The following is a 139,198-nucleotide window of genomic DNA, read 5'->3' on the forward strand; positions in this document are numbered from 1 at the left end:
AGGGGGCCCCACCACTTCAGCCAGTTCCCATGCTCCAGAAACACCAGGACACGCCACAGGAGGAGAAAACGGTTCCTACTTTCCCAGCTCCCCCAGGTTGAAACCTTGCAGCGAACACACCTGACGTTCCTAGCTGGAAGCCAGTCCCAGCCTGGCTCTGTCCCAGAGCCTCTTACCGGTGCTTTGCGCTCCAATTTCACACTGGGCGTTAAATAAAGCACTCGGGTGTCTTGTATCCCCCTCTGCCCCAAGCAGAGCGCCACTGCCTGGAGCAGAGGGGCCTGCCTTGGTGGGCTGCTGCACCCCAGAAACTAGGGGAAAGCCAGAGGGGTGGGGTGGGTGTGAATCTCTGAAAGCCAGGGTCGGATCCCCCAGATGGTGTCCTATTTGACCCAGCTCACAACCACTGAGGGCCTAGCCTCCGGCAGGCAGACTAGGGAGGGAAGAGACACCCCCCCCCCCCAAAAAAAACAACCCATCCCAGCTCTAAGCAGCTGCAACAGTGCTAGGAGCCACAGGTAGGGGACAATTTGTAGAGAGCGGGAGGCCGAGAGCCATTGACCCAAGCTGCAAACCCTGCACTGAAGCCGGGGGGAAGGGGGGCACCCCTGTTTCCAGCACCCATCCAGCTTGAATCATAGAATATCAGGGTTGGAAGGGGCCTCAGGAGGGATCTAGTCCAACCCCCTGCTCAAAGCAGGACCAACCCTCAATTAAATCTCCTTGCTGCCTGGACACCTAGGTGCAAATCCTTCCTGGCTTTTTACAAACCTCGGCACCGTTTCTCGCCCCTCATGCTGGGCCCAATCCTCCCCCCAGAACAAGCAGCCAGCCCAGTGACCCACACAATAAAACTGAAAGCAAAGCTAACGGCTGCCTGGTCACGTCTTTCCATTGCAATCCAGCCGGGGGAGGGGAAATCGAGGCAAGGCGAGAAAGCGCTTCCAGCCAGCAGTGGAGTTCACAGAGAGGGGGGCTGGAAGAAGAGGCTTTACTCCGCCGCCCCGCCCCAACTCACACAAGAGCAGCCCCCGACCCCGGGAGCACATGGAGAACCAGATCAGGCTGCACCGTAACTAAACCAGCAGAGACTTTCTTGGGGGCGGGGGGGAACTTTCTTGCTTCAGGATCTTCTGCACCCCGCTTTAAAGGGGGCGCTCAGGGGGCCTGGCCTCCTTAAGCCGGAGATCAACCCCCCCCCCCAGGCCAGGCACTGGTGGGGGGGTAACAAAAGCCCATTGGGGCAGGATGGCGGGAAAACAGGAGAGAGGAGCAGAGAACCCCCCGCCTGCAAGTGGCAACCCCACCTGGCACAGAGGCTCGTCCAGCTCCACGAAGGGGGTCAGCAGATCCGAGGGCATCGTCTCCTCCCCGGCTGGCTCCTGCTGCTCTGGGCCGGGCCCGCGTGCAGGGCTTTTAAAGAGCCAGCGCTTGCAGCCGCGCGCGGCCCTTTAGCTCCGCCCCCAGGGAAAGGGGCGGGGCGTATGGCGGGGTGGGCGTGGCTATGGTGAGCCGGGGAAGGGGGCGTGTGTATCTGGAGCGGGGGGTGTCTCACGCAGCAACATTCCCATGCACGGCTGCAGCCACAGTGGGGACTGAGGCGAGAAGCCAGGACTCCTGGGTTCTTCTCCCACGGCTGGGCGTGGGGTCTAGGGGTTGGAGCGAGGGGGGCTGGGCGCCAGGTCTCCTGGGTTTTAGCCCCAGCGGGGATGGGGTCTAGTGGTTAGAGCATGGGCCTGGGCGCCAGGACTCCTGGGTTCTAGCCCCAGCTCTGAGAAGGGAGTGGGGTCTAGTGGTTAGAGTGTGGGGCTGGGTGCCAGGACTCCTGGGTTCTAGCCCCAGCTCTGAGAGGGGAGTGGTGTCTAGTGGTTGAAGCAGGGGGGTTGGGAGCCAGGACTTCTGTGTTCTCTTCCTGGAGCTGGAGTGTGACCCTTACCATGTCATTTCCCCATGTCTCAGTTTGCCCAGCTGTAAATTGGGTGGGTCCCTCTCTTTGTAAAGCATTTCAGGCTTTTTGCATGGGAAGCCTCTTGCAGCTGGCTGGCTGGCTGGCGTGTCTGTGAACTGCTGCCTTCTTCCGAGTGGAACCAGAGCTGGGCCTCTGTGTGCCAGTCCCCCTATACTGCAAATGGAGATTCTCCTTCAGCCGGAATGATGGAGCTGCCTAGACTTGGGGATGGTGTGTTCTAACCCCGCTGTAGCTGGGAAAATTAGCTACCCATACCCCCAGTAGAGAGGGGGCAGCTCTGCGTTACCCCTCAAAAACTCTCCGAGATCTGTATGGGCCCTATATGTCGTCCTGCCCACATTTAAAGGCACTGATGTCCTCTGCTGACGTAGATCAGCGTTGCTCCTTTGATATCCATGCCAGGCTGGCTTACCCCAGCTGGGGGTCTGGCCCCAGTGACTCCAATGGAACTACGGCCGACCGACCCCAGCTGGGGATCTGGCCCCAGTGGGTACGTCTACACTGCAAAAGAATGCCCAGGCTGGTCTGTGTCAGCTGGCGCGGGCCTTGGGGGGGCTATAAAATCCCAGTGTCGACGTTTTTTGGGGTGGAGCTCAGGTTGGGACCCTGGGAAGGGAGCGGGTCCCAGAACCTGGGCTCCAGCCTGAGTCACAATGTCTACACCACAATAAAACAGTCCCAGAGCCCATGTCAGTGGGCACGGGCCAGCCACGGGCGCCTAATTGCAATGGAAAAATGCCGCTGACTCCGGTGGAGCTTTGCCAAGGGCCAGTAAATCAGGTGTTTTCACCCCTTGGCCTCTCCTCCTTTCCTGCATCTTGGGCCTGATCCTCTGTCCCAGGCTCAGTCATTTACCCCAGGGCAAAGCGGGCACAAAACATTTCTGGGTCAAAGCCAGGTGTCTTTGGTGCCCACTTACCAGCAGTGCCAGTGATGGCATGAGGGGCAAGACAGGAGCAAATAGCCCCCTGTGACCTGGGGGCTATATGGCCCCCATTGCTGTTGTCTTTACCCTTCCTGTATGGCAGAGCTGTGCTATCATAGAATCGCAGAGTTGGAAGGGACCTCAGGAAATATCTAGTCCAACCCCCTGCTCAGAGCAGGACCAATCCCCAGATAGATTTTTGCCCCAGATCCCTAAATGGCCCCCTCAAGGATTAAGCTCACAACCCTGGGGTTAGCAGGCTAATGCACAAATCACTAAGCTGGGGGAAACTGAGGCACAGCTAAGTGACTTGCTTAAGGGTATGGAAAGAGTCTGTGGTAGAGCAGCTGATTGAATCTGGGTCTTCTATGTCCCTGACTGGCACTCCAAACCCTGGACTATCCTGCCTCCCTGGCATTATAAAAGCATGAACAGGGGTTGAGCATCCTGCATCGAGCAGCTCCCAGCTGGGACACGGAGCGGGGGCTGTTGGGAGGAGATAGCACACGCATGTGCACATGCACACACACCCCCAGACTCTTTCTCAAGAGCTCTTTCACCGCGAGCCTGAAAATACAGTTGATGATGCAAACCCCAGTGCCCTCTCCCCTGGCATCGGTGGGCAACGTCTCTAGGCAAAATAATTTATTACAACCCTTCTGTGCCACCCTCCACGTAACTTCTCCCCTCTCCATCCCCTTCTTTCCCAACCGCTTCCCCTCCTGGCCAACAGCTGCCAGCTCGGGTATTCCCATCCCATGACTCTGCGGTGCCTGGCACCAGCCGCTGTAAAATCGTTCAGGCAACGGTCACAAACAGCACCCAGCCCCGCCCTGCTGCATCCCCGGTGCAGCTGCTGCTGCAGTGTTGGGAAAAAAGTCTTGGGAGGCAGCATGGTCCAGGGGTTAGAGTAGGGCATTCTGGGAGTCAGGACTCCTGGGTTCTACCCCAGCTCTGGAAGGGGAGTGGGATCCAGTGGTTAGAGCAGGGCATTTTGGGAGTCAGGACTTCTGGTTCTATCCCTAACTCTGGAAGGGGAGTGGTGAGAGTCTAGGTGATCTCCTGCTCCAACCACTATAGCCCACTCCCCTCCCAGAGCTGGGAGTAGAACCCAGGAGTCCTGACCCCACTTACCCCCCAACTTTAAACTATTCGGCTCAACTTCCTTCCCGACCCAGAAGGAGAACCCAGGAGACCTGATCGCAGCCCACCTTGCTCTAACCATGGAGTATTTTAACCTGCGCTACCACCGTTAACGTGCTGAGTCCTTTTGTCCTGGGCTTGCCCACCCATGACCCTCCTCCCCACCCCCTGGTGGTCCCCTGGGAGTGACTGAAGTAGATGACACTCTGGCCGGAGCCAAGGCAGAAGGGAGGGGGTGATACCAAACCGATGGGCCCATTGGTCTGGATTTGGGGTGCCAAGTTAGATGGACCCAGTGTCCCTGTCTCCCTTGCCCACCAAACCCAAGCTTCATAGCTAGGGGGTGACACCCCCCCAACCCCGGGAGCCTTGCGCAGCTGCTGGGCACTCCAAAAGCAGTAGGGGCAAGGAGGAGCTAAGAGCCGGCAGAACATAAACAGCGTGTCATAGTCCCACTATCTCTCCTGCTCTTCCCCCCACAAGCCCGTTGCCTGCCAGCTGGGCTGAGCTGATAGCCACAGGAGCGGGCGAACGGGCCAGAGGAACCAACCCAGCCTCGGAGGATGCATGGCGAGAGCGTTGGGGTATATCTGCTGCTCAGTTTAGCTCAGCTTCAGTCTCCAGGGGTTTCGGGGCGGGGGGGAAGTGTTGTATGTTTGCACCGCTGGTGTGTGGTTGGTCTGTGGGCCGTGAGATGCATGCTCCCAGTGCTTGGGATCCACATGCCCCGGCCCCTGAGCATGGTGGGATCTGCACACCCATGCACTAGCACCAGAGTTTACACTCCCGGCTAGTGAAATGTGCTAGGGCCTAGTCGCAGCACTCCCAGCCACCGACTGCAGCAGGATTTGCACACTCCCAGGCCCTGAGCACAGTAATGTTTGCACACTATGCACTAGTGCCAGGATTTTCCCACTCACAGTACAGGTGGATTTGCACACTAGGTCCTGAGGGCAGGATTTGCATTCCCAGCCATGCAGCATAGTCAGAGGCAGCTCCAGGCACCAGCGCTCCAAGTGCGTGCCTAGGGCAGCAAGCTGCGGCGGGCGCTCTGCCGGTCACCGCGAGGGCAGCAGGCAGGGTACCTTCGGCAGCACACCTGCGGAGGGTCCGCTGGTCCCGCGGCTTCGGTGGACCTCCCGCAGGCATGCCTGCAGAGGGTCCGCTGAACCTGCAGGCACGCCTGCGGGAGGTCCACCGAAGCCGCGGGACCAGCCGACCCTCCGTGCTTGGGGCGGCAAAATGTCTAGAGCCACCCCTGAGCATAGTAGGTTTTGCACACCAGCTCACTAGCACCAGGATTTGCACAGACACAGTGCAGATCAAATTGCACTCCAGGTCACTGGTGCCAGGAGGTGCAGGCAGATTTGCACACCAGTTCTCCAGGACAGGATTTGCACACCCAACATGCAGCCAGATTCACACATCAGTTCTCCGGGGCAGGATTTGCACACCAACAGGCAGATTTGCATGTCTGGCCACTAGTGCCAGGATTTGCACACCCACCATTCAGGCAGATTTGCACACCAGGTCGCTAGTGCAGGATTTGCATTCCCAGCCCTGGAGCATGGTAGGATTGGCACAGCAGAGCACAAGTACACAGGGGGACTGGAACGAGGGAGCCGAGAGCCATTGAAGCAAACTGTAAACCCTGCATAAAATGGAAACCATTTCAAGCCAGGGAGTGCGGCAGCCCCCCTCGTTCCACTGCCCAGGCAAGTGCCAGGACTCACTCCTGGGCCTGGAGGCCACCATGGGCCTTTTCCCCGCATACATCTCCAGATGTTGGGCAGATGTGGCAGGGTGGCACCAAGGCTCAGGTGGGTGTGTGGCAGGAGACACTCCCCCAGCCCCTCTGCCTCTGGCTCTGAGCCCAGGGAGCTGCAGAGCAGTTAGTGCCAGCCGGGCCCCGGCGCTTCCTGATTAGAGCAGAGGGTTTCCCAGCTCAACCGCAGAACCCAACGGCTTCAGACCAACCGCTGCCTCTGTGGCACCTGCACCGATAACCCCCTGCCCCCGGTTCCCCCGGAGGGGGGATTCCATGTCCTCCCCTCCCCCAGCATTCATTCTCCTCCTTGCATCCTCCGCCTGCCCCTCCCCTCCCCCCGTCAGGATCAGGCTTAAACTAAACTGAATTAAGAGAGTCCACATGGGACTCAGGGCTCCAGGGTTCTACTGGAGTGAGGGCTAGTGGATAAAAGAAGGGAGGGGCATCTCTGAGCCAGGACTCCTGGGTTCAGTGTCTAGCTCTGGGAGGGGACATTGGGTCTAGTGCGTTAGAATGGGGGTTAGGAGCCAGGACTTCTGGGTTCTGTCCCTGCCTTTGGGAAGGGAGTGGGGTCGGGTGGGTTAGTGTGGTGAAGCAGGGCTGGGAATCAGGACTTCTGGGTTCTATTCCAGCCTGCCTGGCAGGTAAGACCCAGGACTCCTGGGTTCCATCCCCAGCTCTGGGCTGTGAGCATGCCCTGTTCCCTTGCCGGGACTCGAGGGGCCCAGGGGATGGGAATTTGGCCCTGCAGCCAGGCACTTTCCTTGCATACGTCTCCAGTGGCTGGGCAGATGTGGCAGGACCACACGCACCCCACACAGCTCCGGGTGCTTCACTGGGGCCATGTGGGTGAGGCTGAGCTGGGATTCTCCCAGGCTTTGCCTTGGGGCTCTGTACCATTCCCCCACATCCCTCTTCATCACCCCAGGCATCAGCAAAGGCTGTGACTCCCTCAGGCCCTCTCCCAGCAGCACTGAAGGCATGTGCTGGCCTGGCTCATAGCCATCAGCTGGCCCACAGACCTTGGCTCTTTTAAAGGGACAGCGCATCTATGTCATCTCTTCCTCCACTTTTGCTTCCAGCTACACCTGGAGCGCAGGGTTTTCTCCTTCAGCCTCAGGGAGGAGAGTGGAGTCAAGTGGTTAGAGCAGGGCTTGAGAGCCAGGTCTCCTGGGTTCTATTCCCAGCTCAGGGAGGGGAACCTCGCGGTAAGAGTAGAGGGGGTGGGTGGGAGTCAGGACTCCTGGTTTCTATATTTGGCTCTGTTAGGGGAGTGTGACCTCCTCCCCTCTCACTCCCTGCAGACCTGGGAACACGAGTCCAACTCTCCAGCCCTGCGGGGCTCAGGAAGGAGGTGACATCAGTTTGCCCACCCCAAACCCCCGCTGCTAATGTTTGGGTGGGGGAGGGGGGATCTGCAGACTCCTGGGCAGACCCTTCCATGCCCCCCCATGAAGTGGGGATAAATTACTCTCCCAGATGGGGGTCCCCCGGGGAGACAGGGATGGGGACCTGCAGCTGGGCCCTGACTGGAATGCTGGAGCTAGCATGGTTCCCCTCCTTTTCTCCCAATCTTGTTTATTCCCACTGGCTGCATCCATTACCTGGGGTCCCCTGGGCTCTGGGAAGGGCAGCTTAACCCACCCTCACCCCGCTCTCCTGTCCCTCCCTCTGAATGAACCATCTGATCCCGCACAGCTACTGACTGCCAGGGCAGAGCGCCCCCTACTGAATGAACCATCCCTTGCAGCACAGCGCCCCCTAGTGCCACACTGGGACTGGCACGGACTGCCAGGGCAGAGCGCCCCCTACTGAACGAACCATCCCCTGCAGCACAGCGCCCCCTAGTGCCACACTGGGACCGGCAAGGACTGCCAGGGCAGAGCGCCCCCTATTGAACCAACCATTCCCTGCAGCACAGCGCCCCCTAGTGCCGCACTGGGGTGGCGGAGTTAGAACGGTTTCAGAGGGGAGAGCGCCCCCTGCTGAGCCCCCGCCTGGCTCTCCTGCAGCACAGCGCCCCCTAGCATCACACCGAGCCAATGGAGCCGGCACTGACTACAGGTCGGACTAGCCAAGGGGTCCTGTGCCCTGTAACGCACCTGTAACGGCCCGGACCCCTGGATTCTTACCCTCCGCAGCCGGAGCTAGACAGCCCAGCCGTTAGCCAGGGCCGGAGCAGGCGCACCAACCACCCGCCGCTAGAGGGCGACAGAAGCGCCGTGCGGCACTGCAGGGGATGGGACACACCCCTGCAGGAGGAAACGCCCAGCCGGCAAGTGCAATCGGACACGACTGGCCAGACAGCCATTGGCAGCCCCACCCCCTGCCCCTCGGAGAACTGACCCGACGGCAGTTTCGGGGTGGGGTGAGGGAGGGGATTCATCTCAAATTGGGACAAAAAGTCAATATGGGAGGGGGAGTTTCTTCATCATCATCATGTCACAGGTTTTAGACTCCTTGTGACTCAAGTGTCACCTGGGTCACACACACACACACACACACACACACACACACACACACACACACACACACACGGCTGATCTCCTGGTGAAACACACATACAACTGATCTGCTGAAACACACACGGCTGATCTGCTGCTGGAACATACACATACACACACACACACACACACGGCTGATCTCCTGTTGAAACACACTCACACAACTGATCTCCTGCTGAAACACACACACACACACACACACACAGAGCTGATCTGCTGAAACACACACACACACACGGCTGATCTGCTGCTGGAACATACACACACACACACATGGCTGATCTCCTGTTGAAACACACACACACACAACTGATATCCTGCTGAAACACACATACACACACACACACACAGGCAAAACTGATCTGCCGAAACACACACACACACACACACAACTGATCCCCTGCTGAAACACACACACACACACACACACACACACACACACACACACACACACTTCTGCTGCTGAAACAAACACACACACACACACACGAGCGCTGGCTGGGTTTGGTTCCAGCTAATCGAAACCATTTCAAATTTGTCTTTTTTTTTACACTCTGAAATCAAGGCAATTGAAAAAAAAAGAAAATCCAAGCGGGAGGTCTGGCCATTTACAAAACAGGTTTGAACTGTTCCCCCTCCCCCCTCCAAAAGCCCCCCAAATGCCATCGACATTGAGACACCTTTGCCTCCCCAAATTAATGGAAAACTGCCGGAGCATCAGATGCTACTGGACAAGGGGGGGCAGTTGCCCCCCAACACCCAATGTTAGTTTCCCCTTGCAGACTTTTCATAACCCCATTATAGGCCCCATCAGGGTTCTCCCCTTCGCTGCCCCAACCCCCCCCACGGGTATCATACAATAATCACACACCATGTTTTAGATCCTGACACGACTTTGCCCCCTCCCCTGATTTCCCTCCCCCTGAATTTTCTGAAATGACGCCCCGGGAAAACAGTGGACGAAACTGGTCTGACCGTCCGTGCTTGGGAGTCGCCAGGCGGGCGTGCCCCCAACTCCTCTGTTTCTGGGTGAGGCCCCGAGGGTCAGCGGGGAGAGCGAATAAACCCAAATAAAGCGGCAGAAGAGAGACTCAGATGCCCCCATGGAAGGAGGCGGGGAGGGCCTGGAGATGGGATTTCTGCCAGCCCCCTGCCGAGCCGGAACATCTGTCCTGGGCTCAAAGGGGAGGCCGCCCGGTTTGAAAGGGGCTTTGTCTGCTTGGCTGGGAAAATGCCTTTGGTGCACATGGGAACGATACAATACCCCGCGGGATGGATGAGTGCAGAGGAGGACCCTCCCACCCTTGTCTGTCCAGCACCCTGCAGCCTGCGATGATCTCAGGGCTTGTCTAACGCTGGCGCTTATTAGCCGCCTGGCTGGGTTGTTCCTACCCGGTGCAACGCGGGATGAATGAGAAGCACTTTGCGCTGGTGTGAATGACTTTGGGGGCATCAACGGAGGAGCAATCCCTGGGGGTTCTTTTGGCCCTGGGGCAAGCCACGTTGCGCTAGTGACTTGTGGCAGGGGAGAGTGGTTTCCAGAGTGAGGGGCTAGTTTCCAGATCAGAGCCCCCCAAGTCACTGCAGTTAGCGCCACTTATCTACAGACAAGTTACCCCAGTGCAAAGCTGCCCCCTGCTGGAGGCCTGGTGTGTGTGTACCTGTGCGTGGCTGGGGGTGGGGATGTGGGGGCTTGGTGGGGGGTGTCCTCCGGGAGACCTTCTGTCTCTGTCTGCCCCTGCTGGAGGGCCGGCGTAGGGATGGGTGTGTGTGTGGGGGGGGGGGTGTGTGGACTCACACGCTGACCCTCCTGGAAGGATGGAGACCCGCTCTGCGTGTGTTACCACAATACACATGAGACTAACAACATGCCACGCCTGTCCCCTGGGGCTCTGATCTGCCTGCTCCCTCCAGGTCCAGAGGGTCTGCCCCGGGCTCTGGCAGGGGAGTGACATCTGGGCGTTAGAACAGGGCCGGCTGGGAGTCAGGACTCCTGGGTTCTTTCGCCGCTGCCCAGCCTGGCCACCAGCTCAGCCCCATGCTGTTCTCCTGGCGCCATTGCAAAGTGCCGCCCAGACCAAAACCCCCAGCCGTGCAGGCCTGGGCGCGGGTGAGGCCTGGAGAGCACCCGGTGCATTCGCCACCTGAAGTGAGCTAAACCCTGTGTGCCATCACTGACTGCTAAAATACAGCATTGGTGCCCTCAGCTGGCAAGCAGCAGGATCGTCCCTCCTCCCGCTGCAGGGCCAGTAAACAGCCTCAGTGGGGGATTGCCCCTGTAGCCCCCCCCCCACTGGCTGCATCAGCCCCCCTATCCCAAGCCAGGTTACTTTAGAACTGAATCTCATGTTGGTGAGGGGACTGGGTGTCAGGACTCCTGGGTTCTATCCCTGGCTTTGGGAGGGGAGTGGGATCTAGTGGTTAGATCAGGGGGGGCTGGGAACCAGGACTCCTGAGTTCTCTCTGCAGCTCTGGGAGGGGAGTGGTTTCTACTGGTTAGAGGGGGAGGGCTGGGAATCAGGACTCCTGGGTTCAACATGGAAGAAGAGAGTGCGGGTTAGTGGTCAGCGCAGTGAGTCAGGATGCCTGGGTTCTCTTGGCTCATGTGAGGCTGTCGAATTAGAGAAGGAAACCGCCAGCCCGGACTCCTGGGTTCTGTTCCCCATTGTGCGATTGGTGATGACTCATTTTCCCCATCTGAACAATGGGAAGAATTCCTTCCCTTTGCTCCAGAGCAGCGTGGCGAGGGGTCACATGTGTCCAGTACACTGCATGCCTGAAATACTGAAATACACATGGCAAAGGACATGCATTCGGGGGCCGAAGGCACATGCCCCCTTCTTGAAGGCAGTGCTCCGGTGTGGGAACTGGGGAGATCTCCCAGCCCAGCTTGGGGCAGGGACCCACTCACCCGACCCACCCAGTCCCCCATCACCTTGAAATGGACAATCCAGGGGAAGGCAAAATTCACACATGGCTAGAAGATGAGCATCGCTGGTGAAAAGCACACAAGAGCTCTACAAGGCTGGGAGTCAGGACTCCTGTGTTCTAGCCCCAGCTCTGGGAGGGAAATGGGGTCTAGTGGTTAGTGCAGGCAGGGACTGGGGGTCCCCAGGACTCCTGGGTTCTATTCTTAGCTCTACTACCCCACCTGCTGTGTGACCTTGGGTAAGTCACGTCCCCTCTCTGTGCCTCAGTTTTCCCTTTCAGTGCCTAAGTAGACTTCAAGGAGCGGCTGGCTCTCAGTATGTGTCTGTGTCACACCTGGCACAATGGGACCCTGATCTCAGTTGGGGCCTCTGCGGTACCTGAAACACAGGGGGCCCTGACCTCGGTCCGGGGCTGTAGATACAATTACCAGGGCCAGTGCAAGGATGTTTTGCGCCCTAGGCGAAACTTCCACCTTGCAGCCCCCCCCCCGTGGCCCCTCCCGAGGCAACCCCCTCCACCGTGGCAGCTTCTGCCCTGAGGTGCCCCCCTTGCAGAAGCTCCCCAGCTCCCACTCTCTGCCCTGAGGCATCCCCCCCGCCCCAGCTCACCCCTGCTCTGCGCACGAGCACCTAAGCTGATTGGTGCCACAAGCCTGGGAGGTGGGAGAAGTGAAGCAGCCACGGTGTGCTCGGGGAGGAGGCGGGGCAGTGAAACAGCCCTGTGTGCCGCCCCCCCCCCGCTTACTTGCTGCAGGCGACCCTCCCCGCGCTCCCCTGCCCCAGCTCCCTCCGCCTAAATGCCGGCAGCGACCGGGGCGGCCGAAGATCCTATGACAAACAGGGATTTTTTTTCCTCTTTCCACTTCAGGCCCCCTCTTAAAGGGATGGAGAAAAGCAGCAGGGGGGGGAATCTCTCCCCCAGGAGTAAAGATTTACCTATAAAGCACATGGGGAGGGGGAACCCTTAGAACAGTGGGGGAAGGAGGTTGTGGCTATGAATGCCCCCCCCAACCCATCCCCCTAAAATCCAGGCCAGCCACCTCTTTCTGGACAAAGCAGCATCCCCTGCAGCCGCAGGCTTTTCCCCAGCTAATGTGACAGAAAGTGCCTTTGAAGGGAAAGTTTCCCGCTCTCTGGGTTTTATTTTGAAGGCGGAGGAGGCCGGGATTTTAAGGGAGGGGGCGGATTTGGGCTTTACCAAAGGGCTGAGGGGACGGGGTCTTGCTAAGCAGACTGGAACAGCAACAAAGGCCAGGAGCCCTTCTGGGAGCAGCTGCTGCTCTGAGCCCCGAGGATTCGGCTTCCCAGGAGAGGGGCTGCAGGTGGGAACACACCAGTTCCCCGCCCCCCAGCGCTGCATGTTGCTGACCAATGGGCTATTAGGGGACTGGCCTGAGCCACATTCTCCCTCCGTTTCCCCCCCTTCACCCCAGAGTGCCAGGGCCGCAGCAAAACACATAGGGGCCGGATCCTCAGCTGGCGTAGGCTGACACTGCTCCGCTGACGTGCAGGCGAGGGGCTCTGAACTGGGACTCCGCAGACCTAGCTGCTCTTCCCAGCTTTTCCACTGGACTGCTGGGTGACAAGTTGCGTTGCCTCAGTTTCCCTTCCCTCCCTATTTCGACTGGAAGTTCTCTGGGGGCAGAGACTGTCTCTCACTCTGTGGCTGTGCATCCCCTCCCCCAGTGCAATGGGACCTGGATTTCAGCTGCGGTTTCTAGGTCCTACTGTCACCCTCCTAAGAAATAATACTAAGGCCATGTCTACATCTAAAATTTTGCAGCGCTGGTTGTTACAGCTGTATTAGTACAGCTGTATAGGGCCAGCGCTGCAGAGTGGCCACACTTACAGCAACCAGCGCTGCAAGTGGTGTTAGATGTGGCCACACTGCAGCGCTGTTGGGCGGCTTCAAGGGGGGTTCGGGGAACGCGAGAGCAAACCGGGAAAGGAGACCAGCTTCGCCGCGGTTTGCTCTCGCGTTCCCGGAACCACCCAGCAAACCTCAGGGAAGGAGACCTGCTTGCTCGGGGTTCGGGGAACGCGAGAGCAAGCCGGGGAAGGAGACCAGCTTGATTACCAGAGGCTTCCTCAGGTATGCTGGGATACCTGCTTATTCCACGGAGGTCAAGAAAAGCGCTGGTGAGTGTCTACATTGCATTACCAGCGCTGGATCACCAGCGCTGGATCCTCTACACCCGAGACAAAACGGGAGTACGGCCAGCGCTGCAAACAGGGAGTTGCAGCGCTGGTGGTGCCCTGCAGATGTGTACACCTCCTAAGTTGCAGCGCTGTAACCCCCTCACCAGCGCTGCAACTTTCTGATGTAGACAAGCCCTTGGTTACATGGAACAACGTTGATTGAGCCAGCTGGGGATCTGGCCCATTGATTCCAAAGGAGTGAGGCCGATTTACACCAGTCAGGGATCTGGCCCCTCTGACCCCCGAATGGAGCAAGGCTGTTTTACACCGGCTGGGGATCTGGTCCCTCTGACACCCGAATGGAGCAAGGCTGTTTTACACTGACCAGGGATCTGGCCCCTCTGACAGCCAAATGGAGCGATGCTGGTTTACACGAGCTGGGGATCTGGCCCCTCTGACCCACGAATGGAGCGAGGCCAGTTTACACCAGCTGGGGATCTGGCCCTTCTGACACCCAAATGGAGCAAGGCCAGTTTACATGGGCCGGGGATCTGGCTCCTCTGACACCCGAATGGAGCAAGGCCAGTTTACATGGGCCGGGGATCTGGCTCCTCTGACACCCGAATAGAGCGAGGCCGGTTTACACGGGCCGGGGATCTGGCTCCTCTGACACCCAAATGGAGCAAGGCCGATTTACATGGGCCGGGGATCTGGCTCCTCTGATACCCGAATGGAGCAAGGCCAGTTTACATGGGCCGGGGATCTGACTGGCGCAGTCATCCGGTTTAGCTAAGGGGAGACAGTGGCCCGTCTCAGCTGAATCTTAGCCCCAAGCAGGGGAACTGATCCCCCCTAGAGGCAGGGACAGGTGGGCTGGCTGGTCCGACCACCCCCTAATAGCTCAGCCAGTGGGACCAGACAGCAAATGTGAAAAATCGTGACGGGGCGGGGGGGGGGTGTCATAAACAGATAGCTAAGGGTTAATGTCTCTTTCACCTGGAGCACCTGACCAGAGGACCAATCAGGAAACCGGATTTTTTCAACTTTGGGTGGAGGGAATTGTGTGTCTGGGGTCTTTGTTTTCTGTCTGCCTGCTTTCTCTGAGCTTTGGAGGAGTAGTTTCTACTTTCTAGTCTTCTGTTTCTAAGTGTAAGGACCAAGAGATCAGATAGTAAGTTATATGGTTTCTTTTCTTTGGTATTTGCATGAATATAAGTGCTGGAGTGCTTTGATTTGTATTCTTTTTGAATAAGGCTGTTTATTCAATATTCTTTTAAGCAATTGACCCTGTATTGTGTCACCTTAATACAGAGAGACCATTTGTATGTATTTTTTCTTTCTTTTTTATATAAAGCTTTCTTTTAAGACCTGTTGGAGTTTTTCTTTACTTCAGGGAAATTGAGTCTGTACTCACCAGGGAATTGGTGGGAGGAAGAAATCAGGGGAGATCGGTGTGTGTTGAATTGGCTAGCCTGATTTTGCATTCCCTCTGGGGGAATAGGAAAGTCCTTTTTGTTCCAGGACCGGGAATGGAGAGGGGGAGTCACTCTGTTTGGATTTACAGAGCTTGTGTCTGTGTATCTCTCCAGGAGCACCTGGAGGGGGGGAGGGAAAAAGGATTATTTCCCTTTGTTGTGAGACTCAAGGGATTTGGGTCTTGGGGTCCCCAGGGAAGGTTTTTCAGTGGGACCAGAGTGCCTCAAAACACTCTAATTTTTTGGGTGGTGGCAGCAGGTACCAGGTCCAAGCTGGTGACTAAGCTTGGAGGTTTTCATGCTAACCCCCATATTTTGGACGCTAAGGTCCAAATCTGGGACTAAGGTTATGTCAGGGGGGGTGGGTGTAATGGGAGCCTGTATAAGAAAAAGACCCAAAAATCAGGACTGTCCCTATAAAATCGGGCCATCTGGTCACCCTCCTCATCCCTTTAGCTGGCATCTGTTTGATAAAAACATTCTGCTGGACTGGCTACAGCCTATTGCTAATTGGTACACTGCTGCCCTCTGCTGGATGGAATTGGGACTGCTGTCTGTGGGTCACAGGCCCCTACCCTGCCAGCAGCTGCTGGGTGAGTCGCCGGTTGCTGAGGTGGGGCGTGGGGATCAGGGGGGTTGGGGGTCTATCCCTGACATTGCCAGGCTGGAAAGCAGCGTGCGATATGGAGACACTTGGGGTGTTAGAGAGCTGGGGGTCTGGGCAACTGGGCAATCGTCTGCTCCAGCCACAAGGAAAGTGCAAGATACAGAGAGCCCCAGAGGAACGTGCAGCAAGACACCCAAAGCAAGAGATTTACACAACACCCCAAACTGACACACAACCGGATACATATCCACACAGAGACAATGCCACAAAGCGACACACACTTACAGCCACACACACACAGAGATACACAAACAAGGACACAATGAGCGTGACACCAAACCACACACATACACCCAGCTAAACAGACTTGTGCAAACAGAAACACAAGGGCACAAAGAGAGACTCACACAAAACCAGACACATACACCCAGCTAAACAGATACACAGACACAAGGACACAAAGAGAGAGAGACACACACACAAAGCACACACAACACAAACACAAGGATCACACTGAGAGATGCACACACAAAGATGCACCCAAAACCACAAACACAAGGACACACACACACACACAAAGATGCACACACAACCACAAATACATGGACACACAGAGAGAGACACACACAAAGATGCATCCAAAACCACAAACAGAAGGACTCACAGAGGGAGACACACACAAAGACACATCCAAAACCACAAACACAAGGATTCACAGAGAGACACACACACAAAGATGCACACACAACCACAAACACAAGGACACACACATACAAATGCATACACAACCACAAACACAAGGACACACACATACAAATGCATACACAACCACAAACACAAGGACACAGAGAGAAACACACACAAAAATGCATACACAACCGCAAACACAAGGACACAGAAAGAGACACACACAAATATGCATCCAAAACCACAAACACAAGGACTCACAGAGAGAGATGCACACATAACCACAAACACGACACAGAGAGAGACACACACAGAAAAACACATACATACAATCAGAGAAGCAAATCAGTTCTGGATGTCTCTCTGGAAGAGACGCTTGAGCCAAACCCCAGTTACTGGGCCCCAACAGGGGAAAGTGGGGAGAACCCAAAGGCCCTGTGCTATAAAGGAGGCCGATTAGATGCTGTAATCATCCCTTCTTGTCTTAAATGGGATGATTCACCTACCCTCCCTGCTGATAATAATCCTCCCTAACTTTTATTGCTGCTAGATCTCAAAGCCCTTTGCAGAGGAGTGTCATTAATCTTATTTATCAGATGGGGAAACTGAGGCACAGGGCCTTGCCTGAGCAAACTGGGACTAGAATCCCAGCTACCGCTCCACCCAGTAGGCCACGCTGCTCATGCATTTAGCTCTACAGCCGGTTGCTGGGCTTCAGTCCCTGCCTGAGCTGTCATTATCTGACTCTGCTGGAGCAGAAGCCCCCTGTGCCCTAAAAGCGGGTAGCTCCCCTTACACCAGAGTCACTGTTTTGGTTCCTGCGAAGCCAGGTCGTGTGCACCAGTTCGCTGCAAAGGTGTGTTTGCACCTGTGTTTGGGGACCCCCGTCCTGTCTCAGCATAGAGGCTACGGTCCAGACCTGGAGACACCACTGGGGAAGGGGCTGAGCTGCCCTGTCTCTGAATGGGGTGTGGGGTGAGATCGGGTCGATGGAGGGGGGCATGGTGGAGAGCCCTGTTCTCCACACAGCTTGGGGGGGAGCTTTCATGGACAAGCTCAGCTGGGCTTCCATTGGTGACAACAGGGGACTGGGAAATCAAGACTCCTGGGTTCCATTCCTGGCTCCGCAACGGCCTGAACCTCCCTATGCCTCAGTTTCCCCACCTGTAGGATGGGGTCAATGATTCTGACCTAACGTCCCAGGATGAGCTGTCAGGGTTAAATTAATGGATGGGCATAAAGGGCTTTGGGATCTTCAAGGGACAGTTCTTGCGGAAAGGGCAAAGTATCATTAAAGGGATGTACAAGATCGCAGCTGCCATGACTCATGCTGATTTCAGATACCAGAGCTGGGTACGGGGACAGAAACCTGTAAGCTGTCGCATCCTGTTCGCCTCAGCTGAACTGCCAGGTCGCCTCCTCAGATAAACAAGTTATGAAACATAATCGTGGGGTGGAAGAGAAAAGAACAGTTCGTGTTTATTAGGTGTATTACAGCAGCACCTGGGAGCCCCAGACAGGCACAAAAAATGCTCCAAAGCCTGCTCCCTGCTCCTGGCTGTGGGATTGGAGTAGGAGGATTGGACCAATGGGCCCATCTAGCCCGGTATCCCGTCCCCCTACTCTGCGTCAGCCCAACAGGCCCATCTAACCCGGTATCCCGTCCCCCCGCTCCGCGTCAGCCCAATGGGCCCATCTAACCCGGTATCCCGTCCCCCCTGCTCCACGTCAGCCCAACGGGCCCATCTAACCCGGTATCCCGTCCCCCCTGCTCCGTGTCAGCCCAACCCCATCCTGCCCGGTATCCCATCCCCCCTGCTCCACGTCAGCCCAACGAGCCTATCTAACCCAGTATCGCATCCCCCCCTGCTCCACATCAGTCCAACGGGCCCATCTAACCCAGTATCCCATCCCCCCTGCTCCGCGTCAGTCCAACGAGCCCATCTAGCCCAGTATCCTGTCCCCCTTGCTCTGCGTCAGCCTAACGGGCCCATCTAACCCGGTATCCCATCCCCCCTGCTCGGCATCAGTCCAACGAGCCCATCTAGCCCAGTATCCTGTCCCCCTTGCTCTGCGTCAGCCTAACGGGCCCATCTAACCCGGTATCCCATTCCCCCTGCTCCACGTCAGCCCAATGGGCCCATCCAGCCCGGTATCCCATCCCCCCTGCTCCACATCAGCCCAACGGGCCCATCCAGCTCAGTATCCCGTCCCCCCTGCTCCGCGTCAGCTCAGCGAGCCCATCTAGCCCGGTATCCCTGTCCCCCCTGCTCCCCGTCAGCCCAACAGGCCCATCTAGCCTGGTGTCCCGTCCCCTGGCTTCAGCAGCTGCATCCGTACAGGGAAAGGGGCTGAGGGTAGCAATGGTGAAAGAGGAAGGGTAGGCGACCTACGCAAATCACACGTGGACTCTGTACCTCAGTTTCCCCATCCATTACAGCAGCTTGGAGGGGGCTCATTCCTGCCGTAGCCTGCTTGAGCCATGCAGGTCCAACTCAGCACAAAATCCTCTTATCGCCCAATGCCTTCCGGGCTCTGCTGGGTCGAAGGTGTGCCCACCTCCAAGCCATCTGCATGGGCTGCAACCTGCACGGTGGGCGTGGCTTGGTTCACTGCAGACACACGGACAAATTTCGCGTAGGTTGGGGGATTGCAAAAGGGTGGTTACCAGAACCAGCCTCACCCCTCTCCCAAAAGCCCCAGGTCATCGGTGCTCAGATCATGAGCTGTCCCAGCGTTGACCTAACCCGAGGCAGGGCGGCCTTCTCCGTAAAGCACGGGCAGGGCCTCAGGAGTCGAGGTTTTTATTCCCTGGTCTCCTGCAGCCTCCCTGTGTGGCCTTTGCATCTCTCTGTGCGGTAGTTCCTCCAGTAGGGGTTGTGGGGATGGGACCCCTGCCTTGATCTCTTGAATTTGGAAGCACTTTGAGGATGGCACCGTCTCGAGCTCAGCGCCACACCTGGCACACTGGGGGGCCCTAACCTTATTCAAGGTCTGGATAGCATCCGGCGCAAGGGGGCCCTGATCTCAGTCGGGGTCTGGACAGCGCCCGGTCTGACGGGGCCCTGATCTCGGTCGGGGTCTGGGCAGCACCTGGCACAATGGAGTGCCCTTCTCCATCAAGGCCTGCAGCTACCACCCTAATGCAACTAACCAAACAGGACCCATCCCTGCTCTCCTTAGCTGGCTTCCCACCTCCCTGCCAACTTGGGCTGCCTTCAAAGGGGGTCATTTGTCTCTCTTCACCCAGCTCATCCCAGCCACAAATTCCTCCCGTGACTGGGTGGGTGGGAGCTGAGCCTGCCAGCGCCTGTTTACCCTGTCAATCTGCTGCAGATCCTGTTTGGGAGTTCCTCACCCTGTCTGTGTGCTTTGCCCCGGGGCCTGCTGCTGGTGCGGGGGGTGGGGGGCATATAATTGGTTTTCAGGGTGGGGCCAGGGTCAGTAGAAGATTGAGGAAGTGCGTTAATCATTGATCGGTCACTCGGCAATAATAGAGAAACAAAAGAACTTTTTAATGACAGGCTGTGTCCCCAGCACCTGAGCGAATGGCACCCCGGTCCATCCCTGCGTTGCGGGGCGGCTTTGGCCCCCACAGAGCCATGATCATGAGAACCAGCTAGCAGCAAAAGGGGACCCCGACTGCCAGCAGCGACTAACGTGACCAGACAGCAAGTGTGAGAAATCGGGACAGGAGGTGGGGGCAGGGGTAATAGGAGCCTATATAAGAAAAAGACCCAAAAATCAGGACTGTCCCTATAAAATTGGGACATCTGGTCACCGTAGCAGCGACACCTGAGAAGAGCAGTTTCCTCCCGCTCCCGAGAGAAGGGGTGGCAAAGATTAATTAGGCCAAGAGTCCTTTATGCAGCCCTGCCGGGAACAGAGCTCCCCGGCCTCTGAGATTTCCACCCCCTAAAGAGGGTCTTTCCACCTGGTCCTCCGCTGTGTATGGGGGGCGGATTGAAGGCCTGGCTGGAGCTCACTGCACGGTGGCTATTCTCTGCCTCCCAGGGCTCGTAGGGGGCAGAGAGTCTTTCAGATCAGCCCCAAGGTTGCTCCGTCCCTTTTTATACCCAGGACCGGTTTGCTGCCTTCTATACTGTGTCAGGCAGATCTCAGGGACCGGTCGTGGAGAAACACAGCTGACCCCGGCTGCAGGGCCCAGAACAGGGGGAGCACCAACAGGGGCTAAAAGCCACCTGCACCCCATTCCTGCCGTCACGCCCAGGGATGCAGGAGTGGGGGGCTGAGAACTGGGCCCAGAGTACGTGCTGCCAGACCAGTCCCCGGGGAATCTCCCTGCATTGGCACTGGAGGATGGATCCCCCCGGCAGCAGTCGTCTGGGCAACGGGAGGGTCTCGGGAGTGGGGAGGATGGGAGGGTCAGAGCTTCGCCCCGCTCCGCCCGGCCACCCCCCACGCAAAGCTGCCCCCGTCTAGCGTCAGGCCGCGCCGGGAGCTGCAGCAGGACAGTCCGGAGAGGGGCAGGCGCGGCCCAGCCCGGGCCGCGCTCAGGCGTCCTTGTGGGGTGCGAAGCGGCCGGCGGGGGCGGCCGTGGGGCCGGGCCCCTCCAGCCGCAGCCGCAGGGTGTTCCCGATGATCAGCTTCTCCAGCAGCAGGGAGCCCAGGAACCAGAAGAGGGCATACTCCAGCGTCACCAGCCCCATGAGGTGGTAGCGGAAGTGGCTGTAGTCCCAGGGGCAGGCGTCGAACCGGCGCAGCAGGTAGCCGGTGGCAAACTCCCACAGGTAGATCCAGAGGGTGTAACACAGGCAGCGGCTCAGCAGGGGGCAGCGGCCCCGCAGCAGCAGGTACATCCGCTCCAGCACCAGGCTGGACGTGCCGTAGATGAACAGGGCCCAGACGCTGGTGACGCCTTGGAACTTCCAGTCCCGCTCGGCCACGAAGGCCCAGGTGGCCGTGAACATCACCTCGCAGAAGTAGCCGTGGATGGCGTAGATGTACCAGCGGGTCAGGGGGCTCAGGGGCTCGGCCCGGCTGCCCATGGCGTGGGATCTGTGGGCAGTGGCACATGGGGGGGTGCATTAGTGGGGTGGCAGCACTGGAAAGGGCAAGAGAGGGTTGTAAGGGCTGGAGGGGCTCAGATCCTAGGGAACCTACACAGAGCCAGAGTGCTCCAGCGACAGCGAGTGGGAGCTAGGAGGTTAGAGCGGGGAGGGGCGTTCAGGACTCCTGGGTTCCATTCCCAGCTCCGAGAAGGGAGAGGGTCCTAGTGGTTAGAGCAGAGGGCTTGAGAGCCAGGACTCCTGGGTTCTTTTCCCAGCTGTGGGAGGGGATTGGTGTCTAGTGCTTAGAGCAGGCCCGTTCGGCGATAAGATTTGCCACGCGCAGTCTCAGGCTGCCAGTGAAAGTGGTGGGGGGAGGGGGGGAAACAGTTGCAAGCAGGTGTGTGGGCAGGGTACCAGGGCTGTGCCAACCTCAGCAGGGGGTTAGCTAGGGGTAGAGATGTGGGTGATGCTTCTGTGGGGGTACCCAAGCTTGCAAGGCACTTTGCTACCCCTGGATCAGCAGGAGGAAGCTGAGGTCAGTCTTCCACCGCTACCAGCGTCTGCCACACAAGCTCTGCCTTCCGGCTTCACTCTCCCTTTGCAGGTTCACCATCGGCAAATGCCGACACCCCCCACCCCCCCCGCACTCCCAAGTCCTCTGGGCACCTTCCTACATCGCCCAGACCCTGGTCCACTCCCCAAATTCCCAACTCTAAAGGTGCAGGACACTCCCAGCGTACCCGTTCTGCCTTGGACCAGGGTTCTGCTCCACCCCCGGCACTTAGATTGGCTTGTAGAGAACGCGAGGATCCTTTTATTCACCAAAGAGCAGAGATTCAAAGGGCAGCCGGCAGAAAGACTGGAAACAAAGGGAAAACTCAGAAAAAAAAATTTAAAAAATCACAACACGCATCCTAGACCCCGCCTACCCCATGATCTAGACATCAGCTGCCCCAAGGGCTTGTCCACACCTGAAACACTACAGCTGCCCCGCTGCCGTGTAGAAACAACTGACGCCAGAATTCTTAGTGCTGTCTACACCAGGGCTTGGGTCGGCTTAACTTGATCACTCAGGGTGTGTGGTGTGTATGTGTGTTTTTCACAACTCTGAGCACCGCAGCTGGCTCGATGGATTTTTCTTGTGTAGACCAGCCAATCCACGTGTCCGCTGTGAGACCCAGACAGACTCTGAATCTTTCCCCGGTGGAGGGCAAGGAAGTGGAGCGCTTGTTTCGTGAATGGAGGATCACCACCAAGCACGGCTCTGGCCATGCCCCTGATCCGCCCCCTACGGGGTCTTGGGGGGCAGAGACTAGCCCCACACAGCGCAGTGCGCTCCGGCCAGGCCCCTCCTCCGCCTCAGCCATTTATACCCCTTCCACACCAGCCTGGGGGAGTGCTGAGGGGCCCGTTCCCACCCCACTGCAGGGCTGAGGCGAGGTCTGAGCGTGAGCAGGAGTCTGGCCCATTGACTTCACCCAAGGTCAGGGAGCCAGGGCAGATCACCAGCAGAGGAGCAAAAATGGAGTCTTCCCCCCTCCCCTGTCCGCAAGGCACATCCCCAGCGGGGCTGGCCCCGGCACCACCATATACAATAACAAAACCTCCGGACGTGGCTTATTGCTTAACTGCCTGGAACCTGAAGCCAACTCCAACTGTTGCCAGGCGGGCGGATCTGCCCGAGCGACCAGGTGACTCACAGTGCCCAGCGTCCCGGATTAGCTGCTAATATAAGGAGGAGCTGATCGTCGGCAGCCAGGGCGAGCCAAAAGAAACAGCAACCGCCCCCAGCAAAATCCTGAGAGGGGTTGTGTTTTAATTACCTACCCGCTAATCTCCGCCTAATCCTGGGCGGGCACCGCTGAGAGGTGGCAGAGGAAAAACCAGCTCCTCCAACAGGTGCCAAAGGAGGTCATGGAGTTTAAAGGTCGGATCGGCGAGTCTGACTCCTGGGTAACCCCTTGATTTGAAGCCATCAAGAGAAGGGAAAATCCACCACTGCCCTGGGGAGCTGGTTCCCTTGGTTAGTCCCCTGCGTGGTTAAAAGTTGGTGCCCGGTTTCCAGTTTGAATCTGTCCAGCTTTAAATTTCTTATTTGGCCTTTCTTCTTTGGATTAAAGATCCCGTTAGTACCTGGTATCTTTTTCCTGCGAAGGTCTTAGATCAGTGGTTCTCCACCTATTGACCATTGCAGGCCAGACATGCAGATCTCTCTGTGTAATGTGGGCTGTGGCCACACACTATATATACTGCCTTATGGCCCTAGGATGTCCCATGGGCTGCAAGCAGCCTAGGGGCCGAGAACCACGGTCTTAGGCACCGCGATCAAGTCACCTTGCTGGCTTGGTCCCCTTTCAGAGGGGACGTTTGCACCACTCATTAAGCCCCGGCGCTGCCTCAGGGTTGAGCCCAAGCCCTGTTCCGTTCACACTGGGGTGACCGGATGTCCTGATTTTATAGAGACAGTCCCGATTTTTGGGTCTTTTTCTTACATATGCCGCCAATTCCGCCCACCCCTGTCCCAATTTGTCACATTTGCTGTCTGGTCACCCTAGTCCACACCCAAATCAGCCTGACCTGAGTCAGCAAGCACACAGAACCCATGTCCTGGGACTTTGGTGACCGGATTCAAGCCGTCATTTTGTACTGCGGACACAGCGCAAGCTGCAGCCCCACGGCAGAAGGGCTGCGTAGTGCCGTACAGACATGTTACAACGGCCGTGAGATCCGGATCCAACGGCTGTAAATGACACAGTGCGGACGCTCACGAGCGGGCTTGGAAAACCCCAAGTCCACAAGCCCAGGTTCTGCAGATCCGGGTTTACAATGCCGTGTAGACAGACCTTGATGAGGTCTTTAATATACCCATGGCACGCGGCGCCACACAGTAGCTGAAGGTGTGGGAGGCATTTTCCACTGGTCTGCTTTGCCTTTTGGTAGGACGGCCACAGCTCCTTCCCCGTTGCCCGGCATCCTGCATCTCCTTTGCAAGACCTGAATAAACAGGCAGTGACTCCATAGCTGGGCTTCCGCCGTTCAATCTAGGACTTTTCTGGCTGAGCAGCGGTAGGTGGAGCCAGACCTGTCTGGTTGCAAAGATGGGCTAGCGGGAAGGGTAGCGTATTCAAAACATGCTGGGGATTTGGGGGCGGAGAGCAAGTTGAGGGGCTGTGAACTCCAGGCAACAGCGTCAGAGTGCTTCACACCGCTGAGCGACGTGGTTAAGTTGACCTAAATGAATCATGGAGTCATAGCATCTTCCAAGCCACTCTCCTCCCCAAAGGAGAAAGATTCTGGCATCCGAATTCCATCCTGCCTTCTCAAAATCCCCAACCCCTCTGCTAAGGTCCACCAAGGATGCCTTTCTTCTGCACATCAAACCTTAAATCCTTGCGCAGCTTCACCATCCATCAGCTGCCACGCTCCGCCCCAGAGGTGGAAGCATTTTGTTCAATCATGAGGTTTTGCATCCTGGGCCCTTGCAGAACAGCTTGATTGTAAGTTCACGCTGTGACAGGCTGGATCACAGAAACCCCCTTGGGAGCTGCCAACTGATGTGCCAAAACTACCTGTGCTCCTATTTTCCCTGCCAGCTCAGGACTCCGGCACCCTGTCTTGCTGAGCCAGACACTCCCGTCTGCTCCAACTAACACCCAGAGTCTGAATTACCTGCCCCAAAGCTGCAGGTTTACCTGAAAACAGCTCACAGAAGTGTACTTCTCTTTAACACCCAGATGCCAACTCCCAATGGGGTCTAAACCCAAATAAATCCGTTTTACCCTATATAAAGCTTATGCAGGGTAAACTCATAAATTGTTCACCCTCTGTAACACTGATAGAGAGGGATGCACATGCACAGCTGTTTGCTCCCCTAGGTATTAATACATACTCTGAATTAATTAATAAGTAAAAAATGAGTTTATTAAATGCAGAAAGTAGGATTTAAGTGGTTCCAAGCAGCAACAGACAGAACAAAGCAAGTCACCAAGCAAAATAAAATAAAACGTACAAATCTATGTCTAATCAAACTGAATACAGATAATCTCACCCTCAGACACAATTCTTTCCCCTGGTACAGCTCTTGTCCCAGCTTAGGTAGTAGCTAGGAGATTCTTCATGATGGCTCCTCTCCCTCTTTGTTCTCTTCCACCCCTTTATATATCTTTTGCATAAGGCAGGAATCCTTTTGTCTCTCTGTGAGTTCCCACCCCCTCCTTCTCAATGGAAAGACACCAGGTTAAAGATGGATTCCGGTTCAGGTGACATGATCATTGCCCACTTGCCAGCACACACGTACACAGGAAGACTGACAGATTAAACAGAGCCATCTGCAGTCAATTGTCCTGGTTAATGGGAGTCATCAAGATTCCAAACCACCATTAATGGCCCACACTTTGCATAATTACACTAGGCCGTCAGAGTTATATTTCATATTTCTAGTTTCAGATACAAGAGCGGTACGTTCATACAAACAGGATGATCACACTCAGAAGATTATAAGCTTTGTAATGATACCTTACAACTGCATGAAGCATCTCAGTTACATTATAGTCACTTATTATTACATTTTAAAAAAACCAAATAGACTGCACAACGTCACACACCCGTCACCCCGAAATCTCCCAAGCTTGATCTCTGTCAGCAGGGGAATAGTCTGTGTTTTGTTTCGAGCCAAATCCCACCTTTTCTCATTCGTTCTGCGGCATCGCTCCTCGTACCTAAGCTAAAAGATCCCTGCAGCGCCCAAAAATCCTGTGCTGTTTGCTCATCAGGTGGATTACTACCAGAACAACTGTAATGTGAAAGTGGGGATAGGGACATGCTGAACCTGGGACACACGAGGGTGGCAGATTGAAAGTGCTGTTTGACCCAGTCTGCTGAGTCCAGGGGCATATGAAGGTGACAGCTTGGAGGTGATGTTCGACCCAGTCTGCTGAGTCCAGGGGCATATAAAGGGGTCAGCTTGGGAGGACTGATTGACCCGGTTCTCTCAGACGCGCTCTGTTAATGTGCATGTGTTCGTCTGATTCTGGGGCTGGAGGAACCCAGCCCTGGGGAACAGAGGTCCTGCAGGATAGCTCCATTGGGAGAGGACCTGCAGTGGGGAGAAGTAGCCCTCCACATGAGTACGCAAGTGACACAGGCAGTACATTGAGAAAAATACAGAATCCTCCTCCACCAACCGCCCCCCCCCCCCAGTAACCCTAATAAATGAGCATACCCCAAAGTAACGGGTAAAGCTGGTAAGAGCTGTATAGTATATCTTTATTGCTATTAGGTGTATTATGGTAACACCCAAGCGCCCCAGTCATAGGTCAGGCCCCCACTGTGCCAGGCACTGCACATTTTTATTGCTATTCGATATATTATGGTAGTGCCCAGGCACTCATCACGGCCCAGGTCCCCATGGTGCCAGGCACTGTACATTCACAGGACAAACAGTCCCTGCCCCAAGGAGCTGACAATCTTTAAGTCTGGCTTATTGCTGGTTTCAAACAGGAATTAAGCTGCTTCCAATGGGGATTAATTAACGTGGAATGAGGTGCCAGGAAAACTTATGTGTCTGGGTGCCAGGTAGCTTATCCTGGGAAAACTCAAGGGAATCCAAACTCACTTTCAAGGGCAGCCTTTAGCCTCAGCATGGGCAATTTTTAGATGAAAATTGGATTTTTTTCCCAGAAAGATCTGCCCTGGTTCAAACAGGAATTGCTTTGGGGAAGTACCCTGGCCTGGGCAGAATTCCACTTTTCTTTCTTGTATAATTTCAACAAATAATATTGGTGGCTATTTTAAAGCCTTTTTTCAATTGTTATCAATTTAAATGTTCACAATTGTGGCAAATTACGGGTGGGGGGGGGAAATCATACAGCGGGATGGGGGGAAGGAGGATAGTCCATTAATGGCTATTAGCCAGACTGGGCAGGGATGGTGTCCCTAGTCTCTGTTTGCCAGAAGCTGGGAATGGGTGACTGGGGATGGATCACTTGATGATTCCCTGTTCGGTTCATTCCCTCAGGGGCACCTAGTATTGGCCACTGTCGGAAGACAGGATACTGGACTAGATGGACCTTTGGTCTGACCCAGTGCGCCTGTTCTTATGGTAGACTTATTGAATCTCAACCTCTGCTGTCATTAAATAAGTTAAAAGCTTTACGAGCATTAAAACACCAGCTGTCAACATCACATGCCCAAAATATACTCAGTTCTCACGCAGCAGTCGTCTTTCTTTGACACCCTGTCCATTTTGATTGTGATCGCTAGAAATATTTTTTCATTGGTTTGAGCGTGTGCAGCAAAATCGACCTGCACTGACGTTTGCCAATAAAAAAAAGGGAATCCTTTCACACCTTGTTAGACACGAGGTCAGACCAGATGATCACAGCCATCTCCCCTGGCCTTGGAAATACCAGCCAGTCTGAATTAAAGGCTTAACACCTTTTTATGTTTCATTATGGGGGGGGGCATGCGGAGAGGATCAAAATGCTCTCCTCCCATCCTACAGCTGCAGTAGGAGGTAGTTAAGCCTTATCAAACCCATTCTACTGATGGGGAAACTGAGGCACCGAGCAGGAAAGGGACTTATAATGGCTCAAAGAGGCAAGCTGGAAATTGAGAGCATGTCAGAGGAAAGGGCCTATAGAAAGGCCGGGGTGGGGGGGACAGGAGGGGAATATTAGGAATCTCACATGGTCTAGCAAAATGTCTGAGCCGTACAGGAAACGTAACTCAAGGATCACTGATTTTGCTGTGATCTGAGCAGGAAAAAGGGTGTTAAAGGAGAGAAATCACATCACTGCAGGGTGCCTTCAGGAGAAGTCACACTGCTCCTATAGGATGGCTGGGTGGGAGAAGTCCAGGGCTGGGAGACAGGACTCCTGGGTTCTATTCCCATTTCTGGACAGGGAGAGCGTCTCGTATTAGCAGCAGGAGGGGCTGGTGTCAGGACTACTGGGTTCTATCCCCAGCTCTGGGGGAGGAGGGGAGCCTAGTGGTTAGGGCTGGGATTCAGGACTTCTAGGTTCTATCCCCAGCTCTACCTTGGACTCAGTAGGTGGCTCTGGGGCAGTCATATCGCTGCTCTTTCTGCCTCAGTTTCCCCCTCTGTACATTACAGGTACTCCTTCCCCTCACCCCTGCTTGTAGGCCACGTTCATTAGCATCCATGTAGCACTTTGGGGCTCCCTGGCTGCAGGTGCCAGGAGGGCGGATTAATGCCACCAGCTACACGGCTCCATGCCAGCAAGGAGCTCAGGCAGTTCTCTCCATTCCAGCCTTTCTGTGCAGACTCCGGACAGCTGCTTTGTTGGGCACGATGTCTCAGGGGCCTCAAACTCTGAGCCCGCATCTCACAACAGGGGCAAGGAGGGAGCCCCTTGCTAGCAGGGCTCAGTTCTGCCCTCCCGGATCCTGCCTCTGGGTGAGAGGGAAGCTGCATCCTTCAGAGCCCTTTCAGCACTTGTCTCCTCTGCTGAGACAGCTGTCGAGGGGCTGAGTGGTGCCCACGCAGCAGGGGTCAGGACTCTCGGAGCTGGATGGAGAACCCTCCAATCCTCCGCTGTCCGTCTGGGGCTGGATGGAAACTGGCACCCTCTAGAGGGGAACGGCCCATCCCTTATTAGCCAGCCAGTCCTCTGCTCCAGGGCTGGGTCAGAAACGACAGCTTCTGGAGGGGAATGGCCCCATATCTTATTCTGATCACAGCCCAGACGAACTCAGCTGCCTGGCTCTGAGAGTGGGGGAAGGTGCAGGGTGGCAAGGGATATCAACGCCAGAATTTCTTAGGGCATGAGCACAGGAGCGGTGCCCCAAGAAAGTCCAGCCACCAGATTCAGACCCACGAGCAAGGAACAGACACTTTGGGTTGGGCACAGATGAAAACCAGCCAAGTCTCCCCTTTGCCCCGGTGCCCCTCCTTGCATTCTCTGGCTCTCAAGACTTTTTTCTAGCGGCCTCTGATTTCAGCTACCTCAGTTTTGGAGGGGTGCTGAGCAGCCATCCCCTCCAGTGGGCACCCTTGGGGGCTCAGTGCCCAAGACGGGCAGCCCGAATCACTGACCCGCTCTGGGAAGCTTTGGCCCAAAGGAGCATCCAAGCTGGGGAGCGGATTTTCCCATCTACCATCCCTTTTCTTGGGGGACCTCGCAGCACTTGGCAAAGAGCAGTTCACATTGTAGATGCCCTCCAAGGAGGGGAGCATCAGCAGTTTTACAGATAGGGAAACTGAGGCACAAAAGGGGTATTCACTGGGAGCACTCAAAAGGCCACCCATCATTGTGGCATCTGATAATTTGCCTCATCCTAACTCCAGCGGTCGCAACCATGGCACAGCTGGGAATAGAACCCAGGAGTCCTGACACCCACTAGACCCCTCTCCCCTCCCAGGGCTGGGAACAGAAGGCAGGCACTTGGCACTTTCTCCAGAGATAAAGGGCCCCGATCCTCAGGCTCCTGCCCCACTGTGCCCCCTGCCCCCTGGCGCCCCCTTCCGCCTGGCGGGCCACAGCCCTGCTCACCGTGCCCGGTGCCTGGCTGGCGCGCGGGAGTCCTGCTCCGAACCTGCCGCTCACCTGTCGGCGCGCGCCTGCCGCTTGAAGAGACTCCCCACCAGCCAGCGCGGCGTCATCGCTAAGCCCCGCCCAGGGCGGTCCCCGACCCGCCTCCGCCGCCATATTGGGAGAGGCAAGAGGGACAGCCCCGAGCGCGGGGGCCTGCTGAGCCCCTGCCCCCCCGTTTTCTCAGACCCCCCCTCAGCCCCCTTCCTGCCCCCCTTCTCCGTCTTCTCAGCCCCCCTCCATGCCCCCCCTTCTCCAGTCCCCTTTTTCAGCCCCCTTCTTAGCCCCCTTCCTGCCCCCCTTAGCCCCCCTTCTCCAGTTCCCTTCCTCAGCCCCCCTTCGTATCCCCCCTTCTTAGCCCCGTTCCTATCCCCCTTTCTCAGCTCCCCCCTCCAGTTCCCCCTTCTCATATCTCCCCTTAGCCCCCTTCCTGCCCCCCCTTCCTATCCCCCTTCTCTAGTTCCCTTTCTCAGCCCCTCCAATTCCCCCCTTCTCCGTCTTCTCAGCCCCCTTCCTATCCCCCTTTCTCCAGTTCTCTTTCTCAGCCCCACTCCCTAGCCCCCTTCCTATCCCCCTTCTCAGCCCCCTTCTCTGTCTTCTCAGCCCCTCTTCTTATCGCCTCTTTCTTAGCCCCCCCTCCAGTTCCCCCTTTCTTATCTCCCCTTTCCAGTTCCCCCTTTGTCTGTCTTTCTTCTCACCCCTTTCTTTCTTTCTTATTGTCGTAATTCATGACAACATACATCTTGGCAGGGATATTAAACCTCCTTCTTTAGGGCTTAAACCAATCTTTAGAGACAAGGCTGAGCCCTTCATGGGGGTGGGAGGGCCGGTTATCCCCTGTCTGTTCGTGAAGGGTCCGTGCCCTTTCCTCTGTTGCATCTGGGGGCTGGGCCCTGTCAGAGACGGGATACCGGGCTAGGTGGGCCTGGGCGCTGCTCCCATGTACACACCAAGTCAACATTCTCGCTCCCTCGAGACTCTTTGTTATCACTGCCCTGAGCCGGCCCCAGGGTAAGTGGGTGCTGTTTGCCTGGGGGTAGGAAAGGGCCCTTAAGTTTTATTCTGAAGGAAACACGATTTGGAGAGAGAACGTTCAAGGGGCTTCCCACGGGAGCAGCTGGGGCGCTCAGGCCACGCCTGACATCCGCACCCTGCGTTCCAGCCTCGTGCTGCAAGCAGACACAGAACATCTGCCGCCATAGGCTGGGTTATCCAAATTAACCTTCCTGGGTGATCCACATGGGCAGCACCCTCCGCGTGAGGGGGACAGAGCGCCTAGTGGCCACAGACAGCCCGCCACAGCCTTGATTAACTACTTATCAGATTAACTATTAATCATGTTTATTACGGTAGTGCCTAAGGACCAGCCAGTAGCGGGGCCCCCTTGTGGGAGGTGCTCTCCATTTTCATTACTCTTTGGTGTATTATGGTAGCACCTAGAAGCCTTGTGCATAGACTAGGCCCCAATTGTGCTAGGTGCTGTACATTTTCCTTGCTATTAGGTGAATTACGGTAGCAGCTAGGTCCCCCTCCCCCCGTCATGCTCGGGAGCTGTATGCTCAGGGGAGCAGATGGTCCCTGCCCTGTATGATCCAAATAGACCAAACGCACCCAGAAAGGGGGCGAACACACCATCAGAGAGACCAACAGGAGGGCAGCAAACATTTTTTGGTTGGGCGGAGTTCTGAGGGGATCAGTGACAGAGAAGGAAAAGGGAGGGAGGGCCAGGGGAAGGGGGTGGGGCAAGCTGCCAATTAACACAGGGCAGAGGGAGCCTGAGCCAAACTGCCGGGAACTCTCTGAAATTTCAGGGGTGCAGAGATGCCAGCGTCAAGGTAGGGCAGGAGACTCGGTGTCAGGAACCAGGGCCTGCCGCAGAGCCGGTCTCCGGGCTACCTAACAAGCGCAGCTGGCCCGTAGTGGCTGCCTGGTTGGCTATCCTGCCCCTTCTGGTGGGAATCAGCAGCCTGGCTCTTCCACCCAGCCTCAGCTGTTCAGTGGCTGCTCAAAGCATCTGCTCTTGGTCTTCCCCGGGTCACCGGGTCCTGACCCTCCAATTACTGACTTTGGCTCTGACTCCAGTTCTGAGCCTGGGCTCCCATTTCTGGCTACTGACTCCAGCTCCAACCGCTGGGCATGACTGCCCATGAGCCAGTCCCTGAGATTCTGGCCAGCTCCTCTCTGCAGCCCCCAGGGAGGTGGTAAGGCATCACATGGGTTCCAGCACCCCCAGAGTGCATGCGGGGTTTCCTTGCGTTGGTCTAGCTCCAGGGGGCTGCTAGGTGGCCCGATCTCAGTCCCGTTTTACCCCCCCCTCCCCCAGTGTGGCAGCTGCATTAGCTGCTTATGCAGGGCAGCAGCTTTATACGTGCACTGGTGCTTTAAAGCAGCTTGGCACGGCTGTAACGAATGCCAGGCAGGGGAGAGCCATGGCCGTGTGATCCACTCAGGATGGGGCTACTCAGTGGTGGCGCGGGGGTGGGGTCCCTTGGTTCCATTTGCCAGCAGCATCCCTTCCTAACGTCACATAGATGCATGAGATGCCACCTCTGCTGTGTCTCTCCTTTAGCTGTGATGCCGTACAGAATCGTTGGCCGGAGCTGGTGGATGGTCAATATTTGGGGCCTTGCTGGACTGTTTCCGGTAGGAGGAGGATCTGAAGATATGAGTCAGGTCTATTCCTTGCTGCAAGCCTATTTATTTACAAGGGACCCACCCATGGTCCTGCTTCCTTGAATGCAGAAGGAACAGACAACAATAGCGAATTTCCTCACTTCCAGTTTCCACACCTGCCTCTCCAGCTCGTCCTGTGCCCCAAGGAGTTCTCATCCCTTTTGGATGATGCTCACAACTGCTTATCTTGCTGGCTGCTGGCTCACATGCAGCTGCAATGAATCAACCCCCACACTCCATCCCTTGTTTTTGCAATCAGTCTCAGGGAAACCCCTCTGTCCAAATGGAATAACGCCACTTATCTTTGCCATGTGGCCGATTGCTTTGGGTGGTGGCTTCTATAATTTCCAGCTATCTCATTCCATAAAGGGGCTTAATTGCTCCTTCCATTTAACCTGAAAGAAGCTTGGTTAGTGTGCCCATCAGCTTTAACTAGTGTCTGTGATTGTCTGTAGGTCAAAGTCCTCCTTTTATGGCAGCCATTCAGACCTTTCAGCATAACAGAAGTTCCTCTGGGGGATCCAGGAGAAGAACTCAGATGAAGTATGAGATACCAGGAAAGGAATTGTGGGAGTTTGTGAGTCTGACTCCTCCAAGTCTCAGAATTCCAGTAAGTATCCCACAGAGTTATGTGAGAGAAATCCCAGAATGTATTGAGCCTGGTGGCAGAACATTGCACCCTGGGAGATCTGTGCAGTTATTTTGACATAGTGCAGAGCCGTGTAGCTGCAATGACTCACAAGGGAAGTCACCGAAGCTTGGCTTAACCAAAGCAGTGGGGACGCACCGTTTCGGTAACATTATACCAGTATAATAACAGCAGAAAAACCTAGAGTGGAAAAATGTTCCCTTGCAGATAAGCCCTCAGCCCCATGTGCAGGCCACGTGCCAGTGATATTTCCAGTTGGAACAGGAGGCGGTAACATGCTGTCTTGCTTTTCCTCTGAGCTGAAAGCCTTTGACATGGTAAGATCCTCTAAGCAAAAAGGCCCCAGCAAAGGGGTCCTGTCACAGACTCACAGGTCATGTCTTGGCTTCGTATGGTCTCTGGGGGGAAGAACCCCCTTCAGTGTGACACCCCTTCTTGGGGGTCCACTCTCTCGGGGTTTAAGCCCCTCCACCTCCTGGAACAGCACCTCGCTGAGCCTTAGCACAGCTGTCTCTTGCTGTGGGCTCACTCAGGGAGTCCACTCGCTCTGGACCCCCAGGGCCTCCACTCCCAGAGGGAATAATGCCACCCTGATCTCTAGCCCAGAGCGACTTTCAGCCAGCATAAAACAGGAGGGTTTATTGAGCGTCTGAACACAGCATAGGAAACTCTCAGGACCCTCAGGCCTGGCCTCTCTCAGCACAGTACATCTAAGTCTCCCCTGCATCCAGGTGGGCTCTGCCTGCTCTCCCTCTCCAGCCCTGAGCCTCCCTGCTTCCCAGCTGGGCATCTGATATCACCAGCCCCAAGCCCCGCTTCTGTCTATTGTCTTCTGGCCAGGTAAACAGGGTCGCCTTAGCCTCCTCTCCTCTCAGCCATCCTTTGTACCCCTCTGGTTGGCGCCGGCTAGTCAGGTCAACTGGGTCCTCTCTCTGCAGCCCATTGTCCTCCCACTGGCCAGAACCGGCTTTGACTCCCGAGCTGGGCTTCCCGGTCAACAGTCACTGGAGTATCCATTCTCCAGGTCACTGGCTGGGGTCCCAAGTTCCCTCGCTGGTCCTCTGTACCAACAAACTCCCTCTCCCATCACCTCGTTAAACCAGTAACACCCAGGGAAACTGCGTCCCACCCCCACTGCATGCAAACAATTGAAAAAACCAAGAACACCCCCCCTCCACTTCATCACAGGCCCTAAGGAAAGAGTCCAGTAGATGGAGACATCTGCTCAGTGTGGAAAGCCAAAAAGGTTAGAAAACCTTAGAATTTGCCCCAGCATCTGGGGGTCTCTCTGCTTGGTGGCCTGGGCTTACTATGCACTTCTCCTCCTGCTGCGCAGGGAGCCCAGCTGCTGGGGTGAGGTTAGCTGAGGCCCTGGTAGAGTAGCGTGGGTCACAGAGTCAACACCCCATTGAGATGCAAAGTGCAGTTTACTCCTCTCAGAACAATGGGCTCAGGCTCTCTGCAGACTCAGACAGCATCACTGAGTCAATTACACATTTTCAAGCTTTTCTTGGCAGACATGAGGGCTACAAACTAACTAAAAAAAAAAGCTGAAATTCTTATGTCGTCATATGACTCCAGAAGGCTGATCCCTAGTCACAGGCAGAGCTGGACGGGAAACAATGTTTCCATCCTGGAAAAGTTTTCAAGGTATCGAAAAACAAAATTTCCATCCCAAAAATCAGACTCAAATTTTCACCAACCAAAAATCTGAAATAAACATTCAGGGTGGGTCAAGCAAAACATTCCGTTGAGATTAGTGAGCAACATTTTGTTTCAGTTTTGACCGTTTAAAAAAACCAACCATCGCACTTAGCTCAAATTTTGAAACAAAAAGCAATTTTGAATCGGGATGTTTCCTTTAGAAAAAATCATAAACCAAGTTTCTGACAATTTTGCAACTTTGTTTTTGTTCAGCAAAAAATAAGGCAGGCCGGGGAGTGGTTTGAAAAATGTCTGGAAACGGAAACTTTCCCGTGAAAAGCTTCAGTTTTGATAAATTGGCATTTTCAGAGGAAAAAACATTCATCACCAAATTCTTCAAAACCTGTAATATTGGGATCCAGGTATCTTAGCACAGCCCCGCATCCAATTCTAAGATGAAATTCCCCCCTGTGTAGAAAACCAAGGGAAGGACGTCAGACCTTCTGCTACTGTATCTTTCCCCGCTAGAGGGCCTAATAGGCCCACTGTCAGCAAAAACCCTGGAGACTTTTCCAGGGGCTGCTTGTTTCGCTGAGTTTCTTGTGGGGTGGGGTGGGGGGGAAGGACTAATCTAAAACAGATTTACACACCCCACGCCTCTCCTGCAGCCACAGTGGTGTGAAAATTCAGATCCGACACATACACACACACCACCTACACACACAGAGCTTCTAGCCTATACATACACCAGACACACACACACAGTGTCTAGCCTATACATACACCAAACACACACACAGTGTCTAGCCTATACATACACCAAACGTGCACACACAGAAAGTGTCTAGCCTATACCAAAGACACACACACAGTGTCTAGTCTATACATACACCAGAGAGAGAGAAAGAGAGAGAGAGACACACACACACACACACTTGTCTAGCCTATTCGTATGCCAAAGACACTCACACAGCATTTGGCTTATTACACCAAACACACATACAGCGTCTAGCCTACACGTACACCAAACACACACACAACATCTAGACTATATATTCATCAGACTCATACACACAGCGCCATCTGTAAACACACACACACAAAATGTCTAGGGCCTAGGCTACATATTCATCAGACACATACACACAGCACCACCTACAAACACACACATACACACAGCATGTAGGTTGTACATGCACATGCACACACCCCCCCCTTAAACTCACATGTAGACCCCATGTATCTTACATACCCGCAACATGCACACACCTCCTGCAGTGGATAGAGCTTCTCATCCCTGGCTCATCAGCGTAGTATCTGCGTCCTCCGCAGCCTTGCATTAGGCGACGTGAATGACACCTGTTAACGTGCAGTTCATTTTCTCCCTCGTCCTCTCCCCAGTGGCCATGTGGACTATATAGTGTACACACACACACACACACACACACACACACACACACACACACACACACACACACACACACACACACACACACACTCAGAAAGTCTCAATTGCTCCAGCAGGGAGCAGCAGGTGCACCTCCCCACTATATAACCTAGCCCCCCAACACACATGTTCACACCCCATTTACCCTGCACGCTCACACAGCAAGAGGACACACACACACTCACTGTATAACATAGACACATGCACACCCTGAACACATACACACACGCACACACAACCATACACACACATACCATTTACCCTACACACATATCCTCCACACACACAACCACAACACCTCTCCCCATGCACTTTGCAGTATACATACACTCACTCACCCACCCACCCCACACACATACACTGTTCCTGCCTCTGGCCTGAGCCCTTATGGTATTTGCTATGGCGTCTTTTCCTGCCACCCGCAGTGTTCATTCCAAAGGACTGGAGGCCTCGAATCATTACGTTGCAACAACTGGGCCTAATTCAGGCTTGGTTCATTTTTCCCCTTGTTTAGCGGAGGTGTCATGGAGGTGACTCCAGGAGGAGTGTGCTCTGTGTGCATGAGTATAAGGGGAAAGCCAGGTGGCATGGGTTGGGGCAGGGGGAGAAAGTCAGTCAGTCAGTCACTGGAGTCACTCTAGATTCACAGTGGTGTGTACATAGGATCGAACTCAAAATCACTGGAGTGATTCCGGATCTGACGCCCATGGGTAAATGGACTCTTCTATCCAGTGGAGAAAGGCACAACATGAACCAATGGGTGGAAGGTGAACCCAGACACATTCCAGTTGGACATAAGGCCTGAATGTTTACAAGTGAGGGTGATTTAACCAGCAGAACCAACTTCCAAGGGAAGCAGTGCATTCGCCTTCTCTTGAGCTCTTCGGGTGGAGACTGGCTGCCTTCCTAGAAGAGAAAGGATCATAGACATGCCAGGCTGGAAGGGACCTCGAGAAGCCATCACATCCAGCCCCCTGCACTGAGGCTGGAGCAAGTCAACCCAGCCCCATCCTGACAGGGGTTTGTCCAACCTGTTCTTAAAAACCTCCAGTGACGGGGATCCCACAACCTCTCTTGGACGCCTGTTCTGGAGCTTCCCTCCCCTGAGAGTTAGGAATTTTGTCCTGATCTCTCACCTAAATCTCCCTCGCTGCAGATTACACCCGTTAAGTCTTGTCCTGCCTTCAGCGGACATGGAGAACAGCTGACCCCTGTCCTCTCTAGAACAGCCCTTAATGTATTTGACGACAGTTCTCAGATCCCCGCTCAGTCTGCTTTGCTCCAGACTAAACACGCCTAGGTTTTTTAACCTCTCCTCCTGGGGCAGGTTTGCTGAACCTTGGATCCTTTTTGTTGCTCTCCTCTGGCCTGTCTCCAATTTGCCCACATCTCTCCTACAGCACGGCGCCCAGAACTGGACCCCGTCCTCCAGCTGTGGCTTCCGCAGTGCCGAGTAGAACAGGACAATTACCTCCCGTGTCTTCCGTACAAGGCACCTGTTAATATCCCCCAGTGTGACATTCTGTTAAACAGAATTGGGCCCGCTGTCCAATTTCAGCCCGCGCCACCGGTTGTTTGGACAGGAACAGAGCCTCGTTAGCGAGACAAGCGTCTCTTTCCCGCGGCTTCCCAGCCGGGGCTGTAGGTCACAAACTCACAATGCCAGGGCCTAAAATAATCCATTTATTTATATGTCTCTTTCAGTTCTTCTTATTACTCATGTTGTAATGGACTTTTTTTTTTTCCATACCAAAATTGGAAATGCCGAACGCTCCTTATTTCGGACATTCTCCCTTTTCCCTCTCAGTTTTCCCAGGCTCCGGCTTTGACCCATTTAAAGTGAACAGCAGGTATCTAGCAGCTTAACTAGCTACCTGCCCTCACATCTGTTGGGGGTTCACGTGATGCCCCCTCTGCTTTAGAAGTCACCCGCTAAGGGGAAGATGTTCTTGAGGTCAAGGCACCAGGATAAAATTTCAGATTCGGTGTGAGCTGAGCTGCACAGGTTGGGAGTGGGACAGAAGTGGGTGATGTTCTTCAGGTGTGACAGACCCAGGTCAGTGGGGTTCAGGAGTCTGGTAGAGGGCAAATATACTGGTCACTGGATGAATAGTTTTCTGTTCCCTGAGTGACCAGAGCAGGGGCTGCACTAGAGCAATCAGGAACCTGCTAGAACCAATTAAGGCAGACAGGCTGATTAGATCACCTGCAGCCAATCAAGGCAGGCAAATCAGGGCCCCTGGGTTTAAAAAGGAGCTCACTCCAATCAGGCGGGGGTCGGGGGGGGGGGTGACAGAGGACAGGAAGTGCGTGTGAGGAGCTGGGAGCAAGAGACACAAGGAGCTGAGAGTGGGAGGCTGTGCTGCTAGAGGACTAAGGAGTACAAGCATTATCAGACACCAGGAGGAAGGTCCTGTGGTGAGGATGAAGAAGGTGTTTGGAGGAGGCCATGAGGAAGTAGCCCAGGGCCCTGAGCTGGAACCTGGAGTAGAGGGTGGGCCCAGGTTCCCCCCAAACCTCCCAACTCCTGATCAGACACAGGAGGAGTTGATCCAGACTGTGGGGAAGATCGCTGAGGTGAGCAAATCTGCAAATAAGCGCAGGACCCACCAAGGTAGAGGAGGAACTTTGTCACCCGGGCCAATAGTTAATTTGCTGGAAATTCGGCTGGAATAGCCGAAACGATTGGTGAATTTGACACGGATTCACAAACCGGTGCCACTGCCCCTTCCCCGGTACCTTTCAGTGCAGGGATTCGGATGCCCACCCAAGCTTTGGAAAGCTCAGGGTCAAATCCCTGCTCTGGAACATACCCAGAATGGACTTTTCCAATTCACCGTTAATTCTGGGGAAACGATAGGTTTGGTTCAACCCAAACCGACCATCTTTTGATTTCTCGGCCCTGCCACCGAACTGAAAAAATCAGTTATTCGCCAGGCAGGGGGTCTGAACTTGTCTTTATTGGTGGGAAATCAGACCTACCTTGGAGAATTTGTTCAGTTATTAATTGGGGGCTTTTCCACATTTATTCAGTTGTCCCCCCGCTTTCTCTGCCTCCTCCCCAGTGACGTTGGCTTTGCTTTCAAGCCCTGGACGCAGTGTGGGCAAGAATTCCTCATTCCCCAGGTTTCTGGGTAGGGTTATTTGAATCTAGGAACCTCCTAGGAAATGAAAGCTGGCCCTTTTTGCTGCCGGCAGCACCCGGCAGGACTGCATTTGGGGCCTTTGTCTGGGATCGTCTGGGCCAATGTCCTGCACAAGCGTGTGGCATGAAGGGTGAATTTGGGAAAGCCCCATTTCTCCTGTATTTGGGGACAAGGCTATTGTGTGCTAAGGCAAGGTACCAGCTGTCTGGCTCCCCAAGCAAGCCCTGGCAGCAAGGGGGATCTCAGGGGTTTCCAGCCAGGGCGCAGCGAAAGCCGCCCTGCTCTCAGCCCTAGACTGTCGGCACTCCTAGAAAACTGACCACAGAGGGTTGCACATATGATGTCCCAGTCACCCTGGGGGTGACATCACAGCCTCCGTACATGCCATGGCAGCCCCCCCAGGAGTGGTGTCATTCCTGTCACATGTGAGGTCATGGCCCCCCCCAGAGTGATGACATGCTCTCCGTGACATCATGGTTGTCCACTTCATGCCCTCTGCGTGGGATGTCACTGTCATTCCTGTGACATCACACCCTCTGGGCATGGCCATCCCATGGGACCATGTAGGACGCCGTATTCTCAGCCCCATAGTCTCACTGCTCTGCATTCACTCCACAAAGGACATGATGCCATCACCTGGTCATGTGACATCACAGTCACCCTGAGTGACATCACCCCCTCCACATATGACATCATGGCCACCCTGGCGTGACATCACCCCCGCCTCATGCGATGCCATGCATGAGCTGGCGTGACATCACAGCCTCCGAACGTGATGTCACAGTCACCCAGCGTGAGGTCACACCCTCTACATCTCACATCATAGTCGTCCCTGGTGGTGTCAGTAGGTCATGGAGGTAAATGGGTCTTTCAGTTGCATACAACCCCCTCTGCCCTCAGCCCAGGCCTGGCTGCTCCTCTTCCACCTATGGGCTGGTTACACTGGGCTGCCAAGAGGCTGATGGGTGAGTGGCTCACAGAGCTAACTGGAGAGAACCAGGAAATGAAACATTCATTTACAGCTATCTGGATGGATCTCGGCAGGGAGTGCAGGAGTGTTGGGGTAAAAAGGACACACTCTCTCTCTCTCTCTCCCTCATCTCCAGACCGCCCCTTCTCGACCCCAGCAGCTAGTCCAATTTCAGAGCCCTGGGGATGTTCCGCTGGAAATAGAAATGGCTAGAGTCTGGTATTTTCTTTCATGCGATCTTGTTTATTTCCAAGGACCGTATGAAGGCCTGCTTGGAGCAGTTCCTTAGCTCACAGCCCCAAGCCTCTGTAGCCAAAAAAATATCTCTCCCTGGCGTTTTCCAGGAGCACGTGGTGCTCGCAGGCTGTTGCTGGCTTTTCTTGCTTTTTGATGGTCTCTGTTCTTGTCTGTTCATTTTTGGCTGGTCTCGCTTCCCCTACCCCTTCCCAAACCAATATTCAGTCCAGCTTTGCTATCTGCCCTCCTTTAGTCTCAAGTGGGGGCTTATGCTTACAGTTATGTGAACTGAAGGGGGAGCGCACGCCGATCAATCTCAACGAGATTTGAACGCATCCCTGTGGGAAGGACTCATAACCATGCCTATGCTGGTGATCTCCTGCATGTCCTCTCGCTCACATGGACACCCTGCCATGCTCACACAGCACCAAGGGAGAAATCACAAATAACCAGAAGAGTTTTTGCAAAAATTCTCTCCCTGGATTTAAATCCACCCGCTGCCGCTTCCTGAGTATTATCCACCCTGTGCCCTTAATGAGGCATGGTCCTGTGAATCTCCTCCCTGGTCCCATGTACATCGACCCCTCCAAATTTCAGGCCTGCAGAGGGGACAGAACCCAGCTCTTCCTGTGCCTGAGGGCCACCACCACCACTTGAGCGAAAGGAGAATCGCCGCTAGCTGCGTGCGGTATGGGGGTCTAGGACACACGTATGCAGTTTGGAGGGAAGCGGTGTCCCAAGCAGGCCAGCATCTTCCGTGGCCCTCGGCTGCTGCTTGGTTTCAGTTGGGCAATGGTTTGGTGGGGATTCAGTCACCCGGGGAGGCACAAGAGTAAGATATAACTGTATACTAACCTCCAGAGCTGCAGCAAGTGGGAAACAGTTAGTCCTGGAGGATTTAGATTTTTCTTTTGTTAAACATAATGTTGAGGGATAATGTCAATGTTTATTTTTAAGCATGACAGGGTTGGGGGAGGCTTTATAAGGCAGCTGTGTCAGCAGAGCTGTAGCAACAGGCTTTGTGTAGCCTTCACCGCAACACCGTTGATGGTTTGGAGCCGTGTGGGTCCCAGGATATTCGCGAGACCAGGTGGGTTGTCCAGTAAAGTCCAACAAAATAAAATCTGGTCCCAGAAAAATATTACTTTGCCCACACCTGGTCTCCCTCCCTCCTTTTACACGCACGAAGGTGGGACGGGTTCTCAAGCGGCGTTTCTCTGACGTTGCTTACCTGCAAACGTCGAATCTCAGCCGTGGCATGGACAGTTTGTGTGGCCGGCGAAATGGATGTCAGCCGACATTGACCGGAACCGGCCCAGGCCCGGGATGGAGGGAGGGCGATGGGGCCTGAAATCGAAACACTTCCCAAGCCCCTCACCATCTTTCCCCTCTGGCTGACCTTCTTCTGGTCCAGGCCTCGAGCCCTGCAGCACTTGCTATGGGCCCCAGCTCTTCCATGTGAAATCCCCTGGCCCTGGCTTTTGGAGATGCTGGGCTCACCTGCCTTCCAAAGAATGTTAGTTAACCGGGGGTGGGAGCCAGGACTCCTGGGTTCGATTCACAGCTCTGGGAGGGGAGTGGGGGTTAGTGGGTTAGAGTTGGACGGTGCAGGGGGATGGGAGTCTGGACTCCTGGGTTCGATTCACAGCTCTGGGAGGGGAGTGGGGGTTAGTGGGTTAGAGTTGGACGGTGCAGGGGGATGGGAGTCTGGACTCCTGGGTTCGATTCACAGCTCTGGGAGGGGAGTGGGGGTTAGTGGGTTAGAGTTGGACGGTGGATGGGGGGGATGGGAGTCAGGACTCCTGGGTTCTATGCCCAGGAGCTGGGAAGGCAGTGAGGTCGAGTGATTGGAGCAGGAGTCAGGACTCGGGTTCTACCCCAGCTCTGGGAGGGGAGGGGAGGGTTTAGTGGGATAAGAGGCAGGGGTGGCAGCCGAGAGTCAGAGCTACTGGGTTTGCTTCGCAGGAGTTGTGAAGGGAGTGGGGTCTAGTGGTTAGAGTATGTGTGGTGAGGGGTAGGCATTAGGACTCCTGGTTTTCTCACCAGCTGTGAAGGGGAGTGGGGTTTAGTGGGTTGGGGGGGGGTGCTGGGAGTCAGGACTCCTGGGTTCCATTCCAAACACCCCTGAACTTTGGGAAAAGTTCTGACCCAGATCCTAATTTCACCACCAGTCCCAGCCTCGGGGTGGGGGAAGGGGACACCCCTGATCCAAACCTTCCTGAATTCAGGGATCATTATGGATCCAGCTCAGACCAAAACTCTGCTCACTGGTCTGCAGAGAAGCCACTCTGGGGAGCTGGCGAAGCAAAGACACCCCCCCCCCCAACGGGGGGAGCTGGCTGAGGCATCCACTCTGCTTTGCCACCTCTGACATCAGGGGGGGTGTGTTGTATCCCTTATTTCATGCAACAGCACAGCTCTGTCTGCTCTGCCGCCTTGGGGAAGGGAACAGGGCCTGGTTCTTCTAATCTGCACAGGCAGGGGGCAGTTGGGTGGCCTGAGGCAGCCCTGCCATTTTGGAGGTGGTCTAGATTGGGGATGGGGACCCATTGGGCAGGAACCTTTGCTCCCCCCCCCATTCTTTCTGCTCATTTCAAGGCCTTGCTTTTACCAATGACCCCAAAGCCCATTGACGGACAAGGGGCTCTGGAGCCCGCTTTGCAGCCCCATCAGCATGAAGCCCGAGTGTTAGAGCCATTAGAGATGGCTGGGTAAAGACTCAGGAGTGCTGGTTTCAACTTCTGGCTCTGCCACAGACTTCTTGTGTGGTCGTGGCCAAGTCACTTAGCTGCTCTGTGCCTCAGTTTCCCCATCTGTAAAGTGGTGGATAAGAGCCCTGCCTTGCTCTCCAGGGGGATGGGTTGTGGGGATATATACTTTATAGCTAGTGAGGGGCCCAGATGGTATGGTGATATGGATCAGCGATAGAACAGAAATCTCTGAATCAGGTAGGGTGACCAGATGTCCCGATTTTATAGGACAGTCCTGATTTTTGGGTCTTTTTCTTATATAGGCTCCTATTACCCCTCACCCCCTGTCCCAATTTTTCATGCTTGCTGTCTGGGCATCCTAAAATCAGGCTTGGATTTGATGGGGAAAAGGTCACTTCTGTAACCCTGGCTCTAGGAAGGTTGGGTTTGACCCGCTGGGACAAACTCCCCACAGCAGGGGGCACCGTACAGATGTGCATGGTGGTGGGAGACATAGCTATCAAACGATGCACTGTGGTTAGCACGCAAAGTGCAGGCTGCGCATAGGAAATATTAAGCTAAGCGCTGGTTAAACAGCGAGACAGGTTGACCTTGAGGATTACGGCCCTGGGCTGGGAAGCTCAACTCAGCTCCCAGCAATGCAACTGGCCAGTGGGGTGACTTTGGGCAAGTTGCTCCCCTCACCCCCGCCCTGTGCCTCAGTTTCCCCATCTGTCAAACGGTGAGGATGCTACTTCTGCCTGAGTCTGTTAAAGGAAAGCTCTTCAGGACAGCACCTGGCCCACCAGGGTGTGTAGCGTGAGTGAGGATAGCAGCGTGGTTGGGGACAAGCCCGTGTGAACTGGGGGTGCATGCGCATCTGGGTCTGCTCTGCAGGGGATCCTCTCTCTCTCTCCCCTCTTAAATTGAAAGCACTTGTGTGAACTCTCCCAGGGAGAAGAGGGGGTGGTGGGGGAAGGAGCAGGACCGGTGGAGTTCAGACCGAGCCGCTGGTTCCCACGCCACCAGAGTAAGGAGTGAGTAATCTGACCGCGGGTCCCCTCTCAGCCATGCCTTAAAAAGGCAAAACATTCTGTTGCCCGCAGACGGAGCCCTGGACTCCAGGAGCGACGGTTGAGACGGGAAAGTTGCTTCATTGGAGGGAGTGGTCGGGTGGGATTCGCGGCCCTCTCTCGCTTTGGCCCAGGGAAGGTGGGGAAAACCCAAGTGTCCGGCTGAGGGAAGCGCTCGAGAATCCTGACCCTTTCACACCAGCTTGGGGCGGGGGCTGGGTCTGTGGGAATAGCTCGTCCATGGAGCTTCAGCGTGTGCCAGAAATGTGCCGGAGCGGTTTCTAGTCTGGGTCTCATCCAGGTTAAAGGCACCAGGATACGTGGCAGGGCTGGGAATAGATTGGAAACCAAGATTTCTATTTTCAGGGTGCAGCTAAATTTGGAACCATGATGTCTGTTTTTTTATGGTGGGGCGGGGTTGTGGGGGGCGGGGGCGGGAGCGGGCGGTAAATTTGAAACTGACATTTTTATTTTTGGGGAGGGGGTGACTACATCAGGTGGGAGGGGTCTACATTTGAAAGCTAATAATCTAGTTTCTTTAGCAACACAATATAACAAAGTCTTCGCAGAATGGGGGAGGGGGACAGATACTTTCGGCTGTAGTTCGACCAGTCAGGAAGTCTGAACAGCTGGGCACTGCTGTGGGGAAGCTCGCTCTCAGCTGATTTATGGTAGCACCAATAGGGTACCAGTTTGTTGCATATTTAACAAAGAGGGCCTTTCTCCAGACTGCTCACTGGGCGTTGGAGTTAAATGAAAAGACAACCCAGGGCATTTTAAACAGCATGACTGGAAATCCATCTGAGCTGCTGCAGCGTTCCATCTCCTGTGCTACCATCCCTCTCTACCCACCGATAATGTGGAATGGGTTCAAAGAATTGGCTGCAGGTACTGGGCCTGATTCTCTGCCACCCTGCAATTTGCAGGCAATTTGCATCAATGGGTGCAAAACTCTGCCCGATCAGACCTGCATGTACCCGCTTTACACTGGCGTTGATGACCATACACAGTGCCAGGCGATGGTAGCCCGGCCCTGTGGGTGTGAGCAAGAGCTGAGAAGTGAGGGAATGTGGCCCAGTGGGTTGTGGTCAGGTCTGGGCCTCACGTGACCCGAGTTCTATTCCTGTCTCTGCCACTGGCCTGCTTGGCTACCTTGGGTGAGACCCTGTGCCTCAGTTTCCCCATCTGTAAACAGGGACAGTCCTCCTTTGAGATCTGCTGATCCCAGGTGCTCAGTAAGAGCTTGGGGCTATTGTCGTGGGTGCCGTGAGCTTTCACTGGCCCTGAACCAGCGTGAATCCTTCGGAAAGGAAGAAATCCAGGTCAGGCGTCAGCTGAGATGCCGCTAACATCATCACATCTGTGCCTTGAGCCAGAACTAAGCCGAGTCTTTGCCAAGGTTTCCTCCTCTTCTGTATGGAGGAGACAGGCCCTGTCGTGTTCTGGCTTGCTCGCTCGCTCTCACTCACACACACAAGTATATGCACACCTGAGTGTGCATTGCACGCTCACACGCTATACCCACCCCAGCTTTCAGCTCAAGGCGGTGGTGAGTTTTGCACGGCAGCAGTTTTCCGAGGCTGGAGCGGAGCATCACTCTGCTCGGCCCCCATGCCGGCTTCCCGCTCCCCAGGATTGGGCCAACACGTGTTTTCTTTCAAGAGAATAATCACATTTTTGAAAGGGCCCCCATGCATTCCTGAGCAGTGAGTTCACGTTCAGCTACGACAATGGAACATTTGGGGCTGAAAAAGAAAACGCGAGACGGCAGGAGCTCATTGTTAGCAGGGCGGCATTTGGGCCATCTCTGACTCCCCCCTTTTTTTCTTTCTCATTTCTGCCCCCCTCTCACTTTTCTTTCCCCCAATTAGTTTGGTATCCTCACTCTTCCGGCTCCAGATCTCTGCTCTCCAAATTCAGCGCCCAGCCAAGCCAAAGTGCCCCCTTTCCAATCCAGTGTGATGATCTGAGATCCTTTTAAGTGTGTGTGTGTGTGTGTACGTGTGTGTGTGCGCATGACCCTGCTGCTGCCTGGCCTGTATCCACTGTGTGTGTGTGTGTGTGTGTGTGTGTGTGTGTGTGTGTGTGTGTGTGTGTGACCCCGCTGCTGCCTGGCCTGTATCCACTTTGTGTGTGTGTGTATGTGTGTGTGTGTGCGCGTGCATGACCCTGCTGCTGCCTGGCCTATATCCACTCTGTGTGTCTGTGTGTCTGTGTGTGAGTGCCCCTGCTGCTGCCTGGCCTGTATTCACTGTGTGTGTGTGTGTGTGTGTGTGTGTGTGTGTGTGTGTGTGTGTGTGTGTGTGTGTGTGTGTGTGACCCTGCTGCTGCCTGGCCTGTATCCACTCTGTGTGTGTGTGTGTGTGTGTGCCCGTGCTGCTGTCTGGCCTGTATCCGCTCTGTGTGTGTGTGTGTGTGTGCGCGCGTGCATGACCTTGCTGCTGCCTGGCCTGTATCCGCTCTGTGTGTGTGTGTTTGTGTGTACACACATGCTTGTATTCTTAAAGTGAAATTCACCCATGCAAGGCCCCAGCCGTGGCTTGAGGCTTTCAGGGGCGTGTAGGCCACTTTCAGGCCTCAAATGCTGTAGCTATTCCTTTGTTTGATCAAGGTGGTAGGTGCAGCGGAGGGGGGTATCTTTATTGCACCAGGGGCAGCTTTAGCTCAGTAATGGGTAAGCGACCCCTGTGCAAACTGCTGCCTTTTGTTCCAGCCTAGAGGCAGCTGCATCTCATTGCTGGGTGAGCAAACCCTCGCTAGCCAGCTGCCATAGCTTCCTCCAGAAGCTGCTGCATTTCAGTGCTGGACAAGGAATCCCTGGATAAAAAGCTGCTGCGCCCTGCCTCAGAGGTGGCTGCATCTCAGTGACAGATATTGATTCCTGTGTAAACAGCCGCTCTGCCTGCCCCAGATGTGGCTGCATCTCAGTAACAGGTATGAGACCGCTGTGTAAATAGCTGCTGCACCCTGTCCCAGAGGCGGCTGCATCTCAGTGACAGGTGAGGAATACCTACATAAAAGGTGTGTGCATTTCATCCCAGATGTGGCTGTATTTTAGCAAAGGACAAGTCTGTATAAATAGTCGCCTGACCCCACCCCAGTGACAGCAGGGCTCCGGTGCCAAGGCAAAAGCAAACCCTGTACGTCCTCACCTGAGAGGGGGTTCCCATGGCTTAGAAAGCACTTGAATCTTCCTGCCTGGAAAGCGCACTCGACCTGCAAAGACACAATTACAGTCCCTTGACGAGCCCTGCCCTGCTCGGTTATAAATAGCTTTGCTGTGTTGGTTTTGCCCTGAACTGTTGCAGTTAGCTCTGTGCAAACATTTGACCCGGCCGGAGGATTGTCGGTCTGAGGGCGGGGGGGAAGGCGAGGAAATTGGTGAGCGCTTTGTTAATTGTCTCTCTGCCAGAGTCATGTTGGGGCACGCAGGTTCCACTCCCCCACTCCCGGCCCATGCCTGGTCAGGACCTGGTGTGGGAGTGAGCTAGGTTGACCAGATGGCCTGATTTTATAGGGACAGTCCTGATTTTGGGGACTTTTTCTTATATAGGATCCTATTGCCACCCATCCCCTGTCCTGATTTTTCACACTTGCTGTCTGGTCACCCTACCCAGCCCTGTGCTCTGGCCACTAGAATTTGCTAGTCCCCAGAGCTGGGGTGAGAAATCCAAGAGTCCTGGCCCCCAGCCCTGTGCTCTGGCCACTAGAATTTGCTAGTCCCCAGAGCTGGGGTGAGAAATCCAGGAGTCCTGGCCCCCAGCCCTGTGCTCTGGCCTCTAGAAGTTGCTAGTCCCCAGAGCTGAGGTGAGAACTCAGGATCCTGGCCTCCAGCCTTGTGCTCTGACCACTAGAATTTGCTAGTCCCCAGAGCTATGCTGAAAACCCAGGTATCCTGGCTCCCAGGCTGCTGCCTGGTTTCCTCTCGGGGAGGCTGGCCTGGCGCAGTGGGAACTCCCAGCTGCCGAGTGCAGCTCCCTGGACCTGCCAGAGGAAGAATCAGGTCTTTGTGCTGCCGATGGCAATGTGCTGGGTGGAGGCGGCCAAGGCGTTGGCAGAGGCTGGCGGGAAGAGGGCTGAGGCGACTGCTCGAACGGGGAGACTCACTTCTTGTTTTGGGACTCAGGGGCACTTGCTGGAGTTGTGGGGGCCATTCCCAGCTTGGCACAGTGACAGCGTCAGCAAGGGAGTGCTCACAGGTACCCCATTCGCAGCAGGGGGCACTGGGAGGGGGTAGGGGGTAGGAACACTGGCTGTGGGGGGAGCCCCTGGTTACTCCAGTCCCAGCCTGTCCCTGCAGGGGGCGCTGTGAGGAGCAGGGCAGAGCGCTGGCTGTGGGGGGGGGAGCTCCCGGTTACTCCAGTCCCAGCCTGTCCCAGCAGGGGGTGCTATAAAGAGCAGGGCAGGGCACTGGCTGTGGGAGGAGTTCCTAACTTCACCAGTCCCAGCAGGGGGCGCTGTGGGGAGCGGGGCAGGAGCACTGGCTGGGGGGGTCCAGCTGCAGCACTGGCAGTGCAGCCCTGCGGGCCCAGCCTGGGGCAAGGGCCGAGGAGGGAGCACGGGGCCCGGGTGCTTGTTAGTTCAGCTGTCAGCGCTCGGAGGCTGCAGGGCGTGGGAAAGGCCACAGGGCTCGCTCTGGCTGTGCTGGGGGGCTCCGGCACCAATCAGTGCAGCCGCATCAGGAGTGGGGGACTGGCATGACCCCCCCAGCACCTAGTCCCCCCTGCATTCAACCCCCTCCCTCCTGTGCCCCTGACATTCACAGCCCTCCCCCAGCCCGAGCACATAGCCCCCCAGCACTCACACCCCTCCTTCTGTGCCCCCCAACATTAGCACCCCTCCCCCAGCCCGAGCACATAGCCCCCCCAGCACTCAAACCCCTCCCTCTCTGCCTCTCAACATTCACACTCCTCCTCCAACCCCAGCACATGGCCCCCCAGCACTCACACCCCTCCCTCTGTGCCCCCCAACATTCACACCCCTCCCCCAGCCCGAGCACCTAGCCCCCCAGCACTCAAACCCTTGCCTCTGTGCCCCCCAACATTAGCACCCCTCCCCCAACCCATGTACATGACCCCCCAACTCTCACCCACCTCCTCTTGTGCCCCCCCCAACATTCATACATCCCTCCCCTCAGCACTCTGATCCCCTCCCTCCCTTCTTTCCCCCTCCCCGGGCCCCTCCTCCTGTCCTCCCCGACCCATGGCCCCCTTCACACTCCTTCTGCTGGGCCCACCCCACACTAATGCTCCCTCTCCCCCAGCCCTCTGCCCCCTTACGGGATGGGGAGCCTGGCCTGGCAGCCTGCGCCTGTTGAAAGCAGTGGGAACCGGGGGCCTGATCCTATGAGGCACCAGGGACTGCCCTGTTAAAGTTGGGGCGCAGACCTGGGGGGGACGGGACACCCCATCTCTGGTGCCGTTTGAGTCAAGACCTCAGCGTTAGGGTTTGGGGCTTGTTGGACGGCAGGGCCCCTTTTAAAGCCCCTTTGGGCCCATTCTGATCGAAGCCAGAAAATAAATCACCAAACATATCGTCTGCTCTGAAAAAAAGGCTTCTGGGAAAGGTGCCAGTCCCAGCTGTGCAAACGGGCCAGTTCCCCTGCTGGGGGAAATCAGCCTCGTTCCGTTGGAGTCAGCAGGGCCAGATCCCCAGCTGGTGTAAACGGGCGTCACTCCAGAGCCTGCCGACACTGAGAACCAGGCTCCGGGCTTGTGCTGTGTGCTTCCCTGAGCCGCGGGGGTCGGCTGCGGGGCTGGCCATTGGCTGAGCCAGGCAGAGGGCCCGTTCCCAGAGGGAGTGCGCCCAAGGACAGGGGGTTTATGGCACTGGGTTCGTGTGGCTTAGCTCTGCCTGGAAGTCTGGGGTTTTATGGGACACAGGAAACGAGGCGCTGGCAAAGGCATGACGTCTCCCTGAGCGTAAAGGTTCCCAAGGCACGGCCTGCTAATTTCCAGGCTGGGAAATCAACAACTGGCCAGTGTGGCTGTGCCACTTGGCAAGGGCTCCCTGTGTGCCTCGGGAAGACAACAACAGGGCAGTGTGAATGTCCTTAAAGGGGCCAGGTTCTCCAGCGGGGCAGGTGCCCAGTGCCGAAGATCAGGCCCCTTTAAGGTGTGTCAGATTGGATCCCCATCAAATCATCAGTCACTTTGGAGATACTTAGCCTTCTTCCCTGGATCTCAAAGCACTTTACAGGGATGGGTCATTGGTGCGACCCTCATTTTGCAAATAGGGGAAACTGAGGCACAGAGCAGGGGAGAGGGGACTTACTCCAGTCTGGGGATAGAACTCAGCTTTCTGGGCAGTCTCCACCCACCATGCTACCTATATGTGGCTCAGCAGCCAAAGGCAATTTACAAATGATCCCTAGATCTCAAAGCGTTTCACAAAGGAGAGAAGTAGCAACACCCCCATTTCGCAGATGGGGAAACTGAGGCATGGAGAGCCAAGATCAACAACATACTCTTTGAGGCCTAAGTAGTGGACGTCAATTGTGTGCTATTACAGATCAGTGTCGGCATTCTATGGTGAGGGCACACTATGGAGTAACTGAGGTCAATAACGAGCCATTACAGACCAGTATTACCAAGGTCAATAGCATGCCATTATGAACCAGTGTAACCAAAGTCAAGGTCAATAGCATGACGTTATGGACCAGTATTACCATGGTCAATATTGTGCCATTATGGAACAGTATTACTAAGGTCAATATCATGCCATTACGGACCAGTAGAAACAAGACCAATAGCATGCCATTATGGTCCAGTATAGCCAAGGTCAATATTGTGCCATTACGGACCAATATAACCAAGGTCAATATCTTGCCATTACGGACCTGTATAACCAAGGTCAATATCATGCCGTTACGGACCAGTATAACCAAGGTCAATATCATGCTATTATAGACCAGTATAACCAAGGTCAATATGGTGCCATTGAGGACCTGGGACTACTCAGCACCCGTCCCAGCCAGCAGAGATGGTTTCCCCTTATGAATGAGACTCTGAGCAGCTTGTGAATTATTTCCTTTCCCCCTTCCCTCCCTGGCTGCAGGAGCTTTCCAGCCCACACCAGAAGCTGCAGAGTGGGAAGTGTGGTCTGTCAATTACTCCCACAACTGGAGCAGCATCCCATGAGTGGCTTCTCGCTCCAGGACCAGGTGAAGTGCAGCAAATAACTCAGCTTTACTGCTGAAGTCAGGGCCAGAGTCTGGCTTCTGCATATACTATGCACAGGCCCAAGCATGCACACGTGTGTGCAAACATATGCACATACCCACACAGGCACAAGCACACACGCATGTGCATGCAAACATATGCACACAGACACACACACATCTCGAGCCATCCCTGCAGCGGGTGGGGATCCCTTGGGCTGGGACCTTGATCCTGGGAGTCCTCTGAGCACCGTAACCTTCTAACCAGAAGCAATTTTTAACAAAAGCAGTGAATAAAACCCCACCCTACTCCAGCTCCCTGCGGACCCCCGGGCACAGCCCCCGGGCCACACACTCAGGGGCTAACAGGAAATCTGGGGCATGCAACAAGCCCCTGCCCGGCTGACTCCCACGGCTAAGCAGGTTGGGCTTGGCTCAGTTCTAGCTGGGACTGAACGCTCACCAGGGTGTAGGTTGAGCAGGGATGGTTCGATTCCACGTTGCCAAGTTTCCACCCCGTTTCCGCCCAGCAGCGTGAGATGCTCTGGCCCATGTTCTCCCCAGCGCCAGGGATCCCAAACTCAGCCTGGGGGGAGCTGGAGGGGAACTGCCTCACTGCGGCCACTGTTGCATCACATGCTCTGCTGCCCCGCGGGACTGAGGCTCTGGGACAAGAGCGGGGCAAGATTTTACAACGTTTGGCTGATTTACGGCCCCTTGCCCCTTGTTCAGAGACATTTCCCCAGCTTCACGATTTCAATCCGGCTCATGGTTGTGCAAGCAATGCTGGCGAGCAGCCGGGTGTCCCATGCACAGCATTGCAGCCTAGTGACTGGAGCACTGGGCTGGGACTCAGAAGATATGGGTTCTCTTATTGGCTCTGCCGGGCAAGTGCCTGCTCTGTGCCTCAGTTTTCCCATCTTTAAAACAGGGATAATGATACCCCCCTTCTTGGGGAAGTGCTTGGAGATGGACACGGAACAAGAACCTGGGGGGAGGGGGTGGTCTTTTGCACCAGCTACTAGAAGGGTGGGTTCAAAAGCAGCAATGAACAATGATCCATTGGGTAGGCTGGTCTGGTGATTATAAGAGGCCTGTGTATCAGGACTCCTGGGTTCTATTCCTGGCTCTGGGAGGGGAGTGGGGTCTAGTGGTTTGAGCAGGGGGGCCTGGGAATCAGGACTCCTGGGTTCTGTCCCCTGCACTGAGAAGTACCTAGAAAGGGGGAACTGGAAACCCCGGCTCATGGGTTCTACTCCCAGCTCTGCTGTGTGAACCTGGGAGGATTCACTTTCCATCTCTTTCTGTCTCTCAGTTTCCTCATCTGTGAAATGAGGTTAACAATACTCTTGCGCCTTTTTGACCCGAGCAGCAAGTCAAAGCTGGGGCCCCTGTGGGTGTTCCAGCAGAAGTTGGTGACAGTCGGCTATTTCTTGGAGGCAGTTTTGTTTATTTACAAAGAACTGACGACTGAATGCAGAAGGAATCCAAAAACGGCCAGCAGCTTCTTTTGCTCCCGGCACCGGTAGCATTCTCTTCAGCCTGCTCCCCGACCCAAAATCACCCTGGGTTCCTGCCGGAGGCAGACAACTTGCATCTCAGCTGCTCCTTCCAGCTGTCTCTCCGGGCATGGCTACACTACAGCTTGGGGCCTGCCGCAGCCCCTGGGGGGACAGACGTGGGCTAGCTCGGCTCCAGCTAGCGTGCACAGAGTAGCAGTGTGAACTTTGCCACACAGGCAACAGCTCAAGTTAGTCACCTGAGCTGGCTGGGCAGGCTTGGATCACTGGGACAAAGGCTGTCTGTTTGCTCCATGTTTGTACAGCTCCTGACACAACGAGGTCTGGGGCGCCTAAGTGCTACCGTAATACACCTAATAGCAATAAAAATGTACAGCACCTGATACAACGGGGGTCAGGGGGCCATGACTGGGATGCCTAAGTGCTACCGTAATACATCTAATAGCAATAAAAATGTACAGAGCCCAGCACAATGAGGGCCTGGGGCCATGAATGGGGTGCCTAAGTGCTACCATAATACACCGAATAGCAATAAAATGTACAGCACCTGACACATTAGGGGCCTGGGTCCATGACTGGGGCCTCTAAGTGCTACCATAATACACCTAATAGCAATAAAAATGTACAGCATCCGGCGCAGTGGGGGCCTGGGGCCATGACTGGGGCACCTAAGTGCTACCGTAATACACTGAATAGCAATAAAATGTACAGCACCTGACACAATAGGGGCCTGGGTCCATGACTGGGGCCTCTAAGTGCTACCATAATACACCTAATAGCAATAAAAATGTACAGCACCTGGTACAATGAGGGCCTAGGTCCATGACTGGGGCGCCTAAGTGCTACCATAATACACCTAATAGCAATAAAAATGTACAGCATCCGGCGCAGTGGGGGCCTGGGGCCATGACTGGGGCACCTAAGTGCTACCGTAATACACCTAATAGCAATAAAAATGTACAGCACCTGGCACAATGGGGCCTGGGGCCATGCCTGGGGTTCCTAGGTGCTACCATAATAAAAATAAATAATAATAATCAGTAAAGTGCTTTGAGATCCTTGGGTGAAAGAGCTAAAGCATGACTCATCTTCTCTGGCAGGGTGGGAACATACCCTGCCTTCCCTCTTCCCCATCTCCGTGGAGGCCGATCAGTCGGTAATTGCTGGGAGCAAGCGTCCTCAAGCTGCTGGGGGCGAGTCCCCCTGGGCGATCCCCACCGAGAACCTGTCTACCTGGGGAAATCGATGGGCATCGCTACCCTGGAATAATTATCCTGCTCCTACGGCTAGCCCAGAAGAGGCCCTTATTTCCATGCTCTGCTCCAGACTAATCACTCCGCTTTGGCAGTTATACCAGGGAGTGCTAGAGCGTTATAGCTATGCCAGCCAATTCGCCCCCCCTCCTGGGGAAGAGAAGGCCTAGGATGGGAAGCTGACGTCATTTTAGTGATTCAGCAGCCTTGAATGGGTCCTTTCTCCCACCCACTGCTGACTTGGCAGCTAGGATGTCTGAAGGTCTGGTGGGGAGGGGCCAGGGGGCTTTGTCTCAGGGACATCGAATAACTGTGGTCAGCCCTTAAAAAATCATAAAGGCTTTCTGCTTGGTAGGAAGGGCTGGCTGAGGGGGGGGTCCATTCCTGGCTCTGATCTGGCCTCTCTTTTGTACCTGGGCCTTGATTTTTATATTTCAATAGGGCTCAGTATGTCAGGTGCTTGGCATTTTTGTTGTGGGGGTCAAGCCCTAGGAAATCTGGCTCTTGCCTGCCCCAGTGCCTCAGTTTCCCCAGCTGGAAAACAGGCAGAGCAATTCTCCCTTTTGCCTGCCTTGTCTCCGATTTGGGTCGAGGTCCTTAGCTGCTACCATTCAGCGCCGCGTGAGACTTTGCTAACGTTTCAATTTTAGTGGCATGATTGTAAATTCCAGCAGAGGCAGTGTGGCCTCCCGGATAGAGTACTGGAGTGGGACTCAGGAGACTTGGGGTCTATTCTCAGCTCTGTCCCTGGCCTGCTGGGTGACATTAGGTCAGTCACGTCCCTGCTCCGTGCCTCAGTTTCCCTTTCTGCGCTCTGCATATTTGTAAGCTCTGCTTGGTGGGCACTGTCACTTTGTGTCTGTGCAGCGCCTGACACAATGGGGGCCCTGATTTCAGTTAGCGCCTCTTGCTGCTACACAGATATTTAGAGCTAGCTGAAATTTATTGACTGAATTTATTTATTTCAATAAAAAATGCAGCTAAGTCCAGCTCAATATGTTTTTGAAAACTCTTTGAGACAAAATTTTAGAATTTTCATCACACATGAATCCCCCCCCAAAATACTTTTTCATTTCAGATCAATATTTTCATTTCAATTTATGTTTTGAAAACTGGAGAGGAATGAACATTTCACTCGCCTGGCCAATGAAAATGTCAGTTTGGAACGACCCAAAAAGCCTCATTTGGGATTTTGTCATCAAAAATTGTTCAATTTTTTTTTGTTTGAAATAAAATTGGATTTTTCAACCCTCTCCAGGGACAATAATAAGTGGGTGAGGTTGTCTCTGTAGTTGTGTTTGACCCAGTGTGAAATAAAGAATTGTAGATGCTACTGCAGAGTCAATACAAATATTTGCTTCTAGTGGCAATTAACCCAAGGCTCCAGGGAGAAAATTATGCAGCCTGTCTAATAACTAGGCTGGGTAAAAATGTGATTGTTTTAATCATTTCAGTGGCTAATAGAGATGCTTATTTTTAAGCCTTTTTTTTTCAATTTGTTTCAATTTAAACTATCACCATTGTGGGAACTCATGTGGAGGATCAGACAATAGAGGGGATTGGACAATTATTTAATCAGACGCTGATATTCCAAAAGCGAAAGCTTTATCACCATTAAAACACAACTTGTCGACATCAAAGTACACCGTCCTTAAATCCAACTCTCATTACTTCTCAATCAGCGTTTTTTTCTCACTTTGCCTCTGCATAAATTCCAGTGATCATCCCATGGAAATATTTTTTCCTCCCTTTTGAGTGTGCAAGATGAAATTGATGATTACTGACATTGACTGATCAAAATCTAACCCTTCCAAGCCTATCAACAAACTCTGTGTGGATATGATCTGCTTCTGCTATATCTCAGTATAGTGTGTGTGTGTATATGTGTGATCCCACTGCCTGATTGTACCTACTCTGTGTGTGTGTGAGATCCTGCTGCCTGGCTGTACCCATTGTGTGTGTGTGTGTGTGTGTGTGGTCCTGCTGCCTGGCCTGTACCCAACTCACTGTGTGTGTGTGTGTGTGTGTGTGTGTGTGTGTGTGTGTGTGTGTGTGTGTGAGAGAGAGAGAGAGAGAGAGAGAGAGAGAGAGATATCCAATTGCCTGGCCTTTACTCACCCTGTGTGTGTGTGTGTGTGTGTGTGTGTGTGTGTGTGTGTGTGTGTGTGTGTGTGTGTGAGCAAAAGAAAGAGAAATCCCACTGCCTGGCCTTTACTCACTCTGTGTGTGTTTGTGTGTGTGTGTGCGCGCAAGAAAGAGAGAGAGAAATCCCACTGCCTAGTCTATACCCAGTGTGTGTGCGTGAGAGACAGAGGTCCCACTGCCTGGCCTTTACTCACTCCGTGTGTGCACGTGTGTGTGTGTGAGATCCTGCTGCCTGGCTGTACCCATTCTGTGTGTGTGTGTGATCCTGGACTGTGTGTGCATGTGCAGTTAGAATCCCGTAAAAAAGGGGTTAAAAACCCAGCAGTGCATCTGCCTGTGAACAGGAAATTGTCCAAAGTGAGTGTGAGAGAGTTTTTGCTTGTCCTCCTCCTCCGGCCCAGCCTTCAACATTTCAACTGGGCGTCCATCAGCCCCTGCCCCCCCCCATCCCTCCCAGCTGGGATCTGGTGTCACCTCCCTCCCCCCTGCTTTTCTTTACCAACTGGATCCAAAGACGACCTGGGGGACTTGCATTGGCTTGGGAAGAAGGGAAGGCGACCCAGGCAGTGTGTGTTGGAGGGGGAAGTTGTTACATCCTGAACACACACACACATACAGATCTGTAGTTACACACACACACACACACACACACACACACACAGGTCTGTGGCGCACAGCAGAGAGCTGTGGTTACACACACACCGAGAGATTTGCACACACACACACACAAAACTGAGATTAGCTGCACACTTACACCCAGAGATTTGTTCACTGCACACACATAGATCCGTAATTCTGCATGTGCAGCTCACACACACAGATTTGTAGTTGTGCAGGCACAGCACACACCCACTACACACAGGTCTGTAGTTGTGCACACAACACACACACAGCGAGGTCTGTAGTTTTGCGGGCACAGCACACACACACACACACCAAACAAAAAGATTTTAGTTGCACACACACACAGAGATCTGTAGTTGTGTGGGCGCAGCACACGCACGCACACACTACACACATCTGGAGTTGTGTGTGTGCAGCACACACACACTACATACACAGATTTGTTAGCTGCACACACACATCTGGAATTGTGCGCACGCAGCACACACACACACACTCCGCTGTAGTTGTACGGGCGCAGCACACACACACACACACATTTGTTAGCTGCACACACACATCTGGAGTTGTGCGCGCGCAGCACACACACACAGATTTGTTAGCTGCACACATATACACACACACATCTGGAGTTGTGCGGGCACAGCACACGCACACACACCCCGCTGTAGTTGTGCGCGCGCAGCACACACACTACACACACAGATTTGTTAGCTGCACACACACATCTGGAGTTGTGCGCGCGCAGCACACACACACACACCCCGCTGTAGTTGTGCGCGCGCAGCACTCACCCCCCCACCCCGCACGCCCCCGGCCGGGGCCGCCCCTCGCTCGCACACCCTGGCCGCCCGTCCGCATGGCCGTTCCCCCGGCCCCCAGCGGAGCTGATGGGCTGGGCCGGCCGCCGGGCGCCCGCCGCGCTCTGAGCCCGGATCCGAGCCCGCTCGGGCCCCGGGAGCGCCGCGCCCCGCGCCGCCGCACAGCCTGGGAGGTGAGTCCGGCTTGGGGGGCAGCGGGGGGAGCCCCCGGCCGGGGCAGCGAGGGGCCTGCTGGAAAGAGTGTCACACACACACACAGACACACACACACACACACACACGGGGCTCGGAAAAGTTTCTCGGCTCAGGGCTGCAGGAACAGGGCTGCCTTTGTGTGCCGGGAGTGCGGTACCCGAGCCCGGCTCCAGAGAGTGGGGATCCCTGGCTGGACTGGGGGAATCTGCGCTGGGAAATCGAGAGGGGTCTCGGACTGGGGAGGGGGGATCTGCGCTGGGAAATCAGGGGGGGTCCCTGGTGGGGGGATCTGCTCTGGGAAATCTAGGGGGGGTCCCTGACTGGGGAGGGGGGGATCTGCGCTGGGAAATCTAGCGGGGGGTCCCTGACTAGGCAGAGGGGAGCTGTGCTGGGGAATCTAGGGGGGTCCGTGACTGAGGTGGGGGGATCTGCTCTGGGAAATCTAGGGGGGTCCTGGCCAGAGAGTGGGTCGTACTAGGGGAGGGGGAATTTCTCTAAGATCTAGAGGGAATCTCTTGGGGACAGAGGGGGCTGTGTACTGGAGTGGGAAATCTGCTCTAGGATATCGGGGTGGGGTCTGTGCAGGGTGGTTCTGAATGCAGGGGAGGCGGAGGAGCTGTGTGGGTGTTGGAGGTAATTGGGGCTTGTGGGGGAGAGGGGCCAAATCCAGGATGGGGGGGTCACCTAGGGTGTGTGTGGTCTCGGGGTGGGAGTGAAGGGAGATTTTTGTTACAGGGCACTGGGGGGGGAGGTTATAGGGGGTGGCTGGGAAGTGCCCCCCCATGCGTGTTCTGCATTGTATTGTTCTGCCCGTGGGTTGGATGCAAAGTTGGGATGTTCCAGCTGCTTTGGTTCCCAAAGGACCCTACTTTGCCTCCAACCCACACGCATGGGGGGGAAATTCGGCCTCTCGGCTGGAGCCGGCAGATCCAGGGCCGGGGGGCCTGGCCAGGGCTGTCACCCCAGAACAGGCGGCGCCTATGCAGCATTGTCCAAATGCCTCTAGCCCATTAGGAAAGACTCCGGGGCATTGCTCTTTTCTGCCCTCCCTCACTCTGGACTGCTTCCCCCTCCTCCAGGCCGGCCCCCGGCACCCCATTCCCATTGTCCCGGGTGCAGGGTCAGCCCTGCCCTGTGCCTCCCACCTTCCCTTCACCCCCGCCTCAAACCCTCAGCTACCCCCACGTGAGGGACCGACACTTCACTCAGAACTTCACAGCGGGGGGCAGGGGGGGTTTGAACTCAAGGGGAATCCCCAGTGGCAGCTGGCCGCATAGGGGGCTTTGACCTGCAGCGGAGCAGTTCCAGTTCCATCCATCAGGGGGCAGCACCCCACACACACCCCAAGCTCCTTTCACAGGACAGAACCTAGAGATGAATCTCCCACTGCACGGAGGCCTCCGCGGCGGGAGTGCAGTTGGTGTTAAGGCCCTGCTCCTGCCCCCCAGCATAGGGGGCAATTGGAGGCCCCCTGCGCTGTGGCTATTCTCTGCCCCCCAGGGTCCATAGGGGATGGGTCGGGGGTGTGGCCAGAGCATACTGCACTGTGGCTATGCTCTGCCCCCAGCCCCCCACCCTGCACTCATAGAGGGGTGAATTGTGAGTTAGAGCAGCCCTGAGGCTGCTCTAGCTGACGTCGGGGACCAGGCAGTGAGATGCCAAGAGGACTTAAAGCCACCCCCCATCCCTGTCTCCACTGCGGGGACAGGGGTACCGAAGCCCTGGGCCTTCCTTTGGGTTTGGCCTTGTCACACAGGAAGCAACGCGCTGGAGAGGATTTGCATCACCTGCCACTGTAATGCAGCCCCCTCTGGGATGCAGCCGAGCAGCTGGCGAGCAGTGGCACCACCAGAACGTCTTAGGACGGGAATGGGAGTAGACTCTTGTGTCCAGCGGAGTCCATGCAAGCTGGCAAAAGGCACGTTTCCCCAGAGGGGGATGTCTGGCCTGGCCGCCCTCACTTTTGGGAATGGAAGGATCCATGTCATGGGAGGGGTTTGGCCTGGTCCCTTCGCCCATGTAGCAGAGGCTGCTGTTTGTGGCCACAGAGGGGCTGGCTTCGACCCCGGCTGGTGCCCTGCCTGGAGGGGGCCGCGTATACAGGAGCAGGAGCCAACTTGTCATCCTGTGCTATGCTGGAGATCAGGCCACATGTTTCAGAGAGCTTATGGCCAGAAGGGTCCATCCAATGTGCCCCTTTGCAGGCCAGAGACCCCCGCCCAGTGAGTCCTGCATCCAGCCCCTGATAGTCAAGCTAGAGCGGCTCTTTTGGGGAGACAGTCCCGCTCCCTTTTCAAAACGTGCCCCTCTATTTCCATCCCAGCCCGAATGTGTCTCGCTTCTGCTCCCAGCTCTTTGATCCCGTTCTGCTTTTGTCTGCTGAATTAAATTGCTCTCGGGTATCAGAACTCGCTGTGGAGGTGCTTCTGGACCAGGACCGAGTCGCCTCTTAACCGTCCCTTGGATACATTCACTCAATCTCCTTTAACCCCTGACCAGGAGGCGGGTTTTCCAGACCTGGAACCTTTCAGCGGCTCTTCTTTGCACCCATCCCAGTTTTTTTTTTTTGCATCGTCCTTTTTAAAACATAGACTCCAAAGCGAGATGCAGTATCCCTGTCTCGGTCTCCCCAGCGCTTCATGTGAAATCTGCTGCTCCCCTCCGTATTCCTTCAAATCTAGGACTTTAGCTCCAGGCTGGGCCAGGGTGGCGATGCCAGTCCCAGCAGGGGGTGATAGATAGAAAATGAGCTGGCATCAGCTGAGCCCAGCTGTTAACCATTGGGTTCAGCGGTGCCAAGAGCTACCATTCTTGGAAGGAAGTGATTTTTTCAGCAGGGTCCGGGAGCGGTGCCGGAAAAATCTGTCTCACCGCGTGTCTCCCCGTCTGTCTTTTTCCCTGGTATTTAAATCATTAAAGCAAGCAGACAGGGCAGCGTAAACCCAGAAAATCTTTGCAACCAGATTGTGGTGCCCAAGTGTGTGTTGGGGGGGCAAGCGTGGGGCAGTGAGATGTTGGGAGATTGTTGGCAGGCTCCTGGGTGCGAGGTGCTGGATGGGGTGACCCCTGGTGTGGGGTGCTGGGGGGTTCTGGGCATGGGGACAGGTCGGTCTGTCCTGGATGTAGGGCACTGGGCACAGGGTGCTGGGTTGGGCTAGATGGCCCTGGCATGGGGCACTGGTCTGGGTCACATGCCTGTGGCTGACACAGCACGCTTAGGGCAGGCAGGAGTAACTTGCCCTGAAGATCCACTTTCCAGAGACTGACGCCAGCCCGGTTCCCCACCGCAGCTGCTGCTTTGGCTTCTAGCAGGGTGCACGTGTGCTGCTGGCCAGCCCCCCAGCAACCCCTCCGTCCCAGAGGGGCTGGAGCAAAGCGGGTTCATTTGAGGTCAGGCTTGGCTGGCGCAGCAGGAGCCACAGACATGGAAGGAAGGAAGGAAGGGAAGCTCCACTCTGCCCTCGCTTTGTCTGTCTCTATCCGCCAGGGGCAGCCAGCGTGGAGGAGGGTCTATTCACTAGTGGAGTCATTTGCATTGGTCTGTTCTGGGACAGGCTCTCCCAGGGAACAGATTCGGAGCCTGAAAGCCAAATCTGGCCCTCCCAGATCCTTTTGGTGGGGGCAGCTTTGGGACACTTCAGATGACAATCTGAAGTCGCACCGGTGGAGTTGACCCATGTCGGGGGTGGAGAGAGGCCGCTAGACTCGCAGCCGGAGGACTTGAACCTGGGGCCCTAGACGCGCCAGATCTCCGCTGATAAAGCCAAAGGACTAACTCGCAGCAGGCGGCTCTAGTAGGTTGTTATCCTCCGGAGGAGCCAGCCAACATGCAGTTTGCCAGCATCTTCCAGGAGCAGAGTCCGGTTCCTTGTGTCGGAGGATTCCAAAGTGCTTGCCGGCCAAACCTCACCAGCCCGGTTCTGACCTGGCTCCTGCTGACAGCAGCCAAAACCCCGGCCTCTGCGTGACGTCAAAGGATTTTTGCCTTTGTGTGCGTGACTGCTGGAAAGCAGCCACCTCTGGGGTGGAGCGCGGTGACTGTTGTGCACCAGCTGCTGTGTGGCGCAATGATTAGGAATGAAGGTGAATGTACCAGGCTGGGAGGCAGGGTGGTACCAACCCAACCGGGTCTGCGCTTCACGTTGGTCCCTGGGCTGCCCTGGTGGAGTGGTCTAATGGTAAGAGCATGGAATTAAGAGTCAGGAGCCCTGAGTTCTGTCTCCAAGGGGAGTGGGGTCTAGTGGCTAGAGCAGGAGATGGACCGTCAGGAGGTCTCAGGTCACTCCCAAGCTGTGGGAAGGGATGATGCCTGGTGGTTAGAGCACAGGGCTGCAGGTCAGCAGAGCTGACTTCCCTTCCCGTGTCTCCCAGGGGCGTGCAGTCTAGTGGTGAGAGCAAGGGTGAGCCTGGATGTCAGGACACCTGGGTTCTTTGCACAGCTCTGTGAGGAGAGTGGGATCTAGTGGCTGGGATATTCCTGATTTTCTTTATGGCGTTGAGGGAGTCACTCCCGGGCGCTCTGTGTGTGTGTGTGTGTGTGTGTGTAAAACAACCCTGGTCTGATGGAAGCCCTCTGAGAGGCTCGTGGGATGCAAACCTCTGGGAGTGAAAGTTTTCCCCATCTCCCTGCCCTCTCGGTTCCGGGCATGTCTGCGCATTGCGTGTGTTTGGTAATTTTGGGCTCCCTGCCCAGTTTGTGTTTGATCCCACGCCCCAGCGTTCACCATCCCAGAACCCTGTGCGTCCGGAGCGGGGCACGCTCTGGAAGCATCGCTAAATGACAGCTGGACCTTTTCTCCCTCACCTGCTGGTTACACGGGGCTGCCAGAAAGTGACGAGGGGCTATAGGGTGTGTGGACATGGCGAACGTTATGGTATCACGGAGACGCTCTGAGCAAGACCTCATGGTGCTAGGAGCGGTACAGACCTGAGGCAGGGCAGGCCGGGGATCACAGCGCCACTCCCGCAGCCTGGCTCAGCCATGGGCAGAGAAGGAGCAGGCATGGATATTCTCCACCTCCCTCTCAGTCTTGGGGTCTCACGTGTTTCCTGGAACCAGCTTCCTGGTAGGCAGGTCCTCACTGGATGAATCACAGCTCCGTGCCTCAGTTTCCCTAGCAGTAAAATGGGGATAATACTATAAGACCCAACACAGCTGAGGGAGTGGGAGGATTGAGTTCTAATTAGCTTGAGTGGATCAACCAGAAGTTAGGACCCAGGAGACCTGAAGTGTTTTGATGCAGCCACGGGCATCTTTCTTTTCCCTCCTGTCCTTTGTCTGTCTCGGTTATTTAGCCTGGAAGCTCTTTGGGAGAGGGCCTGTTTCTCATGCCGTGTTGTGCAGCTCCTAGCACGCTGGGGCCCCGATCTCGCTTGAGTCACTAGTGTGATACAGATACAATTAGCCCACTGCCAGCTGGGCAAATCTCTAGTGTTTCCTTTGTCTGCTGAGGCTGGGTAGCTCTCCACTGTGTGCAGCCCTGGGTGCATTGGGGACCTCTGGGTGTTAAGATCCTACCTGGAATAAGAACCCCGTAGGCACGGCTGAGTCTTTGGGTCCTTTCCAGCTCGCTGGCTCTGAAAGGGATAATTGTGAACCCGGAAATCCCCTGCCTGATTCCAGCCCAGGCATCTCCTGTGAACCACGGCTCCCAGCTGCTTTCTGCAGCATGGACGCACCTCCACACGCAGGTTAGCTTGTGGCAGGCTGGGGTGGGGGAGGTCACAGGCCGGTTAGATAGAGGATGGGGGCTGTGATGGTGGTCGAAGTGGGGAAGATGGTGGCAGGAGTGGAACTGGGAGGCAGGACACCTGGGTTTTAGGCCTGTCTCCCAGGAGGAGAGAGGGATCTAGTGGATAGAGCAGGGGCAGGCTTGGGGGTCAGTACTCCTGGGTTCTTATCCTTACTCTGGGAGGGGAGTGGGATCTAGTGGTTAGAGTAGGGCTGGCTGTCAGGTCTGATCTGCTTTTAGAGCGGGCTGGATCCCCGAGATTTCTATTCTGTGGGAAATTGCAACTTTTTTGGGGGAAAAACTTGGCTCTGCATTAGAACGAAATTCCCAGGGAACATGAATTCTGAGGATGTTCAGTTCGGGGCCAAGGAGACATTTCATGTTGAATAATGTTGGGGTTCTTTTTACTTCCCTTCTGGTTTTTGTAATCCTTAGGGTCACACTCAGTCCATGTTTCCAAGGATTTCTCGGAAGACATGATGGCTAGAAACTCAGGCAAGCTAGATTTGTAAGAAATCCCTTGACTCCAGAAGCTCGGGTCTTATGGGAAGCACCAAATATTTTCACCTGCACCTCCCCTATTTTTTATGCATGGGATCCTTCCGCTTGGGGTTTCTTTGTTTGGAATGACAGGAAGGACAGGTTTTGCTTCGTCTTGGTCGCTGTCATTGATGGTGGAGCTGTGACAATGTGTCAGGAGCTGTACAAGATCCAGAGAGATGCAGTTTTAGCTTCAGGGGTATGGCCAGAGCGCACTGTGTTATGGCTATTCTTCCCCCCCGCCACCCCCTGGACCCATAGGTGGCAGCTCCTAGGAACCTGGAGCAAGGATGGCGGGATCCCTTTGGGCCCCCTTTGCATTCCCTGTATTTTGAGCCCTGCCTGGTCCACTCGGTGCAGTCTCAGGGCTGCTCTAACACACGCTGAGCTCCTTCTGGGCCCTGGGGAGCAGAGAATAGCCACAGCGCAGGGCACTCTGGTTGCGGCCCCGATCCACCCCTACTTCAGGGGCTGTGAGCAGGGCCCTTACACCAGCTCCCGGCAGACCAGGGAGGCCCCCTGTGGGTGGGAGATTCTCAGGGCAGCCGTTCCCACCCCAGAGCCTCCCAGGGGGACCTGAGCGTGACTGAGAACCCAGACCAAGGAGTCCGTGAAAACCAGAGACCCAAGAACCGATTCCCAACCGAGCCCAGGTTTGCTCTTGGCCCTCTCGGCGGAAATCCGGAGTGAGTGCGCGGCAGCGACTGGATTCCCACTCCAAAGCCTGCCACTGGGCCATGTTCTTTCTGCCGTTGAGGGTGTCCTGTTTGACCTTATTAGGGGATATTTTCCCCCACTCTCTTTCTGTTTTAAGCCCGGGGATTTGGGTAGGGGAATCTGGAAAGCGGCATTAGCTCAGGAATGCGACTCTGGCACCCGACCCGAGGGAACTGCTGGGAGGGAGTGTAAACCCACCCTGGTTTCTGTGCATGGAGCAGGCATCCTCTCCACCGCCACCCTGCTGGCGGGCAGCTGGGCCTCACGCCCGCCCCTGGGGTCGTCGAACCCCCTCGCTTCTTCTGTTGCTGTTTGTCGTGTGGTACCGCCTTGGGGCAGGAGTCGTGGGTTGCACTAGGAGCAGCGTGGCCTAGTGGATCGAACGCTAGACTGGGACACAGGAAACCTGCGTTGTGTTCTCCGCTGGGTGATCGTGGGAAAGTCCCTGGCCCCCCCGTGCCTTGGTTTACCCAAATGCGGCTAATGATACTGACCTCCTTGGTATAGTTCTTTGAGATGTGACTGCGAACAAGAGTTAGACCAAGGAGGCAACCGTATTGCTGTGCTGGGCACCAGGGAGAACTCAGAACTCTCCGGGGAGGGAAGCTCTGGGATCTCTGTCACTGGAGGCTTTTAAGAACAGGCTGGACACACCCCGGTCAGGGCTGGGCTAGGTTAACTCAGTCCAGCCGGCTGGACGCAATCACCTCTGGGGGTCCCTTCCAGCCCGACATTTCTATGATGAAAAGTGCTACGGATTGCTATTGCCCTCCTCACAACTGCCATGGGAGACAGGGAAGGATCCTCATGCTCATTGTATAGGTGGAGAAACTGAGGCAGATGGGACTCCACGTGAGGTTGGTTTTCTGGTTACCGCCCCGAGCTGGGCTTGAAGAGATCCAGGTTGGATTCCTGGCGCTGCCACAGACTCGCTATGGAATCTAGGGCCCTTTGTGTCTCTCGGGGCCTCAGTTTCCCCATGGGGTGGATGATCCTTCCTTTGTCTATAGGGCTTATCGACATGGAGAAGTTACTTCAGATTAAGGTAGGGTGTGGACTGAAAATACAGTAGCTCCCCATGCACCAAGCGAAGTGCCTTTCTCCAAAGTGGACCGGACTGGAAGTTCTTTTGGTCGGGGCTGGCTCTGGATCTGTGCAGCACCCAGCGTGGTGAGGCCCCAATCTTAGCTGGAACCTCTAGGTGCTACTGTAATAGACCTAATAGTTTCATAGATTATCAGGGTTGGAAGGGACCTCAGGAGATCATCTAGTCCAACCCCCTGCTCAAAGCAGGACCAATCCCCCAATGGCCTCCTCAGGGATTGAACTCACAACCCTGGGTTTAGCAGGCCAATGCTCAAACCACTAACCCCAGACCTGACCCTATGCAGCACCTGATGTGATGGGGCCTGGATCTTATCTGGGGCCGCTAGGTCCTACCAAAATATACCAAATAATAAAAAATACTCCACAAGACGTTTGTAGCAGAGCTGGAGACTGGCAGCCCCATGCTCTAACCTCAAGGCCACCCTGCGTCTGCTGGCAGGGGCGGGAACTTACTTGTATTTGGGTTTATTTCGGGGGGAGGCAGTCTTGTCCCATCAACTGCCCCCTTCGCCCCATCTTTGTCCTTTGGATCCTTCCATTTAGAATATTAAGGGGGACGGTTGTTGCTACGTCTTGATATCAATGAGCTGCGATTGCCCTCAACGTGCACCTGACCCCTGCTGCTCGGCGTTAATGACTGTAATCTAATCTCATGCTTCAGGGCTTCACCCAGCCACCTAGTGGGGATCAGGAAGGATTTTGGCTCCTCACCCCAACTCACAATTGGTCAGATGGTTTCTGGGGTTTGGTTGCAGCATGGGGCGTGGGTCACTAGCTCAGATCATCGGGGTGTATCTTGCCTAATCAATTCCCAGCCATTGCAGAGGCCGCGGGCGTTGGGGGCACCTGTTGCTCCCAGCAGCGGCCGATGGCGCACAACTGTTGAAACTCCTGAGGGCTGAAGTGGTTTGGTCCGGCTGAAGTCACTGGGCTCAAAATAGGCTGCATTGTGTTCCTAGCCTGTGTTGATTGTGCCCCGGTCCATGGAGATGAATAGGGGGAAGCAGTGAGCCGTGCAGGAATTAAAGCCATAGGCCCGCCCGGCGGGCAGTGGGCATGAGTGGTGCCAGCTTTCGCCAGTTTCTTGCAACTTCAGGAAAGAGGGAAGGACGCGGGGGTGGTGGTAGGGCGGAAGGGCTGCCTGATATGATTGTGATACACTCCTCCATGTGGCGGCTGGCAGCCGAGCAATCCTGACCTTGCTCCAACCTGGCCAAGCGGAGCTGAACAGGAACCAGGCCCGGCTGATTGGCATGGAGGTGTGAGACTCCACGTGGCAGGCTGGTTCCTGACAGGCCTCTGCCCCCGCCGATGAGCTCCCAGAGTCTGCCCCGGGAGAGCTGGGGTGGTGCAAGCCGCTGTTTGCACCAGTTTGCACGAGGGGGAGATGGCATCCACCCCACACCACACAGTTTGCACGAGGAGGGATTGCCCCAGCATGTTGCAGCAGAATTTGCGTGGTGCGGGTTGCACCAACACCATTCTGTTTACACGAGAGGGGGTTGCACCAACAGGGTGCAGTGCATTTTGCACAAGAAGGGTTGCCCCAGCAGCTTGCACGATGCACCAGCACAGCACAATTTGCACAAGGGAGACTTGCACCAACACCATGCAGTGCAGTTTGCATGGCGGGGACTTGCAGCAATGCTGTGCAATGCAGTTTTGCATCATTAAGGTTGCACCAGCACCGTGCAATGCAGTTTGCTCGAGGGGGAGTTGCACGAGGACCACGCAATGCAGTTTGCATGGCGTGAGGTGCACCAACACTGCACAGTTTGCACAAGGGCTTAATGATGCTTGCACATGAAGGCAAAGGCAAGTGCAATTATCCTCCTTGTTCTCAGCCCATTAAGGTAGCTTCCTGGTGGCAGTGGCAGTTAGTGGCTGAGCACCAGGCCCAGGTGTGCCTCAGGCAGAGGGGCCCGATTCCCTGGCGCTCCGCACCTGGGGCAACATCAGCAGAGCAAAAGGCTGCCCAGATCAGCCAGGCTGCATTTGCACCGGTGCAGGGAAAGGGCGACACGAGGATCACCCCTCCCCGGCACATGCATGTCCCAGTCTGCAGCGGAAAGGTGCTCGTGCATTCATGAGGTCATGGATTCACCTTGGGTTCTTCCCTTGCTTGCATGGGACGAGGCTTGGTCCTGGTGGCAGAGCCCGGGGAGGCACTTGCCCTGGGGCCATAAAGTGGTCTGCTCCTTGGTGCATCTTGCACTGAGTGGCTGGTGCTTCCGTTGTGCCCCGGGGGTTGTTTTTCCTCACGCAGTGCCGAGATGCAGCCTGTTCTGGGGTGAAGCGCTGCAGCTGTTCATATAGGGCTTGCTCACGTGATGCTGAAATGCAGCCACTTCTGGGGTTAGGCATAGAAGCTGTTTAACAGCCATCGTGCAGAGAGCATCTTTTAGGTGCGAGAGGGAAGAATAATCCGGTATCCAGCTGAAATTTGGTAAAGGACGCTCCCCCCCGGAAGATCAGCCAATCCAATCGAAACCTGAATGTTTCGACTCGAGTGTGGACTGTGGGTTGGAGCGAGGTGGTTGTGAGACTCCTGGTTTGTGTCTTTTGACTCGGCGTTGTCTCCCTCTCTGCGTAGGACGTCTGTCGGAGACCACAGCACCATGCCTGAGGGAGCCCGTCGGGGCAGCAAGAAGAAAGCAGGCAATCAAGGTTGGTGCCCGGGGCCCCCACGCAGTGTGACCGCCTGTGGGGCTGGACGCAGAGCTCCTGGGCTGATGAGACGATCTGCCCCGCCCACAGATGGGTGGGTTACTGCACAGATCAGAGACGGGGTCCGATTCCCTGGTGTGGGAGGGGAGTGAGGTCTAGTAGCTAGAGCGGGCAGTTTGGGAGTTTGGACTGCTGGGTTCTTTTCCCAGATGGGGGAGGGGTGGCGTCTGGGAGCCAGGACTCCTGGGTTTTAGTCCCAGCTTTGCTACCGATTCGCTGGCTGACCTTGGGGAAATCTCCCCCCCATGCCTCAGTTTCCCCATCTGTCAGATAGGGGCACAGTGATTGTGATTTGCTTCACGGGCTCCTTGTCTCTCTCCTTCCCACACTCTTTCTCATTCCCTTTTCCCTGCAGCCCCTGAACGATCTCCCCATGCCTAGCCCACCAGCCATCCCCTGCCTTCTTCAAAGCCTTTCTTGACACCTGCCCCACACCCCACCCCTCCCCCAAACTGCTGCCCCGTGGTTTGTCCACACGGACGACGAGCATCTCCCAGCTGCGCCTGCAGAACCCCGTGCTCAGCGTCAGCCATATGTAAACAGAGCTGAATAATAACAGCAGCAGCAAATGGGGTTTTCTGTCGCACCCCGGCTGCAAACCACTTCTCAGAGCCGAATAACCCACCCCGGCAGAGGGATGGGTGCCGATCCTAGCTCAGATGAGGAAGAGAGGGGCTCCAGAAGTAGAAGGGGCTGTGTGTGTGTGGAGGGGGGGTGAGTTAGAGCAGCCCAGAGGCTGCTCTAAATGACACGGGAAGCCGGGCAGGACCTAGAACACACAGAGCAAAGAGAGTCAAAGCGACCTCTCCACAACCCCAGCCCAGAGCTCAGCGATGGTGGGGGGCAGCTGAATCAGGCCCAAAGATGCCGATCCCGGCCCGAAGGGGGGCAGCTGGAGGAGGAGGTGACCGGGGATGCGGTAGAGGGACAGTGGTTTCAGAGCTGGAGTCCCGGACTCCATGCTGGAGCCAGGCCTCTCAGCCTGGGCATACGCCAGTCCCACCCCCCTCCCTTCAAGCAAGTTGGGGGTCGGGATTTGAATAATAAACCTCCAGGCTTCACGCAGCTGGTTGGATCGAGGAGGCCCCCAATGGGAAGACAAAAGCAAACAGGTCGTCCGAGGACTTCCGCATTCCTGGCAATCTTGGCACGAGGAGCCTGGTGCGTGGAGAGGTGGATGGGCCCTTTAAGGGATTGAATTTAACCCTTCCCCCACCATTGAAACTGACGAGACAAGCGGTGCACCCCACCCAGTGTGTCTGCATTGAAAAGCCGTTGTCTGCATTGAAGCTGCTCCCCCCATCTGAAAGCATCAGGATGGGGCTTTTAAAGGGGAAACTAAGGCACGCTGCCAGGGCGCATGGAGACAGCCAAGCAGTGCTGCCCCCCCACCGTCTCTGCTTGCGGGCTGTTCATGTCCCACATCCTCCCGCCGAAGCATCGCGTGCAGTCGGTTCCTCTCTGTGGCTGCTGCTCGTTTTGAATCACCTGCTTGCTGGCCGGAACCGAAAAGGACCAGAGATGTGAACTGTTGGAAGGGGCCAGATCCTCCGCTTGTGTCAATGGTTGTTGCTCCATTGGAGTCCATGGGACTGGCAGACCCTGACCCCAGGCCTCCTGCTGCCAGAGTCCTGCTCCTACTGGCTCCTCCTGGAGCATGGGCAATGGGGGAGGGCGAAGGGTCTGTATATTTGTGCCTCCATAGATGAGAGGCAGTGTTGCCTAGTGGATAGTGCGCTGGACTGGTGTTCAGGAGACCGAGGCTCCATTCCCGGCTCTGCCACTGGGGGCCTGTGAGCAAGTCCCTTCCCCTTTCTGTGCCTCAGTTTCCCCCTTGGTAAAACGGAGTGCTCTGAGATCAGCTAATGATGAGAGCTGGGAGGTATTGTTATACTGCTATCTGTGTGACACTCCCCACGGCTGTTCAAATCCACTCTCTGTGTGTGTGTGTAAAATTCTCCGTTGTTCTCTGTGCATGGGGGGGGTGGGTACCTGTGGGGTGTCCGTGCATGCAGAGAGGTGTTTGTGCACCGGTGCATGTGCAGGGTGCTGGGTTGGGGTGAGTGTGTGCGTGCATGGAAGGGTGGGGGCGCATGCATGGAGTGGCCTTGAATTGTGTGTGCATGGGGGGAGCGCACGTGTGCGTGTGGCTGAGGTGGCCGTGTACGCGTATAGGGCAATGTGTGCATAGAGGCGTTTGTGCGTCTGTGTGTTTAAACAGCGGTGTGCTTGTATAATATGTGCGTGGTGTGTGCATCACAAGGGGCGAGCGTGACGTGAGTGCATGGGAAAAGTTCATTTGTGCACGAATGCATGGTGTGTGTGTGTGTCTGTGTGTATGTGTCAGGGGTGCATAGAGGGCTGGGTGTGTACAGTGGGGTGTGCATGCATAGAGGGTGTGTGCGTGCACACGAGGTGTGTGTATGCACAAAGTATGTGGGTGTGCATAGAGAGTTGTGTGCCTTGAGGTGTGTGCGTGCTCAAATGGGTATGTGCACAGAGGTGTGTGTGTACACACAGGGATGTGTGCACAGAGGTATGTGTGCATGCGTGCGCACAGGGGTATGTGCATAGAGATTGTGTGCAGAGAGGTGTGTGTGCGCGCGTACAGGTATGTGCATAGAGAAGTGTGTGTGTGCGCGCACGGGTATGTGCACAGAGGTGTGTGTGTGTGCACAGAGGAGTGTGCATGCACAGAGGGGTATGTGCTTAGAGATGTTTGTGTGCACAGAGGTTTGTGCTTAGCGGTGTGTATGCATGCGCATAGAGGTATGTGCTTAGGGGTGTGTGTGTGTGTGCGTGTGCATGCGTGTGCATAGAGGGATCTGTGTATATAATGCGTAAATACAGAAGACAGACATGGGCTCATGCCCCAGGACCAGAACCCAGGGCCAAGCTGCTCAGGGACTAGCTGAATCCAGGGCTCCGTCTCGAATGTATATTTTTGTGCAAACCTTTTCGTGAGCAGCAGAGCTCAGTGTGCACAAAGCCTCTCCTGCCACAATGCAACGCAAACCACAGCCTCGAAGGTGCAAAGCGGGCGAGGAAGCATTGGAGAACGGAGCGGGGGCGGGGAGCGTGACGTGCAGCTGGGGACGGGTCCCCCTGGCGTCGCCACGTCAGATGGGGGCACAGCCCCACGGAGCCGGGATCGGAGGTGACGATGGGGGGATGCGGGGTGGCGGGAGGAAGCTGCTTGAGCTCAATGTGGTTGCCGCTCCGGGATGGGGTGGTTTGCAAGATGCACGGGCGGGTGCCGGGGGCACCTGATGGAGCCGGCTCATTGGGCTCCGGGCCGGAGGGACAGTGAGACTAGAAAGGCCTCCCCCCTGGCTCACAAAGTGCACCTGTCTCCTGTTAGTGCAGGAGGCCCAGCCTGAGAAGGGCTGAACAGAGAGATCTGCGGCCATTCCCGGCCACGCTGGGCCGGAGAGCCACGGAGGTGGAGGGAGGAGGAATCGATCCCTTGATCCTCCAGCCGTTGCCGTTGCTTGCGGGCACGGGGAAATCCTCTTGAGCTCTGGGCATCCATGCAGTGGCCCTTTGGCTCCCCCGTTGTGTCCTGTCGGAATGAGTTTAGTCACCCGCATGCGCACGCCCCTCGGTGGTGAGGGAGGAGGGTGTCAGGGTACCTCTTACCCAGAGGGAGAAACTGAGGCACGGGGGGAGGCGCGGAGCTTGCCCAATGTCACCCAGCGACAGAGCTCGGTGTGGGGGGAGTCCAGGAGTCCAGACTCACCTCTCTGCTCTGACTAGTAGACCCTACTCCCCTCCGAGAGCAGGGTGGCGAACCCAGGAACTCCAGCTGTGGCTTCTCCCAGCACTGTGGGGAACGGGGCGGGAGCCTTGGCTGTAAGGGGAGCTCCTGGCTACTCCAATCCCAGCCTCTCCCAGCAGGGGGCGCTGCGCGATGGGGCATCCCCCAGCAGGGTGGGCGCCGCTAACCCGTCCGTCTCGCTCTCCCCCCTCAGTGGCCGCCAGACCATCCTCCGTGTCCTCGCTGAGCGGGATCGCCGGCGGCATGGCCGCCGCCACCATCTCGGGCAGCTGCACCTCGGTCAACACGGTGTGCTCGGACGGCGAGCGGCCCGTCAGCCTCAGCTCCTCCGCCTCCTCCGCCTCCCTGCCCGACAGCCAGAGCGCCTTCGGCAGCAGCGGGGCCTTGGGCGGGGGCTGCCCCGCCGGCTACCCACCCGACGCCCAGCAGAACGGCAGCGACATCAGCCTCGATCTCACCCCGGTGGCGCTGCTGGAGGGGCCGGCCGAGGGGCCCCCGGGGGGTGCCAAGCATGGCAGCGGCGGCAGTGCCTGGTCCCCCGGGCATGCCAGAGCCAGGGAACGCCGGGTCAAGCTGTCCCAACTGGACCGGGTGGTGCTGGAGATTGTGGAGACGGAGCAGGCTTACGTCCGGGACCTGAGAAGCATTGTGGAGGTGAGCGAAGGGAGCAGCAGGGGGAGCTCCCGGCTACTCCAACCCCAGCCTCTCCCAGCAGGGGGCGCTGTGGGGCGCGGGGAAGGGCGCTGGCTTTGGGGGAAGCTCCCAGCTACTCCAGTCCCAGCCTCTCCCAGCAGGGGGTGCTGTAGGGAGCAGGGCAGGGTGCTGGCTCCAGGCAGGGGGGCTCCTGGCTGCTCCAGCTCCGGCCTCTCCCAGCAGGGGGTGCTGTAGGGAGCAGGGCAGAGTGCTGGCTCCAGGCAGGGGGGCTCCTGGCTGCTCCAGCTCTGGCCTCTCCCAGCAGGTGGCGCTGTGGGGAGCGGGGCAGGGCACTGGCTGTGGGGGGAGCTCTCAGCTGCTCCAGCCCCCACCTCTCCCATCAGGAGGCGCTGTGGGGAGGAGGAGAACACCCAAATTAATGGAGCCCCGATTTTGCTGTGGGTTTCTTTATGCTAATGCATATGATTAATAAACAATATTAATTGCCACTGATTTTCCAGTAGCAGCTCTAGGCCCCACCTGAGATCGAGGCCTCACGGTGCCGGGTGCTGCCCAGACAGGCGCTGCCCCAAAGAGCTTCTAGTCTAAACAGACAAAGGGTGGGGAAACTGAGTCATAAAGTGGGGATGTGACTTCCCCACGGTCACATGGCAAATCTGGGGCAGAGCCAGGCGTAGGACCCAGGAGTCCTGAGGCCCAGCCCAACCCCCTGGCCACTCAGCAGCGCTGTCTCAGCACAGAGGTGACCCCAGGGACCTCTGTGAGCATCATAGCGATTTGTGTGTGTGTGTGTGTGCCGGCGGCCCCCAGAGAGGCCCAAAGAATCCCAGTTATTCCTCCGGCAGGAAGGGTTGAAATGCGAGCTCTGGCGGGTGGGGGCGGGGAGCATCTGCCGGGAGCCTGGATCCAGGCCTGCGGCCGGCTCCCCGGCAGGGAGCTGAGGGGACCAGCTCACTGGTAACTCCAGTCCCGGCAGCAAACGGCTCATCCCAGAGCTGGACTCATGCTCCCTGCGAGAAACGGATCATGGGCCCCTGGGACTCGGTGCTGGACCAAAGGCCTCCCAGTGCTTGGTTTTAAGCATTAGCCCGGAGTACAACCCAACAGTGCTGACTCCCAGCCCCCCCTGCTCTAGCCACTAGACCCCACTCCCCTCCCAGCATGGGGGCTTAGAACAAGGGGGACTGGGAGCCAGGACTCCTGGGTTCTACTGACAGTTCAGGGAAGGGAGGGGAATCTAGTGGTTAGAGCAAGGGAGGGATAGGAACCAGGACTCCTGGATTCTATTGCCAGGGATGGGAGGGGAATCTAGTGGTTAGAGCAGGGGGGGATGGGATCTAGGTTCTATTGCCAGGGAAGGGAGGGGAATCTAATGGTTAGAGTGGGGGGAGGGATGGGAGCCAGGACTCCTGGGTTCTATTGGCAGGTTGGGGAGGAGAGTGATGTGCAGTGGTTAGAGCAGAGGATATGGAACTCAGGAGACTGGCTTCTATTCCCAGCTCCCCTGCAGACTTCCTGGGTGACCATGAGCAAACCACTCCAGGCCTAATAATTAGCAGTGCTAAGCATCCATGACTGGCAGTTCTGAAAAGGAGGGCCTTAAGCGCCATGCCTCGGTTTCCCCATCTGCTGAATGGGGATAATAGTCCTCTGTCTCTCCCATCTTTACTCTGTCTAGCCTGAAATTGTAACATCTTTTAAGCAGGGAACTCTGCCGAAGGATTCTACAGCTCCGAGCACACTGGGGCCCTGATCTCGGCTGGATTAGAACTAATGGATTCTGAGCGTAATGGGGAGTAGGGGTGGGTACAAAATGACTGAGAGTGATGGGGGCATTGATAAATGGAGAGTGGTTGAGCCATATGGAGTGATTTCGTGGTTTTGAGAAATTGCTTTGAATTGAATGGCTCTCTCCGCGTTTAACAAAGTTTTTTATTCCCCCCTCCCCCCCCAGGGGAATGTCCCAGTTTTTTTTATTTGGCGAACCTTTCGGGAGCTGCAACTGCTTCCGGTCCCCAAAATGTGCTGGCCACGAGAGCCGGGCCACTTGTTGGTTCGTGGGCCGTTCTGAAAAATGGAAAAGAATTCGGTTCGAGTCAAACAGGGATTCCCCAAATTCCTGGTTGTTTCCCCAAAATCGTATTCGGCGCGTGCGTTTTGGGGCGGAGAAACCGCTCATCTGGCAAATTTATGATTATTTTTTATTTCTTATTGTGGCTGTAAAAGTTTGGGGTTCCCTCTGGCCCTCCTCTAAGTAGATCTTTTTGGAGCGATTGCACAGCACCTTTTGCCTGGGTTCCTCCCGGGGCAGAATCCCAGCAGGAGTCCCTGAAATCTCGGTCGCGCGGCTTGTGATCAGGGCAGGTCCCTGCATTCAAGTGCTGGTGTGAATCAGCTGGAGTTGTGCTGGGTCCTGGCCAGCCTGAGTCTCCACGTGGACAGGCGGGTTTTTCTGGCTGTGGCGGGGGAGTTCGCGAAAGGTCACTGGCACTGAAATGAGAATGATTTAACAGATTGTCTCAGCAGAACTCTTTCCGGGTTTATTAACAGTGTTTGGTGGGTGGGCGAGGGCTGGGACGTTCAGCATGGTGATGCTCAGGGGATGGGAGGAAATGTTATTTCACTTGGGGAAACTGAGGCGCAAAGCGGTGGCAAAGGGACCCAAGAGTCCTGGCTTCTGCTCTGATCATCAAACCACACATCCCCCTCCTAGAGCTAAAATAGGTCCCAGGAGTCCTGCCCCCTTTTCCTCCCTCCCTTCTAATCTTTACACCGCACCCTTCTCCCAGAGCTGGGAAAGAACCCAGGAGTCCTGACTCAGGCTCCTCCCCCTCCTCCCAGTGCTGGGAAAGAACCTAGGAGTCCTCATCTGATCATTATATCACACGCCTTCCTAGAGCTGGGGATGGAACCCAGGCGTCCTGGCTCCCAGTCCCTCACCCTAAACATGCTGCCTTCCGGAGGGAAAGGAGCCCCGGTCCGTGCTGCATGTAGATTTCAGCTCAGCTCTTTCCACCCCTTGAATCCAGCCGCTGGCAACATTAATCCACCTTGGCCAGACTGCATCTCCCACCATGCACCATGGTCTTTCCCCATGGCTTGAGCCAGTGCAGTGTCTCTTTGATGAGGGATCTCTGTATGAACAGCTGCCATGCTCCACCCCAGAGTTGGTTGCATCTCAGTGCTGGGTGAAGGACAACTGTATAAAGAGCTACCAAGCCCTGTTGCTAGAGTTTGTTGCATTTTGTTGCTGGGCGAGGGATTCCTGTATAAACAGCTGCCGTGCTCCACCTCAGAGGTTTCTGCATTTCACTGTTGGGCGTGTCATCCCGGAGCAATGTTGCTGCGTGGCTGTAAAGCAACTGCCATGTCCCACCCAAGATCAATCGTATTTCAACTGTGGATGAGTGGTCCCTGTGCAGTGTGCTATGCAACCACTGCCGGGTGCTGCCCCAGAGGTGGTTGGACTTCAGACCCCTGTATAAACAACTGCCCTGGCCTACCCCAGAAGTGAGCATATCTCAGTGCTGAGTGAGGCGTCTTTGTATAATCTGCTGCCAGGCTCGACCCCAGAGGTGGCTGCATCTCAGTGCTGGGATGAGTAATCCCTGTATAAACAGCTGCCATGCCCCGCCCTACAGCCACCACCTGCACCGTGGATGAAATGATGCTGCAGTGTTGCCTGGCGATGTCTGCAAAGTGCTTTGCGGGAGGAGAGGTGTTCCAGGAATGCCAGGGTCTGACCCATTCCTGTTTTGCAGGATTATCTTGGCTGTATCATAGACAATGGACACCTGCCCCTCAAACCTGAGCAAGTGAGCACTTTGTTCTGCAACATCGAAGACATCTATGAATTCAACAGGTGAGTCTGCTGCCCCCTAGCACCCACTGGACAGGGAGAGAATGATGGGAGACAATCAGGAGACGGACTTACTGGGGGTATTGAGTTGATTTCTGAGTTCCCTACAACTTTGGTAACAGTGACCCCGTGTGGGGATTGAACCTGCAACCTCAGGATCTAGGTCTCCCATGATGCAGCATGGCCTCAGTAAGAGAGGAGAAAGTGGTGCATCATGGAAGATGTAGTCCAATCAGAGAGCCTGGCCCATAGAGAATGAGATCATAAGGTACCTTAGCCTAGACTATTGACTTGAAATATTTTAGTCTCCGGCCGAAACTCAAGATTATGCCCCAAAAGCCAAAATTTTCCGGGCGTGGGGCGGAACCTTGAGCTAAATGACAGATTGAACAGTTCTGATGGTTTGCCTTGACTCAAACAACTTTCAAAGTCCACAACGTTTTTAATTTTTGCATGGGGGAATTTTGCCGTTTTTTTAATTGGTGAAACTTTTGGGATCAGAGACGTTTTAACAAACGCTCCCGGCTGCCGTGCAAACGCTCACAGAAAAGGCAATTGCACAAGATCTCCCACGTCCTTTATGTAGGGAGCCCTCCTGTCCTGGGCGGACACAACCTTCACCGGGACGAATCCTGGTAGAAGAATTTTCGATGGAACAGTTTTCCCACTGAAGAATGTTTCGCTGAGATTGAAACGTTTCGCGGCACTGTGTCACTTTCGGTGACATTCTCAACGGGGAGAAGTCGAAATGTTTTGTTTCGACAATGCCAAGAAAGGTTTAATTTTGATGTTAATGTTTCAGTTCATTATGTTTTGACTTTTAGATGATGATAAAATATGAAATGTAATGTTATAGCTATTTAATGGGATGCGTGTAAATATAGTATCTTTAATGTGTGTATGTTCTATTGAATGGTGTATATGCTATATTTAATATTTGAATGCAATCTAAAAGTCAAACCCAAATGACGATAAAGTCGAAATGAAACACTAGGGCCCCATCCTGCCTGGTGCTGCACAGGCACAGAACAAGCGACAGTCTCTGCCCCCAAAGAGTTCCCAGACAAGGGTGGGGAGAGGAAACTGAGTCCGAGAGAGGGGAGTGGCTTGTTCATAGAGTCATAGATGCCAAGGCCAGAAGGGCCCATTGGTATCATGTAGCCTGATCTCTTGGCTGGCACAGGCCAGAGAACTGCCCCCAGATAATTCCCAGAGCAGATCTTTTAGGAAAATGTCCAGTGAGATTTCACTCCAATGCTCTCCCCGCAGGGGTGGGCCCCTCACCCTTTCTCCCTCTTTGGCCTATTCCTGTATCTCTACTTTGCTGCCCCAGTGTTTCAGCATCCTTGGAGTTGCAGGGGCCTCCGGCATCCAGCTGGGTGCCTCAGTTTCTCCTTTGCTGTAACAATGGGGTTAAAGAGGAACCCCTCTAAGCCTATGTGTGGTGAGATCTAACTCTGCCCCACTCCCTCTCCCCGAGCCAGGAGCAGAACCCAGCAGCCCTGGCTCCCAGCCCCTCTCACTCTAGCCATTAGTCACTGCTCTCCTCTCAGAGCTGGGAATAGAACCCAGGAGTCTGGTCTCCCAGGCCCCCACTCCTCACTCTGAAAAGGCCACAGCTGTTCCCCCAGGGATCCGAACGCTTTGCTGGGTGGGGGCAGAACGCCCCAGCGGTTTGCTGGCGGGGGGCAGCGAACGAAGCGTCTCGGGGCCGGGCGCTTGGTTTGCGTGGCGCGTTCGGTTTGCAGCCAGGGCTGGCTCTGGGCCACCCTCCCCCCCCAACCTCTATTCTCAAGGTGGGGGAGGGGAAAGGGGGGGCGGAGGTTGTTTCCTGTAAGAGCGAGAACTCCCATCTGCGTCTGTTTAAGTATTTCAGCTGCGTGGGCCGGCAGCCGAGCCCGGGGTGCTTAACCCTGTAGGGGAAGGAGCCGGATGCCGAGCGGGGGCTCAGTAGCGTGATGGGGGGGGCATTCTTTCATACCCCACCCCAGGCCCCACCCAGGACACCTCTTCATGGGGAGAGGCATCCTCACGTTCTTGGGCAGTTTTCTTAGTTTTGGGGGGGGGAAGAGGGACGACTGCATTAGAGTTGCAAACGGGGGCTGCAATACAGGGGTGTGAGGATTTAGTGGTTAGAAGAGGGGGCTGAAAGTCAGGACTCCTGGGTTCTATTCCCAGCTCTGGATGGAGAGTGAGGTCTAGTGGTTAGAGCAAGGGGGAGCTGGGAGCCAAGAGTCCTGGGTTCTGTTTCAAGCTGTGGGAGGGGATTGGGGTCTAGTGGTTAGAGCAGGGGGGCTGGGAGCCAGGACTCCTGGGTTCTATTTCCAGCTTTGGGAGGGGAGTGGAGTCTAATGGTTAGAGCGGGGCGGGGGCTGGGAGCCAGGACTCCTGGGTTCTATTTCCAGCTTTGGGAGGGGAGTGGAGTCTAATGGTTAGAGCGGGGCGGGGGCTGGGAATCAGGTCTATGGGAACTGCAGGGTATCCACTGCAGCCAGGTTTAGGGTGCATGTGGGGGCAGGTTTGAAAGGAAGGAATGAATGCAGAAACAAGTAAGGGGAAGGAGGGGGTGGGGGATGGTTTCCCCCTCCATGGCAGTGTTTGGTTGGGGGGGTTGGAGCGGGCAGGGTGGATCAATGAGGAACCCTCCCACCCCCGCACCTTCTGCCATATGCAGCTTGGTTTCTTCCCTGCAGCCTGTTCCCGGAGCTCATTTCCTGGCGGGGCCGTGTGAGGACGTGGGGTGGGGGTGGGTCTTCTCAGGGCGCTGATGGCCGGGGGCCCATGGGAGGGACAGGGCAGGGGTCTGGCTGGGGGGCTCCCTCGGAAAAGAGCCGCCATTATCCCCAGGGAAGCGTAGGGTTAACAGTGGGGGTTGGGGGGAGGGAGCCCGGCTCTGGGGCAGGCACAGGACGTGGGGCTGCTGATTCTAGCGTGGGAGCACTGTGCGGCTGGGAGCGGGAGGGCTCACTGGGGGGCACTCTCCCCTCCCAGTTTTCCCTAACCTCAGTGGCCCAGCAGGGGCACCCTAGAGAAGTGAAACCCTGGGGTGTCCAGAATCTGGAGAACCCACCTGTTGTGTAAATTCACCCCCCCCTCCTTAAAGCATTGAGAGAGGGTTGGCCTGGCTGCTAAATGTGTGAGTGCCTCTGCCCTCTACTGGCTCTAATCAGCACTGCCCCGCTGTGTGTCATGGCCCGTATATTGCTAGTGGGGATTCTCCTTTCATGATGGTGGTGGGCGGGAACCGGGCCTTTGCAGCAGAAATCCTGCAGCTGTTGCTTGCGTTGAAAGGAAAGGAAGGTGCACAGCTCAGGGACGTGGCCTCAGCACCTTGTACTTTGAGGTCACGGGTTCGAATCCAGCTAGTGCCAACCTGTATAGGAGTGCAATTATGCAAACGAGATGCACCTTTGGAATCTGGAGATGCAGTTTCTGGGTGCGTGCAGAGGGGTCTCCCGATGACACAGATCCCCCTGCCTAAGAAACAGCCTTTACACTGTGTACCCCTTGCATCAGCGGCTTCACCCCCTGCCCTGTTTCTCTCCCTTGTGCAGTGAGCTCCTGGAAGAGCTGGAGAGCAGCAGCAGTGCCCACGCCATCGCTGAGTGCTTCGTGCAACGGGTAAGGGCCTGCCTGTCCTGCCCCTCCCCACCTCTCCTGCACCCCCTAGTGTGTCCAGGTGTGTTCTGCACAAGCTCCCTCCAGCCCTGTTCCACTTTGGGTACAGGTGCCGATGGAGGGATGGGACAGAGATGAGTCATCTAAGGCCCTCCAGCCCTCTGCAAGGAGAAAGGGGCCCCTCCCAGCTAGGGGGAGTTGGTGCAGAGCAGTAGGGGGTGTGAGCCCCCCTGGTCTGGTTGGGGGACCCTGTGGCGGGGGAGGGCTGAGAGAGGAAGGATGAGAGGGAGGGGGGAAGGAGGAATGGCAGGAATGAAGGGTGGTTTGGGGGACAGAGGTGGAAGGATGGGGGCTGGGTGGATAAAGGACAGATGGATGGATGGGGGTTGGAGGGGGACAGAGGGATGCTGGATGGATGAATGGAGTGGGGGAGGCTGGATGGATGGAGCAAACTGATTTCCACTAAGGGGATCTTGGGAGCAATGCCTGCCGGGGGTGGGGTTGGGGGGGGCAGGTTATCAAGGGATATGGGGGGGAGGGATGAGGGTTGGGGAGGGACTGACCTGAGGTCCAAGGGGTGCAGCCAGAGTAAAGGGGCCGATCTGGGGTCTGGGAACTTCAGTGGGAGATTGGAAGAGTGGGGTGGGAATGAAGTGTGAAGGAGCCAAGCAAAGTAGAGCAGACAGGTGGGGACGGAGTCTAGGCTGGGAGTGCCACACCCCAGAGGCGGCTGCATCTTGCAGCCAAGTGAGAGATCTCTATAAAAATAGCCCCGGTGCCCTACCCCAGAGGTGGCTGCATCTCAGTGCCAGGTGAGGGATCTTTTATAAACAGCCTCTCCGCATCCCACCCCAGAGGCAGATGCATCTTAGTGCTAAGCGAGGGATTGGTGTATGAACAACCCTTGCGCCCCACCCCAGAGGTAGCCGCATCTGAGCACCAGGGGAGTTGGGTGCCCTTTGGGAGAGGGGCTGTGAAACCCTCCTCCCTCTCTGCACCTCGGCTTTCTCCCCGGCTGGCGACTCCTGACCGTGCTTGCCCCGTACTCCTGTCCCTTCCCTGGCGCTGCCCCCTCTCCTGACACCCCGTTTTCTCTTGCAGAGCGAGGAATTTGACATCTACACCTTGTACTGCATGAACTACCCCAAGTGAGTAGGTGTCCCCAGCCCAGGAGTGGGGAGGGCTGGGGGATCGATGGGTCCCCCGCCCCAGGTTGGGGGAGGAGGGAGAGGATGCATGAGCCCCTGGGATCCGAGTGTGTCTTCCCAGCCCTGCTTGGGGAAGGGGGCTGGGGTATTAGGAGCCAGGTGGGGCGGGTAGGCAGGCCTCCTCGCCCGGTGCCAGGATGGGCACCCTCTGGTGCCAGGGCAAGTGGACACTTTCCCTCGCCCAGCGCTGGGGCGGAAGGCACCGTCCCCCATTGCTCACCACCTACCGGTCCGGTGCCCAGCTAGCCTGCCTGTCTTCCCCCCAGCTCTGTGTCTGTGCTACGGGAGTGCATGGAGAACCAGGTGCTGGCGGGGTTTTTCCGGGAGCGCCAGGCCACGCTGTGCCACTCCCTGCCCCTGGAGACCTACCTGCTGAAACCCGTCCAGAGGATCCTCAAATACCATCTCCTGCTGCAGGTGGGTGACACCCCCAACGGTGCCAGGGCCCCGCCGCCCCGGCTCTAGTGCCAGGCCGACACCCCCTGCCCCTCTCCCCGGGCTGCGGGAGATTCAGGTGGGCAGAGGCGCAGGTGGGGTGTGCAGGTTCCCTGCAAAGGGCTCTGGGAACGAGCACCCGCTTGAAGTGACTGGGATGGGGAGGTGAGATGGAGGAATCCACGGAGCAAAGACCCCAGCCCTGCCCAGGCGGGAGCTCCCCCCGCAGCCATAGCTCCCGCCCCGCTCCCCACAGGGCCCCCTGCTGGGAGAGACTGGGCGCTCCCCCCGCAGCCATAGCTCCCGCCCCGCTCCCCACAGGGCCCCCTGCTGGGAGAGACTGGGCGCTCCCCCCGCAGCCATAGCTCCCGCCCCGCTCCCCACAGGGCCCCCTGCTGGGAGAGACTGGGCGCTCCCCCCACAGCCATAGCTCCTGCCGTGCTCCCCACAGCACCCCCTGCTGGGAGAGACTGGGAGCTCCCCCCGCAGCCATAGCTCCTGCCGTGCTCCCCACAGCACCCCCTGCTGGGAGAGACTGGGAGCTCCCCCCGCAGCCATAGCTCCTGCACCGCTCCCCACAGGGCCCCTGCTGGGAGAGACTGGGAGCCCCCCCGCAGCCATAGCTCCTGCCCTGCTCCCCACAGCACCCCCTGCTGGGAGAGACTGGGAGCTCCCCCCGCAGCCATAGCTCCTGCACCGCTCCCCACAGCGCCCCCTGCTGGGAGAGACTGGGAGCTCCCCCCGCAGCCATAGCTCCTGCCCTGCTCCCCACAGCACCCCCTGCTGGGAGAGACTGGGAGCTCCCCCTGCAGCCATAGCTCCTGCACCGCTCCCCACAGCGCCCCCTGCTGGGAGAGACTGGGAGCTCCCCCCGCAGCCATAGCTCCTGCACCGCTCCCCACAGGGCCCCTGCTGGGAGAGACTGGGAGCCCCCCCTGCAGCCATAGCTCCTGCACCGCTCCCCACAGCGCCCCCTGCTGGGAGAGACTGGGAGCTCCCCCCGCAGCCATAGCTCCCGCCCTGCTCCCCACAGCACCCGCTGCTGGGAGAGACTGGGAGCTCCCCCTGCAGCCATAGCTCCTGCCCTGCTCCCCACAGGGCCCCCTGCTGGGAGAGACTGGGAGCTCCCCCTGCAGCCATAGCTCCTGCCCCACACCCCACAGCACCCCCTGCTGGGAGAGACTGGGAGCTCCCCCTGCAGCCATAGCTCCCGCCCTGCTCCCCACAGGGCCCCTGCTGGGAGAGACTGGGAGCTCCCCCTGCAGCTAGAGCTCCCGCCCCGTGCCCCACAGCACCCCCTGCTGGGAGAGACTGGGAGCTCCCCCAGCAGCCAGAGCTCCTGCGTTGCTCCCCACAACGCCCCCTGCTGGGAGAGACTGGGAGCTCCCCCCACAGCCAGCATTCCCGCCCCACTCCCCACAGCGCCCCCTGCTGGGAGAGGCTAGGAGCTCCCCCCGCAGCCAGCATTCCCGCCCCACTCCCCACAGTGCCCCCTGCTGGGAGAGACTGGGAGCTCCCCCCGCAGCCATAGCTCCCGCCCTGCTCCCCACAGGGCCCCCTGCTGGGAGAGACTGGGAGCTCCCCCCACAGCCATAGCTCCTGCCCTGCTCCCCACAGGGCCCCCTGCTGGGAGAGACTGGGAGCTCCCCCCACAGCCAGCATTCCCGCCCCGCGCCCCATAGGGCCCCCTGCTGGGAGTGACTGGGAGCTCCCTCCACAGCCAGAGCTCCGGCATTGCTCCCCACAGCGCCCCCTGCTGGGAGAGACTGGGAGCTCCCCCCACAGCCAGCATTCCTGCAACTCTCCCCCTTGCACCCTGCTGGGAGAGGCCCTGGAATCGCTGGGAGCTCCCCCAGGGGCATGGCCTTTGTTGCCTGGAGGCCCCAGCTCAGCCTCTCCCTGGCGTCTGTGCCAGGCCCCCCAGGCTGCCCATGCGGGGAGCCGGTGGGTGCTTGAGGGGCCGTTCTCCTGCCACCCCCCAGGAGCTGGCCCGGCACTGTGAGCGGAGCAGCGCGGGCTACGAGGCGGTGGAGGAAGCCACCATCACCATGACGGCTGTGGCCTGGTACATCAACGACATGAAGCGCAAGCAGGAGCACGCCGCCCGGCTGCAGGTGAGGGGGGGGGACACTGTCCTACCACCCCACTCAGCCCCCCCCCAAGGGCCCCTCCTGGTCAGACCCCAGCTGTTTCCACACCCCCCTATGGCTCCCAGATGGGATCTCCTCCCCCCCGGGTCACCCCCTTGGCAGACCCCAACCAGTCTCGCCCATCTCCTGGTCCCTTCCTGGCTGGACCCCCAGCTGCCCTCCCCCCCGAGCCCTCCCATGCCAGGGACCCTTCCCCCTGGATCACCCCTTGGCAGACCCCAACTAGTCCCCCCCATCTCCTGGTCCCTTCCTGGCTGCACCCCCAGCTTCCCCCCCCTCCCCCGGAGCCCTCCCATGCCAGGGACCCTTCCCCCTGGATCACCCCTTGGCAGACCCCAACTAGTCCCCCCCATCTCCTGGTCCCTTCCTGGCTGGACCCCCAGCTTCCCCCCCTCCCCCGGAGCCCTCCCATGCCAGGGACCCTTCCCTCTGGATCACCCCTTCACCCCTTGGCAGACCCCAACTAGTCCCCCCCATCTCCTGGTCCCTTCCTGGCTGCACCCCCAGCTTCCCCCTCCCCCGGAGCCCTCCCATGCCAGGGACCCTTCCCCCTGGATCACCCCCTTGGCGGGGTCCCCCTCCAGCCAAGCCCGCCCCCCACCCCCAGCCCACGCGGGGGCTGATCTGCAGCCGTGTCCCCCCCAGGAGCTGCAGGGGCTGCTGGTGGGCTGGATGGGGCCGGAGCTGGAGGCCTTCGGGGAGCTGGTGCTGGAGGGGCAGTTCCGGGTGCAGCGGGTGCGGCGGGAACGCGCCTTCTTCCTCTTCAGCAAGATGCTGCTGGTCGCCAAGCGCCGCGGGCCGGCCTTCGTCTACAAGAGCCACATCTTCGTAAGGGGGGAGAAGGGGGAGTGGCACCCCATCCGGGGGGCGTGGCCAGGGCTCGCTCTCTTCTCTGGGGAGAGTGGGTGAGGGAGGGGGGCTCCCTATTCTCTGGGGGGTGAGCAGGGGGAGGGCTGCCCTGTCCAGTGGGGGATGGAAAGGGGGAGGGACACTCCTTTCCCCTGGGGGGCATGGCCAGGGCTCGCTCTCTTCTCTGGGGGTCGAGTGAGGGGTCCCTATGCTCTGGGGGATGAGCAGGGGACAGGGCACTCCATTCCTTTAGGGTGCGGGGGCTCCCTATCCTTTGGGGGCTAGGCAGGGGGAGGGGCACCCCAAATACACTGGAGGGCGGGGGGGGGCCCCTTACCTCTGCTGGCTTTCCCCAGCCACCCCCTGCGGTCGGGGCGGGGTCTGTACTAGCCCCGCGTGGGCCCCATCGAGGGGTTCCCGGCCCCTGAGCTGTTCCCCCTCCATAGCTCCCCCCATTGCACCCGGACCCCCGCGTTGTCTCCTGTCCCCGCGAGGGGCTGGTGGCCAGAGTGGGGGTCATTCTGCGCTCTCCTCCCCCCTCCACCCCAGTGCTGTAACCTGGCCCTGTCGGAGAGCCTCAAGGACCCCCTGAGCTTCAAGATCTCGGACCTCACCATCCCCAAGCAGCAGCACGTGGTGCAGGTGAGTGCCCCCCACCCCCCATATTGCAGCGCTAGGGGGCAGGGGCTCAGCGGTGGGGTTGAGTGTGTGTGTGTGGTGGGGGGGACGGGACTCTTCCCTTGCAATGAGTTGGAAGGGCAATTCCCCAATGCGGCGCTAGGGGGCGCTATGTTGTGTGTATGTGTGTGGAGGGAGGGTCTCTTCCCTCATAGTGCAGATCCCCCCCGTATCCCCCGTGGGGCTGCAGGGGGTGGGGTGTAGCTCAGAAGGGGGCGCTCTCCTCACTGCCCCAGGGTTGTGGTCGGGCGTGTTGTCCTTGTGCCAGACAGGCACAGCTGAGTTCCTGACACGTTGTGGCTACTGGAGATCCCCTGGCACTTGCTCCTTGGTTTCCCTCTGCGCCTTGGCTTGGATCCTTCGCGCCGGGCGAGGGGTCCCTGTATAAACAGCCCCCTTGCCCCACCCCAGAGGTAGCTGCATCTCAGCACCGGGTGAGGGGTCCCTATATAACCAACCCCCACACTCCACCCCAGAGGTGGCTGCATCTCTGCACCAGGGGAAGGTCCCTGTATAACCAGCCCCCGTGCCCCACCCCAGAGGCGGCTGCATCTCAGCACCAGGCGAGTGATCCCTATATAACCAGCCCCCGCGCCCCACCCCAGAGGTAGTTGCATCTCAGCACCAGATGAGGGGTCCCTGTATAACCAGCCCCTGCCCCAGAGGTGGCAGCAAATCAGCTATGGGTGTTACTTCCCCCGTCCGCTCTGCAGGCCAGGAACCAGGAAGAGAAGCGGCTGTGGATCCATTACCTGAAGCGCCTGATCGTCGAGAACCACCCAGCGTCTATCCCACAGAAGGTGAGCAGGGGAAGGATGCAGCTAAGGGGTCTCCGCTGGCTGCTCGGAGTCTGTTCTCAGACCTCACTCCTATCCCTAATGGAGCCATTGCCCCCGGCTGCCTCCCCCAGCCGGCCACAGCCAGGGGCCAACAAGGGACTGGGCCTTGGAGGCTGCACTCCCCTCTTACCCCTGCAGGGGGTGCTGCGTGCTGCAGCCAGGTGTGCAGTAGCCCCTGGAGGCCACGTTCCCCTCTTATCCCCACAGGGGCGCTGTGCATTGCAGCCAGGTGTGTAACCCCCTTTTCTTGTTGTTACAGGCCAAGCAAGTGCTGCTGGAGAACAGCTTCCAAAGTAAGTGAGTGGCTCTCTGCACCCAGCCCCCTCTCCTGGAGCTGGGGAGAGAACCCAGGAGTCCTGGCTCCCAGCCCCGCCCCGCTCTAGCCACTAGACATCACTCCCTTCCCAGAGCTGGAGTGAGAACCCAGGAGTCCGACTCCCAGCCCACCTAGACTCCTCTCCCTTCCCAGAGCTGGGGAGAGAATCCAGGAGTTCAGACTCTGGCTCTAACCACTAGACCCCACTCCCCTCCCAGAGCTGGAGTGAGAACCCAGGCATCCTGACTCCCAGCCCCCCCTCTCTAGCCACTAGACCCCACTCCCCTTCCAGAGCTGGAGTGAGAACCCAGGCATCCTGACTCCCAGCCCCCCCTCTCTAGCCACTAGACCCCACTCCCCTTCCAGAGCTGGAGTGAGAACCCAGGCATCCTGACTCCCAGCCCCCCACCTCTGTTGTAGGCCAGTAGCCTTGAGGCCATTGCTGAGTGAGGGGAAGGGAGGGGATGGAAGGAGGAGGGACTAGGCAGAGTATGAGCAGAGAACATAACTCATGGGGCTGCCGGGTGTGAAGCATGGACAGGATTTGGGGAGGGGGGCAGGGGTGGTGGCATTAGACGCTCCAACCCCTCGTCTGTACCAGGCTCCCCGGAGATCCGCTGCAGCCCAGAGCCCCTGAAGACGCCGGCCCCCTCTCCAAGGATGGAGGATGCCTGGGGCTTTCCCCGCGGCAGGCGGCAGTCAGGTACGAAGGGGCTGGGGGGAAAGCGGGATGCAACAGCTCCTGCACCGAAGGGGGGGTTCCCAGCCATAGGCCAGGCCAGCGCCCCGTTGAGCTGAGCCAGGACGCCATGGGGCTCTTGACGCCAGCAGGGTGGGTGTGGGACCATGTGCCAGGGAGTGAGTCCTGGCGCTAATGCCCCCCATGTGCAAGGACCCTGCTGCACTCGGGCTGGGGGGGGGAGCGGAATTCTGACCCAGCCCCTGCAGCTCAGAGTGGGGGCTGACGCCCCAGAGAAGCCAGAGGCAGGAGTGCGGCTGGATTCCTCTCCGATCTGGGCTCTCCTGTCCTGTTTCAGAGCCGCCCAAATTCATGTGCAGCCCGGAGAGAGCCCGCAAAAGCTGCCCCGTCGTCCAGCCGGACGGCCCCACTCAGTACCGCCGGGGGCGCAGGCAGTCCGGTGAGTGCCCCTGAGCCAGCACGGGACGGCGGGAGAGGAGTTTGCCGGGACTCAGCCCAGCTCCTAAGGGGACTGGCAGGGGGTGGCACCTCCCAACTCATGCAAATGGGGCCTCCCTGTCAGTGGGCTCAGCCGACAGGGGAAGGATTGATTGGGCTACGAAGATAGAGCCCCTCCGCCCTCCAATGGGGAAACCGAGGCATGTAAAAGACGGAGCTGGGGAGAGAACCCAGCCCCCCCTGCTCTAGCCACTAGACCCCACTTCCCTCCCAGAGCTGGGGAGAGAACCCAGAAGTCCTGACTCCCAGCTTTGGGAGGGGAGCGGGATCTGGTGAGTTAGAGGAGAAGGGCTGGGAGCCAGGACTCCTGGGTTCTCTCCCTAGCTCTGGGAGGGAAATGGGGTCTAGTGGCTAGAGCAGGAAACAACAGGGTCAGAACTCCTGGGTTCTCTGCCAAAGACTCCCCCTGTGACTTTGTATAAGTCTCGTCCCCCCTTTGTGCCTCAGTTTCCCCCTTTGTGCCTCAGTTTCCCCAGCTGTCATTCCACCTGCTAGGGTGGGCCACACAGGGGAGCTCCCCGGTCACCCGAGCCTCCCCAGCTCTTCCTGGCAGGGTGGAACCTGAGTGGCCTTAACGAGGTGTTCCCGCCCTCTCCCTGCTCCCGGGGGACTTCGGCTAATGCTTCTTCCTCTACCCCCAGAGCCGACCACTGAGCTGAGCCAGATGGGGCAGGAGCAGAACGGTAAGTATCCCACACCCCGCTCTCCTGGTGCCCCTCAGTCGCGACCCGCAGCCCCCACTGAGCCCTGGGCTCTCCCACTGCTCTCCTGGTGCACCTCAGTCCCCCTCACCTCCCTGCTATCCCAGCCCTGGGCTCCCCCCAACTGGGCCCCTCAATTGGCTGCGTTGCCAACATGCAGCCATTCCTGAGTTATGGACCTCAGCCTTCCTGGAGGGTTAGGCAGTCACTGGCTATCCCATCACTGCCCACTAGAGGGGAGTCTTGCCCTTTCCTCTGATGAAGGCAGGATACCGGGGTAGATGGGCCCCAAGTCTGTTCTGATCTGAAAATTCCCATGTTCCTAAGAGCCCGGGACAGGACCTGAGCCCAGGAGGTGCTGGCAGGGCTAGCCCGTTTTGCCAGACGGGTCCATGCTGGTGGGTTTCGGGGCCGGCTGCTCAGGTGTCTAACTCTGGGTTTCTCTCTTTCTCTTCGAGGTCGCTGTCGGGGGCTCCCAGCCACCCCCAAATTGAAGGTAAGGGGCCAGCGTGTTCTGAGGTTTCCCTTCCCTGGTTGGTGTTTTATTGCTACCAATAGGGTCTCAGTGCCGGGGTAGGAAGTTGGAAGGTGTGTGCTGTGCTACCAGCTCAGGGGGTGGGGGCAGGACTCCTGGGTTCTCTCCTTGGTTCTGAGAGGGGAGTGGGATCTAGTGGTTAGAGCAGGAGTCAGCTGGGGATCAGGACTCCTGGGTTCTCTCCTTGGTTCTGAGAGAGGAGTGAGGTCTACTGGTTAGAGCAGGAGGGCTGGGAGCCAGGACTCCTGGGTTCAATCCCCAGCTCTGGGAGGGGAATGGGGGTTAGTGGTTAGAGCGGGGGGAGGCTGGTAGTTAGGACTCCTGGGTTCTATCCCCAGCTTGGCAGGGAGAGGGGGGGTTAAAACAGGCGAATAACCTCGCTTTCCTCTCCCCACCCAGTGCCCAGGTCTGGGGGGCCTGTGTGGAGGGAGGGATTGGGGAGTGGGATCAGTCCAGGACTGCCCTCCTTAGCAGCCTGGGGCCTGTTCCCCTTTCAGCACGCGGGCAGCGAGGGGGAGCTGTTCCCCGCCCCGCCGCCCCTAGCACTCTCAGGCAGTGTCTGCACCCTGGACTCCAGCGTGGCCGAGGAGTCGGACCCCGGCGAGGATGCCGAGTCACCCCCGTTCTGCCTGGCCGAGGAGCCTCTGTCCATCACCGAGGAGATCCTGGAGCTGCTCAGCCAGAGGGGGCTGAGTGGGGACCTAGGGACAGAAGAGACGCCATGGGGACAAGGGGAGCAATGCCCTGGGAGCCCCACTCCACAGCTGGAGCAGGTACATGAGAAGGGGCATAATGGGAGAGAAGGTAGAAGCGGCATTGACTAGTGGAGGGAGCAGGGGGTCTGGGAGCCAAGACTCCTGGGGTCTGTCTCTGGCTGAGGGTGGGGAGTGGGATCTAGTGGTCAGAGCAGGGGGTCTGGGAGCCAGGACTCCTGGGGTCTGTCTCTGGCTGAGGGAGGGGAGTGGGATCTAGTGGTCAGAGCAGGGGGTCTGAGAGCCAGGACTCCTGGGGTCTGTCTCTGGCTGAGGGAGGTGAGTGGGATCTAGTGGTCAGAGCAGGAGGTCTGGGAGCCAAGACTCCTGTGGTCTGTCTCTGGCTGAGGGAGGGGAGTGGGATCTAGTGGTCAGAGCAGGGGGGTCTGGGAGCCAGGACTCGTGGGGTCTGTCTCTGGCTGAGGGAAGTGCGGTCTAGTGGTTAGAGCAGAGCCTGGGACTTAGACTTCTGTGTGCCTATGGGTAACAGTTTCAAAAGCACCTGACTTAAGAGCGAAAGCCCCATTTTCAAATCCGACTGGGCCCTTCGGAGTCTGATTCTTCCCTGGTCCCTTAAATGGGACTTGGTATCCAAAACCGCGTTGTGAAAATTCTACCAGCGCTGCACCATCAGCCTTTCGCCCAGCCTGAGATTTGGCTGAGAAATCCTGTGATTTTTGCCTGAGAAATCACGAGAGTCAAGGGTTCTGTCTGCTGCTTTGAGCTCACATTTTCACCCTTTGCTGTGCAACCAGGAGGGCTGGCAATTTCCTTTTGGGCTTTGAATCAAAGCCTAGATTCCCCCGAGAGCTCATGATTCCAGGAGCTCTGTGATTATTAAGTGAAACCGCAAGGATCTGTTAGCTAGACCTGGACGGGAAGCTTTGCTCATTCTAGGAACCACTGTCAAGAGATTGAAACATTTTCCCTTCCCGAATTGGGAAGTAAAATCAAAATCTCAAAGATTTTCGCCAGTTGGAAATTTGTTTCCCTTCCGGTCATTTCAAATGTTTCATTTCACTTTTGATCCTTTTTATTTTATTTTATTTTTAAACTCGGGGCTCTCCATAAATGACGTAACACATTTTGAGGTGATTTTCAAGCCCTGCCTGCCCCGGGTAACACTTTGTAAGACGGAAACAAAGAGTGAAATGAAGGATTCACCCACCCACTGCCCCGTCACCTCATTTTTATTTCTATTTTTTATTATATGGTTTGAACCGGAAAACTGGAATTTTTAATTTAAAAAATGTAGAAACTTTTTCCCCCAGGTGTTTTCGAGGCGAGAAATGCGTCCATTTCCCGCCAGCGGGAGTCCGCTTTCGACAGATCACCGTTTTCTGACGGAACAATCCTTTGCTGGGAAATATCCCCCCAGCCTGGCTCTGACCCTGCTGTTGTCTGCTTTGATCCCCCAGGATCCGCCTCTGAGCCGAGCCGTGCTGGAAGAACGAGCCGAGGGAAGCGAGTTTCAGGAGGCAGATGCCACAGGGGGAGACGAGCCCTGCTGTGGCAGCCTCGGCTTGACGCAACCCCTCCCGCCGCGCCATCCCCCCCAGAGCGAATTGGAGGAGGAGCAAAAGGAGGAGCGGGGCCCTTCCCCACTTTGTGTCCTAGAAGACCTGGGTGCAGAGGAGGCCGCCGGGAAGCAAGAGGTCCTGGCAGGGGATAACAACCTGCGTGCAGGGCAGGAAGCGTCCAGCGGGGAGCTTGGCTCCACTGATGGGGCCTGCCCCCCATACGGGGATGGGTCAGCGCGGGACTCGCCGCTGACCCGAGACGACCGGCTGCTGATCGAGAAGATCAAGTGCTACTACGAGGCGGGCGAGGCTGCCCCAGACGCCCCCGCTCGGGAGGGTGCCCTCTCCGCCCCCACCGGGGTGGTGCGGGACTCTGTGCTCCACCTCAACCGTCTCCCCCAGCAGGAGGGGGCCATGGACTGCGAGCGGGGCAGGGCTTCTTGGGCCAAGGCCCACCCTGCCCGCCAGGAGAATGCTAGGAGGAGATGGGGCCAGTTTCTTGACCAGAACACCACACCTCATGACGCCAACCAAGAGGATTCTGGGAAGGGTGAGGGCCCAGCCTTCGATCAAGACACTCAATTTGGGGCCAACCAAGAGGCCCAAGAGGATGCTGGGAAGGGACAGGGCCAGCCAATCAACCCAGACATCCATGGCACCAACCAAGAGGATGCTGGGAAGGGGCGGGGCCAGCTCATTGACCAAGGCACCAAAGCTGACGCCAACCAAGAGGATGCTGGGAAGGGGCGGGGCCAGCTCATTGACCAAGGCACCAAAGCTGACGCCAACCAAGAGGATGCTGGGAAGGGGCGGGGCCAGCTCATTGACCAAGGCACCAAAGCTGACGCCAACCAAGAGGATGCTGGGAAGGGGCAGGGCCAGCTCATTGACCAAGGCACCGAAGCTGATGCCAACCAAGAGGATGCTGGGAAGGGGCGGGGCCAGCCTGCCAGCCATGTTGCCCCGCCCCCTGCCAGCCAGGATCCCGAGTACAAGTCGTGCGCGGAGATCCGGCGGGCGTGGCGGGAGAAAGAGCGGGGGGCGGCGGACGCCCTGGGAGCGCGCACCCCCCGCATGAAGCTGGGCAGCAAAGGGCCGGCAGCCACCCGTGAGCCCCCACCGTTCCTGGAGCCCCTGTGGATTGTGGAGGAATCGGATCTGGCTGCCCCACCCCGGCTGCCCCGTGGCGACGGGGTCCCTCGGGCCGATGGTGTCCCGCCCGCCGGCTACGCCCCCCTGCCAGGGCTGTACGAGGACACTGCCCCTTGCCTGCTGGAGAACTCAGAGCGGATCCTCAGCAAGGTCCAGGCCCTGGCGCGGATGTACAGCGAGAAGATCAGCCGGGCCAAGATGGCCCGGAAGCCGCAGGATGGGCCGCGCCGCCTGGCACCCAGCAGGATGGGCACCCTGGAAAGCCTGCGGGAGGAGATGCCAGGGCCCTGCCTCCCTCGCTGTGAGTCCCAGGGCTTGTGGCTGGGTGGGTAGGACCCCCCCCTACTGCGGCACGGTCTGGAGGGGGACCTTGGGGGGGGCCCGGGGCAGTCCCAGTGTAAGAGAACTCCACCCCTCTGGAGGGCACCCCAGGGTGTCACTCTGTATGCCAGGCTCTCTGTGGCGTGGCTGTCCCTCTCCCCACTGCTCCATGCTCCATGTCCGATTCCGCGGCCCCCTGAGCCACCCAGTTCCCCCCCTAGGCTGGATCAGAGCAGGTGCCCCCTAGAGGGGAAAGGCTCCGTGCCCCATTCCCCACCTCCCTGAGCCAGCCAGTCCCCCACCCTGGACTGGATCAGAGCCAGCGCCCCCTAGAGGGGAAAGACTCCGTGCCCCATTCCCCACCCCCCTGAGCCAGCCAGTCCCCCACCCTGGACTGGATCAGAGCCAGCGCCCCCTAGAGGGGAAAGGCTCCGTGCCCCATTCCCCACCCCCCTGAGCCAGCCAGTCCCCCACCCTGGACTGGATCAGAGCTATCGTCCCCTAGAGGGGAAAGGCTCCGTGCCCCATTCCCCGCCCCCCGAGCCAGCCAGTCCCCCACCCTCGGATAGATCAGAGCTATCGCCCCCTAGAGGGGAAAGGCTCCGTGCCCCATTCCCCACCCCCCGAGCCAGCCAGTCCCTCCTTCAGATCTCTAGGCTGTGTGGAGAATCATGATGGATCCCAGGGCAATGGGGTAACATGGAGTCCAAATTGGGGCAGGATCTGAAACTCCAGCAGCCCTGGCCTGTTTGCCCCCGGCTCCCCGGCCTCTGGCTTTCCCTGCCCCCTGCCTCCCAGGTCCGTGTATCTGGATCCCTCCTTACGTCAGTCTCTGCTGTCCGAGCGTTGGTGTCCCGGGTGCCTGGACACTAGAGCAGGCCGAACTGCACCCCGGAGCCACCCGGCCTGTCCTAGGACTAGATAACGGGTCCCTGCTGCAGTGACCTGCCGCGTTTGGCTGGCGCAGAGTCACCCAGGGAGATGGGCGTGCAGAGCCTGAGCAAAGCTGTCCTGGGGCCTGGGGTGGAGGGAGCTGCAGAGGGGACTTTCTGCCGGCTGTGGCAGGGCTTGCGGTGCAAGAGGAGTGACCAGCTTGCGAGGCTTTCCTTTTGCTCAAGCCGTAGATGCCTAGGGGGGTGGATTGCTGGGACGCGGGTTCTAGTCCCAACTCCCCGAAGTGGGTGGGGACTATCCCTGCAGCCTGCAACTCATCAGCCCTGTGCAGGAAGCGTTCGCAGGCGCAGCTGGGTCCCGTTCGGTCACACGCACGCACACACAGTCATTGCTGGGGGGATCAGAATAGAAAGCTGGTGGTAACCCCTGCAGGCTGCTCCTCCTGCAAGCACGGCCTCCCCTCCTACGCCCACCCCTGGTGTCAGAACAAAAGCAGCTGTCCTGGGACCGGCGCCCAGCAAAGAAAATATTCCTTGCGGGGGCCTGACAGCAGATGGGAAAGGCTGCCGGGAAAGCGGAGTGTGGGGGGCGGTGTTGGCTCTGGTGAAATGGGACACTACCATCTGAGCAATGTATATGGGTGTGCGCGAGAGACCGCAGCCCCCCTGCTGGCATGGGGTGCGCTCGCACGACGGGCAGAGTTCCCTGCTCAAAGGGGTTCAGGAGTTGATCTGCTAGGATGGGTCCCCAGCTGGGGTGACCGTCGGAGTAATATCTCCAGGCAGTGGGAATCAGCACCATTCCTTTGACTTCTGTGGCTCCTAACACCCATTCACACCAGCCTTGGGGTGGGGGGGCGGGTCTGACCCTGGGCTCTGTCCTACTTGGATCCCTGCACCTCTAGCTTTGGGGGTCAATTGGGGCTGCGTGCTCAGCCCTGCAGTAGGCGAGAGAATAATATTCGGCCCCTCAGCAGGTCTCCAAGTGCTTCACGAAGGTGGGTAAATTGGATCCCCTTTTTACAGATGGGGAAACTGAGGCACTGGTCTTGCCCAAGGTCACCCCGGAGCAGCGCAAGACCGGGATCTGGGTCTCCTGAAGCTCATGCTTGTGCTCTACCCACTAGGCTGCAGGTGGGGATAAGGGGCGTAAGCCGACAGGGAGCTGCTGACCCCTCTCCCCTTGTCTCCCCCAGGCGAACCCCAGCTTTACGGCCATGTGCTCATCCGTGAGCCCCCCCTGCACGTGAACTGCGTCCAGGAGAACGTGCTGCTGGTGGCCGCCGCCCGAGGGAATGCCCTGGATCTGCGCAGTGACAGGCCTGCACCTCTTCTGGCTTCCCTGTGTTTGGGTTCGCCCCTGGCAGAGGAGCCGGGAGCCGCCCGGCAGGAGCTTCCCCCCCCGGCAGCTGTTCCACCTCCCCCTTCGCTGGTGGAACCGCCCCCGAAGCTCAGCGGGGACCCCCCGAGCCCAGGCGATCCGGTTGGGGAAGGCCCTGGCTCTCCCCCGCCAGCTCCCGATGCTACCAGTGGAACTGGCATGACACCCGAAGCCGGGGACTTTGAGGAAGCCAGGTGCCTGTCGGTGCCGTGCTGCCAAGCCGGGCTGCTGGCCTGCAGGCGCCGGGATGAGCCGAGCGCCGGGGAGGTTTCCGCAGAGACAGCAGCCTCCTCTCCCTTCTGGGAAGCAGCCCCGAGCCAGCAGGCGCCGGAGGTGGCTGGGCCGGTCCCAGCGGCCTCCCCCAGGCCTGCAACAGAACGGCAGCCTGCGTGTGTCGGCACGTCCGCCGAGCCTGACCTGCTGGGGCCGGACCCCTCCATCCCTGGCGCTGGCCCCCTGAAGCCAGCGGGGAAGCAGAGTGAGCCCATCGCCATCCTGCTGCCAGAGGAGCAGGCCCTGGCTTTGGGCAGGGATTCCCAACCTGGCACCGAGGAGCCGCTCCCCCAACCATCGCTGGGGCCTGTCCGCTGCGAGACAGGAGAGGCGTCCCTGCCTCCTGCGCCAGACCCCGTCCCGTCGGCGGCACCCTCCAGTGCTGCAGGATCCTCGTCTCCGCTCCACAGCAATGCCCTGCCCCTGGCAGCTCTGCCGTCCCGGGGCACCCGCCTGCCTTCCCGGGCCACGGGCGTGGCACACCCATCCCCGGAGCTGTCCTCAGCTACAGCTGCCCAGCCCAGCCGCTCCGTGGCCCGGTCAGCTCCAACTTCGCCGAGCTCCGGCCTGGATCGCAGCCCCCTCCCGGCTCTGCCGCGCCTCCAGACCTCCTCCCCGGCACACCGGCGCCTCTCCTCCAGCGCCGCGGCCATCTCCAGGTACATCGCCGCCTCCTGCATCAGCCAGAGCCTGGCCAAGAGAAATGGTGCCTCCTCGGGGCCACCTGACACCCAGCCTCCTGCAGCAGAGACTCCGGCACCCACCAGGCCTCTGCCTGCTTGCACAGCCATCCCGAGACCATCCTGCCCTTTGGGACCACCTGGCACCCAGCCTCCGTTGGCAGAGACCCTGGCACCCACCAAGCCTCTGCCTCCTTGCTCAGCCATCCCGAGACCGTCCTCCTGCCCCTTGGGAGCACCTGGCACCCAGCCTCCTGGAGCAGAGACTCCGGCACCCACCAGGCCTCTGCCTCCCTGCTCAGCCATCCCGAGACCATCCTCCTGCCCCTTGGGGCCACCTGGCACCCAGACTCTGTCGACAGAGACCCCAGCACCCACCAGGCCTTTGCCTCTTTGCTCAGCCGTCCCGAGACTGCCCCCTGGCCCCCTGGGCTCCAGAGTCCCAGCACCCCCATCTGCTCCATTCCCCAGTGAGAAGGCCAATGCCTGGTCTCATTGTACCAGCAAGCAGGACCCTTCCCAGCTCAGTGTCTGCCCTTCCCCCTGTGCTAGCCCTGGGTCGCCCTCTGCCCCGGGCTGTTGCCGCGATTCCAGCTGGCTGGGGGAGCCCATCCCCTTGGTGTCTGGCTCGGCCGTGCTGCTGGCCTTCGACCGTCTCTCAGGGATGTGCCTGGCCCCCCGGGGTAAGCAGCCCACCCCCTTCTCCACTTCAGAGCCCAGCTCCAGGGTCCAGTCTCCAGCGCCAGCCTGCCCCCGGGTGTGCTCCCCGCCTCCCTCCAGCAAGCGCCCCGCAGTGGGAAGAGGTGGCTGCGCCCCCCTGCGGCCTTGCTCCTTCACCCCCTTACACGTCCCCACCCAGCCTTCCACCCTCCGCCTCTCCTCACCCCTGCAGCCCACCTCCCACCTCTCCGCCACGTTACCTCAGCCAGGCAGGAGGCCGAGGGGAAACCCCGAGAGCCCCCCGTTCCCTAGGGATGGAGACAGGGCAGGGTGCTGCTCCAGGGCACCCTCTAGCAACTCAGCCAGTCCCAGCCCCGACGAACTGGATGGCATCAAGTGGCCGGACGTCCCCGGCTTGCGTTCCAGGTACGCTGACCGGGCAGGCAGCATGGGGGCGCCGGGCTCACCGGAGGAGTATTCCAAAGCAAGGGTGGACTCGGCTCGGGACACGGGACCCCATCGGGCCAGCTACTCCACCACCGTCAATATCCAGATCGGGGGCAGCGGCCGGATCGCCTCCTTCAGCAACGCTCAGGTCAGCCTCACCCACCCGCTGCTGGCGGCGCCCGGGCAGCACAGTGCAAGGCGGATCAACGGCAGCACCTTAGAGACCCCGCAGAAAACGTGACGGCACAGGTCGGGCGGAGGGGGTTCACAGCCACGGCTGCAGGAGCGCTCCCGGCTCTGCACGTGCCCGGGGACCAATGGTGATATATTTCTGGTGCTGGATGGTATGTGGGGGGGATGAATTGTTACTGACCCACTGGGGTTGACAGGGGTGGGGCCAGATCCCCAGCTAGGGTAATTTGGCCCTACTCTGTTGAAACCAGTTGAGGATCCGGGCCCATTGATCCCAATGGAATGAGGCCCATTGACACCAGCTGGGGATCTGGGTCCACTGACCCTAGTGGAGCGATGTCCATTGACACCAGCTGGGGATCTGAGCCCATTGACCCCCAATGGTATGAAGCCCATTGATGCCAGCTGGGGATCTGGGTCCATTGACCATAATGGAGCAACATCCATTGACCCCTAATGGAATGAAGCCCATTGATACCACCTGGGGATCTGGGTCCATTGACCTTAACGAAGCGGCATCCATTGACCCCCAGTGGAATGAAGCCCATTGATGCCAGCTGGGGATCTGGTTTCCTGAGTGACTTCAGAGGCACAGTGGGGTGGATAACGCAGCTGAACTCAAAGAGTCCATCCGTGCAATTAAGCAACAGTTTCCAGGCCAGGAGGGATCAGTGGGGCCCAGTCTGTAAAAGCTGTGTGCCCCCAACTGATTGTGGTGGTCCTGGCCAGGCACCCACAGGCCAACAGGTAAAGGGCTTTCTGCCCTGCAAGCCCCCTCATGATGCAGATGGCATTCGGTTCTGGCTCTGGGTTGTTTTAACCGCCTGACTTGTTCCTCGGCGGGTTGGGCCTGCATCGGACCAAAGTGAGTGGGGTGGGTGTTTGTAAAGAGGAGTGGGCACTAGAGGGGACACAGATGCACACAAAAGCTTAGCCAGCAGGGGGAAGGAGCGTGCACAGGGCAGTACAAACATATGCACACCTCCTTAGCCAGCACGGGGATCTGCATGCACACCCGCCTAGCCAGAAGGGAGCAGTGTGGACCCACAGAGAGGCAGCAGGAATACACCCAACTATTTTCCTGCTTTTAAGTGTGAAAACCAAAGTGTCTTCCGGGCCAAATCCTTGCTTCAGCCAAACTCTCCTTGAGGCAGCCCAGCAGAGCGAGGGCAGCAGGCATGGGGAAAGCCATTGTCCTGGTGCAGAGCCGCCAGCCCCGCCTCATCTGTCCCTATTAAGTTGTATGGAGCCCGGCTCAGATCGCTTGACCCAGGGGTCACTTTCAGTCTTTGGACTCTGGCTCATTGAGATGCTGAGCTGTGTCAGCCACACCATCCCTATTGTGCCTTCGCTCTGGTGTTTGGGCCTCCCCCGGCAGAAACCCAGCTCCACACGAGTCCCTCTTAAACCTGCGCGAGCTGTTGGCCGGGGGTTGTATTCCCAGTTCTGCTACAAACTTCTAGTGTGTGATTGTGGTCTAGCCACTTAATCTGCCCTGTGCCTCATTTTCCCCCATGGGGATTGTGGACTCTTTGGGGCAGGGTGCATAGCTTGCTCTGGGCACAGCATACATCTCAATTTTCCCAGGTGCTTCTGTAATTAATCTAACATAAACTGAAACTACAGCTCTGGTGAGCTGAAGCTGGTGCTGTTCAGTCTCCGTGCCCTCAAATGTGTAGGAAGTGGACGTTACTTTCTCTGCAAGGGAACCACAGATGGGCCCTCAACACTTGCTTAAGGGTTGGCCTCAGAGTGTGCTGGAAATGGCAAGGCAGCCATGTCCGTCTCTTTCTGAGGCCTAAACGCACCTTAAATTCAGAAAATTTGCCCATAAAAATTGCAGTGGGACAGTTGGGTAGAACTGTTTTTTTTTAAAGTATTTGTATCAGATCAACATGGAAATCACTGGCTCAGTATCCATTTAAACCAGCTGGGAATCTGGCCCCACTGTGTCCAGTGTAAGATGCCCCATTTAAATTAGGTGGATCTCCAGCTCTTAATCTCTACAGAGTGGCAACTGGTCCAAATTACTCCAGAATGATTTTTCCCCCCTCTGTGCCCATAAAACCTGTAACTCAAAACCACCCCTCAGTTTCTTCCCAGCTTTCCCTGGAGCTGAGTTGCCGTGAGATTTTAGTCGATCTCTCTGACCAATTCAAGATGCAAAATAAGTTTGTTTAAATATTGCACTTCTATAGTAAAATCCCTCCAGACATAGCAATCCTGGGTTGTGATTTGGATGAAACGTCTTGGAATGTTTGAATCCCTGCTCGTTTTCCTTGAAATTAACAAGGGGAAATTGTGTGTGTGTGTGTGTCCTTTCCCTAAAAGAGGAAATCAGGAACGGTGGCAATAAAATGCGAACAGTGAAATAAATATTGGCTCCTTAGAAAGCGGTACAGCTATTTCTGGCTTTTTGCAATGAGTTTTTCTGCTTCATTTCTAAAGCTGGGTTGCACAAGGAGATTTTAAATTGGAGCAGCAGGTAGTTAAAGAGACTCCAGTATTTAATATTGAGCCTTCCAGTTGGAACCATTGAGGCCTGGTCCACACTACAGCGCTAAATCGATTTAAACAGCGTTAAATCGATTTAACGCTGTACCCGTCCACACTACAAGGCACTTTAATTCGATTTTAAGGGCTCTTAAAATCGATTTCTGTACTCCTCCCCAACGAGAGGAGTAACCCTAAAATCGATATTACTATATCGATTTAGGGTTAGTGTGGACGGAAATCGAAGTTATTGGTCTCATTCTTTTACTGAGCTACCCAGAGTGCACCGCTCCAGAAATCGATGGTAGCCTAGGACCATGGATGCACACCACCGAATTAACGTGCCCTAGTGTGGTCACGTAAAATCGATTTTATAAAACCAGTTTTACAAAACCGGTTTTAATAATTTCGATTTTATGCTGTAGTGTAGACGTGGCCTTAGCTACATGTTTCTACAAATAATTTCACAGCCCACCATTTGAGGAGAAAAAAAAAATCTCTCTAGGGTTGTTACCTCCTTTACCACCTGTAATGGATGAGCCTGTATGTTTTCGTCCATTTGAGATTCAACTTTTGTCTGCTCTGACTGCTAGGGGCAATGCTAGCCTTGGGCAAACCATCCAAGATGTCATGACCAGGTTTAAAATGCCGTTGGTTTCCTTCTCGTGTAGATTTTTTTTAAAAGGCCGGCACCATTCTGCCCTTCTGTATAATCCAGCCAATCGTTAGCAATGGGCACCTGGTCTTGATCTAAAGATTCTGAGAGAGAGAATCTGCCCGGTCACTTGGGGAACCTCTACGGTGGTTAGCTCCTTGTCCCATTACAAACTTGCTGCCCCCTCCCTGTTTCCAGTTGGAATGTATCTTGCTTCAACTCCCTCCTGCTAGAGCTTGTTCTGTCTTTGCTCAATTATAAAGCCCTCTGCTATCAACAATCTCCTTCCCCGTGGAGGTCGGACTGCCCTTTTTGGCTCAAGCAGCCAGTCAAAGCTGGGGGGCCCTGCAGTTGTTCCAGCTGGGCAGAGAAATTGACGATAGAATCCGGCAGCTTTGAGGCAGTGCTGTTTACTTGCAAGGGACCGTACAAAGTCCTGTTTCTCTGAGCACAGGTGGACCCAAAAAACAGGAGGTCGCTTCCTTCCCTGCAGCAGCACACATCCTGGATGTGTGTCAATCTTTCCCTGCTTCTGTTTCTCTCTCTCCTTGTGCCATGCCCCCAAGACTCTTCGCCTGAAACCTATACTCTGCCAAATTCCCCTCCACTTGAAGGCTCTTGAATTCTGGAGTGGCTGTGGTTTGCCATGGGCTTGGAGAGTGTTGTTGTATCTTACACTGGACCTGAGCAAAGGCCAGTGGTTAGCTCATCAGGTTCAGGGGTTTTAACCCACCCTAGGGCAGTACAGCTCCTCAGTTAATGAAATTGACTGCGCTTCCCCCACCCTCACATTGCTCTTTTAGCAACTCTTGGTTCATGGACCAGACTCTGATCTCACTTCCACCCGGTTTACATCAGAGGGGGCACCAGACTGGAGTTGGGCTGAGGCCTGTCTTGCCTGGTATCCTGGCTCTGGGGGTGCCCAGCACCAGATGCTGCAGAGCAAAGTGTAAGACCTTTGAGGCAAGAGGGATAGCTCAGTGGTTTGAGCCCTGGCCTGCTAAACCCAGGGTTGTGAGTTCAATCCTTGAGGGGGCCATTTAGGGAACTGGGGTAAAAATCTGTCTGGGGATTGGTCCTGCTTTGAGCAGTGGGTTGGACTAGATACCTGCTGAGGTCCCTTCCAACCCTAATCTTCTATGAACCTGGCAGAGGGGGGATAAACTCCCCACCACATTATGTCTCTGCCTCATCTCTAATAGTCTGAGATCATCTTAAGCCCTGAAGGTGAGGTGGTTCTATCTCCCTCAGCCTGGTTGTAAATCAAGCCACTCCTCCAGGGTGGTATTACTATTATTATTGTCTGCATCAGAGTAGCATCTAGGACCAGGACGTCCCCTCCCCCCATGTCAAACTGCATGTTTTCATTGCTATTAGGTGTATTACAGGAGCACTCAGGCACCCCACTCATGGCCCAGATCCCATTGTGTCAGAAGCTGTGTGTTTTATTAGTATTAGTTAGATTACAGTAGCACCCACGAGCCCAGTCATAGTCCAGGACCCCCACTGTGCCAGGTGCTGTACTTTTGTTTGGCTATTAGGTGTATTACAGTAACACTCAGGTGCCCAGTCATGGCCCAGGACCACATTGTATCAAGTGCTGTATATTTTTATTGCTATTAGGTGTATTACGGTAACACTCAGGTGCCCAGTCATGGCTCAGGACCGCATTGTGCCAGGTGCTGTATATTTTTATTGCTATTAGGTGTATTACGGTAACACTCAGGCACCCAGTCATGGCCCAGGACCGCATTGTGCCAGGTGCAGTATTTTTTTATTGCTATTAGGTGTATTACGGTAACACTCAGGCATCCAGTCATGGCCCAGGACCGCATTGTGCCAGGTGCTGTATATTGTTATTGTATTAGGTGTATTCCAGTAGCACCTAGGTGCCCCGTCATGCCCCAGGACACTGTTGTGTCAGGTGCTGTACAGACACAGAACTGTCCTGACTCCAGTGACTACCTGTGGGGGTTTGTCCCACTGCAGAGGGGTGAATCTCAGCCTGGGGGAGGAATTGCGGTGGAGGTGGCCCTTCCTTTTCCCACCCACTGGGGAACTCCCCCTTCCCCCACATCTGCTTTACCCTGTTTTGTAGCTGGGCCACATGGTACATGTTTTTCCAGCCTCGTTCCCCCCGCACAGCTTCCATCTCTGCCGCCCCTCGGCTAGTTCTTTCCTGATGTCGTTTCCTGCCTGTCCTCAGAGCCATCCAGTGAATCGAACGATTTTTTTGATGTCCCAAATAACACCCCCACCTCTGCAAATGGAAAAGCAGCAAGATGTAGCCTTTGGAACATTATGATGCAAAACCGGCACTATGCCGGGTGCCACGCTCAGACCAGTGGGTTGGCGGCCAGCTTGCTGGGCTTCTCTTCCCGAGGCTGGGCAGGAATGCGGGCTGGTGGTTGAGAAGGGAGCCAGGACTCCTGGGTTCCATTCCCAGGTCCGAGTTGACATGCAGTGTAGCAGTGAGAGCAAGGGGGCCAGGACTCCTGGGTTCCTGTCCTAGTTCTAGGAGAGAGTGAAGATCAACAGTTAGCAGAGGGAGGCCAGGATTCCTGGGTTCCATTCTCAACTGTGCCACCGCCTCCTGAGGCAGGGCCCTCAGAGCCCTCCTGGGCCTACGCGACCCCCTGAGCCGTGGCGAGGAGAGGGAGGATGACGTGGGAGCTTGAGAAGGGACAAGGGCTCCAGGGATCAAGCTATCCAGGTATTCGTACGCTCCTACTCTGCCCATCACCGTGGCCTCTGAGCCCCACTCAAGTGTTAATGGATTGCTCCTGACAACCTCACCCATCCCTCAGATTTTCCCAATGCCCTCCAATCCAGCAGAGTGTGGCCTAGTGGTGAGAGCAAAGCAGCTGGAGCCAGAATGCCTGGGCTCTTTTCCCAGCTCAAGGTAGCTATGTCTAGTGGTTAGAGCAGGAGGCTGGGAGCCAAGACTCCTGGGTTCTTTGCAAGCTCTGGGTGGGCAGTGGTGTCTAGTGGTTAGAGCGCGGGGGGGGGCTGGGAGCAGGTTTCATGGGCTCTACTCCTAACTTTGTGAAAGGGGTGTGTGGTTTCCAGTCAGCGGTTAGAGCGGGAGGGACCGGGCGCCAGGATCTGGCCTCCGGTAACGTTGTCTCTGTCCAAATGGTTGGAGAGCCACTTGTGATTGAAAATGAATGTTTACACTTTCCTCTGGGCCAGCAGCCGCCTCGGCTCACACCCGTGCTCCCCCGAGTGTTTGTTATTCTCAAAGATCTTTGTCCATTATTTCTGCTGTCACAATCACCTTTAAATTAATGCCACAGGGTTTAGTTCCTCTGGTTTCTTGTGAAGTTTGCCTTGTAAATCCATTGGCGCTGGTTAGAATCTGATGCTGTGTTACCGGTCTGGTGGATTGGTTTACAGCCCTGTATTGTACATACAGCTTGGATGTGTTTGTCCTTTTTACTTCTGGTTTTGTTTCGTTTTTTTTTGTATTAAAGTTAATTTTGGAAGAGAAAAAAAATTGCCGTCAGTTAATAAACAGTAATGTTTTCAGTGACGCTGGACTCTCTCTTTCTCAAGCAGGCCCTCGTTGGAATAACTACCCCCAGCTCAGCTTGGTAATGTCTCACTAGCTGAGCTTTTGCAGATGGGGAAACTGAGGAGAAAGTGGCTGCTCTACAATGAGCTGGTGCCAGCGGTGGGATTAGAACCCAGGTGTTCTGGCTCAACCCACTAGACCACTCTCCCTGCTGCAGCCAGAAAGAGACCCCAGGCAGCCTGGTTCTGATACACCCTTGCTCTAACCCCTAGACCCCACTCCCCTCCCAGAGCCAGGGAGAGAACCCAGGAGTCCTGATTCCCAGTTCCCCCTGCCTTCAACCAAGTGTCCTCCCTTCATTATGACAGAGCAAGGGCAAACGTGCGCTGCAGCTCCAGGAACCCCAGAGCTGGGGGCCAGAGGCCACCTTCTGTGAGTGCTCAGAAAAAGCTCATCCCAACGAGGAACTGGAGTGGGGCTCATTAAGTGAACATCCACCCCTCCCCATCAGTCCCTCCCCCATCATCCCCCCCCATACACCCAGCCTCCCCCTGCCCTCTCATTTTCCCCTCCCCCTGCTCTCTCTGCCCCCTAACACCCCATCTCCACACACTCCCTGCCCCCATACCCCTCCCCTCTCCTGCTGCCCCTCCCCTCACAACCCACTCCCTTTTCTGCCCCCTTCCTACACAGCCCTTCGCCCTCCTCCATACGTATCCTGCCCTCTCCCCCCACACCCCTCCCCTCTCCTGCTGCCCCTTCCCCTCACAACCCACTCCCTTTTCTGCCCCCTCCCTCAACAACCCTTCCCCTTCCCTCATATAGCCTCCCCTCTCCTGCTCCCCCTCCCCTCACAACCCACTCCCTTTTTTGCCCCCTCCCTACACAACCCGTCCACCCCCACCCCAGCTGCTCACAGCCCTGACACACAACCAAGCAGATCAAACTCAGAGCGGCCGCAGCTGCCGCCAGGTGGCCTTTGCAGGGGGCTCCCCGGGTGACCCCGGCCTGTCACTCTCCCTCTTGCCTTCAGATGGGCCGGAGACATGAGGGGGCTGGAAATGGACCCACCGCCCTGCACAGAACAGCCCCTGCCCGGCCACCTGCACCAGATTTCCCCCTGCCTCCCGTTGTGTCCCACAGCTGCTGCTGGAGCCGGGGAAGCGGGGGGGGGGGGGGGTGTTCTCCTTTCCAATGAGCTGAATGAGGGAGCCCGGACTCCTGTGTTCTATTCCCAACCTTTGGGGATACAGCAGGTTGGGGGTCTAGTGGTTGGAGCAGGGCGGCCTGGGAGTCAGGACACCTGGGTTCTATCCCTTGCTCTGGAAAGAGAGTGGGGTCTAGTGGTTGGAGCAGGGTGGTCTGGGAGTCAGGATGCCTGGGTTCTATCCCTGACTCTGGAAAGGGAGTGGTGTCTAGTGGTTGGAGCAGGGCACTCTGGGTGTTGGGATGCCTGGGTTCTATCCTTGACCCTGGAAAGGGAGTGGGGTCTAGTGGTTGGAGCAGGGCAGTCTGGGAGTCAGGATGCTTGGGTTCTATCCCTGGCTCTGGAAAGGAAGTGGGGTCTAGTAGGTGGAGCAGGATGCCTGGGTTTTATCCCTGACTCTAGAAAGGGAGCATGGGCTAGTGGTTGGAGCAGGGTGGCCTGGGAGTCAGGACACCTGGGTTCTATCCCTGGCTCTGGATTGTAAACTTTCCCATTTTACAAATAACTCACCTGATGTCCCAGTGCTGGGAACAGAACCCAGGTGCCCGGCAGACCCAGATCTAAGCCGCTCTGCCTTTCAGACGGGATTTGTCACATATATGTGCTTGGATAACTCTCTCTCTAACCATTGTGTGACGTTTCCCTTCCAGAGCTCCGGGCTTGCCCCCCACTGCTCAGTGGCTGCCTGGCAAAGCCTGTATTAACACCCTCCACCCCAGCTCCCTAGGAGCAGCGTGGGGTGGGACTCTGAAAACCCAGCCTTCAAAGCCTGCTGGGGGATTTTATGGCTGCAGGGTCTAGAGTTTGGTGTGGTCCCCAACAGAAGGAGGTCTCCCCTCACCCACCTCGTCTCTGGCACAGAATCCATTAGGCCCACTTTTTAGAACCAGCTTTATTTAATTAACGGCATCGGGGGAGAGGTGGGGAAGACCCCGTAAAACAGGCTGTCGAGTTTTAAAAAAAATCGCCCGTGGCCAGATCTGGGGTGACCCCCCTGCCCTTGCCCCAAGATCCAGGCGGCTTGCAGGTCGGTCGCCAGCGTGTACGCCTGTGGCCTGCCGGTGCGCCCCGAGGCGGGGTGTGGGGGGGGGGAGCCTGCAAGGCGGGCAGGCCGCGTGCCAGAGAGCAGAGTGACCTTTGGGAAGCAGACGCAGATGGCAGGAGATAAGTTTGAAGAAATCCAGGCCGAGCTGGAATTCTCCTGAGCCGGCGTGGGGGAGGCTGGCCGGCGGGCGGAAGACTCCCCAGGGGACAGCAGCCTGCTTGTTAGCAGGGTTGTGACAACCTTGCCAGGCCCTTTTCTGGGTCCCACTCTGGGGCAGGCATCAGAATGCAGTGCAGTGAGCAGGGTGGGGGTAGTAAGATTGGTTTAGCAGTTGCCTGGGGGGGAGGTGGGGGGTGTTAAACTCTCGGTTTCAGCAGCTCTGAGTCCAAGTCCCAGCACCCCGTTGGACCTTGGGCAAGTCACTAGCCAGGCTCTGTGACTCAGTTCCCCCAGCTGTACAATGGGGCATTGCAGTATAGTGCAAGGGCACTGGAGGAGGAGGAGGCAGGATACCTAGGGTCTATTCCTGGCTCTGCTGCTGGGTGATCTTTGGATAAGTTGTCCATCCCCATCCCATTCCCCTGCCCCCAGACGTGCCTCATTTTCCCCATCTGTAAAACAGACACATTACTTCCCAGGAGTGCTCAGCTACTATGACCTTTAAAAAAAACACCATAATTCTCTGCTTCCTGGCACCAGTAAGGGGAGGGGGGTGTCTGCAGATTTTCCCAACAGTTGGGCAGCAGGGTAGGGGTGGAGAAGGGCCCACGAGGAGTGACTCTAGCAGATGGAACTTGCAAGGACTTGCTTATTTGCACCTACTTCTGCACTGGAGGAGGGGGCAGGTTAATGGGCTAGCCCCCTCCCTGCCTCTGAGTTGTATGAGGAAGGGGACACCCCTCTCCCAGGGCATGGGGGGACAGTCTGAAGCTATGATGGGGGGGGGAGGTGCAGACCGCGTGGCTCTACCTCAGGAGAATGCAGTGGATTCAGAGCACGTGAGGCCAACGGAAGGGAGCCCAAACCAATGCAAAGTGCCCAAGACTCATGCCCCCTCCAGCCACAGCACACTGTGGGAGCTGCCCAGCCAGTCACTGGACCCCTCCCAACCCAAGGTATGGCTTCTGATTCCAAGTCAGACAGGTGTAAACGGGCACAGAATGCATCCTGATGTATTTAACGCTGACTCTTCCTGTTCAAGGAGCATCAGTTGAAATTAATGAACATGCCCAGGGCCTCATTCTGTTTTGCTGTTTTTTTCCTGGTACTTCCTCCCTCCAGCCCCCCCCCCCCCCCAAAAGCGATGTCACGGATCTGTTGCTGATCTGGGGGTTGGCAGGGCACTTCTGACACCTACCAGATGCAGCTGTGGGACTGATTAACTCCCTCCTGCTGGAGCCAGTGGGCAATACTCTCAGGGCCCACTGAGGACACAAGCAGCCCCCCACCAAAATTCCCCTGTGCCGGGGATCTACTCTGGCCAATGTGGAGCTGGTATCAGGGCTCCCCGCTTGAGTCGAAGGTGGAGGCCTGGCTGGAGCACCCTGCACTGTGTTTTTTCTCTGCCCCCAGGGGGCAGAGCATGAATTAGAGCAACCCTGAGGCTGCTCTAACATTCACCACCTGCCAGACCTGGAATACAGAGAGCGCAAAGCAGAACTCAAAAGCCACCTGCCCCCAAGTGCCAGGCTGGGAACCTGGGAATCGGGCCGCCTTAATACAGTGCGTGCTCAGCAGCGTAATAATAATTCAAGACGCCTCCCTTCAGTACAGCAAACCCAGCTCAGGTGATCTCCTCCCAGATAAACATCCAGCTTGATCTGACCCCAAGGCACAGGGATTCCATACGCCGGCAAAGATCCAAACCATGTCTATTTGCTGGGAGCTCCTGGGGCCTGCATGGACGAAGTTTGATGGCCCTTGGCCTGGTTCCTACTGGACAAGAGTCCGCCCTACCCACCCCCGCTGGCTCTGGTTGGCCCAGTCCAAGGCCAGCTGGGACCATTAGCTCATCGGTCTGATTGCCAGGCTGTTAAATTTTGCCCGGCTCCCCTGACCTCTTGCACAGGCCTATGCAGCCTGTCTTGCAGCAAGGCATCTGGAGACACCCGCTTCCTCTGGCTGTTTGTTTCCAGGGTTAGTCACCCTGACTGTGAAAAGCTGGGGCCTTATTTCCAGTCGGAATGTGTCCGGCTTCAGCTTCCAGCCGGTGATTTTTGTTCTGTCTGTCTCTGCTAAACACATGCACCCTTTAAAGCCCGAGGTGTTCACCCAGTGTATGCTGTTATCAAGTAACCAGGGCCATATACGCTGTAACATCAGGTCCCCTCTTGATTGTCTTTGTGATAAGCCAGTTGGAGCGCTGTAAAATCTCTCTCTTCCCCGTGGGCATCTTCTCCCGCTCTTGAATCATTTTGTGGGCATCTTCTCTGCGCCCGCCCCAATTCTGCAACAGGCATGTTTAAATGCACCCCCCTTCCTCCACCCCAGAGCTGGGCACAGTGTCCCAGGCTCGGTGCCACTGACTCTGCCTCGCTCTTGGGCTAGATAATAGTTAGTCCTGCCAGGAGTGCAGGGGACTGGACTAGACACCTCTCGAGGTCCCTCCAGTCCTGTGATTCTATGAATGCTGCGATTAATTCTACGCAGCTACAAAGAAGCCAGGTCCTGAGAGCTTGTTATCAGCTGCAGGCCCAGGACGGCGAACGTTTGGCTGGGGAGCTCTTTTGAAAGCCACCCCTCCTCCCCACCAACCACCACCATGTGGGCTGAGTAGGAGACCTGACGCTCCTATTCTTTATGTTTAGATCAGGGCTGAGCCTGCACTGTCTAGGACCCTGGAGCGGCCGGACCGTTCAGCTCTGTACAAATACGATCCACCTGCACGCGTGAGTGTCAAACACACACAGGCGTGCGCCACTGGCCTCTTTCACCATTGCCAGCAGCCTCCCGGTCGCCTGGGTTGGGGGGCTCTCAGGGGTAGGCAGATGAGACTGCTTCGGGGGTCCCCGTTATCGGGGCGTTGGCTGGGAGCATTTGGAGTTTCAGGGCCTGATCCCCAGGGGGTGTAAATTGCCGGTACTCAGCCAACTTGGAAGGCGCTGATTTACGCCAGCTGTCCCTCAGGCTGAAGGTCTGTTTTCCTTTAGATCGTTAGCTAATTCCTGGTGCTCTGAGCTCCGCGTGATGCCCTTGGGTAAACTCTCAGGGGCTTCTGTCCCAGGGGAGGTGCTAAGGTTTAAATTCAGTCCAGCTGCAGGTTTCTAACTGCTTTGTTGTCTCTCTGTCTAGCTGGTTTGGAAGATCCAGGAATAGAACCCAGGAGTCCAGCCCCCTGGCCACCTGCAGCTCTGCTGGGGGTGAGTTTTGTTCCCCTCTCGGGATGGGGTGCGCTCTGTCGGGTTCTGGGATCGCCCCAGGGAAAACCATCGTGGAGTCCAAGCGGTGCCCATTGTCGGAAAACCTAGCGGTGTCGAAAGCGGGACTGGAGCCCGGAGGCGACGGGCCAGGGGCAGGTCTCTTTCCGCTGGCGGACGCGCAGAAGGAGCGGATCCAGGAGTCCTGGCGGATCCTGCACGACAATATTGCTCGGGTCGGCATCATTGTCTTTATCAGGTGAGCGAAGCTGCAGGTTTGGTGTGGATGCCACGGGTCCAGACGCCCAATCAGTGTCATCCCCTCCCTGGTGTCTGTCCTGGAGGCTGGCTCGCCCTGGGGTGCACAGGGATATTGCTGGGGGCGGGCGTTTTTTGCCTCCGAAGAAAATCCCCTGAATAGTTTGGTTTGTAAGAAGCCGATGGGAGTTTCTTGGCTTTAAAAAGTTCCATGTTTCTAGCAAAGAAGAGCCCAAAAGGCAAGTGTGTTCGGAGCTGGCGTCCGGTCTCGATCTCGAGTGTTCAAGGGGGCACTAAGGACCCATGGGCCCAGACCCCCAACTGGTGTCAGTCGGCATCACTCCTTTGACTCCAGCTGGGGGATCTGACACCGACGGGGCTGTACCTATTTACGCCAGCTTGGGGATCTGATGCTGATGGGGCCATACCTGTTTTCACCAGCTGCGGATCTGGGCTCTTGACTCCACCGGAACACTGCCCGTTTCCACTAGCCGTGGGGCCAGTTTGGAGCCAGCCTTTGGGATCAGCCACTGATCTGTAAGGAGGAAGCCCAGGCACAAGTCTTTGGGTCTTATTCTTATTGGCAAATTGTTTCCTGCCTTGCGCCAGTGTTTACATTCGAACACAAACACTGTCAGTTTTGATTCCTGGGTTCTGTTCCCAGCTTTGGGAGGGGAGTGGGGTCTAGTGGTTTGAGCGGGGCGGCGCTGGGTTCTATCCCAGCTTTGGGAGGGGAGTGGGGTCTAGTGGTTAGAGTGGGGTGGGGCGCTGGGAGCCAAGATTCCTGGGTCCTATTCCCAGCCGTGGGGAGGAACAGTGGCTAGTGATTACAGCAAAGGGGGAACTGGGTTCCAGGACTCCTGGGTTCTATACTTAGTTCTGGGAGGGGAGTGGGGTTGAGAGTTACCCCAGGGGACAACAGGACACCTGGGGTCCGTTCCCAGTTCTGACATTGACTCACTCTGTGATCCCGGGCAATTGTCCCCTCTCCCTGCCTCAGTTTCCCTAGAGGTATGGAGACCGGCTTGTGGTGCTGAACTCATACATGTCTGTAAAGCACTTTTGGACAGAAGTAGCCAGCAGCAGTTTACGACTGTAATACGCTCAGGCAAATACTTGTCAGTCAGCCCACTTGCAGAGCTCTCCCTGAATTAATAATCTTTGCGATTACTGGGGGGCTTCTCATCCCGTGCTCTCAAAGCCCTTCCCGAAGGAAGGCTCAGCACCCTTATTGCCTTCCTAACAGAAGGGGGGAACAGAGACACAGCAAGGAATCTGCCCAATGTTAGTGACAGGGCTCAGAACAGAACCCAGGAATCCTGACTCCCAGGCCCCACCTCCAATGCTCCAGCCACAAGCCCAAATACCCTTATAAGACATGGAATGAGAACCCCAAAATCCTTATGCTGAGCCCTGCTACTCTAACCACTGCTCTCCCAGAACAAACCCAGGAATCATGCCACCCAGGCCTCTTGGCTCTAACCACTAGACACCACGCCCCTCCCAGAGCTGAGAGAGAACCCAGGAGTCCTGCCTCCTAGTACCCCCCATTGCTCTAACCATTAGACACCACTCCCCTCCCAGAGCGGAAAGAGAACTCAGGAGTCCTGCCTCCTGGTGCCCCCCATTGCTCTAACCATTAGACCCCACGCCCCTCCCAGGGCGGGGAGATAACCCAGGAGTCCTGCCTCCTAGTACCCCCCATTGCTCTAACCATTAGACACCACTCCCCTCCCAGAGCTGGGAGAGAACCCAGGAGTCCTGACATGCAGCTCCCCCCCTGCTCTAACCACTAGACACCACTCCCCTCCCAGAGCTGGGGAGACAACCCAGGAGTCCTGCCTCCTAGTCCCCCCCGGCTCTGGCGATGGCCCCAATCTGCCCTTATTGGCCCTGTGGGGGCAGAGAATAGTCACAGCGCAGTGTGATTTGGTCGTACTGAGGAAGGGGGGTGCTGGCACCTGCTCTTGCTTAGCGTTTGTGTCTCTCTGACCTGGTGGTAGCAGGATCTGCTTTGCATCTGGCATTGTCTGAGTGACTGGGGGGGAGGGGGAGAAAACTGCTTTGCTCGAGTTCTTGCTGAGGTGAAGAAACTGGCCAGAGATCAGACCCCATTAGAGTCCCTAGGGCCGGTGAGGTGCCCACTGACCAGAAGCTGCTGCTGCTGTTTAGCTAGATCAAGCCCTGGAGCGGGGAGGTCAGAGGGGACAGCTGGATACTTAGCCCAGGGGAAGTCTGACCCGCATCCTGCCAGCCGCCACTCGTCCACGGAGCAGGCCCAGCCTGGGCGGCCTGGGGGGGTGCGCCCACCCCGGCCCACATACCCCAGTGCCAGCCCGTTAAGGTACCTCAGGCACGTCCCCCTGGAACCACTGAGTTGTCACAGCTTCGCTAGTGCCAAGCCCCCCCGCAAATCACCAGCGTGGCTTAACCCCCCCCCCCCGAGATTTGAAAGGAGAGGACAGATTCTGGGTTCTCCATCGCGGTGTTCCCCAGCTTTTCGCTGCCACCGGGAGGAGTGAGCATCGTTTCTGTTTAAAACGAGAGCCGAGGGACTCCCGAAATCCCCTGCCTCCCGCAGCTGGGACTTTGGGGAAAGGCCCCAAGTGTCAGGAGACTCCTGATGAAATCACAACAGTTGGTGACACGGCTGTTGGCTGATTTCCCTGGAGGACAGAGAATAGCCACAGCACAGGGCGCTCTGGCCATGCCCCTAGCCAGGCGGCTGCACCCCATCCTGGGGAGATTCTCAGGGGCTGTTTGGGCTGCCAGAGAGGGGCAAAGGGCCCTGAGCGTGACAGAGAGGCAGGCCTAGAGGAACTGGGGCAGAGAAACAGGCATCTTTCAGGCTATGTTCCTCCACTAGGAAGGGAGAAGAGGCACCAGCCGGGTTTAACTTTCCCTGGGCAGCGTGATCTGTAACCTCCACCCCTTGGCTCTTTAGCTGGGAACTCTGGTCCCTCTCCCATGGCAGCAGAGCCCGTCCTGTGTGCCATATGGCATCAATTACTCCAATTACCCGGCTGCAGGGCTCCTGGCTAATCCAATAGGGGAAACAGCAAATTGATTGGGAACACGGCAAGCCTGTCCGATCGCATCAGCTGCAAATGAGGGTCATTAGGGCCTGCTGGGAAACGAAGGCTGCTGTTAGAGCTGGAGCTGGCAGGCTGGATCTCAGCACCCCTTAACTTTGGCCTCATGCCTCTTACAGATTCATTAGGAGAAGGATGCGAATTGCACGGCACAGACCCTGGCCGAGATCCGGGCCCCATTGGGCCGGGCGCTGCCCAGACCCCAACTGAGATCAGGGCCTCGTCACACCGGGCGCTGCACAGACCCTGACCGAGATCAGGGCCCCGTCGTGCCAAGTGCTGCCCAGACCCTGACCGAGATCAGGGCCCCATCGCGCCAGGTGCTGCCCAGACCCCGACCGAGATCAGGGTCCTGTAGCGCCAGGCGCTGTCCAGACCCCAGCCAAGATCAGGGGGCCCTGTCATGCTGGGCACTGCACAGGCATCCAGTGAAAGATAGTAACTGCCCTAAAGAGCTCACAATCTAAATACCCACAGGTTGGGAGGGGAAACTGAGGCACAGAGATGGAAAATGACTGGCCACCAGTCATCCAACAGATCAATGGCAAAGCCAGGAATAGAAGCCAGTTGCCCTGTGCTCTACTGCATTCCCTAGTAGGACAGGGTCCATCTGGTAGGCAGGACTATAGGGGAGAGCCCTTCCCACAGCATGCCCGTGTTATAGGGTAAAAGGCCTGTTGTTTGCCTGACAACTGCACGGCTTATGAACCCTGACATCCCAGGCCTCTGCTCTCGCTGGCCAGTGGCTCAAAGAGCTCAGCAGCCGAAGGATTTCAGCCCCTTTTCATCATGGCCTGAGGTGTATTTCTTTCTAAGTCACCGGTTCCACACCCTAGCTTGCCCCATCCAGCAGGATCTCAAAGGACTTTACAACAGAGATCAGTGGCATTTGACAGATGGGGAAACTGAGGCACGAGGCAAGGGAAGGGTCTCCCTAGCCCCAGGCTGCTGCTCAGTCCACTAGGGGGCCACATTGATTTCTGTTCTATTCCCAGCAGGTCTCGCTCCCCAGGCCTTGGTATCTCAGGCCAGTCTCCTTCCATCCTTCTGCTGGGGGGTTTCTCTCCCCAGCCTTCCCTGGTCTTCTCCACCTATAGGGCTGCATTCCCAGGCTAACCCTCCTTGGTCCTAGCTACTGCCTGAACTTGGGCAAACCCGGCTCTTCCCCCAAGCCCCCCAGCTGAGGCTGGCACAGGACACAGCTGCCCCCCCCAAAGGACCAGCCGCCCCGGGGTGGGATTCTGCAGTGCGACGAACCGGGACCCTCTGACATGACAACCGCCTTCCGCTCCGTCTTAGCAACCGGATTCTGCACCAACGCGGCATCCCACCCCTGCCAGCCCCTTTGCATCGCCAGCAATAAACCATGGCACGATCAGGTCTGCAGAAAGGGCACGGCCCAGGGGATCAGCCACTTCTGTGGCACCCTCAGGCGCTGGGGCTCCAATTAGCTTTCCTCCCCAGCGGGCAGCCCCGCGGATCCCGGTGGAAGCCAGGAGCAGGAGGAGTTTTATTTAATCCGTGTGGCTTTCCTCCTTTCTTTTGTTGGGCTGCTTTGCATAAAGGTTCATAATTAACCAGCACCAAGTCCCCCCAGCCCCCACCCTAGTCAGACTCGGCTGCCCTCGCAAAAAAACGAAAGTGCAGGCCCTTGATCCACCAGCTGGTGCGTCGGGGCTGCGCTGCCCACCACTGGACTGAATCGGCCAAACTATGTGTCATAAACCCCTCTACTGCTCCAAACCAGTGGGGATTTTCCACTTCTGGGCTTTTGGAGCATGCAGAGCTGAGTTTGATAGCCCAGCACCTCTCTGCCATTTTAGGGACTTGCCATGTCTCGCAGAGGACGAGGAGTTAGCCCCAGGTGAGGAATTACCGATGATTCCCTTTCACTGAATTTGCTCAGAGCATAATCACAGACCAATAGACTGGGCATGTCATAGGGGGCCTTAAATCCAGGCATCTCAAAGCATTTCACAAACAGCAGAAGGAAATCTCACAGATCCCAGGACGTGACCACTAGCCTGCTTTTACTGATGGGGAAACTGAGGCACAGAGCATTGAAAGAGCTTGCCCACAGTCACACAGCGAGTCTGAGGCACAGCTGGGGAGGGGACCCAGTTGTCCTGATGCTCACCAGGAGTCCGGGCCATAGTTGGGGAGGGGACCCAGGAGTCCTGACGCTCACAGGGAGTCCGGGCCACAGCTGGGGAGGGGACCCAGGAGTCCTGACGCACACAGGAAGTCTGGGCCACAGCTGGGGAGGGGACCCAGGAGTCCTGATCTCACAGGGAGTCCGGGCCACAGCTGGGGAGGGGACCCAGGAGTCCTGACGCTCACAGAGAGTCTGGGCCATAGCTGAGGAGAGGACCCAGGAGACCTGATGCTCAGTGAGTGAGTCTGGGGCTCAGCTGGGGCCAGGCCTCAGCTGGAGGACGGGGTCCAGTTCTGGGCGCTGCGCTGTAGGAGAGACGTGGGCAAATTGGAGAGAAGCCAGAGGAGAGCAACAAAAAGGATCCAAGGTTCAGCAAACCTGCCCTGGGAGGAGAGGTTAAAAAACCTGGGCCAATTTAGTCTGGAGAAAAAAGATTGAGAGGGGATCTGGAAACAGTCCTAAGATGTGTTAGGGGCTGTTATAAAGAGGACGAGGATCAGCTGTTCTCCATGTCCGCTGAAGGCAGGATGAGACATGATGAGTTAATCCACAGTGAGGGAGATTGAGGTGAAATATTAGGAGAAACTTTCTAACTCTCTGGGGAGTGAAGCTCCAGAACAGGCTCTTGAGGGACGTTGTGGGATCCCCGTCCCTGGAGGTTTTTCAGAACTGGACGGACAAACCCCGGTCAGCCTGGCCCTTGTTTACTTGGTCTGGCCTCAGCGCAGGGGCTGGATCCGGCAACCTCCTGAGGTCGCTTCCAGCCCGACATTTCTCTGATACCGATTGGCCTGGACTCTGCTTAGCCGGCAAAAGCCAACAAGCCTCACAGCCTGTGGCACCGCTGCCTAGAATATGCTGCTGCCTTCCGCTGAGCACAAGAAGCTCTGAATCGGGTTCCCTCCCCCTCCGTGCCGCATGGGGTGAGGTGCTGACAGATGGCTCTCCGCAAAGCTCCCCTGTGCAGAACAATCACTCTCCCAAGAGCACGGTATTCAGCACGGCTGCTTGCAGAGCATCCCGCCAAGCTGTTCGTTCGGAGCGTGAGCCCAGCTGTACATTTGTTTCTGTTGGGTTTGGCAAAATGGGTCCCTGCACGTGGACAGGAGGCTTCTTATCCAGTCTGTCTACATTAGGGCTAGTGGATTACGGTAGCACCCATAGACTGCATCTGAGATCGGGGACCCGTCGGGCCAGGCACTGCCCGGACACACAGTGACCGAGATCAGGGCCCCATTGGGCCGCGCGCTGCCCAGACAGAGTGACCGAGATCAGGGCCCCGTCGTGCCGGGCGCTGCCCAGACACACAGTGACCGAGATCAGAGCCCCGTCATGCCAGGCGCTGCCCAGACACACAGTGACCGAGATCAGGGCTCCATTGCACCAGGCTCTGCTCAGACACACAGTGACCGAGATCAGGGCCCCGTCGTGCCAGGCGCTGCCCAGACACACAGTGACCGAGATCAGGGCCCCATCGTGCCAGGCGCTGCCCAGACACACAGTGACCGAGATCAGGGCCCCGTCGCACCGGGTGCTGCCCGGACACACAGTGACCGAGATCAGGGCCCCGTCGTGCCAAGTTCTGCACAGACACACAGCGACCGAGATCAGGGCCCCATCGCACCGGGCGCTGCCCAGACACACGGTAACCAAAATCAGGACCCCATCGTGCCAACTTCTGCACAGACATACAGTGACTGAGGTCTTGGCACTGCCTAGCACAGTGAGGCCCCAGTCTTGCTTGGCACCTCTTAACATGACAGTAATACAGGTAATCAATGATAAAAGGGAATTCCACTATCTCACCAAATCCTGTGAAAAGGGGTGTGTTCTGAGCCCCTGGAACGGGGACTTGGACTTAGTGTTCCGGGTCCAGGAGCCAGGACTCCTGGGTTCCACTCCTAGCTCTGGGAGGGGAGTGGGGTCTAGTGGTTATGGGGGGGGGTTGGGAGTCAGGACTCCTGGGTTCTGCTCTGGAAGGGGAGGGCTTCTCTGCCAGTTACAGAGGGGCATTTAGTCAGGATTCCTGGGTTGTTTCCTGGTCACTTCCGAGGTCAAGTCACTTCTCAAGGTGAACGGCTCCAACCTTTGCAATGTGCTGTGGAGGGGGAAGGGGCAGTCTACGTGGCAGAGTGTTATTTTGACACCACCACTAGGGGTCGCGCCCATGCACGTCGCCCAGCTGCCCTGTGGTACAAGAAGACCCAGTTAAACGGCTAGTTTGCATGCCTGATCCCCCTAAGTCTGTCTGCCTCCCTCGCTCAGGTTATTCGAGACCCACCCTGAATGCAAAGACGTTTTCTTCCTCTTCCGGGACATCGAGGACCTGGAGCAGCTCAAGATGAACAAGGAGCTGCGAGCCCATGGCCTGAGGTGGGTCTCTGTGGGGATGCTATGGGACCCACTACTGCGCCAGGCCCGAGCTCCTGGGTCCGTGAGGGCACGGCCCTTGAGTCACAAAGCTAATGCAAGTGGCTGAGCGACAGGAACCAGGATTCCTGGGTTTGTTCCTGGATCTGGGTGGAGAGCGGCGTCTCACTTCCCTGTGCTGGCTAATGTGGGAAGGGGAGCTGCTCCCCAAAATGAGGGTTGGCTCTCCCACCAGACCCAGCTTTGAAAGGTAAAGTAATCAAGCCATGGAAATACGAGTAGTCTGAGACAGGGAGGGTCAGGGCTGGAGTCAGTCCCATAAGGGGTGCCCAGCCGTGGTATGGGGTGGGGGGCATGGGAAGAAAGTTGGAGGGGTTGGAGAGGAGCCGGGGGAGCTTTGGGAGGGCTGGGAACAGAACTGGGGGGAGCTGGGAGAGGGAGCTGGTTAGTCAGTTAATTTGCTAGATGGATATTATTACTGTCTGAAGAACAAGACCCTGTCATCTTCAGACCAGCCCTTGTTAGCCTGTGGAACTCCCTGCCAAAGGATATTACTGAGTCAGGTGGATGCTGGGAAAGCTAGACCTGTGCCAGGGGCTTGCTTTACAGAGGTGCTGAGCACCCACAACTCACTGTGCAGCCAGTGGCAGATACCAAGGCTCGGACATGAGGCCTGAGGGTTCATCATGTTCATGCATCAGGGCATTGGTGCTGGAGGGGGTCAGGAAGGGATTTCTCCTGGTGTAAGGTGGGCTCCCCCTCTGAAGCAGCCAGATTTGGCAGGCTAGAGGGCTGGATGTTGGCAGAGTATGGCACATCTCCTGCATCCTGCTCTGACCCCTGGGAAGCGATGCAGCCATGCCCCTAATCCAATACTTGATTCTCCCCCACCCCAGGGTGATGTCCTTCATTGAGAAAAGCGTGGCCCGGCTGGACCAAGAGGACAAGCTGGAACAACTGGCCTTCGAGCTCGGCAGGAGTCACTACAGATACAACGCCCCTCCCAAGTACTATGAGGTGAGCGCCCCAGGGTTCCGGCAGCAGGGTAGGGAGCGGACCCCCCCATTCTGTGGGGAGTGAGGGGAGCTCCTGTGGGATCTGCTTACCCCATGGGTGTTTGGAACCAGGCTCCATGGCTCTGCGCAGGAGGGTATCCCAGAGTGCATTGCACCATAGTGGCAGGATGGGAGCGATTTTCCCAGCACATTCCTGTACAAAGCAATTTTCCCAGCATGCTCTGGTACAAACTGCTTTTTTCCCAGCATGCAAACTGCTTTTCTTTTCCTGCCATGCTCCAGTACAAATGGCGTTTTCCACTGTTCACCAGGGCGAACCAATTTTCCTAATCCCAGTATCCCCTGGTGCGAACGGATTTCCCCACAATCCACTGGTGCAAACTGCTTTTCCCAGCACATCCCAGTATGAACCACTTCCCGCCCACCCCCCTTCCCCTGGCAATTTGCCAGTATGGTCTGGCAATCTGTGGGGACGGTGGTGCCCAGCCACGTCCGGACCGGTCTGTATTTGCCACAGGTCCATGTGTAGCCCGGGCAGGGAAGGGCTGGGGCTGATGCCTCCCTCTGACCCTGCCTCGGCTCTCTGTTTCCAGTACGTGGGCATCCAGTTCATCAGCACGGTGCAGCCCATCCTCAAGGACCGCTGGACGCCGGAAGTGGAGGAGGCGTGGCAGGTAGGGAGCAGCTGCGTGGTTGGCCCTCTCCCATGCTGCTGCTGGCAGAGGGCCTGTCCACATCTGGGTGGGCTGGAGACCTTCATCCTGCCCCGCGCCCTTTGTGTGGGGCTCCCGCCATCAGCTGCAGCCAGAAGGGAACTAGACGAGGCCTCTTGGGGGTTTATGGGAGGTTTTGCCCTCCTGGTTGGTCTAGGTTTGGAGCCCAGTTCTCAGCAACACCCAGGCTCCTCTGGCACCATCCAGGGGTCTTGATATGAATTGAAATGGTCCACTGATGATCCACCCCATACAGGCCTCTCTAGGGCCCAAGAGGGGCGGATCAGGGGTGTGACCGGAGCACACTGTGCTGTGGCTATTCGCCGCCCCCCAGGGCCCATAGGGGATGGAGTGTGACTTAGAGCAGCCCTTACGCTGCTCTAACTGGGGACTGGGCTAGGCTAGGGTGACCAGACAGCAAATGTGAAAAATTGGGACAGGGGGTGGGGGGTAATAGGAGCCTATTGAAGAAAAAGACCCAAAAATAGGGAGTGTCCCTATAAAATTGGAACATCTGGTCACCCTAGGCTAGGCCCTGCAGGGTGTATTCAGGGAGTGCAAAGGGAGTTGTATTATGAAACAGATCATGCAGAGGGACTGTCCTGCTCAGCCCTTGCAGGAGGCTGGAGCATGCTCAGTTACTCTGTCGGGGGCTGGAGCATGCTCAGTGCAGACGGAATCTTTGGGGAATTTAGTTGCCAAACTCTAACCAGTCTCTACTGAGCATGTGCCAACTGAGATCCTCCCCCCTAAGGCTTCTAACTTAGCCAGATATGAGTGGATTGTCACAGGGAGGGCAAAAGGCACCTCCCTGGCCCTAGGGCGACCATGCACGAACCAGTCGCCCAGCCAGGCCTGCTTCACCCCTTGAGCATTCTCTCTCCCCTCCTCTTGCAGAGTCTGTTCAAGTACCTGACGGCCACGATGAAACGGGGGTACTATGAGGAAGAGGAGAAATCGGGCAGCATCAAATCCCTTGCCTTGAGGAAATCCAGGACTGGATCCATCCTGAACAGCATATAAGATTGAGAGCGGGCGGCGTAGTGGTTGGCTTGGCTTGCTGTGATATTCCCATAGGACCTCTCCTTCTCCCTGTGCACAAGGAACTGCCCTCACTTGTTACTTTCACAGGCTGTGATTCCAGCTGATTCAGCTGAATCCAGCTGTGATTCCAGTGCAGAGGCTGGATTTTTGCTGCTGGTTGGAGACCCCATCTGTGCAGCCGGGGTTCCCCCCGGGGGTTGCCGCAGGAAGTAGAGGCAGTAAACTATCTCTGAACCCTTTCTACTTTGGGCATAGGCAGTTCAGGGAGAGCTTCCTGGAAGGGAAAAGAGGCTGAGAACAGGAGTCGGCTTTAGACACCGGCATGAGGGCCTTGATTTCGATATATGGACTGTTATCAGCCTGGCCCATCTAGCAGCGGCAGGGAAGGGGTTAAACATCCTCCGAGTTTGCAGAGCGGCAGTGTTAAAGGTGACTCGCGAAGGGAAGGGAAATTGAGGTGGGTGCCCTCTCCCTATTTGGCTTCTTTACGATGGATCCAGCCCCCCTGAGAAATTCACCTCGGTCCATCCCAGCTGCCAAATGGGAAGAACAACAATTTCTTGTGAGCTGGTAACAGTCTGCTACTGCTGCCAACTCCGGGAGCGACTCCGCTAGCTTGTGTGGTGGAGGCCCATGCTAGGCACGAGACGAGGTGGAGGCAGACAGAACGGGAGGACAAGGAGACAATCTGGGCAAGTTCAAACCTGATTGATGATCGTGTGCTGGGTGCAGCTATAAAACTGGTGCTGTAGGAGGGCTGTGAAATCATGTGGACTTCAGGGAGAGAGGGGGCAATAGAACAGAAATAGCCTTACGCTGTGGTTAAAGTGCTGGCGGGGGATGCAGGAGATCAAGGGTCACTCCCCACTTCTGCTACATCTTCCCTGTGTGATCTTTGGCAAGTTACTTCATCTCTCTAGGCCTGGGTCCCCCCCAGTCTGTACAATAACTGTGCCTCTGCATGTTTGGCACAGGGACAGACTCCCATGTGACCCTGATCTCAGTTATACTTGGGTCCAGACCCCGCCCTTTTGCAGTGTGGACGCAGCTCCAAATCAGCAGCTCGCGGACACGTGAGCATGGCTGGGAGATCTGGGTCCAGCAATTGTAAGCCCAGGTTGACAGGGCAGGTGGCCGCTCGGGAGACCCAGGCGCAGAGTTTACAATGCAGAACAGCCAGACACTAAGGCCCCCGTCTACACTAGCACTTACTTCAGTGTAACTTACGTTGCTGAATAATCCACACCCCTGAGCAACAATAATGAGGAGTCTGGTGGCACCTTAAAGACAAACACATTTATTTGGGCATAAGCTTTTGTGGGTTAAAAAACCCACTTCTTCAGCTGCATAGAGTGAAAATTATAGATATTCATAGAATAGAATCATAGAATATCAGGGTTGGAAGGGACCTCAGGAGGTATCTAGTCCAACCCCCTGCTCAGAGCAGGACCAACCCCAACTAAATCATCCCAGCCAGGGCTTTGTCAAGCCTGACATTAAAAACCTCTAAGGAAGGAGATTCCACCACCTCCCTAGGGAACCCATTCCAGGGCTTCACCACCCTCCTAGTGAAATAGTGTTTCCTAATATCCAACCCAAACCTCCCCCACTGCAACTTGAGACCATCTCTCCTTGTTCTGTCATCTGCCACCACTGAGAACAGCTGAGCTCCATCCTCTCGGTTTGAGGTCATAGCTCAGCAAGCTTTTACAGTAGAAACATTGACCTGGCAACCTACCCGGCAGGATTCGATGGAGAACTTAGCCCTGGGGCTGGTCTAGGCACAAAAATGGAACCAATTTAACTAAACCCCCCACCCCCAAAATTCAAAGCCAACTTAGTTAAATGGGTGCAAACCCACCTTAATGATTATTTATTATTTTTATTACGGTAGCACTGATGAGCCCTAGCCATGGACCACGCCCTCTTTATGCCAGGCGCTGTACATTTTTATTGTTATTACATGTATTACGGTAACACCTTGGCGCCCCAGTCACGGAATAGGCCCCCCACTGTGGCAGGCGCTACTGCTGTCAAGTTTTTTGTGGGCTTGAGGGCAAAGGAGAGTTTTAAGGGGAGCTTAGAAGGCGACCGATGCAGTGGCTTGAATTGAAACGGGCTCTGAATGGTTCTGCAGCAGCTGGGGACTTTCTCTGTGTCAGGCGCTGCCCCTCCCATAGTGCCTTGAACATCTGTGTCTCACAGCTCCTAGTGCAGGGGTCCCCAACGCGGTGCCCGCAGGTGCCATGGCGCCCACGGGAGCATCTAAATGTGCCCTCATCCTGGCCACTGGTCGAGCATCCGCTGAAATGCCTCCGAAATTTGGTGGCATTTCGGCAGTGACACCTCTTGATGACGCCGCTTGCTGCCGACAAGCGACAGCATTGAGAGGCGGCGCCGCCGAAATTCGGCAGCATTTTGTTGGATGCTCGCCCGCCACCACAGTCCTTCGTCCGGTGCCCGCCAGACAAAAAGGTTGGGGACCACTGCCCTAGTGTGAGGGAAGGAAATGCGGGTATCCTCCATTATACAGATGGGGAAACCGAGGCCCAGATCCATAGAGATATATAGCTTCCTAACTTTAATTGAAATCAGCGGAGGTTAGGCGCCTAAATACCTTTGAGGGTCAGAGACATCAGGGCACACAGAGAGCCTGAGACATTTAAACTAAGTGGCTATAAACCAGGTTGAAATCTGTATCCATCCTAAAGAAGCATTTTCACCATCAGATTGACACTCACGACACAGACATGCCCTTCGGCCCCATGCGCCCCCCACAACCGCAGGAATTAACTAAAGCTCAAAACTCCAAATCCCTCCCGGCAGAGTTTTCACCCCAGAAATGGAGAACGCCATGAAACCCACTAGGAACGTGGTTATTGCGCAGTTCACATGGCAGGTCCCCAAAGTCCACAATGATGGGCAGAAACGGAAGACCATAAGGCCTGGTCTACACGTCGATTTAGTCCTGTGTGATAGACCCAGGCCAGCTGGGAACAGCAGAGTAAGAGAAGGAAGATATACTGGCCATTGGATAAGCAGGTTTCTGTTCCCTGAGTGACCAGAGCAGGGGCTGCTCCAGGCTAATGAGAACACCTGACTCCAATTAACCTGCTAAGAGCCAGGTGAGGCCGTTAAGCACCTGACTCTAATTAAGGCCCCTCTGATGCTATAAAAGGGCTCACTCCAGTCAGGTCAGGGGGAGACAGAGGAGAGGAAGTGGGTGTGGAGCTGGGAGCAAGAAGTGTGGAAGGAGCTGAGAGCGAGTAGGCATCCTGCTGGAGGACTGAAGTACAAGTGTTATCAGACATCAGGAGGAAGGTCTGGTGGTGAGGACAAAGAAGGTGCTGGGAGGAGGCCATGGGGAAGTAGCCCAGGGAGTTGTAGCTGTCGCACAGCTGTACCCGGAGGTACTCTAGACAGCTGCAGTCCACAGGGCCCTGGGCTGGAACCCTGAGTAGAGGGTAGGCCTGAGTTCCCCCCAAACCTCCCAACTCCTGATCAGACACAGGAGGAATTGACCAGGACTGCGGCTTCTACCAGAGGGGAAGGTCTCTGGGCTGTTTTCCTGACCCACAGGGTGAATCTGTGAGGCGAGCAAATCTGCCAATAAGCACAGGACCCACCAAGGTAGAGGACGAACTTTGTCACATCTGGTATCACTCTATGAGTTAGGAATGTGATGGTTTTTAACCGATGTAGTTATACTAAAATAAACCGTAGTGTGGATGCACTTATACTGGTATAAAGCAGCCTTAAACCAGTATTATTCTCCGTCATGTATGGAACTAGCTGTGGGAGGAAAGTGATCACGACTGTGTTAATTGGGTTCCCTGGAACATAAGAACGGCCCTACTGGGTCAGACCAAAGGTCCATCTAGCCCTGTGTTGTGTCTTCCGACAGTGGCCAATGCCAGGTGCCCCAGAGGGAATGAACAGAACAGGGAATCATCAGGTGATCCATCCCCTGTTGCCTGTTCCCAGCTTCTGGCTAATAGTCGTTAATGGACCTGTCCTCCATGAACTTATCTAGTTCTTTTTTGAACCCTGTTATAGTCTTGGCCTTCAACATCCTCTGGCGAGGAGTTCCACAGGTTGACTGTGCGTTGTAGGAAGAAATACTTCCTTTGTTTGGTTTAATCCTGCTGCCTATTAATTAACCTGGAGTACTGTGGGCGTACCCTCTCTCTGTTTCGCCGTCATCCCTCCAACTCTCTTGCGATACCCTTAAATAAAGCAGCAACTTCCGCATTTGCAGGCAGACCTTTGATTTCTGCGCCTGCTGTCTGAGAGCAACTCTTGTCAGTTTCTTATGGCTTTTCCACAGCTGGTGCTAATTCTCCTGCTTTGGGCCAGGTTCTTCCCTTCTGCCACTGATCATCCTTGATTAACACCATGTCCCCCCTCCCGGTCTGTCCTAGCCTCTAGGTCACCGCTAAGCAAGCAATATTCAGCTGATGCTTTTTGCTCTGTCATGCACACACGGCCATGTCTCGCTGTGTCCCCTCGTCCTGCGATGAAACCTGGAATGTTCTGCAGTTTTGGTGCCTCATGCACCTGCATTCTAAACTTCTCTCCTGCTTTCTGAGCTGGCAACAAACTCTTGGACTGCTGAGAAAATTGCTTCTCTGTCCCCCTCTATAATCTCATTTGCAAGGCAATAGCCAAGGGAATGGCTGCTGCTAATCCTGGTTTTCTGCAGGAAGCGCCTCGATTCCTCCCTCAGGCGCTATCTTGTGTTTGCCTCATCCCTGGTTTTGTAAGTTGTGAGGGAAAATACGTCCACTCAGGGGGGCCTGCAGGCTAGGGACTGGCTGCTTTACTTGACTACATCACAACAGTGTGTGTGCACTGGCCAAGTGGTGGGAAACTCCCTCAGACTCTCTCCAAGGTCTTACAGGCAGGCTGCGGCCGAGCTGGAAGGGGGATGCCGGACTCTCATATCCTAGGGTCATGCCTTAACCTAACCTCCTGGGTGCCGGAAGTAAGGGGAAGGAAGGGTAGATCATGGCTCCATCCCATAATACTCTGGGCAACCTAGTTAACCCTATCATGACCACTTTGCTACAGCATAAGCACACTTATAGTGATGTAGCTGGGTCCACGCCGGTCCTCTTGAATTGGCTTGGGTTAGCTGAAGCAGGATACCTTTCTGATACAGGCCAGGCCTAGGACAGACAGACGAGGGCACAGATCCAGTCCTGTCTGTTTCCTCAGCAGCTCACCCTTCTACGCTCCCTCTGATCTGCACAGGGCCCAATATTTTTTTCCTGCTGTCTCGCGACCTGGGCTCTCTGTGAGACCCAAACAGCTGCTTTCTCAACAGCTGTTGCATGAGTCACAAAGTTGAGGATTGGCCCATTCAGCGGTCGGGACAGTCCGTGCTGAGCTCTCAAATCTTCCAAAACGGGCTGCTGATTTTGAATGACTGGGTGCACAGCCCAGGGCTCCTGGGTTCCATTCCCAGCTCTGGCAGGGGAGTGGGATGTAGTGGTTAGAGCCTGGGGAGCTGTGGAGTGGGGTTCCTGGGTGCTATTTATGGCTTTGGGAGAGGAGTGGTGTCTAGTAGTTAGAGGATGGGAGCTGGGTGTCAGGACTCCTGGGTTCTCTTCCTGGCTCTGGGAAGATGGGAGTCATCTAATAGCTGGGGAATTTATAGCTTCAAAAGGGCCCATTGTGATCATCTAGTCTGACTTCCTCTATAACACAGGCCAGAGAACGGCCCCCAAACGCTGCCCAGAGCAGATCTTCTAGCAAAACATCCCAGCTTGATTTTAAATGTGCCCGTGACAGAGAATCCACCAGCTCCAGTGGGTAATTACTCTCACCGCTAACACTGGGCAGCCAGGACACCTGGGTCCTGTGCTGGGTTGGTTAAAGCCAAGGGGAACCGAGAGTGCTCAAGGCTTCTGAAAATCTAGCCCAGGTTGGGCACCCAAAATGAGTGGCTGGTTTTACTAAACTGTCGGGTGGATTCTAGGCACCTAATTCCCTGTGTTAGCCCCATGACTGCTGTCCTGATGATCCAGGCCTTCTATACACACCCCTCAGCGGCATAGTGCTGCCTGTAGTAACATGACACGGTTAAATAAAGCCACAGCGCAGATCTTGGTGCTCGATCATTTTTTGCTTTGACACGAAGGTTATTTTAAAAACAAACCCAACACACTCTTAAAACCAGGCTGATAGCTGGGGATTGGGGCACTACCTGCAACCTGGCTTCCCTAGTGGGGGTAACTGGCTGGCTCAGAGGGGTGAGGGGATTAGGGAATGGGACATTTCCCCAACAGAAGGCACTGGCTTCAACGTGGCCCCAAAGGCAGAGGGACTAGCTGGCTTAGGGGGTTGAGGAACGGGGCATGGGGCCTTTCCCCTCTAGTGGGTGCTGGCTCCGGACTGGCTGGCTTGGGGAGTGGGACATGGGGCGTGGCCCCTCGAACCCAGCTCCAGCGGGGCAGCGATCAAGAACGTGGCAGCTGCTCGACGCCCTGCGACATGGCTCCTTCCCAAAGAGACGTCTCTGCAAACTGCCACTGCCCTGGGACTGGACGCCCCTTGGCCGTGAAAGCTGTATGGTCCCCCCAGGATGGAGGGAGAAGGTGTCATGGGAGGGGGGGATCATATTGCAGCTATTCTGTTACCTACCATGTGGCCCTTTGCCCCACTCTAGTGACCAGACTCTGCCATAGATGCTGGTGGTGCCTCTGGCTGTACCTACCTGGAAGTCAAAGGTTCAATCCTCAGGACCAGAAATTTACTCCTTCCCACCCCACCCCCCTGCCCATTGTGTTGCATGGGGATAAGCAAACATCCAAGTCCCACCCTCAATGACCATCGTGTGGCAAAACTGTGATTTTCCCCTTGACAGAGCGTATAGTGTGGAAAAAGTGCCTCCGTGTGGTGGCTGGGTGAAAGGCACCTGCTCCTGGGTTCCTAGCCTAGCTCTGCGAGGGTGAGCTGTTGGAATGAGTTGTGTCACCCAGGGGTGCATGTAACAAGTCCCCTGGGGGGCCAGTCCCCCCATGATGTGAGTTGGTACAGTCCCTGAACTACAGCTCTGGAGGGCCCAGGTTCGGTTCCCGGTGCCACAGTGGCCACTCTTGGCTAGCACTATTAATCCAGGCTCCTTCACAACCTCCGAGCAAAAGGCTCTCGCGCCTACCAGCTGCAGGCCCAGTTACTGCAGTTTGTTGGACTGTTGCCATTGTTCGCTATGAGGTGGCCTGCAGTAACACCTAGGAGCCAGTGGCATGGCCCAGGCCCCCACTGTGTCAGGTGCTGTACATTTTTATTGCTATTAGGTGTATTACGGTAGCATCTAGGTGCCCCAGTCATAGCCCCAGACCCTGCTGTGCTCGGTGCTGTACAGACACAGAACCGAGCTGGTCCCTGCCCCAAGCAGCTACCGGCTGTGGTGCGTTTGCCCACGACGCAGAGGAATTTTCACCTCAGTTTGGAAAAGAGGGGGGACCAGGCAGGGCTTTGGAGCTGTGCTCCGGCTCCGCTCTGCTCCAGCTCCAGGCAAAAACCTGCAGCTCCACTGCACCACCGCTGGGCTCCACTCCAAAGCCCTGGGACCAGGGATTCAGCCATGAACAGCTTTTGCCAAAGCGCAGCAGCGCCTCACGCCAGGGAACCGAGTCTGCCATGGCTGCTTAGCTTGGCCTCTCGTGCCGTAGAAGCCTGTCTGGTGAAGCGGAAGCAGGATGGCAGTGGGAGAAGCTCGCCCGCCGACAGACGAGCCACGCCTGCACGTAGGTCGGTGTAACTTACAGTGTTCAGGGGTATCAGCAGGGTAACCGTGTTAGTCTGTATCCTCAAAAACAATGAGAAGTCCGGTGCTACCTTAAAGACGAACAGATTTATTTGGGCATGAGCTTTTGTGGGTCAAAAACCCACTTCAGATGCATGGAGACATAAATATATATTGGCACATGAAGAGAAGGGAGTTACCTTACAAATATATATATAAAAAGAGGATGGATCTAAGCTGTTCTCAGTGGTGGCAGATGACAGAACAAGGAGCAATGGTCTCAAGTGGCAGTGGGGGAGGTCTAGGTTGGATATTAGGAAACACTATTGCACTAGGAGGGTGGTGAAGCACTGGAATGGGTTCCCTAGGGGGGAGGTGGAATCTCCTTCCTTGGAGGTTTTTAAGGTCAGACTTGACAAAGCCCTGGCTGGGATGATTTAGTTGGGGTTGGTCCTGCTTTGAGCAGGGGGTTGGACTAGATACCTCCTGTGGTCCCTTCCAACCCTGATATTCTCTGATTCTATTCTATGAATATCTATAATTTTCACTCCATGCATCTGAAGTGGGTTTTTTAACCCACAAAAGCTTATGCCCAAATAAATGTGTTTGTCTTTAAGGTGCCACCAGACTCCTCGTTATTGTTGCTCAGGGGTGTGGATTATTCACCAACGTAAGTTACACTGAAGTAAGTGCTAGTGTAGACGGGGGCCTTAGTGGCTGGCTGTTCTGCATTGTAAACTCTGCGCCTGGATCTTCTGAGCGGCCACCTGCCCTGTCAACTTGGGCTTACAATTGCTGGACCCGGGTCTCCCAGCCGTGCTCACGCGTCTGCGAGCTGCTGACTTAGGGCTGCGGCCACACTGCAAAAGGGCGGGGTTTGGACCCAAGTCTCCGAAGGCCCCCGGTGGGTCCTAGGGACCCTGGTGATCCCAGTCAGGCTGATCTGTGTGTGGATGCGGGGACCTTGGGCTCAAACCTGAGGCCGGAGGTACAATGCGGTGTAGGCATACATGGCTCGAGTTGGACCCGATCTCAGCTGGGATGGCTAGCTGCTACTGTAATACACCTAATAGATGGTAGCACTAATACCATATCAAGACTCCTGCTAAGCGTCAAGGTTTCTAAGCAGGGAAGGAGTCTGCTACCAGCTAGTGGGGTGTTGACCATGGCCTCTGCCCTCCTCGGAACAGCAGCCCTGGAACCAAGACAGAGCAGGGAGCCGTGCATGTCTAGGGGCTGGTGGGAGGCTTTAGGTCACTCCAATTTACTGCGAGGAATCTCTGAGAGAGGGTGAAAGGCTGGGCAGGAGGTGAGCCCTGAGCAGGGAGCGGTGGGGCTGGGCATCAGGATTCCTGGGTTCCACTCCTGCTTCTGGGGAGGGCAGCATGGCTGAGTAGTGGGAGCTTGGTGTCAGGACTCCTCCATTCTGTCTTGAGCCCTTGGGGAAGAGTGTTTCATGGCAGTTGGAATTTGGGAGCCAGGAAGCCTGGGTTTCTTTCCCAGCTGTGCCGTTGCCTTTCTGGACAAGTCTTTCCCTCCCTTTCTGTGCCTCAGTTTCCCCACTGGGAGAGTAACACCTTGCCTAGGAACCGATGGTGCCAAGCAGACTAATTTCTCCGGTTTGGCAAGCTACAAGCCCTCTCCCCTCCCCCGGGGGAAGCGGAACCACAGTCCCTGGAATGCAGCCGCTCCTCCATCCGGCCTCCCGTGCGCCTCCTTGGACTTTGTAGGATGGGCCGTGCGCTCTGGCAGCCCTTCCTGTGCGAACTCAGCAGGCCGGGTCGACCGGGCGAGCCTCGGCCTCTCCTTGCCCCTGGTGCTGAGCGGGAGGGGCATGTGAAGGCGTGCCCCTCTCCCCCGCCAGCTTAGCCCCAAGACCCTGCTCTGCCCAGCGGACCGGGGAGCGAGAAGAAGCAGACCCAAGGCGGAGCAGGGAACCGTGTGCATGTCCCAGGGAGACGGTGTAAGTGCTTTTCACTCGCCTATGCCCTTGCTCCAGCCCTGGAATGCTTCCCACCTGCCCAGCAGCGCCTTTCCGCTGAGCTGTCCTGCCTAATGCCTCTGGGCAAGGGAGCTCCCTGGCTGTGTAGTCCATTGGGCTGATCCACTGGGGATTTCAGAGCCATGGACCTGGGGGATGGGTCGGGGGGGGACTCAGCTATTTAGCTCAAGCTTCAGTCCCTGTTGCCTATTGCAGCTAGGGTGCCCAGACAGCAAATGTGAAAAATCGAGGGGGGGGAGGGTAATAGGAGTCTATATAAGAAAGACTCAAAAATCAGGACTGTCCCTATAAAATCGGGACATCTGGTCACCCTAATTGCAGCAACACAGAAAGAAAAGGAAATTTTAAGGGCGTTCGGGTGAGGGCACCTGGGAATGTTAGACAGCCCTGCTCTGCAGGCCTCTCCCTTCCTATGCAGGCAGCGGTAGGGGAAGGAGCTGATTGCCATTCCCCTCCCTACTCCAAGAAGGGGAGGCATGGTCGGGTTACCTCTCTCCTTTGCTTGGTTGTCCATGGCGGGAGCCTGTCTTGGGTAGGTGCCTATAGGCACCAGCGTGGCCAGAGCTAATTAACAATGCTCTCTGTGTTTCTGTAGCCCTTTGTCACTGTGCTTTGAAAACTAGACACAGAAGATTCACTGCATCCAGCACTGAGATGCAGCCTGCTCTGGGGTGGGGCGCAGCAAGGATTCCCCTGCCCGGTGCTGAGATGCAGCCACTTCTGGGGCGCAGAGCAGATACTGCTAGTAGAAGGATCATGCATGAAATGTAGCTGCCTCTGAGGTGAGGTTCAACTGTTTGTCCAGGGGTCACTCTTCCCACACTGATATGCAGCCACCTCTGGGGAAGAGCAGAGCAGGTATTTATACAAGGATTGCGCCCCCATCACTGAAATGCAACCACCTCTAGAGTGGGGGACAGGAGCTGTTTATATAGGAATCACTCACGCAGCACTGAAATGCAGCCACATCTGGGGAGGAGCCTGGCAGCTGTTTACATTTACATCACCTACCCAGCACTGAATTGCAGACACCTCTGGGGTAGGGCATGGTAGCTATTTATAGAGACACCTTCCGCTAAAATGCAGCCACTATGGGATAGGACATGGCAGTTGTTTATACCGTGACCACTCGCTCAGCACTGAAATGCAGCCACCTCTGCTGTAGGGTGGGGCAGCTTTTTATAAAGGGATCCTCTGCCTAGTGCTGAGATGCAGCCATCTCTGGGGTAGAGCGCAGGAGCTGTTAATACAGAGATCCCACACCCAGTGCTAAGACACAGCTAGCCCTGCAGAGGGCTGCAGGCAGACAGCGTACGGGGAAGAGGAAGTAGGCCAGAGCACAGGCTGGGAGAAGGGACCATTATTATGAGGCAAAGCACCTTATGTCACTTGACTCAGCACTGCTGGACTAGTGTGGGGGGAATCTGGATTCCAGTGAAGCCCCATTGCGCCAGGCAGTGATATTTCTCAGGTATATGCCTAGAGCAGTGGTTCCCAAACTTCAACAACCTGTGAACCCCTTTCACTAGAACGTCAAGTCTCGCGAACCCCCTCCTAAAACTGAATATTTCCAGGAATTTTCTCCTTGACCTGAATATAAATGATAAAACCCGTGATCTTGGGCATATAAAATTTGTTTTGCTGACATGCTTATTACACACTATTTGTTATTCATTATCCTTTACCGTGACACTATTTTTATTACATTATGAAAACGGCGACACTCTTCCAAGCTCTCACTTTCGTAGCTTGTATCCCTTGGAATAAGCCTGTTCTAAGACAAGGCTCCTAGGTTTCATCAAGGAGTATCAGCTGTGAAACAGCAGGGAGGGATTTAAGAAGCCAACTCAGAGTTTCTGCTACGCCAGCATTCAGGTCTTGAGCAGGCCAGGCAAACAACGCCCGTTACAACAAAGCTTCAACTCATTCTTCTTAATTTTTAAAAACAACCCTAGCTGCCTATTGCATTTTAAAAACAGCAACAAATATCCACCTCCCCTCCCATGTCTGGAAGTTTCAGTCTCCTTCGTGGGATAGAGATACTTGCTTTAATCTGCATGAGGGGGCGGGAGGAGGGGTAGCCCAGTGGTTTGAGCATTAGCCTGCTGAATCCTGGCTTGTGAGCGCAATCCTTGAGGGGGTTATTTAGGGATCTGGGACAAAAATCTGTCGGGGACAGTACTTTATCCTGCTGTGAAGGCAGGGGAACTGGACTCAACTTAATGACCTTTCAAGGTCCCTTCCAGTTCTGAGATGGGTATTTGCCCCCCAACATCAACATGCTTAACTCTTAGAAGTCCAGGGGCTCTGGGCTGCTGGCCCCAGGGTCCCTAGGGACAGCTCTGTCCACCATTAGGGAATTGTTTCCCAAGAACCCCCTGTAACATTTCACAGACCCCAGTTTGGAGCCACTGGCCTAGAGGGAGAGGCCTGGCCATAGGGGGCAGGTTAGCAGGGCCTACTGTGACATGAGGAACAACATGGCTTTGTTCAATGTTTGTTGCATGCTCCAGCTCCTTTCACCCATGGCTCCATCTGTGAACAGTTATTGACCGAGCCCCACCTCTGCCAGCACCGTGACACAGGTGGAACAGAACCCAGGAGTCCTGCCGGCCGGTGTCCCACCCACCGTTAGATCACACCATTTCGTGAGTTGTAAGGGTTTTTGGAGCGGTGGGGGATGGGGTCTAGATAGATGGGGGGGTGTCTGAGGATGGAGTAGACAGAAATAGAAAGCCAGAGCGGGTGGGCAGGGGTGTATAGGATGGATGGATGAATAGATAGGTGTGCATGAGGGTAGATGGGTAGATAGAGAGGTGGGGCGATGGATGGAAATAGGGGGGGTCTGTGGGTGTAGATGAATAGAGGGGTGTGTGAGGTACATGAATACAGAGACTGGGTATATAGTGATGGCTGGATAGAGATAGAAATAGGGATACGTATGGGGATGGAAGAGTAGATAGGTGCATCTGGGGCTAGATGGGTACCTAGAGGGGTGTCTACAGGGATAGACAGGTGTGGGAATGGATGGATAGATGGGGTGTGTAGGGGAATGCATAGAGAGATGTGACGGATACATGGTTAGATGGGGGTGTGGGAATGGATAGAGGGGCTGGATGTGGGTGGATGAATAGATAGAGGGGTGTATATGGGGATGGAGGGAGGGGTATATATAGGGTTGGATTGGATAGACACAGCCGTGTGTATGGGGATGGCTGGATGGAGTGGTGTGTACAGGGATGGAGGGATAGAGGGGTGCGTATGGGGATAGATGGAGGGAGCAGTGTGTGTAGGGACAGAGGGGTAGATACAGCAGTGTGTATAGGGATGGAGGGATAGAGGGGTGTGTATGGGGAGGGATGGAGCAGTGTGTATGGGGCTGGAGGGAGGATGTGTACAGGGATGGAGGGATAGATACAGCAGTGTGTATGGGGATGGATAGATACAGGAGTGTGTATGCGGATGGATGGAGGGAGCAGTGTATAGGGATGGAGGAAGGGTGTGATGGGGTTGGATGGATGGCCCAGTGTGTATGGGGATGGAGGGAGGGTGTGTATATGGCTAGAGATGCCAGCAGCTTTATAATTAGCCAGTGTCTTGACGTAATCATGTTAGGATGTTCCAGTCTCTGCAATCCCCACTAATGCCTGTGCTGGCCAGTCGCCCCCTCCTTCTCCTTTCCTTCCCCGCTCATGTTTACATGTCATTAGGGAGCGCCACAGAAACATAATGAGCCACAGCAGAGAGTTATGCCGACTCCAGGCTGCCCTGCCAGACCCTGCTCCCCCATGGGCCCCAGCCTGGCTCTGGTCTGGGAATGAAGGCCTGAGAGCCCATCTGCCCTCTGGCTGACCCCTTCTCAAATTAAGAAGGTGCACTGAGGGAGGCTGAAGATGCTGGCAATGCCGTCGGGCACCTTCTCAAGTCCCTTGGAGCCCGGCAGCCAGCAAGGGATGATGCTGGCGCAGGGCTCTGGGGGAAGGAGTTGGTGAGCTCAGCTCTGACCCTGAGGCAGGCTGGTCTAGTGGTTAAGTTGTCGCTCTTGCATTTGACAGGCCTGGCTTTGCCATGAGGCCGGTGCAGCCACGCAGCCATGGGGCGTGAATTGCTAGTTGACAGAAATCAGAGAATCTGGGAGGTGTCGGACAGGATGTGACCTCAGGAGGTCCGCAAGCCCTGCCCCCTGTGCTGAGGCAGGACCGAGGAAACCTAGACCATCCCTGACGGGTGTTTGTCCAACCTGCTCTTTAACACCTCCAGTGACGGGGTCCCCACAGTCTCCCTTGGACGCCTGTTCCAGAGCTTCACTCCCCTGAGAGATTGTCCGAATCTCTCACCTAAATCTCCCTTGCTGCGGATTAAGCCCATTGCTCCTTGTCCAACCTCCAGCAAACATGGAGAACAATTAATCCCTGTCCTCGTTATAACAGCCCTTAACATATATGAAGACACTTATCAGGTCCCTGCTCAGCCTTTTCTCAAGACTAAACATGCCAAGATTTTTCTAACTTTTCCTCATAGGTCAAGTTTTCTAACCTTTATCCATGGGGAGGGAGGGATGGATGGAAAGAGAGAGGAGGGTATAGAGATAGATGAGTAGAGGTGGGAATGGAGGGATGGAGAGAGAGGTATGTATGTGGATGAATGGATGGATGCCATATATAAAGATAGATGGATGAGTGGGTGGGTGTGAATGGAGAGGGATGGATGGTGAGATTACACAGAAGGTGTGCATGGTGACGGATGGTGTGTATGGGGCTAGATACCTACATGTGTAGAGGTAGGTAGAGGAGTGTGTATGAGGATAGAAATGGATAGATGGGATGACAGAATGGTGTATCAGGATAAAGAGAGACCAATGGATGGATACAGATAGGTGGGGATGGATGGTGAGGGGACAGAATCATAAAATATCAGGACCTCAGAAGGTCATCTACTCTAATCCCCTGGCAGATTTTTACCCCAGTTCCCTAAATATCTCTCTCAAGGACTGAACTCACAACCCTGGGTTTAAGGAGGGATAGCTCAAACCACTGAGCTATCCCTCCCTTGCCACAGGGGGGTTGGGGAGGGATAGAGGGGTGGGGTCTCTGGCAGAGTTGTGACATTGTCCCACAGTGACTCTTATCAACAGGGATTCCACCACTGACCCCCACCCCGCTCCCTCTAGCAGGGTCTGTCTCCTTGTCGTTTCACCCTGGGCTCGGACAGCCATAAGTTCCCTAGTGCTGATGGAAGCACACTGGGGGAATGGGAAGGGGGGTCCACACGGTCCTTGAGCCAACCAGGCCATGCCCCTATCACTAGCTTTGCAGAGGACCCCAGGACCTCGCCCGGCTCTCGAAGGCTCTCTGGCTGCGGCTGCATCTCGGACTCTGAAGGCTCTGGAGCGGTGGATGTGAACATGGCCCTTAGCAGGCCAGGCTACCTCCTGGCATGAGGGGCCTCCACACGCTCCTCTTGGTCTCTTTGCTGACGTGCTTCTCGGTGCGCGGGAGACGGGTCTGTGGAAAGGAGGCCATCAGGGTCCTGCAGAACGTCACCAAGTTGCTGGTGAGTGGTGTAGGAGATACGAGATGGGGTGGAGCTATCCCCATGCCATAGGTGAAGGGCCTAGGTAGCTGTTAGGGCCCCCCCATGGGCAGTTCCAGTCTTGGAGATAATGGGCAGGTATTGCTATCCCCTCCCTCTGGCTCCTCACTCAGTACAGAGAGGCCAGGAGTGGGAAGGGAGTGGAGCGTCACATGCATCCTGGACGCAGCAGACACATTGGCAGGCGGGGGCAAGGTACCACCCATGGCATCCCATCAGCATGGCACCTCACTCTCCATGGCACTCCTCTGCCCCCGTTTCCCTCCTCCCAGAGCTGAGAATAGAACCCAGGCATCCTAACTCCCAGCCCCCCTGCTCTAACCACTAGACCTCACTAGGCTCCCAGGGCTGGGGATAACCCCAGGATTCCTGACTCCCAGCTCACCTGCTCTCAGTTTTAGTACATCTGCTTTCCCAGGTTTGGAGTGAGCTCTCCTTTCAACCTTGGCCACGCTATGTCCCTTCTCTGTGCCTCAGTTTCCCCATCTATAAAACAGGGATCAGGATCCCATCCTGCCATTGCTGGGTGGTGGCTTACCAGGCTCATTTAATCGCGGCTTGTAAAAGGCCCTGAGACTCTGAAATGTCAGGGGACCGAGAAGTGCAAAGTGTTGGACAGATTCCTCTGTACAGGGCACAGTCTCAGTTAGACATATCTGTATAATGGGCCCATGATTGCTCAGAAGAGATTTAAACAGGAGGCCGGGGGACCTGGCTTGTCTACAGGGGGAAATTGACCGGAACAGCTATTGTGGAATAGGAGCAGCTGCATGGGGGAATCTATTCCGGAATAACTACTGTGCTTTCAAATCTACTTCCCCTTGCTGCCTTTCGCTGGGCCTGTCCCCTAACCCATGGTGCTGCTCTCTTCCAGGGAGACGCTACCGACGGGACACTCTACACCCCGGAAGATATCACAGTACGTACCCTCTGCCTTCCTGGCTCCAGCAGACCCCTTGAAACCCTCCATGCGCTGGGTCCAACCCAGCTCAGGGTAGCACTGTTGAAGTGGGTGAATTTCTAGCAGTAAGTGTGGCTGGGCGGGATGAGGAATGCCATTCACAGGTTCTGATGCAGGCCCCAGGTCACGGCGCAATGGACTATGGGGCCTTTCCGCTCGAGGGCCTTGATGCTGATCTGTCCCATCACAGCAGGGCCTCGATGGCTTGGCAGTGGCGGCACTGGTCACTCCTGCTGACGCCTTGCGCCAGCTGAGGCTCTTGGATGGTTTTATAAAGTGTGGGGTGGGTTGGATTAGGGGGGCACCCAGAGACTCCACTGTGCCAGGTGCACACACAGACTAAGAGGAGGGATGGCCCAGGGGCTCCGTCCCTTGCCCAGGATTCAGGAAATCTGCATTCAATTTCCAGCTCATGCCTCAGTTTCCCCACCAGAAAATGGGGATAATAGTGGCACTGTTCAGGGGAATGGCACCAGCTTCAGGCTCTTCAGCCATTCCCTCTCAGGGCCAGAGACCTATCTCTCTCCCCTTCCTGACAGGTTCTTCCACGCACAGTTCCCTGCTCACACTGTGAGGTCCCCAGCAAGACAGACTCTGCTTTTTCCTCAGAGGCTAGGAACAGTGTAATTGCCTGTAGGTTAAAGGCACAGGCTCCGCCACCACCCAGCTTTTCTAAGCAAGCCCATTTACTCCTCAGGCGGAAGCATCCCGGAGAAAACATTGAAACAATCAAAGTTCCCACATTTGTGCTAACGAGCTTAGCAGAGATCCCCCAGCTCCAGCAAGTGCTCTGGCCCCAGGCTTAGCCCTTCACACCCCACCAAGGGGTTTTACAAGTTCATAACCGCCTCGGTTCTGAACCAGCTCCCTGGAGATCCGTGAATTCCTCCTTTATATGTAGGTTGGGCCTCTGAGCTTGTCCTGGTGTAACAGGTGATCAGCAGACAAAGGTCCCCTCTTCACAGGGAAGTTTCAAAAGGCTGAATTCTTGCATAACCAGAGAGGGTACAACGTGCACAGGAAATCTAGAGATTTCCTGGGAAATTCACTCATTTCTTGAGGTGCTCAGTTACTATGGGCACATAAATACCCTAGCTGGATATAATCCCTGCCCCAAAGAGCTTGTGGTCTACATAGACAAAGGGTTGGAGGGGAAACTGAGGCACGGACTTGCCCAAGGTCACGCAGCAGGCCAGTGACAGAGCTGGGAACAGAACCCAGGTGTCTGAGTCCAGAATTCTAGCCAAGGAAGGTTAGTGGCTTCACAGGAAGAGATGGCAATCAGGACCCAGCTGATCAGATTTTGGGGGCCCAGCTGGAGGATGGTTTGAGCTGGTCAGGCCCACAGCTCCTGGCTCCTGAGCAGCCCCCGGCTCCCGCTAGAGCATTGGACCTAGCAGGGTTTGGACATTTAAGGAAGTTGATGGGATGGGATCAGGTGCTGCTGCATTGTCACCGGTTCCTGGGGCGGCGAGCCCCGCTCCCGCACGGCAGGGGCCAATGGGAAAGGCCCTCTGGGCCCCCGAAACCGATTCATCTCCCCTCCCCCTCTCACATTCTGCTGCTGCCCCAGCAGGTGTGCATGGCGGAGAACCTGAACTGCTTCCACACCGAGCTGCGGGTGATCCAGTGGGAGCACAGGGAGCACACGGAGAGCCTCTCCTTGCTGATCAGGCACCTGAGCCAGCTGGAGAAGCTCAGGACCTGCAAGACCGACCAGCAATGCCATCCTTGCGAGGGTCACCGGGAGCAGCCCATGCCTCAATTCCTGAGCAAGCTCCTGGAGCAGCTGCAGTGGGACTGCTGGGTTCAGGGGAGCAACATGCATTCCTGTCCATCCCGGCCTGGGTGAGAGCAGCCACGCTGCTCACTGGCTGCTGGCACCCAGAGGGACCTGAGTGGTAGCCCTGCCTGTTTCCAGCATAACGCCTCTGGCACAGGTGAGGGATTGCAGCATTCACTCATGCATCAGGGCGGTACTGGTGCTGCAAGGAGCAGGGTGGGAACTCAGTTGCGGGTGCTCTCCCGTGGCAGTCAGGGCTGACCCCAGTGCGGCATTAGGGGGCGCTGTGCTGCAGGGAGCAGGTGGGTCAGTAGGGGGCG

The 139,198-nt window shown here is 56.4% G+C and overlaps 4 protein-coding genes across 7 annotated transcripts in view; 2 read left to right on the forward strand and 2 right to left on the reverse strand.

Annotated features, from left to right (window-relative positions):
- LOC115641351 (mRNA decay activator protein ZFP36L2-A-like) overlaps positions 1–1,441 on the reverse strand; it is a 7,130-nt gene extending 5,689 nt beyond the window's left edge. Inside the window, exon 1 of the mRNA XM_030544433.1 lies at positions 1,308–1,441. Coding sequence (XP_030400293.1) covers positions 1,308–1,361 — 54 coding nt within the window. The 5' untranslated portion in view covers positions 1,362–1,441. The remainder of the gene's footprint in view (positions 1–1,307) is intronic.
- Positions 1,442–20,661: 19,220 nt separating this feature from the next.
- On the reverse strand, positions 20,662–29,864 carry LOC115641478 (transmembrane protein 229B-like). Of its 4 annotated transcripts, XM_030544686.1 has the most exons (4): positions 29,673–29,864; positions 25,764–26,254; positions 21,900–22,018; positions 20,662–21,166 (listed from the first exon to the last, which is right to left on the reverse strand). In XM_030544686.1, the coding sequence occupies exon 4, from the start codon at positions 21,154–21,156 to the stop codon at positions 20,662–20,664; it is 495 nt and encodes a 164-aa protein (XP_030400546.1). In that variant the 5' UTR covers positions 21,157–21,166; positions 21,900–22,018; positions 25,764–26,254; positions 29,673–29,864. The 4 variants fall into 4 exon arrangements, with proteins under 4 accessions (XP_030400546.1, XP_030400545.1, XP_030400547.1 ...); XM_030544685.1 differs by lacking the exon at positions 25,764–26,254; XM_030544687.1 differs by lacking the exon at positions 25,764–26,254 and having other exon boundaries at positions 29,727–29,753.
- Positions 29,865–68,662: 38,798 nt separating this feature from the next.
- PLEKHG2 (pleckstrin homology and RhoGEF domain containing G2) lies at positions 68,663–100,454 on the forward strand. Its single transcript, XM_030544343.1, has 18 exons — positions 68,663–68,720; positions 72,752–73,212; positions 76,974–77,074; positions 80,626–80,692; positions 81,791–81,837; positions 82,164–82,314; positions 84,315–84,446; positions 85,128–85,310; positions 85,881–85,973; positions 86,723–86,809; positions 87,108–87,141; positions 87,766–87,867; positions 88,202–88,303; positions 89,004–89,045; positions 89,522–89,559; positions 90,096–90,371; positions 91,769–93,323; positions 95,433–100,454. Exons 1-18 carry the CDS (start codon positions 68,672–68,674, stop codon positions 97,916–97,918), a joined length of 6,006 nt encoding a protein of 2,001 aa, XP_030400203.1. The 5' UTR covers positions 68,663–68,671; the 3' UTR covers positions 97,919–100,454.
- A 9,698-nt stretch (positions 100,455–110,152) lies between these two features.
- On the forward strand, positions 110,153–120,804 carry LOC115641483 (cytoglobin-1-like). The gene is made up of 5 exons (XM_030544696.1): positions 110,153–110,398; positions 117,910–118,017; positions 118,911–119,031; positions 119,624–119,704; positions 120,641–120,804. The coding sequence occupies exons 1-5, from the start codon at positions 110,166–110,168 to the stop codon at positions 120,764–120,766; spliced, it is 669 nt and encodes a 222-aa protein (XP_030400556.1). The 5' UTR covers positions 110,153–110,165; the 3' UTR covers positions 120,767–120,804.
- Positions 120,805–139,198: the final 18,394 nt, after the last annotated feature.

The sequence above is a fragment of the Gopherus evgoodei genome, unplaced genomic scaffold (assembly GCF_007399415.2).
Source record: "Gopherus evgoodei ecotype Sinaloan lineage unplaced genomic scaffold, rGopEvg1_v1.p scaffold_34_arrow_ctg1, whole genome shotgun sequence".
In the NCBI taxonomy this organism is placed as follows: Eukaryota; Metazoa; Chordata; order Testudines; family Testudinidae; genus Gopherus; species Gopherus evgoodei.

Bases quoted from the DNA above. Each gene is read 5' to 3' on its own strand.
- LOC115641478 (XM_030544688.1), bottom strand. From the start codon at position 21,156: ATGGGCAGCCGGGCCGAGCCCCTGAGCCCCCTGACCCGCTGGTACATC.
- PLEKHG2 (XM_030544343.1), top strand. From the start codon at position 68,672: ATGCCTGAGGGAGCCCGTCGGGGCAGCAAGAAGAAAGCAGGCAATCAA. The intron at 85,311-85,880 runs GTAAGGGGGGAG...CCTCCACCCCAG, and splicing joins TCTACAAGAGCCACATCTTC to TGCTGTAACCTGGCCCTGTC. The intron at 89,560-90,095 runs GTAAGGGGCCAG...TTCCCCTTTCAG, and splicing joins CAGCCACCCCCAAATTGAAG to CACGCGGGCAGCGAGGGGGA.
- LOC115641483 (XM_030544696.1), top strand. From the start codon at position 110,166: ATGGGGTGCGCTCTGTCGGGTTCTGGGATCGCCCCAGGGAAAACCATC. The intron at 110,399-117,909 runs GTGAGCGAAGCT...TCCCTCGCTCAG, and splicing joins GGCATCATTGTCTTTATCAG to GTTATTCGAGACCCACCCTG. The intron at 119,705-120,640 runs GTAGGGAGCAGC...CTCCTCTTGCAG, and splicing joins AAGTGGAGGAGGCGTGGCAG to AGTCTGTTCAAGTACCTGAC.